The 144179-nt window shown below is 34.6% G+C and overlaps 10 protein-coding genes, 2 long non-coding RNA genes and 2 pseudogenes across 18 annotated transcripts in view; 5 read left to right on the forward strand and 9 right to left on the reverse strand.

The window, feature by feature from the left end:
- Positions 1-7439: 7439 nt before the first annotated feature.
- Positions 7440-8274, forward strand: LOC129875120 (uncharacterized). 2 transcript variants are annotated; one of them, XR_008763080.1, is made up of 3 exons: positions 7440-7564; positions 7687-7763; positions 7832-8274. It is a non-coding gene; the product is annotated as an uncharacterized LOC129875120 (long non-coding RNA). The 2 variants fall into 2 exon arrangements; XR_008763079.1 differs by having other exon boundaries at positions 7440-7763.
- Positions 8275-17221: 8947 nt separating this feature from the next.
- On the forward strand, positions 17222-19835 carry LOC129880238 (LEAF RUST 10 DISEASE-RESISTANCE LOCUS RECEPTOR-LIKE PROTEIN KINASE-like 1.5). Its single transcript, XM_055954190.1, has one exon. The coding sequence runs from the start codon at positions 17684-17686 to the stop codon at positions 19610-19612; it is 1929 nt and encodes a 642-aa protein (XP_055810165.1). The 5' UTR covers positions 17222-17683; the 3' UTR covers positions 19613-19835.
- Positions 19836-20431: 596 nt separating this feature from the next.
- LOC129880239 (uncharacterized) lies at positions 20432-31074 on the reverse strand. Of its 3 annotated transcripts, none has more exons than XM_055954191.1 (14): positions 30786-31070; positions 30529-30681; positions 30346-30444; positions 29281-29382; positions 28131-28274; positions 27302-27396; positions 27090-27219; positions 26908-27012; positions 23146-23252; positions 23006-23057; positions 22219-22308; positions 22041-22125; positions 21546-21610; positions 20432-20785 (listed from the first exon to the last, which is right to left on the reverse strand). In XM_055954191.1, exons 1-14 carry the CDS (start codon positions 30873-30875, stop codon positions 20699-20701), a joined length of 1404 nt encoding a protein of 467 aa, XP_055810166.1. In that variant the 5' UTR covers positions 30876-31070; the 3' UTR covers positions 20432-20698. The 3 variants fall into 3 exon arrangements, 2 of the variants coding, with proteins under 2 accessions (XP_055810166.1, XP_055810167.1); XR_008765349.1 differs by having other exon boundaries at positions 20711-20785; positions 22219-22301; positions 30786-31074; XM_055954192.1 differs by lacking the exon at positions 20432-20785 and having other exon boundaries at positions 21545-21610; positions 22219-22301; positions 30786-31074.
- A 5042-nt stretch (positions 31075-36116) lies between these two features.
- Positions 36117-37262, reverse strand: LOC129879845 (glutathione S-transferase U17-like). Its single transcript, XM_055953564.1, has 2 exons — positions 36945-37262; positions 36117-36491 (listed from the first exon to the last, which is right to left on the reverse strand). Exons 1-2 carry the CDS (start codon positions 37260-37262, stop codon positions 36117-36119), a joined length of 693 nt encoding a protein of 230 aa, XP_055809539.1.
- A 1762-nt stretch (positions 37263-39024) lies between these two features.
- On the reverse strand, positions 39025-40118 carry LOC129875127 (glutathione S-transferase U17-like; annotated as a pseudogene).
- A 1912-nt stretch (positions 40119-42030) lies between these two features.
- Positions 42031-79362, reverse strand: LOC129880244 (glutathione S-transferase U17-like; annotated as a pseudogene).
- Positions 79363-79745: 383 nt separating this feature from the next.
- LOC129880243 (glutathione S-transferase U17-like) lies at positions 79746-81150 on the reverse strand. Its single transcript, XM_055954197.1, has 2 exons — positions 80791-81150; positions 79746-80265 (listed from the first exon to the last, which is right to left on the reverse strand). The coding sequence occupies exons 1-2, from the start codon at positions 81109-81111 to the stop codon at positions 79891-79893; spliced, it is 696 nt and encodes a 231-aa protein (XP_055810172.1). The 5' UTR covers positions 81112-81150; the 3' UTR covers positions 79746-79890.
- Positions 81151-101216: 20066 nt separating this feature from the next.
- LOC129880242 (HIPL1 protein-like) lies at positions 101217-104799 on the forward strand. The gene is made up of 7 exons (XM_055954196.1): positions 101217-101364; positions 101469-101626; positions 102287-103060; positions 103407-103620; positions 103728-103906; positions 104033-104256; positions 104339-104799. The coding sequence occupies exons 1-7, from the start codon at positions 101277-101279 to the stop codon at positions 104730-104732; spliced, it is 2031 nt and encodes a 676-aa protein (XP_055810171.1). The 5' UTR covers positions 101217-101276; the 3' UTR covers positions 104733-104799.
- LOC129880245 (uncharacterized) lies at positions 104108-105637 on the reverse strand. The gene is made up of 4 exons (XR_008765350.1): positions 105563-105637; positions 105148-105259; positions 104343-104726; positions 104108-104241 (listed from the first exon to the last, which is right to left on the reverse strand). It is a non-coding gene; the product is annotated as an uncharacterized LOC129880245 (long non-coding RNA).
- Positions 105638-105789: 152 nt separating this feature from the next.
- On the reverse strand, positions 105790-109291 carry LOC129880240 (pentatricopeptide repeat-containing protein At1g05670, mitochondrial). 3 transcript variants are annotated; one of them, XM_055954194.1, is made up of 2 exons: positions 109228-109291; positions 105790-108303 (listed from the first exon to the last, which is right to left on the reverse strand). In XM_055954194.1, the coding sequence occupies exon 2, from the start codon at positions 108211-108213 to the stop codon at positions 105955-105957; it is 2259 nt and encodes a 752-aa protein (XP_055810169.1). In that variant the 5' UTR covers positions 108214-108303; positions 109228-109291; the 3' UTR covers positions 105790-105954. The 3 variants fall into 3 exon arrangements, with proteins under 3 accessions (XP_055810169.1, XP_055810170.1, XP_055810168.1); XM_055954195.1 differs by lacking the exon at positions 109228-109291 and adding an exon at positions 109177-109216; XM_055954193.1 differs by lacking the exon at positions 109228-109291 and adding an exon at positions 108459-109157.
- Positions 109292-116646: 7355 nt separating this feature from the next.
- LOC129875137 (wall-associated receptor kinase-like 15) lies at positions 116647-117942 on the forward strand. 2 transcript variants are annotated; one of them, XM_055950573.1, is made up of 2 exons: positions 116647-117606; positions 117691-117942. In XM_055950573.1, the coding sequence occupies exons 1-2, from the start codon at positions 116754-116756 to the stop codon at positions 117741-117743; spliced, it is 906 nt and encodes a 301-aa protein (XP_055806548.1). In that variant the 5' UTR covers positions 116647-116753; the 3' UTR covers positions 117744-117942. The 2 variants fall into 2 exon arrangements, with proteins under 2 accessions (XP_055806548.1, XP_055806556.1); XM_055950581.1 differs by having other exon boundaries at positions 116650-117600.
- Positions 117943-120899: 2957 nt separating this feature from the next.
- On the reverse strand, positions 120900-123232 carry LOC129875151 (UPF0481 protein At3g47200-like). Its single transcript, XM_055950594.1, has 2 exons — positions 122158-123232; positions 120900-121999 (listed from the first exon to the last, which is right to left on the reverse strand). The coding sequence occupies exons 1-2, from the start codon at positions 122761-122763 to the stop codon at positions 121226-121228; spliced, it is 1380 nt and encodes a 459-aa protein (XP_055806569.1). The 5' UTR covers positions 122764-123232; the 3' UTR covers positions 120900-121225.
- Positions 123233-123685: 453 nt separating this feature from the next.
- LOC129880246 (hydroxyproline O-galactosyltransferase GALT6-like) lies at positions 123686-127890 on the reverse strand. The gene is made up of 7 exons (XM_055954199.1): positions 126904-127890; positions 125923-126158; positions 125551-125841; positions 125328-125456; positions 125065-125238; positions 124300-124407; positions 123686-124184 (listed from the first exon to the last, which is right to left on the reverse strand). The coding sequence occupies exons 1-7, from the start codon at positions 127769-127771 to the stop codon at positions 123975-123977; spliced, it is 2016 nt and encodes a 671-aa protein (XP_055810174.1). The 5' UTR covers positions 127772-127890; the 3' UTR covers positions 123686-123974.
- A 14392-nt stretch (positions 127891-142282) lies between these two features.
- The window catches only part of LOC129880247 (LRR receptor-like serine/threonine-protein kinase RGI5), a 1911-nt gene continuing 14 nt past the window's right edge, over positions 142283-144179 (forward strand). The window contains exon 1 of the mRNA XM_055954200.1: positions 142283-144179. This exon is cut by the window's right edge and continues 14 nt beyond it. Within this exon, the coding sequence (XP_055810175.1) occupies positions 142283-144179 (1897 nt within the window).

Below are 144179 nucleotides of genomic sequence, written 5' to 3' on the forward strand. Positions count from 1 at the left end.
AAGATTGGTAATAATCATCCACGCGTTTGAAAGGATGTGAGTAGTCTTTGGGGAAAACAAAGGAAGAAGGTTCTATGTAATACGTCTCACCATTTCAATTTATTTGTGTTGAATTAGAGATCTAATTCACATCCCCAATAATAACTTAAATGGAGAAGAATTTTCCAAGCTCATCTTGTTATGAAGTTAAGGATCTCATCCCTTATCGATCTAGGGTATTTTCATCTTCTCAATCGTTATAGACCGGTGATATTTTCATCACCCCACCCTTTAAAAAAATACAGTTTTTCAGGGGTCCACGTCGGATGAGCTAGACTCTAAGAGCCTATTTGAATTAGGTTTTTTTAAACTGTTTATAAACTGAAAACTACTTATTATAAGTTTTAAAAAAAATGGGGTAACCCAACTAATTTTTTTTGGCTTATAAGTTGTTTTAGGTAAGTTAAGTCAAATAAATCCAATTATTATTGGAGACTTTTTTTAAGTACAAAGTGACTTTAAGTTGGTCAATCAAACACTCAAAAAAAGTTGAAAACAACTTATAAACAAACTTATAAGCTTAAAGTGAAATTGAAGCAATTCGAAATTAATAAAGTGAAAATATGATATAGTTGCATTGTATTTGTAGATTTTTGTTTTTGTTAATATTTGTACATTGTATGGTCCATAAAGAGGGAGAAAAAAGGTATACACATTGTATGTGGCATAAAAAGGATTCAAGAATAACCGTGACATCCTTTCCCCATGTGAACTCCGGTAGATATCCTTTATGGTTCTCAAAGAAAAAATTGTGCATACAACTAAAGAAGACTTCAGGTCTAAGATATATGCACTCGCGCTATTGGAAGTGAAGAATACTTATCATTGAACTAAAGATTCTTATATAATAAATGAATGAATTTTAATTTTCTCAACTTGATTTGATTTATTAATTTGAAGCTGATTGTAATGTTGTACTGGCCAAAAGATCCATTTCGATAAGAGTCAGTGCTTCCTCTCGAACAGAGCTCCTCACAGAAATTCCAGATCATTGAAGAGGAATCAAAAATTCCTATCAAATATGTCCCTCAAGAGAATAAAGGTGCGATTTATTGATTTTATCTAACATCTAGTAGAGACCATCATCTATGTGTAGGCAAAAGAAAAATGATTTAAATATTGTGCACGAATGGAAGTGATCGATAGAACTTTGCCTAGGATCAAAAGAGAGGAAATATAGATAAGTGGATAAAGGTAGGTAAATGTACATATCATCACTTATATGATCGCACTTGGCCCTCAAACTCTACCTTTTTCAAATATATATTAGTAATTATTTGTATTTGATAATTGATATTCACATCATATCAAATAAATACATGATACGTGTATATTATTAAAATTATTATTGCTTAATCATGATTTTAATATATATATTCTTATCCTATTAATTCAATCATGATAAGTTAATATGATTTGATGTAATAAATACCGAGCAGATAAATATTTATCAGATAAAAATTTACTCGTACTAAATGTACACACCATATCAATAAGTGCATGATATATATTAGCTATTAGACTATCATCGCCTAATCATATGATTAATTGATATTAAATAAGTTAATCATGATAAGTGATACGGTTTGATGCAAATTTCGGGTGTCTCGACTATATTTGTCCGTTTGGTAATTACTGGAATTGGGATTAAAATATACTTTGAATGTTGACATTATGATTATTTACTCTTGCACATCTAGTTGTCTTTACAACAATTCAATTTCATAGATATATAAATTTTAAGAAATATAAAATTGTTTTTGAGGTAGACATTTTGGATTAGGACTTGTGATAGAACATAGCTTGATTCAAGTTTGTGATTACCTATTTACTATTAAATTTGTCAATTTTTGTAAAAAAAAAAAAAATTAAGGATATTTTGGTCAATTTAAATAAAAGAATACCATATCAACATTTTTTTAATGTATATATACCTAAACAAGGATCATATATTATGTCTGACAAGGTCTTATTAGTTCCTCTGTGCAAGTGTGATAACCTAGCAAGTTTAGAGCTAGGAACCTTAATGTGTAAAATGAGATTCAAAACCATCAAATCACACAGTGAGTTATGCTAATTTGTCTCATTTAATTTATATTTATTTGATACATTGAATTTTATAATGTGTTTAATAATATTTTTTTAATAAAATAGTTTCAGTGTCACGTGACACCCCTTTAACTAAAATATTTCCCTCTCTAGTGGTGCCTCCGTCATCTTCGAATCTTGGGCCCCTCTCTGATTTTAACATAGATGCGAAACTTTAACGTCGCTAATAGTTCTATGGAGAAGGATCTAGTGATGGAGTTGTGTCAATGGAATTTTTATTGAGGTGGAAATTCAACTTGGAGGTGCAATTCGTCATTGTTTGAGTTACAATCATGCTAATTGAGGTTTAAGGGTGGCTAATTTGAGTTTGGGAGATATATACCTAATTGTTGAAGGTTTTGAGTGTTGAAAAAGACGATGGTGACGCTGCCGGTGTAGCAACCTTGTTCTTCAAAATTTAGGAGCAAATCTGGATTTTTTCATATAGTTAAATGACAAATTTTAATATTTTTCTCTTGTAAAAAAGACTCATCAATTGAACAAGAATATGTCATTAATCAATTTGGGGTAAATCACGTACCATTTTGATAAATTACAAGAATAAATCTGACTTTATTATTATACTAACAACATGGCCGGTGTAATTTCACAAAATAAAATTTGAAGAGAGTAATGTTATACAGATCTTACTCCTATCTTAAGAGACTGACCTAATAATTAATGGAAGGTAAATCTAACCCATTTCGCAAAGTTCAAAACGGTAAGTTTTGGCCCTTTTCCCTTTCATCTGATATACACTTTTTTTAACCCCCTTTCTAAGGGATCTCACCTAGCTTCTTGCTCCTTAGGTGACTCAAATATGCAATTTTAGGGTTGATTATTAAACGTAGAGATTATTTATCATATGAAAAACCTCTCTTGTCCCATCTAATTACAATCTATTTGATTTGCATGAGAGAAAAGAAGATGATCTTTTAATTGAATCAACCACCAACAAGAATATAATGTCACTTTTAAACTAAAAGGTTTTATTATGGGTGAGAAAAATATGATTTAGGAGGTAAGTGTACTATTTCATTCAATGTGAAAGAATAAGATAAATAAAGCAATAGAAAACAAAAGGCACTAGTACTAATCAAATAGTCGAACAATAAGTCTTGCAATATGATGACTTAATTGAATCACTACAAGTTTTAATGGAAATATCAACGCCCAATTGCGCACTGCCTTTGGAAATTCTTGGAGACACACATTTAGTATAGGAAATTTGATGAAAGAAATGATTAGCAAAAAATGGTAATGCTTTAGTGGATATAAATTTGATCGTTCAATTAAAACAATTATATTTACTAACTAAATATTTACATATAAAAAAAATTACACTATATATAAAGTATGTGTATATTATATGTTAATATAATAAAAAAAAAGAGAAAATTATATAATATGAAAAATTTCACTATTATATTACGCGTTTCGGGTATAGTTTAAAAATAATTATGGCTCGCGGCAAACATAGTTACCATTATACAATTTTTCTGACAAATATACATATACAATTCGATAGTATACATATACAATTTGTCTCTCATTCTCCTCTCTCCTCCCTTTCTCGATCTCGATCTTGCTATCCTCTCTCCTCCCTCTCTCGATCTCGCTCGCCTCTCTCTCAATCTCGCTTGCCAGATTTACAAATACATATGTATATCAGTTACATATATACAATTTTTTGACAAAATATACATATACAATTCGACAAATATACATATACAATTCGCCTTTCGCTCACCTCTCTCCTCCCTATTCCTCCCTATTTCGATCTCGCTCACCTCTCTCCTCCTCTCTCTCAATATCGCTTGTCAGATAAACAAATACATATGTATACCAATGTTTGTATATTTTGGTATACAAATAATTCGTGAGTATAGCCTTTATATAATTCGATAAACCATTTGTATAATGACAAATTTTATGTTTGTCATTATAAGTAATTAGGGAAACTATACCCATATAGAGTAATTGTGCTTAAAAGGTTTGTCATATCTGAAAACTCCCCCAAAATAAGTATATAATTGTCAGCTATTATTCTTTTTAGGAAAACTTGCGCGGATAAGCAAACATATAATAGTTAATTAGTTAACATAACTACAGTTTAATTAAATTACCATTCGCCACTAACTTACAATCATCATAACATGGCCCACGTCCACAATTTGTATATTTCAGCTCCCAATTGTATAAATTCGAAATTTGTATAATTCAATTCCTAATTGTATAAATCGAGAATTTGTATATGATTACCCTAGCTTGTATATAATTATCATGTTGATACATTTGATTTGTATAAGTTCTGAAAATTTCTAAATGTATAAATACAAAATTTGTATATAGTTACCCTGTTTGTATATTAACAGCGAATTATATTAACGGAAATACTCATATAGCTATGAAGCGTAATTAGACAAACTGTAGCTAAGAAGCATAATTAAAATACTTGTAGTAGCTATTTGTGATATTTTCACTTTTCTTAATAGGAGACTATATAATATAAAAATTCCTTCTTTTAATAGGAAATGGTTCTATTAGGCATCGGAGTCGGAGGGCGAAAATTTGGAAGTGGAATAATTTTCCTGAATAATCATTAGTATTAGGTTTCTAAGTATTTTAGGAATTATTAATCTGGAATGGTTTCACTTTTGATGAATTTTAGTTTTAGGCTTTATGAAATTTTTACTAATTATATTTAACTATAAATTAATTAAAATGTATGCTTTTGATTCCTTTACATTTGAGATATGTTCGGATTCATGTTGGGCTATCGACTATATATATAAGTCATTCATCTAGTAAGGAGACTACTGAAGGAGTAAAGAGAGAGGAAGAGAAACTTATACATGGTGTTCATTAACCTAAAAAAGGTGTACGATAAAGTCTCGAGGGAGGTTTTATGGAAATTCTTGGAGGCTAAAAGGGTACGTATAGAGTACATTAGAATGATTAATTAAGGATATGTATGATGAAGGCAAAATTAGGGTAAAGATAATGGGAGGTGACTTAGAGCACTTTTTAATATTGATGGGTTTGTAGTAAGGAATCAACTCTTAGCCGTTTCTATTTACCTTCGGGTTGGATGAATTGATGCGACATATATTCAAGGTGATATTCCACAACAACAACAACAATCCAGTACCCAGTGAAATCCCACAACGTGAGGTCTGGATTCAAGGTGATATTCCATTGCGTATATTATTTGCAAATGACATAGTTCTGATGGGCGATACTTACATCAGAATTAATGCAAAGCAGGAGGTTTGGAGACAAAGTCTAGAGTCTAAAGGGTTCAGGTTGAGTAAGACCGAAAAAGAATACTTGGAGTGTAAGTTTAGTGACATTATGCATACAACTAACATGGAAATGAGGTTGATATTCAAGCCATCTAAAAAGAGGAAATTTCAAGTATCTTGAGTCTATTATCCAAGATAATAGGAGATTGACAAGGATGTCACGCACTGTATTGATGCAAGGTTGATGAAATGAGGGCTAGCATCTAGAGTCTTATGTGATAAGAAGGTGTCATCGAGACTTAAAGGAAAGTTCTAGATAGTGGTGATTAGTCCAATTATGTTGTATGGGGCATAATGTTGATTTGTCAAGAACTCTCATGTTCAGAAGATGAAAGTTGCAGAAATGAAAATGCTGAAATGGATGTATGGCCATACTAGGAGAGATAAGATTAGAAACGAGAATATCCGTAACAATATGGAATGGACTCTATGGAGGACACAATGAATGAAACGAGACTGAGGTGGTTTACATATGTTAAAAGGAGACACATAGATGCCAATGACAGAGGTTTGAGAGATTAGTTGCTTTTGTAAATTTCAGGAGAGGTAGAGTGTAATTAATGACCCCTTTCGTTCATTATATTTAGACTCTTTTTTCCTAAATGACCCTTCTTGTAGCCTTAAAATAGCATTTTTTGACTAGCGGAGTGCGTGGCATGATTTTCGAGATGTTCATGCAAGTATCAAAGAAGAAAATATGATTTTGGAATGTCTTAAGATCCAGCTCCATCACTGTAAGTCTAGCTTTTTCACTTTCCTAATTAGGTTTTGCTTTTGCATTGTTTTTCATCTCCCTAGAATAGTCTTGGTTTTTGTCTTTTTGTTTCAATTTTGTGGGCTTCCGGGTTAAATTAATAAAATGGGCCAAACGGTCAAAATTTAATTGAAAAACTGCAATTACTATCTAATTACATAAACAATCTTATCATATTTACTAATTTTTCAAATAGTTTAAAATAATTATATATTATCTCAATAATTAATAATTTAATATCAGATTTTAAGTTGGATACAACTAGATATATATATATATATATATATATATATATATATATTCGCTACAGATACATTCTGAAATACAGATACATAGAGAGAGATGCAATCAAGATAGGAGAGAGGCGAGCGAAATAGGAAAGAGATAGCATATCCGAGTGACATGCGAATCCGTTTGAATACATTATATCTAAGATGACAGATACATTTCAGATACATTCTGAAATACAGACACAAAGGGAGAGATGTGAGTGAGAGAGGAGAGAGGTGAGCGAGAGAATCAGTATATCCCAAATACATGTGAATCTGTTTGGCTACAATGTATCTGAAATAAATTACATCTAATTTTGATCTCATATATCTGAAATACATGTATCTGAACGAGCCATATACATGTATCTAGTGATCAAAATCTGGCACGAATGGTAATTTCAAAAATTCACAAAAGGCCAAGTAATCATTCCCTAAACTAATGGAGTTTGTGTTGTTTGCCCAAAAAAATATCGACTATCAGGCAGATGGGCCTTATTTTTAACCCTTTTGGGGGAGGTTTTCACTCTATATTCGATACCTATCTTGATTCCTGATTAATTAAAATTTACGTCCAAAAGTCTCACTTTTTTTTATTTAATTTGTTTTTTTTTGTCCATTCTATTTCATCAAATAAACGGGCTTACATCTAAAAGTTTGTCCCAATCTGCTTTGTCGGCCCCAAAGGACCAAAATAAACAATCAAACAACACTAACAGCTCATTTGAATGGACTTTAAGTTGGTCAAAATCAACTTAAAACTTTTTTTTAGCTTTTGATATAATGATAACTTTAAGCCATAAAGTTCTTAAATCAGTCAAAAATGAAAAGTTAGGATTCCTAATTTTTTTTTCTAAGTGTTTAAAGTCATTTTCTTTGATCATAAAAATTACTTTTATATCTCTTATATTTTAATTAAATTTCCAAACTACTCTTTTTATTTTTTTAAGTCCATCAAAGGGCTCTAAATAGTGGTATGATTTCCTAAACAATATTTTCAACTCCCTCTTTTTCCTCCTTTCTTTCTGCCGCTTGCCCTTGTTGTCTTCCATCTGAAAATGTTTGCTTTCCTCTTTCCAAATTGTGGCTTTCTTCTTCTCTGTCTCTAGGTGATAAACATTCTTCATTTGTGTTCCTTTGCCGTTCTCTTGATCAGCTTTCAAAGGCATGTGGCTTTGTATTTTCGGCTATCCTAAATCTTCTTCATCTTCTTATCCGCTTTTCCTTGCAGGTGTGGTACCCGGATGATTGAGTTCTGCATGGACTTTGAAGAGAGACGAACCGTGTATTCTAGCTCTAACTGTCTTTGTAAGTATTTTCCACTCCCGTTTCTTCATGTCTCCTTTGGTATTCATCTGATCCTTGCTTTCTTGTAGTTGAAGTAGACAAGGAGGAAATGGGTTACTCACAAGCTACTTCTTCTTGGACTTCTTTGCTGGATGCAAGTTATTAAAGATTAGATCTAGTTCCTTTGTCTCTTCTTTTTTGCTGGTGCCTGTCTCACTTTTTGATGGTGTAGTAGCTTAGATTAGTTAGTACCCTTGCAGCTTTTTTTGCTCCCATATATATCCCATCCAATCTGTAAATAGCATAGCTGTGGGACTCTATGTATTTAGTTCTGTATCTAAGCTTACTAGTCATGACTGTTGTCTTTGATTCTCCCGGTCTTAATTCTGATGGAAGGAATTTGTTGTTTATTTGTATTAAGAATTTTCCTTCCTTTTCTTGGTCACTGATTGAAATTCTGGAATTGTAGTAAATGTATGTTGTTAACAGCCTCATTTGCAATGAAATCAACAAGCTGGTTAGCTTCTCTGAATATGTGTTTGACTTGGATTTGCATTGTGTGAATGAATTTTTGTATTTCTTCTAATCTCTCGACAATCTCCCATGGAATCTTCCAGACTTTAGTAATCATGTTTTTCAAACTCAGAGAATTTGTTTCTAAAATCACCTGTTGAAAGCCATTCTCAGATGGCCATTGTTTCTGCGTCCATGTTTGTGATTTCTCCTATGTTTTGTGCTTTAGCATAAATGAGATTCCCTTCATTGCATCTAATACAAAAAAGCACTTTTGTAACACCCCTAAAAACGTTGTATATAATGTTCCAATTCTGGATGAAAATGATATCTCTTCTGTATTTTGGGCGTAACTTTTAATAGGATGGTCCAGATCAGGTGATTCAAATTTCTGAATAACTCGAACAACATTACCTACAACTTTTATGTAGACCATATTTTAAGTTTCGGAAGTTAAGTAGGTCAAACAAATTAATTGTTGCAAGACATGGTGTTGTGACGAAATGGAGTGTTTGTAAAAGAAAAATCATATCTCATTGTAGGTTACTCCAAATCGGTTGATTCTTAAACGACATGAAAGTAGACTTCTAGAGAAACAATTCATATTAAGACACCAAATTCTAATGAGGAAGTAATCTTTTTCAAATGCAGCTCCGAAAAAAGATATTCTGTTAAAAGAAGGTTCATCTCACCAACCATGGAAATATCTAGATCCATTTGACATCACCAATGACATCAATAGTCCTCCATTTGACATCGCCCATGACATCACAATCTTTCATTAAATATTTAGATTTTTCTTTATAATTATTTTAATTATTGTTAGGTCCCTCCTTCACACCTATAAATACCCACCTTCTTTCATCATTTTGTTCATCAAACTTTCTCAAGCAACTCTTCTCTCTATTCACTCATTTACTCATTTTCAAAATATAGTTTTAGTTCTTAGTAGTGTAGAAATAATATTCCGGTCATTCATGTACTCCGGGTAGTAAACAAAACGCTTCGGCGAGGAGAAAATGTTAGAATTCAAGAGTGATTATTAAGTCATTCGATTCTGAGTAACGTTTCAGATTCCAGATATATAAGGCTTCAATGAGAGTATTTCTTCCACTTTCATGCCTAAAGTATTTTGATTATATGATAAATTATGTTTATTTTCTTTAAGCTTTACTCTAAAATATGTGGATGTTTATCCATGGGTTCTTCCACCTATATAGTTCAAAACTCTTTCAACTAAGTCTCTTGATTTCAAGTACGATTTTCTTATGGGTAATTCTTATTTCTACTTAATAGCATGAATCATGGTTAAACTAATGATTATTGATCTATTTTGATGCAAAATGATTTCATATGTATAAATTGATGGTTTGCAAGTATTTTCTCTATTTAGCTCTTTAAAAGTTCTTGAAATTCGTGGTGAGTTGTTTAAAGCATGATTTTTAATTGATGGATTTCAAAGTATTTATGTATAATTTCATTTACATTCATGTTTGAAAGTTGAAGTGATTTGAACCCACCTAGTTTTACTATGTTTTCAATAAAGTTTGACTTGAAAGTTTTGACTCCAAATGAATGTTTATGAAAGCAATATCTATGATAAAAAAAGGAGTCTTATGAAATGAAACAATGATGAAATGATATGAATGATGGATTCTTTATGTAATAAGGACAATTCTTGCATATTTGAATTACCGAAGGTTTTAATGAGCTATTCTACCGAATATGATATTTTGAATTCTCAAGCTATTTGTTATGACTATTTTGAAGTATTAAACTACTGCATGGGATTGACTTAGCACTGAATGGGTCATTGAGCTGGGATTCGGTAAGGAAATACTAGTAACAACCTTTTGTCTCATTAACTATGTGCCAACATAGGAGCCCTTGTAGGCTTAGGCTAATGGATCCACAAATAGCCCCTAAAGTTAAAGTTAAAGAAATGAATGAAGTTGACGGAGTTCTACTCGGCAAATAGTCTCCTCGGCCAACGTAGGGGTTATGTTGGATTTTATGTAATAGCTCGCATGATTTTAAATGTCGGTTATGGTCATTTTCCCACAAAATGAATATTTTAAAGGATATTTATATGATTTATTATGCATGCATTGCATTATGTTTCATATTACATAAATGTTTTAATGTTTCCTCAATGTTCATGCATGCTTACATACTTAGTACATTCAAAGTACTAACACATACTCTTTTGCCTACATCACCATGTAGGGACCGGTGCTCCTCCTCGTTCTCCTCCACGTGGCTAGTTGAGATTTTGTTTGAAGACTACTTTTGGTGAATTTCCATGTTCCGGGAACAATACTCATTTATCTTTCTAGCTTATGATATGTTGAAATCTTTAGACACTTACTATGACATTTCTTTCTATTATGATTGAGAGTGAGTTAGGGACTTGTCTTAGCTCCAGGTATTGTTGGACATATGTAAATTGAAGATTTACTATTATGATTTCTGTTTGTTTATTTATTGTCATTACCTATGAAAGGCTAAAAGAATGCTAAGAGACTTGTTTGAGGTACTTTCAAGTTCCTCATTCACCATGTCATGTTTAGGCCCTAAACTTGGATTGTAACAACTTTGTTCTGGATTTCCTTTGCTTGCCCCTTCTGTATTGCATGTGACCCAACTTATATCTGGAGGTTTCCACCTCACTATGTGAAAAAAAAAGAGTATGTTTGTACCTTTGAAGCATGTGCACCATCTCCACCAATTTATGAGGGACTCCTTTTATCCAAGGATATCTCATTCTGATTAGCTGATGTATTGTCAATTGGTATTGATGATATATCCAGCTGTAATTCACCTCTTTTCCATGTCTCCTTGCATTCCTCCTTTTTCAGATCTTCCATATTAGCACAACTAGGACTGCTTTTAAAATTTGCTGCACTTTGTTAGGAGCCTTATCTCCCACCATCTAACTTGAAAGGGTAAAACATTTTTCTTTTACCAAAAATGACTCTGTGCTCAAAACTCAAAGTTAAGATATTTAAGAATGTAAAGACATTTATCACTCCACCACAAGTTTTGGTGATTTCTTTTTAACCTCAATCAAATATCATCCAATTGCCTGCATAATCTATTTTTTTTAGTGGAAGTAGATTATGTTAAACAACATTTTATGTAAAGTAAGATATATAATCTATGGTATTATATTCTAATTACCATAAAGAGGGGTGTTCATTTAATTTAAAGCATGAAAAAGGTTAAGTATAAAGTTGATATTTTTAATTTTGTGTCCCTAGATTATGTAAATCTAGAAAATAACATAACTTGCAACTAGTTAATCATTTATTTATTAAAATGAAGTAATGCCATAGTTCAATATATTTGGGAGAATTTCATAAGTGTTTCTCAATTCTCACCATCTTTTGAACACTAAATCATATATTCTTCAATGGCCATTACAAAATTCTCCCTTCAGTCAGCTTTGTTGCTTTGGGTAAAGAATGCTATAGTTCTAAAAAATTATGTGAAGCTAAATGTCACAAATGATAATTTTTTAAGAACAATATTAATAATTTGAGAAAGCATTATGTTTTTTCTCAAATTGTATTTCTAAGTTTCATGTTGCTAGTTATGCTGATGTATAACTAAAATAAAACAACGTGATTATCATTTATAAAGTTCAGTTTCAATTATCGATATATACTTTAATTTATAATATTCAAATTAATATGAGTAGGAGTGTTTGTTGTTGATTATTGATCAAAATCAAAATTAAATTAATTTAATTATTTTAAATTTATTAAAATCAAATTAAATTAAATTAAATATAATATATATTTATCGATTTAATTGTTATCGCTTTTAGTTCGGTTATTAATTATACCTAAAAATAAAATCAAAAAACAAAGTGAAGAAATATAATAACATATCCGAAATACATACATACTCGGAATACTTTTTGTTTTGAGTTTTTTGCTTTTATAAAGAAATTATAAATAAAATTTGATGAAAACATATTAAGATATTTAAAAATATTTATAAAATATAATATTATATATATATATAACTTGTCGATTCGATTTGATTAATTTTTTTTGGTATTTTTAAACAAAACTAAATATTATTAATTTTTAAAAATATAAAATCAAATAAAATTAATTTAAATTATTTTTTAGTCAAATTGTGAAGACCCCTAAATATTAGAGTGAAAATTGAGTTAAATTTTTTTGAGTTGAGTGGAGGGAAAGAGGAAGACTTTCATCATTTACGAGGTCTTGAGTGGAGGGAAACAATCTCATTTCTAGACTCTTTTCCAAAGAAAATAGCAAACAAAATTTTCTCAAAGATCTCTCCTTTGAAAAATTCAAATATCTTTTGGTTTGCGGAATTTAGAGATAGGTTTTCATGTATTAAAATTAACGTGTTTTTATATGTTGTTTGATTACCAAAATTTTCACATAGAATTTAACCTAAGTTATATAATTTTAGATTGATTTTTTTTCTATTTTTTCACATAAAATATAACATTATTAAACTAATATTTGGTTTGTGTTTTTTTGTTTTATAAAGTATAATATTTAATGAGTGAATTTATGAAGTATTTTATGTAAAGTAGAAGATGAGATTAACTGCGATAAATTTATACTAGCTTATTTTATAGTGCACAAATTCCTGGTCTTTTTATTAATTAGATATTTTATGTACATATTTTAAAAATTAATCAAATATTATTTGTTAGCACTCATCTTTCTAAAAGGCTAAAAAATATACTTGGTTGATGGAAAATAATTTACCTAGATTAACAAGGATCAATTTTCACTTTATACTTACTTTTTCTACTTTTTTTAGTGAGGTATCTAAATCCACATCTCGAAATAATTATTACTGTATAATAATAATTAAATTTAACATTTCTGATTTCTGCATTATTAACATAATTTTAACCAAACGACCTTTATGGTCTACTTCGCTAAATATTGAGTCATTTTAGCAAAGACTAGAGCCACCTTTTCGTCCATGTATAATTTCACAGTAAATATTATAAATTATAATACACAGAATTATAAGATACTAATCTATTGGACTTAATAAGTATCTGAAACATTAATCAATCATAAAATTAAGAGGAACATATAATTATTCAATTGACATATTAAATAAATATGACCTTTAATTTAAATTCAACTGATAATTATGCTCTCCAATTTTGAATATGCACAAATAGACGCTTAAATTTATATAAAATTAAACAAGTGAACACATGTATCCTACGTGACATAATATACGTAGAACGTCATGTAAGATACAAATTTGCTATGTAGGATATTATATAGGAGAATGTATCTATCTGTTCAAGTTTTAGATAGTTAAAGTACTTATTTGTGTACTAATAAAATTAGAGATCATAGTTGTCAACTAAAATTAAATTAAGAATGTCACGACCCAAAATGGGTCATGAGTGGCACTCACACTTAACCTCCTAGGTGGGAGAACCAACGATACAACCCCAACTTATATTTCCTGTTCAACTTATGAAATACGATAATAATGCGGAAGCCTAACTTACGAAAGTAAGAAACAACGATCCACTAGGGTCTATTACACGCGTTTTCCCAAAACCTGAAAGTCATCACTTCAAGGACATCTAATTCTAAAATACTAAGACTAAAAATATCAAATACCCGAATAAATAAACAACTTAATGTGTCCGAAAACTAAGAACATCATGCCATGCCCGAGAGAATCCAACACGAGCTAAAATGAATAGCTCACCCTGGAACATGATGTGCTGGACACTGGCTAGAGCTAAGGTCGAGTCGAAGTCGATAGAACACTCGCTGCACTCCACAAAATAAAACAAAAAAAAAATACAAATAGGGGTCAGTATAGGACAACATGTACTGCATAGATATCATCAACCGACTTAAAATAGAAACCAATATGCATAAAGTAATAGCGGGAAATCAGTCATAACACTTAACATGTGACAACCAACAAGTTCAAGATCAAGTAACAACATAATGAACCATTGCACAATCAGCCAACAATATCAAAAGTATACATGAGGACCCAAACCTCCACACCACGGTCTTTTGGGAAATGAGTTATTTAAGATTGGATAGTATTAAGTCATTTTAATATATTTTCCTTTAATATTACTGTGTCGGAATGTGACACCCGATCCAATAATATTGTGTCGGAATGTGACACCCGATTCAAATATATCATGTCGGAATGTGACACCCGATCCAATAATATCGTGTCGAAATGTGACACCCGATCCAATAATATCGTGTCGGAACGTGGCACCCTATCCAAATATACAGTGTCGGAATGTGACACCCGATCCAAATACAATTAATTTATCATTCTTTCTTATCACTTTCCACTTTATTAACAATGTTTCATCAATCCTTTTTTATTCGAGGCATCACTTTTGATAGGGCAAGTTCAAGATTATGGATTTCACGGTCTTGAGTTTGCAGACCAATCACAACAACATATAAATCATCCAAATCACGACAATTAAGTGCATAGAAAACTTCACAACATTACTCAACGACTATCAATCACTCTATGATATAGAATAAACCATAACCTACCTCAACCGAAGAACAGAAGTCAAGCAAGCTAATTCACCAATGTTTTTCCTTTCTTCGAAGCCTCACGTTTTCAATCTATCAAGTATACAATATTCGTAAGCAAACAAATCCGTAGACGCTAATATTATATATATGTTTAACCTAGACCCAATAACTCACCCAACTCTATAATCAATTCCCAAAAACTCAAGCCTAGGTTAAGCCCCAATTCCTCCAATATCATAACTCTAATGATTTTCATATAATACAATACACCTAATATTTAATTACTTATTTCAATATATCAAAAATTGAATTAAACTTATAATGTTGTACAGAAATTCCATCATGGAATCAAAGTTAAAATAATTTTCTCGAAACTACAACTATGGGAAAGAAAAAAAAAGACGAGCAACATATTTATGAATTAGCTTATATAGTAATGGATGATGAATCTACTTATCATCCCATCACTGTTCAATAGCCACCAAAACATTAGTAAAATAATGATAATAATAATGTGTGCAGCAACCAAATTTGCCCCATTTAATTTCTCTCCTTCCTCTTTCATCAGTTATCATTATAATAATAATAGTAACATGACTACCTACATTCATAATGAAAGATTTAGGCGTGGATTATTTACCTAAAGGAAATTGGCGGCTTCATTTTATGTTCGATGCCGCACAGGTAATCTTCTATCCTTGTTCTTAACTTTTCTAATCTCTTATTTATTAAAGTGATAAATCTCAACAACTTATTTAATTAGTAAATAAAGTGGTATATGGTATTAATTAAATTAATATTTTAATCCACTAATTAAATAAGTTATCTAAGTTTACCCCTCAACTAAATAATCGTAATTATCGACTAACCCAAATATTCATTAACAATTTATGATATGAGTCATTTATGAAATAAAAACTTCTAATTCTCAAAATGACCTAATGGATCGTTACAAAGAATCATGGTATTATGCCCATCCAATGTGTAATAGTTATAGGGATAAAATTGATCATGCACATTTTTTATTGATCATGCACATTTTTTTACTTGAGTAGGAAAAAAGGAATGATGAAGGAGATTATAAAAAATCAAGCCCTTATCAATAATATAAAAAAATTAATTAACAATCAATTGAGTTATGTGTAAAAAATTCACCATTTACACTTAAAAGAATATTTTCTTCGTCTCATATTAGATGGACATCTTATTAAAAATGTTTATCCCATATTACTTGATCACTTATTAAATCAAGATAGAATTAATTAATTTTTTTCTATTTTACCCTATAATCAATATGATCTTTTGAATGTAAACAATTTTCAATACTAGCTATTTCTATACTCTATGTATATTGCATCATCATATTATACTAAAAGCGGGAAGAATGTTAGGCAAAAGTTAGATTACAGTTTTACCCCTACATTAAATTTTAAATGTTATAAACTATTTAATAAATTAAATAGTAAATAGTAAACCATCATATTAGTACATGAATCAACCACCATAAAGCCTCTTGAATATGTATTCTTTGTATTAATTCCATTCTAGAGTAAATTCATGAATGTTTTATTTTGTTCATCTTTCAATTGAAAATATGAATGGTAATGTTTGCCCTTCACAAAAAGAAAAAAACCATACAGATCTATATTATATTTTTTTATATATATATAAATATTTTTATTAATGTGAAGAACATTACATAAATTTTATTTTCACTAACTCTCCATTATGTAAATATATGTTACTCCCACTAATAACTATATTCATTATGTTTTTTACTCCCACCTCTCATCCATGATCTCAAATGAATTAATGTCATATTTATGACAACTTTTTGTGTTTCTCAATTCTATCTTATAAAGAGAGACATTTGACACTATATTATACACTTAAAACAGTTGAAAAAAATATAAGAGAAAATCTCTATACTCTCTTCTCTTGTCTCTTTTTGTTTGTTTTATTTAATGTTTATGTTTTTTGTTTGTTTTAATTGTATAGGTTTCTATTGTTTTGTTATTATTATTGGAAATTTATAATGATTTGTTGCTTTGTATACATTAGCCTAGCATGTAGTATTTTAGTATACTCATTTGAATATTGCATTTGTACAATAGTTAATTATTTTTACTTTATATATTTTAAATTAATTTTATATATATATTCTTTTAATTAGAAAGATATATGTATTTTCTATCATAAAAATGATAAACTTTTTTTTTTAGTAAATATCAATAAATTTGAAAGGAATAAAATATATCATTTATAATACAAAATTTATATAAAATATTTTCAAAATTAATTAATATAAATAAAAAGTAATAAAATAAAATCTTTTAATATATTAATATTTTTTTAATCACCATATAAAATTAAAAATATTCGCCTGAAGCAAACAAAATTTCCTTCATCCAACCACCTACCTTTACCTTTTGCTAAATGACCAAAGAAATTCATCATTTCTCTTGACTTTTTTTTTTTTGTCTTCTTCTCTATTGTGTTCACGTGACTTCTCCTCTTTTCCTTCTTCCTCGAGACCCCCCACACTCCCAAACTCCCACTTCTCTACTCCCAACATCCTAGGCAGTTTGATAATACTTGAAAGAATCTGAACCCCAAATCAAGATTCAAGTTTTTCCTTCTTTTTTTCCCCTCTAAAGATTCAAGCTTTCTTCTTCTTTGTTGTATTCTGCTTTTGAATGACTTCAGTAACTAGTAGTGGTTCATCATAATCATGTCATTTTTACCATTTTTTCTTTAACCCCAAATCAAGATTCAAGATTTTCTCTTGTTTTCTCCCTAAAGATTCAATCTTTCTTCTTTCTTTGTTGGATTGTGCTTTTGAATGACTTCAGTAACTAGTAGGAGTTCATCATAATCATGCCATTTTTACCCTTTTTTTCTATCTTTCTGTTCTTGGTTTTCATTCTTGAGTCAGCAGCAGCAGTTCATAGCTGTTTAAAACCTGAAATCTCATGTCCACCTTTTGCTTCTTTTCCCCCTTTTCCTTTTTCTTCATCTCCTGGTTGTGGTCATCCTTCTTTTCAAATCCAATGTTCACCTTCACATGCTCTTATTTCAATCAATAACTTGTCTTTCTCTTTACTTCATTATGAGCCTACTTCTTCAACTCTTCTTCTTTCTCCTGCTTCACTTTCACAAAATGAAATCAACTCAGAATCTACTGATTTCAAGAACTGTTCTTTGCACAATAGATCCATTTCTCTTTCTGGTTCACCATTTAGGGTGTCTGATTCATCTTGCTCTAGGCTTTCTGCTCTTAGGCCTTGTCCACCCCCAAATCTTCCAAATTGTAGTCACTGTCCATGGCAATGTAAGCTTATCAAGAACCCACTTCAGCTTCTTCGTGAATGTGGATTGAGACACCATTTTGAGTCTGATGAAAGATGCCAAAGTGACATTCTTGGATTTCTTGATGATTTCTTGAAAATGGGGATTGAAGTTGAATGGGATGAAGAACAAGATTCATATTTTTCAAGCTGTAGGACTTGCAGAGCTAGTAGTGGTGTTTGTGGATTCAATTCTTCACACCCAAAGAAACCATTTTTATGTTTTCCATCATCACAAGTTAGGTACTCACCTCCTTTGATTCGACAAAAAAGCGCCAATCGTGTAGTTATGTTGTCAATGGTCTTTCTATTTGTGTGTTTTCTGGTTGTTTTCTCTGTTGGATCTTTAATTTTTCGTTCAAGAGGTAAAGGGGCAGGTTCAGAAGAAGATCCTACTATCATTTACCTCCGTAGGCACCGTTCAGCTAGTTTACTTCCACCAGTTTTCCCTTATGAGGAACTTGAAAGCTCCACAAATCACTTTGATCACAAGAGGAAACTTGGGGATGGAGGATTTGGTTCTGTGTATTTAGGGAATCTTGATGATGGTAGGCTTGTTGCAGTTAAGCATTTGCATAAGCATTCTCCCACTGGCACCAAAGCTTTTTCAACAAAGTCATTCTGCAATGAAATCTTGATTTTGTCATCAATCAACCACCCAAATCTAGTCAAACTTCATGGCTATTGTAGTGATCCAAGAGGGCTTCTTTTGGTTTATGACTATGTTCCAAATGGTACTCTTGCTGACCATCTTCATGGTAACAAGAATTTGTACAAAAAGGGTTCTTTAACTTGGAGTTTAAGAGTTGATATAGCACTACAAATAGCAATGGCTATTGAGTACTTGCATTTCTCAGTAGTTCCACCTATAGTTCATAGAGATATAACATCAACCAACATTTTTGTAGAAAAAGATATGAGGGTAAAAGTTGGTGACTTTGGGCTTTCAAGACTCTTAGTATGCACAGATACATCAGTAGCTTCTGGTGATTCTACTGGTGAAGTTTGGACAGGTCCACAAGGAACTCCTGGTTATTTGGATCCCGATTATCACAAGTCTTTTAGATTGAATGAAAAGAGTGATATATATAGCTTTGGTGTTGTGTTGTTGGAACTAATAACAGGGATGAAAGCTGTAGACCAAAAGAGGGAGAAGAGGGAAATGGCATTGGCTGATATGGTAGTTTCAAGAATTCAAATGGGGTTGTTGCAGCAAGTTGTGGACCCTTTTTTGGTGGTGGATGGAGAAGCAATGGAAGGTGTCGGTGCTGTGGCGGAGCTCGCGTTCCGATGTGTAGCATCGGATAAGGATGATCGGCCTGATTCAAGAGATGTGGTGGCAGAGTTGAGAAGGATAAGGGGCAGGACAAGGGGAGTTGGAAGTGGTGGTGGGGGTATTTTGAGGACATCAAATTCCAGTAACATGGTTGTTCCAGATGGGATTGGTCTAATTGGCTAATTAATCGGTTATTTGGTAGACAGAGTTAATCGATATCTATACTGATTAGAAATAATCAGTACAATAAATGTATTTATGGGAGGTAGCCCGTATAGTCTGGTTGTGATATCTCATTAAATATGTACATTGTTTGGGGTGGGGGACTTTGGACTGAAAAGGTGTCAGTTGAAGTATTTGTTTGATTATGGTAAAATGGAATGTTAATAGATCCTACTTTTATTTACTGCTTGTTTCTTACATACACAACCCCTTGTGAATTTACTTTTTGTTTCTTGACTTGGCTGTGATAATAATTGAAGATGTTATTATTCAAAACTCAGTGCTTAAACAAGAACTTGTGATTTTGATTACTGTTTTTGGACGCTAATAAAATATTTTTTTTAATTAGATTTGATGGAAACTATGAAAAATTAAGAAAATGCATGTGCTTTTACTTTGTCAAAACAAACTAGTCACTACATAAGTGATACTATTTTCATGTCCTTTTCAACTAAAAATTGGAGCCATCTAAGTTTTGAATATCTATTTGGGAAACATCCACATGGATGAATTTGACTTTTTAGCAAGTAATTAGGGCAAAAGGGACAAGGAATAATGTAAGGTCACCTCGTGAGGTAGATAGTACAAACATTATTGGCCAACATGATGGCACATCTACTAGTCAATAAGTTAGGTCCCCACAGAAGCCATACCATGCGTCATTTCATTGCATAAAAATATAACTCAATTTATTTAAGGTGTTGAAGTTTGTTCTGTATTTGTGATGTACTAGGTAAAATAGTAGTTAAAAGTGAGCAATCTAATATGAACACACAACAATCTGATCTGAACACCACCGTTATGAAAAAAGAGATTATGTAAGATTTCCGAGTTTCGTCTTGGTCTCCCTACAAGAGTCTCCGACCACCAACGATAGAATTGGCTCGGGGGACACTGCTTATAAAATACACAACATGGAGAAACTTCATAGTTTAGTACTACACATTCTACTAGAAAAAAAAGAAGAGGATTACAAGAAGTGAAAATCGCTAACAATAAGAAGTGGAAGAGTATTTATTTTGGATAGTTATCATCCTTTTGCCAAGATTAATTGAAGTATGCACCTTCCAATGCCTGAGCTTTTTTGCCTGCTTCCATAGCTTCTTGCTTTCCTGACATTGAATAACCTTTTTCCTGCACCAACAAGAAACAATAACAGAGTCTAATCCAATTCCTTGTCGCGGAGGACAAATCAAGGCTTGAAAAGTTGGCTAGTCGAGCAAGAGGAGAGAAAGATCAACAAGGATTTGCCGAGAATGACTAGAAAGGTGGAAACAAGATCAGATATCATTTGATCATTGTGAACAAATTCAAAATCATTATAAATAGAGCCAAACATTAATTCTCAACCGTAGAGTGAAATGGAATCCGATACATAAATCAATTAATAAAAGAACAGAAAAAGCCTCTTATTCAATATACTATAGTTATCATTCTATATCGTGCATGTGCTGCCTTAACAGAGGCAAGGTACTAAACATCCATTCATGACTTATTTTTGGCCCTTAACATGCAAGTAGAACTCTATGCCTGACCTTTCACCATCACTGCATCACAAGTTGGAGTTTAAATACAGAAGTCTTTCAAAGGAAATTCGACTTTTCATCTTGAATTTAAGAGCATGTGTAGCTATTTCAAACACTGCAAGACTGACCTACTGTTTTCTAATGAGGCTAATCATGGAAGTGGATAGAAAACCTTCAAAAACTTAACAAAATTACTTGCTAAATGACCCCGATCTCTTTTAAGTCTATGCAACTTTTGTCCCTCATTTTGATTTCTCGCACATTGCAACTTATATATTCTTCTGATCATCCAGAGGACATTTTACAGATTCCTGAACAATCTAGTCAGCTTAGAAGCTAAAATTATGGAGCAGAAAGCCACGACATACCAGGAGGCGCCACAAGAACGGGGTTCCTTCCCTCTTCTTTAGCTGCTTCTCTATGGCCTCAATAGCTGCAAGTTCCAAAATCGCAACTTAAGGATAAGTGACTAAACAGTTTTAAGAGTAGACAAAAAGAAGCGTATATCAAAAGAGTGAAGTTTAAAGGGTAGCATGAGATCCTAGGATCAAATTCCCTTCCTTATCGAAGAGGCCATACTTTTTCTTGCAATCCTACTTTGAATACTCCTTTTTTGAGCCGACAGTCTATTAGAAACAACCTCCCTAGCCCACAAATGCAAGAGTAAGGTCTGCGTACATCCTACCCTCCACAAACCCCAATTGTGGGATTACACTGTGTATGTTGTTGTTGCTGTTGCTGTTATTAAAGAGGCCATACTCCATTTTACAGGAATAAAAACCACATCCCACTCCCCCTGCCCCCGAAACTTTTAATTTTTTTTTTTCAAAATAGAAGCTCATATTATTAGGGAAAGGATCTACCTTTTGTAGCCTGACCACTGCTTAGCAACATAGTGATCCAAACTTCATTGAAAACGTCAAGCTGTTCGTCTGACGCTCCAATAATCTGCACAACATAGTATTTTGCTAATCATTCATGAAACAAATAGAAATAATGCTAAATAAACTACAGAAGTCCCCCTTGTCATGTTCAAACTACCTTGTAGTCAATGGCATCAAATGTTTGTCCGAGCAATTCCAACGCCCGTTCATTTTCACCCTTACCATATTCAAATATCGCTTCTGCAAGCTAAAATAAAATATAAGGAAAGAATTAAAAGTTAAAAATTGAAAGAAACAGTTTTTATCTATCAAATATCAAGAATACAACTACTAGATGCATCAATGGTTTCAAAGATGTGATAGACAGGAGAATCTTAAGCAATAGTATAATCAATATTCCCTCCGTTAAAATTTGTTTGTCTTACTTTCCTTTTTAGTACGTTTCAAAAAGAATGTCTCTTTCCTTTTTTGACAACTCTTTAATTATAACTTTCCACGTGGCATATTTAAGGCGACAAGATTAAAGGACATTTTGGTACCTTCTATGTATCTTTAGTTTAAGATCACAAGATTGAAAAATCTTTTTACTTTCTTAAAATCCGTGTCAAGTCAAAAACCAACCAAACAAATTAGAACGGAGGTAGCAAGTTTTAACCAGTAATGCGTTTTCATCTCCCCCAGAAACCATGATCCTCATCTAAATTCTAAAGTAGCAGCAGAATGAATACTTTGGATCTAAACTGTATAGAATCAGTCAATTTAAAAGCTAAGTCATAAAGACGGTAAACGCATTAGGAAAATCTTTTATTAATAATTTTAAAAAAGAGAATCTTTTGCCATTGAAAGAGGAAAGAAATTATGAAGTGTGTGTACATTTTCTCCAAGAAGTTATGCAGAAATTCATAAATAGAAAAAAAAGGGGGGGGGGGGGGGGGGTTACAAACCAGCACAGCTCTCTGCATATATTCTCGTTTTTTCTTGGTCATGGTAGAAATTCTACAGAAAAAAGCACAAAATTCTCAGAGTAAGTGGTTGGACACGGAATGGTTTATGAAATTGGAAAGAGTGCTAAATCCGTCCTGACCTGGATTTTAAACCCTCCAGTAACTCTTCTGCTTTAGAAACTTCACCTGTACAGGATAGGGCCCATAACACCAATACATCCAGGTGCCATTCAAGATACCAGAAAGCCTATTATAGCAGCGGCAGCACAAAGACACAGAACACTTAGTTCATATTACATTGTATAGACAGAAGGGGAAGAGGACCGCACAGTGCAATTGCTAAATGGAAGTTCATAGTAATGCAGATCAAAATTACAGTTCCAATCCAATGTATCATTAACATTAATCTTAAAGGAAATCACTCATGACAAAGCAAATGACACTGAAAGAATGAAATCCGATTCACGTCATTTATCCATTTTCTCAACAGATTGAAGTTTTTCTTCATATTTTATATTTAGTAGGGGTTAGGGAGGAGCTTTTTAAAAGCATGTATTGTTACAACAACAACAACAACAACCCAGTGAAATCCCACAACATGGGGTCTGGGGAGGGTAGAATGTACGCAGACCTTACTCCTACCAAGGCTACCAAGGTAGGACGGCTGTTTCCTGGAGACCCTCGGCTCAGTAAAAGCATAAGTGCATAAAAAAATGTTAGATAAGAATAGAAAATTAAAAGCTTTATGAGAAAAACAACAAACAAATAACGAATAGATAACAAATAAATACAAAGAAATAAATACAAATAACAAATAACGATTAAATAAATAATGAAAGCGTCACAGGTAAAAATGAGTAATCAAAGCATAGAAAGCAATAAATAATAATAGAAATAACAGAAATTAGAAGTCAAAGCGCAAGAGATCGTAATGCACTACTACGCCTATGAATAGAGAAGAATAACGAGACTATGAACTAGCCTTCTACCCTAATGTGGGTCCTCCACACCCTCCTATCTAAGGTCATGTCCTCCGTAAGCTGTAACTGCGCCATGTCCTGTCTAATCACCTCTCCCCAATACTTCTTCGGCCTACCCCTACTTCTTCTGTAACCATCCATGGCCAGGCTCTCACACCTCCGCACTGGGGCATCTGTGTCTCTCCTCTTCACATGTCCATACCATCTCAGTCGCATTTCCCGCATCTTGTCTTCCACCGAGGCCACTCCTACCTTGTCCCGAATAGCCTCATTTCTAATCCTGTCGCTCCTGGTGTGCCCACACATCCATCTCAGCATTCTCATCTCAGCAACTTTTATCTTTTGAATGTGAGAAGTCTTAACTGGCCAACACTCTGCCCCATACAGCATAGCCGGTCTAACCACCACTTTGTAGAACTTGCCCTTAAGTTTTGGTGGCACATTCTTGTCACATAGCACTCCGGAAGCGAGCCTCCATTTCATCCACCCTACCCCAATACGATGTGTGACATCATCGTCAATCTCCCCGCTGCCTTGCATGATAAACCCAAGATACTTGCAACTACTTCTCTTTTGGATGGCCTGAGCACCAAGCCTAACTTCAACGCCAACCTCCTGAGGTGTCTCACTGAACTTGCACTCTAAGTACTCTGTCTTTGTCCTACTCAACTTAAACCCTTTAGACTCCAAGGTATGTCTCCAATCCTCCAGCTTAGCGTTAACTCCGCGGCGAGTCTCATCGATCAGTACTATGTCATCCGCGAAAAGCATACACCATGGCACCGCACCTTGAATTTGTCGCGTCAATCCATCTATCACCAAGGCAAATAAAAAAGGACTAAGAGCTGATCCTTGATGCAACCCCATCACCACTGGAAATTGCTCTGAGTCCCCTCATACTGTCCTTACCCTGGTTTTGGCTCCCTCGTACATGTCCTTGATCACCCTAATGTATGCCATAGGTACACCTTTAGCCTCCAAACATGTCCATAGTATTTCTCTTGGGACTTTGTCATAAGCCTTTTCTAGGTCGATGAATACCATATGCAAGTCCCTCTTCCTCTCCCTATGCTGCTCCACGAGTCTCCTCATAAGATGAATGGCTTCTGTAGTTGAGCGTCCCGGCATAAATCCAAACTGGTTCTCTGAAATAGACACGTCTCTCCTCACCCTCATCTCTACCACTCTTTCCCACAGTTTCATAGTATGGCTTAGTAGCTTAATACCTCTATAGTTGTTGCAACTCTGGATATCCCCTTTGTTTTTGTATAGAGGGATCATTATGCTCGACCTCCATTCTTCGGGCATCGTTGCCGTTTTAAAGATGACATTAAATAACCTAGTCAACCACTCCAAACCTACCGAGCTCGTGCTCTTCCAAAATTCCCCAGGAACCTCGTCAGGTCCTGTTGCTCTTCCCCAGCGCATCCTACAAACGACACTCTTAACCTCCTCGACCTTAATACTCCTGCAATACCCAAAATTGCAATGTCTTCCTGTATGTTCTAAATCTCCCAACACAAAGTCTCTGTCCCCTTCCTCATTCAAGAGTTTATGGAAATAGGACTGCCATCTCTGTTTAATGAGGGTCTCGTCTACCAATACTTTTCCATGCTCATCCTTAATGCACTTCACTTGGTCCACATCGCGTGCCCTTCTCTCCCGCGCCCTGGCTAGCCTAAACAATTTTCTATCCCCACCTTTCTCTTCTAGTTCAGCATAAAGGCGTTCAAAAGCTGTTGTTTTTGCCGTCGAAACCGCCGACTTCGCCTCCTTTCTCGCTATCTTATAAAGTTCCCTATTCGTCCACTTCTCCACCTCATCTGTGCTTTCTATCAACTTTGCGTACGCCATCTTCTTTGCTTCCACCTTTTCTTGCACTTCTCCATTCCACCACCAGTCTCCTCGATGCCGACTACGACTACCAATCGAGACTCCCAACACTTCCCTTGCCACAGTCCTAATACAACTAGCCGTCCTATCCCACATACTGGTCGCATCCCCATTACTATCCCAGGCCCCCATGGCCTTCAACTTCTCTCCCATCTCCAGGGCATTTGCAGTGGTCAAACTCCTCCATCTGATCTTAGATCGATCATCCCCGACCCTCTTATTCCTCATCATCTTGATCCCTAAATCCATCACCAAAAGCTTATGTCGGGTCGTAAGGTTGTCTATCAGAATAACCTTACAGTCTTTGCACAGACCTCTATCGACCTTCCTCAGGAGTAAAAAGTCTATCTGAGTCTTAACCACCGAACTATGGAATGTTACCAAGTGGTCTTCCTTCTTTGGGAAACTCGAATTGGCTATGACCAACCCAAAAGCTCTTGCAAATTCCAAAAGTGAAAGGCCTCCTACATTTCTGACCCCGTAGCCAAAGCCTCCATGCACATCACCATACCCTCCTGAAATAGACCCGATGTGCCCATTGAAATCCCCTCCCACGAAAAGCTTCTCAGTAGGTGGTATACCTCCCCCTAACTCGTCCAAATCCTCCCAAAAGCGCCTCTTATCCTCCTCTCTTAAGCCCGCTTGTGGCGCATAAGCACTAATAATGTTGAATGTGCTCCCTTCAACGACCACCTTAATCGACATCATCCTATCGTTGACTCTCCTAACCTCCACTACCTGATCCCTTAGATCATTGTCTACTAAAATGCCTACCCCATTCCTATATTTCGATCTACCTGAAAACCAAAGCTTACAACCGTCCATTTCACAATAAGGAACAAGTACATCAAATTTGTTCCATATTTCTTCATGAAGTTTTTGAAAAATAGCTAAACGAACTAGCTTGTTAGCCGAATTTCCACATTTCAAAAGTAGGAAAATCCTACATATCCCAACTTAAGTGAATATGCATGCAATCACCCTATAACCTAAAAAGAGAAATTAAAACGCTTCTGCACCTGAACTCACTTTATCTGTCAGACGATCAGCTAGGATCTTCAAACGGTCCCCAAATACATTAATCCCACCTCGTACATATACCCGAAGTAACAAACCAACAGCATTCAGGTACACCTGCATGCCAAGAAAAATGTAACTCTCAGCATATTGGAAGAACTAAAAAGTTCTTCGACTACAAACAACTAACTTACTTCGGCTGGACTGGCATCAATTCTTTCCAACTCTTTCCAGATGTTTTGATCATAAACATCTCTTACTTTTTCCATGGGTGAATGACCTTCCATATAACAAAGCGCAACGTGCCACCAATTGTGTGTATACCTGCAATATCCTAATGGTTAGCTTTTAAAAATATTACATTCAGAGCCAAACTAGGAGTGCTATTATCAGATTCTGTGCATACATAAAAGATGACAAAGAACTCCAGGTTCTTGAGCATTCCTCCATAAATTGTACTGCTTCTTTAAAACGACACTCATACTGATAAACATGACAGAGCTGCAAGGAGATTGTGATAAAATAAGCAAGAAAAAAAGGTATACTCGAATATCAGTGATGAATATAATGCATTTCCTCTGGCAGCAAAATGATACAAAATACACTGCTTAAAAGCGACAACTATTCCATCACAACAAAAATTATGTCCAGTCTTATTGTTTTTCTCCTAAGATGATACAATAGGAAGAGTTTCCCTTAAATGCTCAGTAAGATTAATGGTACTATTTTGACATCAGGTTAGCTAGCTGGATTGACAACAAAGGATTAGATGAGAGATAGCCTGACATATAGGATAAGAATTTGAAAATTGAAAGTATAAAAATGGGACCTTTGTTAACTATCTGCAGTATTATGATAACTGGATTAGTGATAAAAAGTTTGTTATGTGCAACAGATATTTCACTAGTTGGGATAAAGGCTAATGGCTGATGGTACAATTACAAGGTTTGTTCTGTGCAGAGGATTTTCACTAGCGTGGTCTGGTGTTTGCCAGCAACCTTTGTAACCATTCTCTAATTTGGTTAGATACTTATATGGAAATATAGGGATAAACATGCTATTTAAAGGAGTGAATTTAGAGGATTTGTTTAGCCAATCAGACTACTTTGGTATTGAGGCATAGAAATAGTTATAGTTGATAAGTTTTGCCGAGTAAACGCAAGCATATATAATACCGCAAATGTGCTTATATCAGCTAGAAAGGAAAAAGTAACTTGCAAACAGGAGTAACTCACAGCATGGTGTGTCCAGGCATCTTCACTATCAATCTCAAAGCCTTTCTTTGCAGCTTCTTTTGCATCCGCATATTGACCAAGCTCTAATAGAGCAAATGCGAGCATGCCATAAATGTAATTTTCGTGTTTATTTACTGGTAGGACCTGTAAGACAAAATCAAGAAATTTTACTAGGAAGAATTGCATGAAACAACAACAACAACAACAACAACAACATACCCAGTGAAATCCCACCAGTGGGGTCTGGGGAGGGTAGAGTGTACGCAGACCTTACCACTACCTCATGGAGATAGAGAGGCTGTTTTCGAAAGACCCTTGCCTCATAAGTATCGGCCCCAAATAAGAGAGAAGAACCAATATATATATATATAATGGCAAAAACAAAAAGCGATGCAAATTGTACAAGACAAGATAAAAACAATAACAATAGCAAAATAATGTGATGATCGAGAGGCAATAACAACACAACTATATTGGTACGCCTAAACCTACGATCAATCCTAAACCGTAACAGGGCAAGACATCATTCTATCCCTACTAACCTTTTACCCTAATCCGCGACCTCCACTGCTTTCTATCTAAGGTCATGTACTTGGTAATATAGAGTTGCGACATATCCTATCTAATCACCTCTCCCCAATACTTTTTCGGTCTACTTCTACCCCTCCGCATAACCTCCAAATCAAGCTGCTCACACCTCCTAACTGGTGCATCAACACCCCTCCTCTGCACATGGCCAAACCATCTCAGTCTTGCTTATCTCATCTTGTCTGCCACAGAGGCCACTCTCACCTTCTCCCGAATAACCTCATTCCTAATCCCATCACTCCTAGTGTGTCCACACATCCATCTCAACATCCTCATCTCCGCAATACGCACCTTCTGAACATGTGAGTTCTTGACTGACCAACACTCCACTCCATATAACAACGCCGGTTTAACCACCATTCTGTAGAACTTACCTTTAAGTTTAGGTGGTAACTTCTTATCACATAGGACTCCAGAGGCAAGCTAGTGAAAATCCTATTATGAATATTAAACCTCCGGATATTATGTCTGATACAAGTTATTACTTATTTATTGTTTTTGTTTCTTAAGTTGTCTAGAAGAAGAAGAAGTCAAGGCAATATTTAGTCAATATGATATGAACCTGTTCAAAAAGTTTCAGCGACAAATCAGGGCAACCCATGTAGAAACAAAGCACATGACCCCGCTTTAGAGTGACCAGATCTCTGGGGAAATCCTTAAGCAGCTGCAAATAGGTAATGCATATATCAATCGAGAGATTTACACTGAGATCATAAAAGCGAAATCATAAAAATACTTAAATGGTTACATGATGACAATTGACACCGCCTACTATTCGTCCTTTTCTTTTTGACTAGTCCATCTTACAACATCCTTATGGTTTTAAAGTAACAGATTTTTAATAATTATATGCCAAAGGCCAGCAATATCAGATACACCTTGACAGTATATTTTCTGATTCAACGAAGACCAAATTTGAATTCTTGAAAGATCGCTAAATAACAGGTCAACTAGTATCTGATGAAATTGAATTGGGATTCAAATGATAATTGGAGTTGTCAAAAGAAAATAATACAAAAGAATGGATAGAACTATTTAGTATTTACAATCATATGGTTCTGAAAAATAGAATATTGGAGAGACAAACTTTGACACACTGATTTAGTGGGCATACTAACTAATTGAAACTAGGTCACGGGTTCCAGCCATGGGCACAGTCTCTTGCAGAAATGCATGGTATGGTTGCATACAATAGCGTGGGCTTAATGCACTGGACTGCCCTTTTACCAGATAATTAAAACTATTACAACTATCCATAATCACAATCTGACAAGACACCATTGTAGTAGAACAATAAGATTTTTTTTTATAACTATGGTGTCCGGACCAGCTTTCTCACACCTCCACTAATTTCACGAGATACCTGCCACCTCCCACCAACACCTCCCACCAGCAAAAGGTGCCATGTACCTCTGTCCAACAAGGCTAGGATAGATGGGAAGAACCACCTAGTATTTTTTGTCTCTACTTGTATTTGAACCTACTCAACCACTTCATTAACCACTAAGCCACACCCTTGGGTGTTAGTAGAACAATAAGATCGAAAAACAAAACACCCCATACATAAATATCAGCAAAAATGAGTAAAAGTAACCAAATTCAAACAAACAGCAATAAAAGAACTCACCTTCAAGTGTAGTTCAACAGCCACATCATCATCTCTATTAGGTAAAACCAAATAACTTATTGCCTCAAAAACCATTTTCTCATACGAGCTGGCTTGTTCCTAAACAAAGAAATTAACAAGGCATAAGTAAACCAAACTCTCAAATACAAAAAGTTAAACCAACAAAAGTTGTAAAATTTGTACTAGATGAGACTTGGCAGCTTCAAGAAGAAGCATAGCACGTGAAGAATCAGCAGAGCAAAGAAAATGAGCAGCCAAAATATTAGCCAAAACACAAGTTGGGTCTTTTTTAGGAGCTTCCAATATAACTGACCTCTCTCTTCCATAGCTAAGTACCTGACCAAAGTTCAAGAATCAAAGTTCTTATCAACCGAATATCAATAAAAATCTGATCTTTTTTACTCTTACTGATAGAAATCAAGAAAATATGAAAAGGGTACCTGATGATAATAAGAATTGATGGCAGATATGCAAGAATCAGACTTGGTTTTGACTTGATAACCCCATTTGTCTACTTTGAATCCTTCCATTTTCTTAGTGGGTTCTTATTCTTCTTGCTTTTGGGGAGTTCGTTGTATATATAGAAAGATAGATTAGTAAAACGTGGAGGTTTTGCTTTTGGGATGACGACGAAAAAGGAGTATTAGGCAAGTGACGCTGCGTCCGAAAAGATTTTAATGTGCAATCTTGATTAGGATAGGTTTTGTTTTTTTAGTTTGTTTAGGGACAGTTGCATACAACACCTTTATTCTTTCCATAGTAAGTGTTGGAGGAATTTTACTTTACATCACATGAAATAAGTATACTATAGTGCTTCTTAGAGATGTAGTCTAAGGGGATAGTGTAATTTCTTATCCAAACTAGCTTGAAGATGAAAAGTATTAGACATTGCAAGGAGAAAATATTGTCCCAGGGACATCTAGGCAAATATTATGATCTTACATCTGGACACATGTCTGACCCTAATATTGACATGGGACATAACCTCAACCCCAAGACTCGACTCTGACCCGTTACCCAACCACCAAGCTAAGACCTGACCCTCGAACTTAGACCCGACACGAGACTCGACCCCAAGATCCCAAATTTGCAATCTCGACCCGACCCTCAACTCCAAGATTCGACCCCAACCCGAACTCCTAACCCTGACCCGAGATCCAACCCTAATTCGAGCTCAAGACCCTAAACTAAGAGCCAACTCAAAACCCAACCCTCACCTTAAGACCTCAAACTGAGATTTGACCTCAAGACTAGGCCTCGATCTTGAGAACCAACCCTCAACCTAACATAAGACCTACACCTGAGATCGAGATCGAGCATGAGATACCGACCCCAAGACCTAACTCTAACTTGATCCTTACTTGAGACCCAACCCCAACCCTAATATCGGACTCGAGACCCGACCTCTAACCAACCCTAACCTCGACATTAACCCATAACTTAGTTGAGTCTCAGGTGGAGGTCGGAGGTTTGGTCTCGTGTTGATTTGGCGTTTGGTCTAAAGTTAGGGTCGGGAGTTGGGTTATGGGTTAAGGTCGAGTTTCGGGTGGGGGAGGATCTCGAGTCGAACATCATATCTTGGTGTCACGCCCCGAGAGGGTACCCTAGGCGTGACCGGCACTCGAAGGCCATTTCTGACCTCCGAGCGAACCACCTGGTCCAGTCACACATTCAATCAATCACATTCTCTTGGCGGAAAACTCAATTAAAGAAATACTGTTCATATATGGGGGCCGAAGGCCAAACATTTACAACCCAACAAGACAATAAAATAAGACTCCTCAAAATAACAGTTCGACCTCCCCACACTCCAGTCTATGAAGCCTCTATCAAAGTCTAAAAGGTGCCAATGACAAGTCCATGGCTACCAACAATCTAAATAAAAGAAAGGACAACAAAACTGTACAAGAATGTTCAATATCCTCCGGGAACTAGGAGGACTCACCAACTGGCTGGAAGTGTATGATGATCTTCAACGGAGCGCCGGTTGATGATCTCTAGTACCTGTCTCTGCATCATAAAATGATGCAGACCAAATGGCATCAGTACATGGAATGTACGAGTATGTAAAATGGCCGGATGAAACAAACATCAAGAAGTCATCAACATCAACTCAGCACCTCAACTCATACATATATATATAAATATAGGACAACTCACTCAAATGTCCTAAGTCTAACAAGAATAGTTTAGACGGGACTAACTCATAAACCACTCAACTCAACTGACTCAGAGCACTATCAAGACCTAAATGAGAGTTTCTCTTAACCGACAACCATCACCTATGAGCCGGTGATAGTACAACAATCAGACGTTGTTGCCACGTCCGTCCATACCTTGCCAGGGCATGAACGCCTCCCTAATCATGGATACCATCGATTAGTCAAGTCCTATCATTTCAGGACAATAAAATAGGAAATATCCGACTTTAACGGTTCGATCCCAAGGAAAACATCCGACTTTAACGGTTCGATCCCAAGGGAAGCATCCGACTTTAACGGTTCTATCCCTACCTACGTTGGCGGCGTAGTTTCTGGGGTTCGAGTATGGACTGTACTCTCACCCGCCTCAGTGCTCGATACTCCTTCCATGACTCCATGCTCATAAAACTCCTTTAATCATCTCAAACAAGCCCTCACGGCTAGTTTCATGTGGTACATTGCCACCTCATCAACTCGGTTCTCATTTCAACTCAATTAAGTCATAATGGCAAGTCTCATTTAGGACCTTGTCTACTCGTCAATTCCATCCTCACATCAATTCAATCAAGCCTCATTTATATAAACATTTATGACATCTCCTCAAGATTCAACACAACTCTATGACTTCAACTCAACAATTCAAGTAGAATAGCACGTTTAAGGAAATTGACTTAAACAACATAATCACATGGCTAAAGAGATCAACAAGACGTAACAACAAGTCATCTCCATCAACTCATACTAACATGAAGGATTTTAGGAACTTCTTAGCTCAACAACATCAACACATATAGCATCAAATAAATAGGAGACAAAGTTCATACAAACATAAACCATACCAAGAAACTCTATTTTCATGAACATCTAACCTCAAGGCAAGAGTAGGGCACATGGGTGGACTCAACCCATGTTTTGGATAGCCTTACATACCTTAGTGAAGACTTGAAGAAAACCTTGATGTTGGGTCTTCAATGGAGAACTCAAATCTTGAAGCTCTTGGAACTCTTCTTGTTGGAAATGGGGAAGAAGAAGAAGAGAGGGAGAGAAGCTCCTAGGGCTTTTTAGAGAGAGAGAGTGAGGCTGAGAAATGTATTCCCAAAAGACCAAAGGCAATACATATATAATTTGGGTAAGTTCCCAAATTGCCCCTCCTCAAAAGTCCTAAAAATAGGCTAAAAATGCACCTGGCGCGATAGTGGCGCGTCGCGCCATTGCAGCGCCAGGCTGAATATGCCTAAAACCTGCACACCTCATAGTGGCGTGTCGCGCCATGGACCAAACTACTGAGGCATGTTTCTGGCGCGATAGTGGCGCGTCGCGCCCTTACAGCGCCAAGGCCATTGTTCTGAGTTCTGGGAATTTGGCCTGAAAAACCCTGCACAACTTTTAGTAGTGCGCCGCGCCAGAGCCCAAACTACTGAGGCATGTTTCTGGCACGATAGTGGCGCGTCGCGCCACTGCGGCGCCAAGCCCAGTTTTCTAGCAATTGCAACCCAGGCTTGAAAATCTCTGTTGTGCTAGTTCATCTTAGGATCGTCATACCTTTCGACTCCGAACTCCAAAAGTTTCATTCTTGGTGGCGTTGGAAAGAAGACTCAACGACCTTTGATTTGATGGGTCATGGGCCACCCAGATTATCGTCTTTCAAAAGATAGGGTCGTTAGAAGTCGACCCCTTATGCGAACTCCTACCCAAACTTAGCCACGACGAATCTTTTGGATTTAATTTGATCCTAGGGGTCCTTCATGACCCCACCTCACCTCTAACGCTGCTCAAATTCTCAAAGACTCATTTCGACTCATGCATACGCTCCTCAATACTCGAGTTTGACCCTACCCGTATACAAGAAGGGTTTGAATTTTTGGGGAAAATTTTTGAGTGGTGTTACACTTGGGTTAAGGTTGGGTCCTAGTTTAGGGTCTCTAATCGGGTGATCCCGGGTGGAGTCCTGCGTCTATCGGGGCTGAGCACCTAGCGTTATGAGGTGGCAGGTCGAGAGCCTAGGGGGAGGGGCGTTTGGGTGGATTAGGTGGGGGGAGGGTGGTAAGGTTGAAAGAGAGTTTAGAAAAATGTTTTTCTTATTTTTTGATAGGTAAGTCATTTTTATTAAATTAGAGGAAAATAAGTCTACTTAAAAAATATTTTCCACAACATTTTAATTTTGAGAATGAAAGGATAGTTTAAACTTTTGACTCACTTCTCCCAAGGACAAAACTTCAAGTTGAATAACTTTTACTTTTGATCTTAAAGATTGGGGCAAATAGTGGTAAAAAGTTAGAAAAATTATTTGTGTGAGTATCTTTTAATAAATAATTATTAATTTTAGCGATATTTTTATTTATTTATTATCATTTATAACATTACATAGCAATACTATGATAAATTTACTATGTATTAAAAGTGAATTATACATGCAACATAAATATATTATAAGTGTGTTAAAATATATTATGCTTGTTTGGTAAAAAATTGATACAATGTATTATAAGTGTGCGAGAAGTAGCCAAATTTCAATGTGCATGTGTGAAGTTCAAACACTATTAGGGTAGCCCAATACACTAAAACTCCCGCTATATGCCAGTGCACTAAAGCTCTCGCTACGCGCATGGTTTGGAGAAAGGCCCGACCACAAGTATCTATTGTATGTAGTCTTATCTTGCATTTCTGTCAGATGTTATTTTCAAGGCTTGAACCCGTGATCTCCTGATCACATGACATCAACTTTACTAGTTACTCCAAGGCTCCCCTTTCATGTCTGAAATTCAGACAAAAAATATAAATTAAATTACACATGATAAATTTAGATAAACTGATAACTTTCGACCGATTTTTTGTAACTTCAAGCGTGTATGTTTAGTGTATTGAACCGTAAACTTAGGCTGAATTTCCTGAAAGGAATAAAGAACAGATTTGACATGGTATTGTTAGGAAATATTGAATTATTTGAAACTAACATTTGGGAAGACTTAAAAAGTGGGTATAAATCATTCCCATTCCATCTAAAATAAGTGTTGTTTCTACTTGCTCCATTTAGTTATGCCAGGATGGACGTACTCCCATTTTCATAAAGCTATATATTATAGTGTCACATATATGATATTATATTGTCACATATGAATTCAAAATATCTCACTTCAATCAAAAATAATGTAATGGTACAAGTTTCTCTTTTGTAAAATGTATATTTAATATTTCAAAGCATAAATTAATATATATATATAACTTAGTAAAATAATAGTACTTAATAAGTTGTAGTTTAATTGTGTTTTTGATGCTATAGTCCATGAGTTTAGAATGTCCGTGATCTTATTATATGTATATACTTTACTCCTAAACATAGTTACATTAGTTCAAATCGAAAGCAACAATTTCACTTGAATTAGCGTCATCACAAGTTTAAATATCTTGTAAAACCAATTAAGTAAACAAACATATTAATCCTACAAACACCCATCGACATCTTTTCAAAATCCGAGCAACATAGTCCATAACAAAAGATGCTTCACCAGACAATCTTTATTACCCCCCCCCCCCCCCCCAAAAAAAAAAAAAAAAAACATCATCCTTAATTTAGTTTGCATTAGGAACCTCTCTTTTGGCCAAATGTAACTTGAGTATCTCAACAAGTTTCTCTGGCTCCAATATAACATCCTTAACAAATTTGTCTTCCAAGAATCTAGCACCCCAATTAACCAATCCAGGAGTCTTTGTTACATCAAATATTTCAATTCCTAACATAATTTTTATTGCTTTTATCCAACCCAAAATGCACCCCAAAGCAATGTCTATGTAACCAATATTGTCTCCACCAAAAAATGATTTCCCTTTGCTACACTTAACAAATGCTTCTTCTAGAGGCATCAATGCTTCTTGTAGTTTCTCTTGTACTTCTAGTTTTGCCTCTTCTCCTTGTGCTTTTCCAAGCTCAGACATCAAAGGTAACCACTGCATCAAAGTAACTGAATTTTACTCACTATAACAGTACGTTTACAAAGTTATATTTTTTAGTGACATTAAAGTGGCTGAACTATGTAACGAATTGCTCGAAAAAATACAAATGAAAGGAAGGTTAATTTTAGGCTTAGAAAAATAAAAGAATCTAAAGGAGAATTTTGACTAACCATATTTTATAAGATAAAAGCAATTAGAAAATAGAAAACCATTTAAATGAAAACAAAGAAGGGGAAAAAATGATCATTCATGGTTGGCTAGCTAGAAGTAGAACAGCCCAAAAGTACTCTTAACATGATTTGATATTGTCCATTTTGGGTCAAGCCTGCACGATTTTTCCTGAAATACCTCACACCATTAACAACTAATGTGGAACTTCGTACGTACATCCAACAACTTAGTTCGATTACTTTAATGTGACAAAAAATAGTGTGTTGAACCTAATACCTTGTCATCTATGTAGGCAACCCAAAACCTGACGATGGCACGGTCTAGGGGATTAGAAGGAAGAATGGAGTGTCCATTAGTCCACGTCTCATCGATGTATTGAACGGTGACTAAGGACTCACAAATAATGTTGTCACCATGAATGAGTACTGGGATTTTCTTATGAACAGGGTTGGATTTAAGGAGAAGCTCACTTTTATTGGACATGTCTTCTTGAATAAATTCATAGTCTACAGACTTAACATTAAGAGCAATTAAAACTCGATTTGCAAATGGACTTGCTTGTGTACCTAGAACCTTAACAATACTTGCTTCCATGACTAAATTATGGTTGATAATTTACTTGGTTGCTACAAATGATTAATGAAGCAGCAATGTTAATATCAAAGATTTATATGCTTTGATAACTTAGTGATTCACTCCAGGAATGGTGTCACTAAGCTAAACAATTGTCTAACTTCGGAATATACTAAGAACTTAGGTGGTATCACACCAATGCTGAATACTTATTTAGGTCGTTTGGTATGCGGACTAAGTTATCGTGGATTATAATCCCTGGATTAATTTATTCCACTTGAGAGATGGATAAATACTACTAGAAACAAAAGTTTTTGCCATCACAAATCAATGGAAAAATTGTACTATAGATCATGATTTTCCTACTCATTTCCCATTGAACCTACTCACCGGAAAAACATATAGTGGAAAACAGATTCTCACTGAAATAGTGGGAAACTTCCTAATTTTTCCATATGAAAATATTATTACTTTTTCATTTCCCACTGATTCAATCAAATTTCCGTGGAAATAGCCACTGAACATTTTTCAGTAGGAAAATAGTGTTTTTTGTATAGTGATGAAATAATCTACAAGTTGGATGGGATAAGATGAGATATCCTAGGATTACGCTTAATAAATTTATACCGTCTACCAAACACAATATAAATATTATCTCAGGCTTAGTCTTGGGATATATCACCTTATCTAGCGTATCAAATTATTATATTTAGCAAACATAGAATACTCAGATGACTTTGGTTTTTGTTGTGAAACAAGAAAGCAATAGCTTGGGACTAGTTTGAGAAAATACTAAGATGACTTTGACATGGTCACACAACATTGCAGGCCTATAAAGTTCAAATTTTGATGCTACGGGTTCAACTGAACTTAGTATTTTGATACGGAGCATATATATACATGTCAAAAGCTACAATATTTTGAACCCACAGTTAAATCATAGTACAATGAGTTTAGTGGTAAGAACTTTAAGTTAATGTTGAAACCATCAAGTTGAAATTTTGAATTTGTCTCTGGAATATCATCTTTCACACCAACCTCATCTTGAGAATATAAAGTGACATAAGTAAATTATCAAATATCAAGAATCATCCGCATGACAATAACTCAAGTTTTTCCTGTTAAATAATTCAGAATGAGACTAATCTATATTGAATGATGACAAGGGACTAACAAATAGACTTATTGTCATGAATGACAACTGTAATCTTTGTATGAACAGGATTAGGCTTATGAACTCATAGTTGATGCCCTTGTATATGAGGGCAATACGGAGTCTAGCAGTGAAAGGGCTTGCCCATGTACACTACCTAACAGATTCACATCACTTGCTGCTATGTATGGACTACCAGAACTAGAGTCTTGATATTGGAAAAGGATAAATTTGATGCTAGAGGTACTATAGTGGACTATACTTGTATTTATTTATGGCCATATTGAGTTGAACTGCAATTGATCTACCTTGCAGGGTGAAGTTGTTCATTAACATGTATGCGTGCTGTAGTTGTTCCCATCATTGAACTCAGGTATGGTTGTAGGACTAACTTATAGTAATAAGTCAATTATCAAGGTAACATTGACTTCTGTTGCATCTGCAGTTCATTAAAGCATATGGAGTATTTATGATCTTTAATATGGACCAGCATATACGAGTCTCTATCGAGGAGAGTTTGTTTAATACATTAATAACAACAAACTTCTTTTATTTTCAACAGTTTAAACAAGATCTAGGAAGAGACACACTTTCCTTAACAAAGCAAAGACAAAGAAATCAGAGACATTATTAATTTGAGGTAGCTTTCTTCATCTCGAGATACTTCCGATAAACTTCCACAAGTTTCTCAGGCTGTGGAATGATATCCTTTACTACTTTGTCTGAACAAAATCTCTCATCCCATTCAGCTAGGCTAGGGATCTTGGTATAATCTAATATCTTCATTTCATCCATTATCTCGAATGCCTTCACCCATCCGAGTAAATTACCAAGAACAATGTCAAGGTAACCAATTCTATCTCCACCAAAGAAAGATTTGCCTTTGCTGATCTTGATGAAAGCTTCCTCCAGCAGCATATTCCCTTCAGACAGTTTCTCCACCACAGCTGCTTTTGCTTCCTTTCCTTCCGTGTTCCTTAACTCCACTACCAATGGATACCACTGCAACCATTTTCTTCAGATTTAATGGACACTTCCACTACACAAACTTATTGATTTTCAAGAAAAGGGGTAAAACAGGAAGAAACTTTGATGAGCTTAATTACTCATCCAAATGATTTTTCAAGTATATATGTTAACGTTTGGTTACTAAATAATAAGTTCAGTGATCATACGTGAAATTAACCATAAGTTTAAATACTAGTCCAAACAACACATCAAGCTTAGTAGTTACAAATTCATCTACAGCATATTTAAGGTAGTCCCACAAAGTGGGGTCTGAGGAGGGTAGACTGTACGCAGACCTTACCCCTACCTCAGAGGTAGAGAGGTTGTTTCCGATAAGTCACAAATTCAATTGTTACCAATTATAGGACATGAGATGGGATATGAAATTAAGTCTTCATCTTTTCATCTATATAAGCTGCCCAAAACTGTGCTATGGCACGATCATAGGGATCAGAAGGAAGAATGGAGGGACCATTAAGCCAAGCTTCATCGATGTACTGAAGGATGACAAGGGACTCACAGATAGGCTTTTCGTCGTGGAACAGGACTGGGATTTTCTTTTAAACAGGATTGGATTTGAGGAGCAGCTCACTTTTGTTTAACACATGTTCTTGTATAAACACAGACTCAATAGACTTTATCTTGAGGGCTATTTCAACCCTCTTCACGTACGGGCTTGCCCATGAACCTAGAAGCTTTACACTACCTGTTCCCATGGCTGCTTCCTCAACAACTAATATTGAAGGAATGACTAATAATCAGAGTTCAACACTCTGATGCTTCTTGCACATAAGTTATATCTAGTAAATTATGCCGGTTTGTCCTTGCTACCAAATAAAAAATATTGTAGCTGGGGTCAACATGTTGTACTATACTTTAACTATAGCGAGCATCCATTAATTTAAAATTTTGGATCCGCCACTATATACATTTCTCGGATGATAGTTTTAAGTATAATTTGACTTAAATACCATGAAAATAGTTGGCATCTTTTTCTTTGTAAAGGCATCTTATAGACCCTAAAGCTCCAAAACACTTCCTTCTGTAACACCAATTTTAGTTTTACTCTTATTATAATCCTAGCTATCATAAACAAATATGTATTTTATGTTATCTTGCATAATGCTTTGCTGTTTCTACTTTAAACATGTCAGTTCTAAAAAGATTTAATGAAAAAAAACAATCTTATTTGGTCCATTCATAAGAGTATTTTGTTGAATTATATCTAGTAAAACCTTTCGAATTGGCTATTACATTCTAGTCCATTAATAGAAGCAAGATCAAGTTTCTTCATATACTACTCCATTTAACCTTCTATAACACGGAATATTAATTTGTATTTTACCCTCTGTTATACTTTGCAGTTATTCATACTCTTATGCTTAGCAAATCATCTCGTACTTGCACTTGACTTTTAACTTTGCTCTACCATGGATTGGGTGGATTTGCCGTGTCAGGTTGGAGCTTCGTTGAGGTCAAGGTAAGTACGTGATAATTTGGTAATAACAAGAGTATGAATGATCTCAAAGTATAATGGAGAGTAAACTTAAGATATTTCATATAGTAACGGTTATTTTAACACATTTTCCTTCAAAGAAGGTCTTGGTTGCAACCTCACATCAAAATTATGACACTGAAGATTTTCTTTTGCAACTTCAGCAGGAAAACTTAGCAGAAACCTTTTTTTCCCATCAATATAAGCTTTCCAAAACCGGGAAGTGGCACGTTCATAAGGAAGGATGGAGGGACTAATAGACCAAGCTTGATCGATATATTGTACGATGAGGAGAGACTCACATATAGACTTTTCAGAATGGAAGAGAACTAGGACTTTCTTGCTATGATCAGGATTTGATTTGAGAGAAGCTCACTTTTCTTGAAAGAATCCTCTTTGATGAAATCACGGTCGATGGACTTTAAGTTAAGGGCCATTTGAGCGTGATTCACAAAAGGGCATTCATTTCTACCTAGAAGCTTAACATTTCTGTTGTCATAGACAACTCAACAACTAGAAATTAAAGCAATTTTGCACAATTCTGGAGTTTTATGCCCCCCACAGACCTCATTAGACAAACAATGTAGGAATCAACGAGATTCTCTTTGTTGGCGGAAAACACAATTAAGCAACTAATGCTTACACGGTTATCATAAAGACGGAAAACGACATCTCTAGCTGAGTGAATGTAGTCCTTTTACATCTTTTTCAATTTTTGGTCCGTAGTTCTATTTTCATAATCTTAGTGAATTAAAAAGATGAGTTGGTATCTGAATTTTCTATACTAGTATATTGCTTTCTATACAATTCAGCTCTGTTATTGGTCAATCAATTTTTGAATTCAGTTTGGTGTAGACTATTTCAGTTTTAAAAACACGAGGTGTAGAGATATCGCGCTCGGGCTTAAATGAGGCACAAAAGCTAGCTCATGAGGGGAGGATCGTCCAGGTACATATAAGCAGACCACCAATGCATTCCCCATCCAATGTGGGACTCTAATGCAAGTTATATTAGCCCTTTTAACAACCCAATGTTGTTTTCACATATGATCTTATCTAGAGATTAAAATTAGATACCGAGGCTTCATAGTCTAAACACATCTCGATTGAAAGAAGAAGAACTAACATACGAATTTAGGTAGATGCATCAGCTCTAATTTTGGTTAGAAGGGCCTTAGCAGCCTGAGTAAGCTTATCAGTTTCAGGAATGACATCTTCGACAACACTATCAGCAAAACAATCTTCAGCCCATTTGTATAGACCTGGAATCTTGGATTCATCAAGCAGTGTTACGTTGTTCATCTTCTCAGTCACCCTCATCCAACCCAAGAAGCAGCCAAGTGCAATGTCCACGTATCCATTTTTGTCTCCGCCAAAGAACTTCTTGCCTTTGCTTCAATCCTTGAAGGCATCTTCCAACAACAACAGACCATCAACCACTGGCTCCAGTGCTGCCTTTATGGCATCGTCTCCTTGGGCTACCGCTAAGCAACGGAGTAATGGAAACCAGTGCAGCATCAGTTAGAATGTAAATACTACTGCATTATGCAAAGAATTTGTTAAGGAAATAAATTAACCTCAACTAGCTCATGACGACAACTTATTCCCTCAACCAATGTGAGATTCTAACACTAGAGTGTGGATAACATAATATGGGTGATGAAATTATGTTAAACACTATTACAAGTTCTGTTCTTCATCAAATATACATTTATGTGGTACACAAACCTCTAATATACAATTAAAGGTAGCTATCATTCGTTAATTTGAAGTGCTCTCTCGAATAACTTAAGCTTTAACAGTTACGAAGAGAGATGTGTACATTATCGTCAATATAAGATGCCCAAAATCGAGCAATGGCACGATCATAAGGATCCGAGGGGAGAATAGAGGGACCAGAATTTGTCCATTTTTCATCAATGTACTGAACAATGATGAGAGATTCACAAATGGACTTTTTGTTAGCATGAGTTAGGAAAACTAGTTATCCTACTTTAGTGAGTAGATTTGTTCTTAATTATGTAAATCAATTAGAATATCTTGTGGGATTGTAGTAGCATATTCTTTGGGATTGTAAGTATCTACAGATCTGCCCATATCTTTGTAATTCTATATAATGTATAGCTACATCATAATGAAGATTATCTTTTCCACACATTTTGAGTTGGTATCAAAGCGGTTACTCCTCTATGTTTGGGGGAGGAAGCACCACAACTAAAGTTTGATATGATAAAAATAATGAAAATAAATTAGACACGAGAATTTTACGTGGAAACCCCTCTAAAAAATAGAGGGGAAAAACCACGGGGTAGAAGGATCTCACTATTTTATTATGGAGTATACAGCTCTCAAATACAAGGAGAAAACAACAATTAACACTTCTTTCCTGTAAAAGGAACAACTACTAAAGAGGACACTCAAGACTACAATATTTATCTTGGTGTATAACTCTCTTTGTATTCTTACTCTCTCTTTGTGGGATTTTTGGATGATATAAATGAGGGCATTAGGCCCTCTATTTATAGGAGGAACAAAACGCGTAAAATTTCTTTTACGCGCTTTGTATTTCAGAAAACGTGTTGCCAGCATTTTCTACACATTTGTTTTTGCTATTTTTCCAACAAAACAGCTGTGCCTTTTTGACTTTACCATTTTTCAACAATGGCTGCCCTTCTTTTTCCACAACAATTTATTGTATTTTTTATTTTCTTTGCATTCTCCCACTTGAAGATTTAATTGAGAATCAATTAAGTCTTCACATCATCCTTTCTATTCAATTAATGCAATGTTACGTTTCTGCTAGGCCAATAGAAGATCGACACCATATAAACTTGTTACTGTTGATCGGCTTGTAAACATATCTGCTAGGTTGTTATTAGTGTGAATTTTCTGAATATCCACACTGCCTTCTTCCACCTTCTCACGAACAAAGTGATACTGAACTCGTATGTGCTTTGTCCTTGAATGAAATGCTGGATTCTTTGCAAGGTGCAAAGCGCTCTGACTGTCACAAAACAAAACAACTCTCTCTTATTTGTGCCCGAGCTCCTCCAGTAATATCTGCATCCATATTGCCTCTTTGCTAGCTTATGTAGCTGCTACATATTCTGCTTCCGTCGTAGATGTAGCCACGATAGATTGCAGTTTTGAAACCCAGCTTACAGCTCCTCCAGCAAGAGTAAACACATAACCTGTGGTGGACTTGCTTTTATCAAGATCACCTGCATAATCTGAATCAACATAACCTTTAACAGTAAAGTCTGATCCTCCATAACGCATTGCAACATCTGAGGTACCCTTGATGTATCTCAGGATCCTCTTAACAGTATTCCAATGCTCTCTACCAGGATTAGCCATGTACCGACTAACCACCCCCACTGCTTGTGCAATGTCAGGTCTTGTACATACCATGGAGAACATTAAACTTCCCACTGCTGATGCATACGGTACTCGAGACATCTCCATCCTCTCTACTTTATTGCTAGGACTCATACTTAAGGATAACTTGAAATTAATAGAAAGTGGGGTAGAAATTGACTTACAATCTTGCATCTTGAAGCGTCTCAAGATTTTCTTCAAGTAGTTCTTTTGAGAAAGCCAAATCTTCCTATTATTTCTGTCTCGGTGAATTTACATCCCTAGAATCTTGTTTGCTGGTCCCAAGTCCTTCATTTCAAACTCCCTAACCAACTGTGCCTTTAAATTTGTGAGATGATCTTTGTTGGGGCCTGCTACCAACATGTCGTCAACATACAACAGCAAAATAACAAAATCTTCATCACCAAATCTCTTGTAATAAACACAAGGATCTGAACTATGTCTGTTGTATCCAAGGCTTATAATGAAGGAATCAAATCTCTTATACCAACACCTCAGCGCCTGTTTGAGGCCATATAGAGATTTGTTCAACCTGCAAACCAAGTTCTCTTTTCCTTGTTCTTCAAAACCTTCTGGTTGGAGCATGTAAATTTCTTCTTCAAGCTCTCCATGAAAAAATGTAGTTTTGACATCTAATTGCTCCAAGTATAAATCAAATATAGCACACATCGCCAGGACCACTCGAATTGTTGTGAGTCGAACCACCGGAGAAAATATCTCATTGAAGTCTATACCTTCTTTCTGAGCAAATCCTTTCACCACCAAACTTGCACGATATTTCTCCACTTGATCATTACCATTGCATTTGATCTTGTAGACCCATTTGTTTCCAATGGCCTTCCTTCTTTGTGGTAATTGAACAAGATCCCATGTTTTATTTTTATGGAGAGCTTTAATTTCTTCTTGCATTGCTGCCACCCACAGAGATGATTCTTGGCCTTTCATAGCCTCGTGAAAAGTTGAAGGCTCTCCATCTTCTATTAGTAGACAGTATGCAATATTACTCTCCATAGAATAATCTGAGTGCCAAGCTGGTTCTCTTCTCTCCCTAGTTGACCATCGAACTTCTAGAGTTTCGATCTCAGCTTGCTCTTGTTCTTCGTGCTCTGGTGCTGCTTCAGAAGAATCTGGAACTTCTTTTATTTCTTCAACTTCAACTGTAGTAGTCTCTGATTTTTCTTTTGAAGTGCTACCTTCTTTTGCTTGTATCTTGTTTTCAACAAATACAACATCCCTGCTGATTACCACCTTGCGGGCTGTGGGATCCCACAAGCGATACCCCTTGACTCCATCAGCATACCCTAAGAAAATGCATTCCCTGGATTTTGGATCCAACTTTGATTTTTCTTGGGTGTTGTACATAACATAAGCAGGACTTCCGAATATATGTAAGCGAGAATAATTAGTTGGTTTTCCTGTCCATATCTCCATTGGCGTTTTCAAATCAATTGCGGTTGATGGTGACCGATTGATCACATAATAGACAGTTTTGACTGCTTCTGCCCAGAATGGTTTTTCCAACCCCGCAGTTGCCAACATAGCTCTTGTCCGTTCTAACAAGGTTCTGTTCATTCGCTCTGCTACTCCATTTTGTTGTGGAGTATATGCCACCGTGAACTGCCGTTTAATACCTTCTTGTTTACAGAAGTTATTAAATTCATCACCAGTGTATTCTCCTCCATTATCTGTCCTCAAACACTTGATCTTTTTCTAAGATTCAAGTTCCACCCGCGCTTTGAATTCTTTGAAAACTGAAAAAACATCTGCCTTCCTCTTGATTGGATACACCCAACTTCTCCTGGAGTAATTATCGATAAATGACACGAAATATTTTGCTCCTCCTAGAGACTCCACCGGTGCTTGTCAGACATCAGAGTGAACTAGATCTAGTATTTCTGTAACATCCCCTAAAAAAACATTGTATACGATGTTTCAATTCTCGCCTAAATATGATACAGCCTCTGTATTTTGGGCATAACTTTTCATAAGAATATCCAAATTGGGTGATTCAAATTTCTGAGTAACCATAAGAGCTTTACCTACAACTCTTGTGAAGACCATATGTTAAGTTTCGGAGGTTAAGTAGGTCAAATAAATTAATTATTGTAAGACAGAATGTTGTGACGAAAAGGAGTGTTTATAGAAGAAAAATCATATATTACTGTAGGATTATCCAAATTGGTTGATTCTTAAACGACATAAAACTAGACTTCTATATATACAATTCTTATTAAAACACTAAATTCTAATAAGGAATTTATCCTGTTCAAACGCAACTCCAAAAAGGAGTATTCTGTCAAAGATAACTCATTTCACCTACCATGGAAAGATCTACATACATTTGACATCACTAATGATATAAATTGTCCTCCATTTAACATCATCCATGACATCAATATATTCCATTAAATTTTTAGATTTTTCTTTATAATTATTTTATTTATTGTTAGGTCTCTCTTTCCCATCTATAAATACTCACCTTATTTCCTCATTTTATTCATCAAGCTTTCTCAAAGCAAATCTTCTCTCTATACACTTCTTTACATATTCTCAAATATAGTTTTAGTTCTTAGTAGTGAATAAATACTATTCTGGTGATTCATATACTCCGGGTAGTACACAAAACGTTCCGGCAAGGAGAAAAGTTAGGACTCAAGAGTGTTCATTAAGTCTTTCGGTTCCGATTAAAGCTTCGGATTCCAGGTATGTAAGGCTTCAATGAGAGTATTCCTTCCACTCTCATGTCTAAATTATTTTGATTATATGATAAATTATATTTTTTTTAAGCTCTACTCTAAGTTATGTGGGTGTTTATCCATGGGTTCTTTCACCCATGTAGTCCAAAAACTCTTTCAATTAAGTCTTTTGATTTCAAGTAATATTTTCTTATGATAATTCTTATTTTTACTTAATAGTATGAATCATGGTTAAACTAATGATTATTGGTCTATTTTGATGCAACATAATTTTATATGTATGAATTGATGGTTTACAAGTAATTCCTCTATTTATCTATTTAAAGGTTCTTGAAATTCATGATGGGTTGTTTAAAAGCATGATTTTTAATTAATGGATTTCAAAGTATTTTTGTATATTTATTTACATACATATTTGCAAGTTGACGTGATTTGAACCCACCTAGTTTTACTATGTTTTTAATAAAGTTTGACTTGAAAGCTTTGACTCTAAATAAATATTTATGAAGGCAATATCTATGATAAAAAAAGGAGTCTTATGAAATGATATGAATGATGGATTCTTTATGCAATAAGGACAATTCTTGCATATTTGAATTATCAAATGTTTTAATGAGCTATTCTACCGAATATGATGTTTGAAATCTCAAGTTATATGCTATGAATATTTTGAAGTATTAAACTATTCCGTGGGATTGACTTAGCACCGAATGAGGCATTGAGGTGGGGTTCGGTAAGAGAATCCTAGTAGCAACCCCTTATCTCATTAACTATGTGCCAACATAGGAGCCCTTGTAGGCTTAGGCTAATGGATCCATGAAAGCCCTTAAAGTTAAAGTTAAAGAAATGAATGAAGTTGACGGAGTTCTACCTGGCAAGTAGTCTCTCCGGCCAACGTAGGGGGTTATATTGGATTCCATGTAATAGCTCGCATGGTCTTAAATGTCGGTTATGGTTAATTTCCCACAAAATAAATGTTTTAAAGGATATATATATGATTTATTATGCATACATTAAATTATGTTCCATAATACATAAATGTTTTAATGTTTTCATCAATGTTCATGCATCCTTACATACTTAGTACATTCAAAGTACTAACGCATACTCTTTTGCCTACATGATATCACCATGTAGGGATCAGTGCTCCTCCTCGTTATCCTCCACGTGGCTAGTTGATATTCCATTGAAGATTACTTTTGGTGAGTTCCCATGTTTCGGGAACAATACTCTTTTATCTTTCTAGCTTATGATATGTTAAGATATTTTACTATTGCATTTCTTCTATTATAATTAAGGGTGAGCTAGGGACTTGTCTTAGCCCCATTAAATCTAATAGTTAGAGGTATTGTTGGACATATGTAAGTTGAAGATTTACTATTATGATTTCCGCTTATTTATTTATCATCATTACCTATGAAAGGCTAAAAGAATGCTAAGAGGCTTGATTGAGGTACTTTCAGGTTCCTTATTCGCCATGTCACGTCTAGGCCCTAGGCTTGGGTTATGACAAACTTGGTATCAGAGCCCGAGGTTTTGAATGATCCTTGGAAGTCCAACATACCGCGTCGAATAGGTTCTTATTCATAGTTGTGAAGCGTGCCACAATTATGAATAAGAGACTATGAGGCGTTTAGGAAAATTTTCACTTCTTTCAAATTTATGTCGTGCCTTAGAGTGTCCTAAGCTTTTCTTTAACTAATGACCCATTTTGTGTTCTCTAGATAATGACTCGTAGAAGACCATCTCTAAGAGCAAGGGTTGACGATGAGGACCAAACTCCTCTGATTCCTAATGCCCAACATCATGAGGACGGGGTAACCCATGCCGAGTTTCGCAGTGTTATTACTTTGTTAGCCCAAGTCCTAGCTAACCAAGGGAATCTAGGTGTTCCTCCTCCCCAAATGCAAAATCCAGCCTCTAGGATTCGGGATTTCCAAAGGATGAATCCACCCGAGTTCGATGGTTCTAAAATAAATGAGGACCTTATGGAGTTCATTAGTGAGGTATATCGGATTGTGGCTATCATGGGTGTGCCACCAAATGAGAAGGCTGAGCTAGTAGCCTATCAACTCAAAGGTGTGGCTCGAGTGTGGTATGAACAATGGGTTGTTGAGAGGGATGAAGAAATAGGGTCGATAGGATGGGAAGAGTTCAAAGGTGCCTTCCTAGACCGCTTCTTCCCATTGGAGATAAGGGAGGCCAAAATCTAAGAGTTCATCAACCTCCGTCAAGGGAGTATGAGCGTGAGGGAGTATTGTCACGACCCAAAAACTGAGGTCATGATGGCACACATCTCAAAACCCAATCTGATGTGTAACCCTAAAAATAAAATTCATACAAGACTCCCAAAGAGGAAAGTGATTCCACGATTTAAATAAAAAGAAAAAAAAACAATGAAGAAATTATCCCAAAACCTGGTGTCATAAGTATAAAGAGCATCTAATACAAGGTTCGAATCTGAAGATACAACATAAGTCTCTGAATGATACAAAAGACTGAAAAATAAAGATAGACTAGTGACGATCCGAATTCTGGGACCTCACCACTAATCTGAGAATTACACAATCCGCTAGAATATTAACTGCCACGTGGGGTACCCCGACTAGTATCTGCATCAAAAAGGGACACAGAAGTAGGAGTGAGTACAATTCACATGTACTCAGTAGGTTTTAGCTGACTGAGTAGAAGGAATTAATCAAACCTATGAAATAAACTAAGGAACGCTTCCACCTGCATATAGAAAAGTCCCACTTCGGCATCGGTGCCGCCAGTTTATATATATAGTGGCACGAATAAAGTATAATAACAACTCATAATCACAATTAATCAAATAATTCAAGCAGCACAAATGTCAATGCAATGCAATGCAATATGATGATGCAATGATGTGGTGGTACGGTGGAATCAAGACTGTCGCACAGCCTGTCGTATACACCTGCCGAGCTGTGCTACCAAGCAGGACCCATGGGGGTCTCGCAGACCATATACCTCAATCACAATATCTCATTATCCTTGCCACCTCCTCGTGGTCAAGGGATCACAATGCATCCACTACCCTGCCGGAAAACTACCTCAGTCAGGAACTCAAGATACAAAGGTTGGGATCACAATGCATCCACTACCCTACCGGAAAACTGCCTCGGTCAGGGACTCAAGATACAAAGGTTTAAAGGTATTTCATTTTCTTTCTCAAAAAGAATTTCCATATTTCTCAACTTCCCATGTTTCATGATGTGATGAATGAGGATGAATGCATCAAAACACATATGCATGGAAGTAATAATCAACTCACATGTGGTATAATGTTCAAAGTTCTCAAAACTTAACCTACACATGATATTCACCCTCAATAAATAGTAACGGGAAGAACACACTTTCATTTAAATATTCACCCCTTTCTCAACAATATTTCAATACTCAAGTATGCTCAAAAACCCCAACTCAATCTCTCAGGCGGCATCACAAGTCAAATAATATACTCAAGCCTCTCTCTTAGGCAAATCATAATTCACATGCTCTCAAAGCAAATAAGATAACAAATAAGGCCCCCACACGGGCTATGTAATACAAATAAACCCCGTCACGGCAACACATTAATAAATAAGCCTCCACACGGACATCATAATATATATAACATTCTCAACTCATACTACAACCCCATCCCAAAGTCTATAACATATGAATGATTAATTACCCCATCTCAATCTCAAAGAAAGATAGCCAAACCTACCTCAATTGCCGAAACCGCACTCGAATACCTCCATCGGACAAGTAACTCTCGAATTCAGCACTCGGAATGACAACCCACTATCAACAATGAAACATACACGTCACAAGGAGTCCAATGACACCTATATTGATAGGTTTCGGAACCGGGGGTAAAATGGTCCAAAAATTAACTATTTTCGAAAAGGGTCAAATCTGTAAATTTATTGAACAATCCCATTCTATTGGTAATAAGGAACTCATGGTTGAAAAACCCATAAAAATAGAGCTCAAAACGAGTTGGAAATCACAATTTTCCTTAAATTCGGATTAGGGAAGAAACAAGGATTTTTGGGGTTTGAAACTAAAATTTAAGAGTTAAAATCGTCAAAAACTTAATGAAAAAGGAAGGTTTTAGGTCAAAAATCACTTACCCAACACTTTGCCTCGAAAATCTCTTCTCAAATCACCTCAAGGAGTTCAAGAACTCAAACAAATGTTGAAAAATATTGAAATGAGAAGAAAGGGGCATTTTCTGCCCAAAAAGTTACTGTTCACGCGTGTTACTGTTCACGCGTGTTTTGTACAAATTTACGAAAATCACCCTCAAGGTCATTACAATATCCACCACTAAAAAGGATGTTCGTCCTCGAACATAAGATAAAATAAAGTACCTGGGGTCTCAAAAAGCTGAGGGTATCGAGCCTGCATATCAGACTCTAACTCCCAAGTCGCCTCCTCAGCAGGCCGATGCTGCCACTGCACCTTGACCGAAGCGACCTCCTTGGTCCTGAGTCTACGAAGCCGCCTATCTAGAATAACTATCGGCTCCTCCTCATAAGTCAAATCCGGACTCAACTCTACCGCATCATAAGAAATCACATGAGACTCATCCGGTATGTACTTGCGAAGCATGGAAACATGAAACACCGGATGGACAGCTGACAATTTAGGGGGTAAGGCCAACTTATACGCCACTCCACCTACTCTCCTCAGGATTTCAAACGGGCCAACAAACCTTGGGCTAAGCTTGCCCTTCTTTCCGAACCTCATCACACCCTTCATGGGCGATATTTTAAGCCACACGCAATCACCCACCATGAACTCTAAGGGACGAACCCTCCTATCAGCATAACTCTTCTGACGACTCTGAGCTGTCAATAGTCGACCCTGAATCAAACGTACCCGCTCCACAGCATCCCTAAGTAAGTCAGTATCCAATGCATCAACCGCAACAGAATCAAACCATCCAATGGGTGATCGACACCTACGACCATACAATGCCTCAAATGGTGCCATTTGAATGCTGGAGTGATAACTGTTATTATAGGCAAACTCTGCTAAGGGCAAGTGTTGGTCCCATCGGGCACCAAAATCAATCACACAGGCCCTAAGCATATCCTCCAACACCTGAATAGTCCGTTCAGACTGACCATCGGTTTGGGGATGAAATGCTGAACTCATCTCTAGTCGCGTACCCAAACCACGCTGTAATGCCTTCCAAAAGTGAGAGGTGAACACTGAACCCCGATCCGATACAATAGAGATAGGCACCCCATGCAGCCTAACAATCTCACGAAGATAGATCCTAGCTAACTGATCCGCATTGTAGCTAGTCTTCACCGGAAGGAAATGGGCTGATTTGGTCAATCGATCCACAATCACCCAGACAGAGTCATACTTACCCAATGCCATGGGTAATCCAGACACGAAGTCCATAGTGATACGCTCCCATTTCCACTCAGGAATGGGCATCCTTTGCATAGGACCACCCGGTTTCTGATGCTCATACTTCACTTGTTGGCAATTTAGACACTTAGCCACAAAATCAATAATGTCTCTCTTCATGCCACACCACCAATAATGTTGTTTCAAGTCATGAAACATCTTTGCCACTCCCGGGTGAATCGAATACTTGGAACAATGAGCCTCCTCTAATATCATACGTACCCATTCACTAACCTTGGGCACACAAATACGACCATTAATCCTCAAAACTCCTTCCTGATCAAGAGAGGCTGATTTTGCTTCACCACTCAACACTTTGTCTCGAATGGCCCTCAACTTTTCATCTTCAAACTGGTGTGTACGAATCTGGTCCATCAAAGTAGACCTAGCCTCCACAAATGCCAAAATACCATGATGTGTAGAAATATCCAGTCGGACCAACTGTCTAGCCAATGACTGAACCTCCAACGCCAAAGGCCTCTCCACAGCCTTAAGAAAGGCCAAACTACCCATGCTAGATGCTTTGCGACTCAGGGCATCCGCTACCACATTAGCTTTGCCCGGATGATAAAGTATGGTAATGTCATAGTCTTTCAATAACTCTAACCACCTACGCTGCCGCATGTTCAGATTCGGCTGAGAAAAGATATACTTAAGGCTACGGTGGTCAGTATAGACCTCGCAATGCACTCCATAGAGATAATGCCTCCACAACTTCAGAACAAACACCACTGCTGCTAACTCTAAGTCGTGGGTAGGATAGTTCTTCTCATGTACCTTCAACTGTCGAGAAGCATAAGCTATAACTCTACCTTTTTGCATCAATACACCACCCAAGCCGACTCCCGAAGCATCACAAAACACAATAAATGCCACGCCCTCCTCGGGTAAGGCTAGAATAGGTGCTGAAGTCAATAATTCCTTGAGCTTTTGAAAGCTCGCCTCACACTCATCAGTCCACTGAAATGCCACGGTCTTTTGAGTTAGCCTAGTCAATGGGGCTGCAATAGAAGAGAATCCTTGAACAAACCGACGATAGTAGCCTGCCAACCCAATAAAACTCCGAATCTCGGTAACCGAAGTAGGCCTAACCCAATCACGAACCGCTGCAACTTTGGCTGGATCAACCATAATACCATCCTTGGTCACTATATGACCCAAGAATGTCACGGACTCAAGCCAAAACTCACATTTGGAGAATTTTGCATACAACTTCTCCTCTCTCAATCTCTGAAGGACTGTCCTCAGGTGCCTAACATGATCCGCCTCATTCTTGGAATAAACCAAGATGTCATCAATAAACACAATCACAAACGAGTCCAAATAAGGTTGAAATACCCGGTTCATCAACTCCATAAAAGCAGCCGGGGCATTAGTCAACCTGAAGGACATAACCACAAACTCATAATGCCCATAACGAGTCCTGAATGCAGTCTTCGGGATGTCAGATTCTCGAACTCTCAACTGATGGTAACCCGACCTCAAATCAATCTTTGAGAACACCGATGCACCTTGAAGCTGGTCAAATAAATCATCAATGCGAGGGAGAGGATACTTGTTCTTGATAGTGACTTTGTTCAACTGTCGATAGTCAATACACATCCTCATAGTACCATCTTTCTTCTTCACAAATAAAACCGGTGCACCCCACGGTGATACACTAGGTCTAATAAACCCTTTCTTCAATAAATCTTCCAATTGTTCTTTCAACTCTTTCAATTCTGCCGGAGCCATCCGATAAGGAGAAATAGAGATGGGTTTAGTGTCATGCTCCAAATCAATCACAAAATCGATATCACGATCAGGAGGAACTCCCGGCAAGTCTGTAGGAAATACATCCATAAACTCTCTCACCACCCTCGTAGTCTCTATATGAGATGACTCCGTGGTGAGATCACGTACATGAGCCAAATAAGACAAATAACCCTTATTCATCAAGCGACGAGCACGAATATAAGATATCACCCCCTTAGGGTATGAACTCGGATTACCCTTCCATACTAAGCTAGGTAAACCGGGATAAGCTAAGGTCGCGGTCTTTGCATAACAATCTAATATAGCATGATAAGGAGATAACCAGTCCATACCCAGTATCACATCAAAATCAAGCATGTCTAATAAAATCAAGTCTGCACGGGTCTCTCTACCCGAAAATATCACCAAACATCCCTTGTATACCCGATCCACTACTAAAGATTCACCTATTGGGGTAGAAATAGTAATAGGCACAATAAGGGACTCACTCACATAATCAATACCCACATCAAAATAAGTCGACACATAAGAATAGGTAGACCCTGTGTCAAATAATACTGAAGCAGAACGATGGCAAACTGGAACAATACCTGTAATAACTGCATCAGAGGCTTCTGCCTCATATCTACCCGGTATAGCATAGCATAACTGACGGTCACCCTTAGCCTGCGAACCACCACGAGCACCACCTCGTACTCTACCCCTAGCACCATGGGTGCCACCTCTAGTATTCTGCGAAGAACCTCGAATAGTTGGAGCATCTATAGAATGAACAACTGGTGCCCCAGGCCGTCCATTAGAAGGAGCACGTTTGGGGCAATCTTAGGCCTTATGCCCAAACTCATCACACACATAACAACCTCGAGGACCTGAACTCCGTGGGGAATAACTAGAATTATCAAAACGACCTCCGGAGCTCGAAGAACCCTGAATAGCTGCCTGGACTGGTCTGCCCTGATAACCATGGGTTCCTGAACCCGAATATTCTCTACCCTTGGAGGAATGATCGCTGAATTGACCCTGCCGACGGAACCTCTTGGCCCCGCCCTGTCTAGCACGTCGGATACTCTCTATCATCCTGGCATGATCAATAATACTCTGAAACGTACCCCCAGACAGTACAAGAGAGGCTGTAGCCTCCTGGAGATAACCGGCGAATCCCTTCACTAGTTTGCGAATCCGCTCGAATTCGGTGGGAATACTCGACATAGCATAACGAGATAACTCATGGAAGCGAGTCTCGTACTCAGATACAGATAAGGAGCCCTGCTCCAGTCTGTAAAACTCATCCCTACGCTGATCACGAAGGCTATATGGCACAAATCTCTCAAGGAACACCTCAGTAAACTGTTCCCAACTCATCATAGGAGAACCAATAGGTCTACGAGCAAGAACTGACCTCCACCATTCTTTGGCCACTCCCGCAAATTGATATGAAGTGTAAGCAACTCCATGTGCCTCTAAAATGCCTAGGTTGAACAACCTATCTTGACACTCAGTCAAAAAGTCATAGGCTTTCTCTCCGGCTTTACCATCAAACCTTGGAGGTGCCAATCGAACGAACCTCTCAAAACTCTTCTGCTCAGCTACCGACATGGTAGCATTAGCAGAAACTGGCGGAGCTGCAAATCTCGGAGGTGCAATAGAAGGCATTGAAGATGAACCAGGAGTCTGAAATCCTACACTAGGCCCCTGAACTGGCGGTGTAGCACCAACTGTGATAGGAGAACCTATAGTACCTGAAATAATACCAGAGGTAGGAGCACCATCCAGTCTAGCCAATAATCGAACCAATAGCTCTTGAAGCATCAGAGTACTATCGGGAACCACAGGAGGCTGGGATGGCCTCTCCTCCTCAGTCTTCTGCTCTAAGTCATCCTCATGCTCATACATGGGCTCAGGTGATAGCTCTCTAGCTCGTCCACGAGCAGGTGCCGCTCCCCTTGCTCGGCCTCGTCCCCTGACTCCACCACGTCCTCTACCTCGCCCGCGTACTGGGGCTTGAGCAGCAGGTGCAGCCTCACCCTCAGTAATTGTGGCTCTAGTCCTCACCATCTGCGCAGAAGGAATAGATCAGAGGTATACAACGCTTGATATGAATAAATCGCACGAAGGGAGTAAAAAGAAAGAAATTCTCCTATTAAGTATTTTGTAGCCTCTCGAAGATAAGTACGGACGTCTACGTACCGATCCGCAAGACTCTACTAGACACCCTGCTCTTTAACTTATAAGACCGGTGAACCTAGTGCTCTGATACCAATTGTCACGACCTAAAAACTGAGGTCATGATGGCACACATCTCAAAACCCAATCTGATATGTAACCCTAAAAATAAAATTCATACAAGACTCCCAAAGAGGAAAGTGATTCTATGATTTAAATAAAAAGAAAAAAAAACAATGAAGAAATTATCCCAAAACCTGGTGTCATAAGTATAAAGAGCATCTAATACAAGGTTCGAATCTGAAGATACAACATAAGTCTCTGAATGATACAAAAGACTGAAAAATAAAGATAGACTAGTGACGATCCGAATTCTGGGACCTCACCACTAATCTGAGAATTACACAATCCGCTAGAATATTAACTGCCACGTGGGGTACCCCGACTAGTATCTGCATCAAAAAGGGACACAGAAGTAGGAGTGAGTACAATTCACATGTACTCAGTAGGTTTTAGCTGACTGAGTAGAAGGAATTAATCAAACCTATGAAATAAACTAAGGAACGCTTCCACCTGCATATAGAAAAGTCCCACTTCGGCATCGGTGCCGCCAGTTTATATATATAGTGGCACGAATAAAGTATAATAACAACTCATAATCACAATTAATCAAATAATTCAAGCAGCACAAATGTCAATACAATGCAATGCAATATGATGATGCAATGATGTGGTGGTACGGTGGAATCAAGACTGTCGCACAGCCTGTCGTATACACCTGCCGAGCTGTGCTACCAAGCAGGACCCATGGGGGTCTCGCAGACCATATACCTCAATCACAATATCTCATTATCCTTGCCACCTCCTCGTGGTCAAGGGATCACAATGCATCCACTACCCTGCCGGAAAACTACCTCGGTCAGGAACTCAAGATACAAAGGTTGGGATCACAATGCATCCACTATCCTACCGGAAAACTGCCTCGGTCAAGGACTCAAGATACAAAGGTTTAAAGGTGTTTCATTTTCTTTCTCAAAAAGAATTTCCATATTTCTCAACTTCCCATGTTTCATGATGTGATGAATGAGGATGAATGCATCAAAACACATATGCATGGAAGTAATAATCAACTCACATGTGGTATAATGTTCAAAGTTCTCAAAACTTAACCTACACATGATATTCACCCTCAATAAATAGTAACGGGAAGAACACACTTTCATTTAAATATTCACCCCTTTTTCAACAATATTTCAATACTCAAGTATGCTCAAAACCCCCAACTCAATCTCTCAGGCGGCATCACAAGTCAAATAATATACTCAAGCCTCTCTCTTAGGCAAATCATAATTCACATGCTCTCAAAGCAAATAAGATAACAAATAAGGCCCCCACACGGGCTATGTAATACAAATAAACCCCGTCACGGCAACACATTAATAAATAAGCCTCCACACGGACATCATAATATATATAACATTCTCAACTCATACTACAACCCCATCCCAAAGTCTATAACATATGAATGATTAATTACCCCATCTCAATCTCAAAGAAAGATAGCCAAACCTACCTCAATTGCCGAAACCGCACTCGAATACCTCCACCGGACAAGTAACTCTCGAATTCAGCGCTCGGAATGACAACCCACTATCAATAATGAAACATACACGTCACAAGGAGTCCAATGACACCCATATTGATAGGTTTCGGAACCGGGGGTAAAATGGTCCAAAAATTAACTATTTTCGAAAAGGGTCAAATCTGTAAATTTATTAAACAATCCCATTCTATTGGTAATAAGGAACTCATGGTTGAAAAACCCATAAAAATAGAGCTCAAAACGAGTTGGAAATCACAATTTTCCTTAAATTCGGATTAGGGAAGAAACAAGGATTTTTGGGGTTTGAAACTAAAATTTAAGAGTTAAAATCGTCAAAAACTTAATGAAAAAGGAAGGTTTTAGGTCAAAAATCACTTACCCAACACTTTGCCTCGAAAATCTCTTCTCAAATCACCTCAAGGAGTTCAAGAACTCAAACAAATGTTGAAAAATATTGAAATGAGAAGAAAGGGGCATTTTCTGCCCAAAAAGTTACTGTTCACGCGTGTTACTGTTCACGCGTGTTTTGTACAAATTTACGAAAATCACCCTCAAGGTCATTACAAGTATGCTCTCAAATTCACTAAGTTGTCCAACTATGCTCCCTTCATGGTCTCCGACCCAAGAGCTAGGATGAGCAAGTTTATTTCCGGTGTGTCAAGCTTGGTGTCCAAGGAGTGCAAAACGGCCATGTTGGTTAAGGAGATGGATATCTCTCGGTTAATGACTTACGCAGAACAAATTGAAGAAGAGAAGCTTAGAGAGAGATCAATGGGGTTCAAAAAGGCTAGAGTGGATGGTGGAGGGTTTAACCCTCAAAGGTCCGATTATGGTAACAATGGCAAAGGCCAAGGTGGGCAACGATTTATGGGACAAGGTTCCACATACTCCTCCTCCAAGGTTCAACAAGGACAAGAGTGGTAAACCAATGATTCCAAGAGAGAATGTTGCTACTCAAACTTTACCGGCTTGCAAGAAGTGTGGAAGGACTCACAAAGGGGAATGCTTAGCTGGCTCCAATGCATGCTTTAAGTGTGGCAAGATGGGCCACCATGCTAAGGATTGTAGAGATTGTGGTGGTAGGACTCAAGGCCAAATTGCTCATGGTCAACAAGTCCAGGGAGGTGTCCAACGCACCAACTGCTTTTACGCCTTGCATGGGAGACAAGAGGTTGAGGATGCACCCAATGTCATTACCGGTATGTTAAAGGTCTTTTCTTTTGATGTGTATGCACTATTAGATCCGGGTGCAAATTTATCTTTTGTTACTCCATTCCTTGCTAATAGATTTGATGTTTTACCTGAAATGTTATTAGAGCCCTATTTGGTGTCTACCCCCGTTGGTGAGTCAGTTATTGCTAGAAAGATCTATAGGGGTTGCCTTGTGTCTATCTTATATAAAGTTATTCCTTGTGATCTTATTGAGCTTGACATGATAGATTTCGATGTCATTCTTGGGATGGATTGGTTACATGCATCTTATGCTTCCATATATTATAGGAATCGTCGAGTCAAATTCCAATTTCCAAATGAGCCTGTTATTGAATGGCAGGGTCATGATTCGGTGGTGAAGGGTCAGTTTATTTCTTATCTTAAGGCCCGCAAAATGATTTCTAAGGGATGTATTTACCACATTGTGAGGGTTAGGGATGTCAACTCCAAAAGTCCTCCTCTTGAGTCGGTTCCTATAGTCAATGAATTCCTCGATATCTTTCCTGAAGACCTTCCTGGTGTCCCTCCCGAAAAAAAAGTTGATTTTGGTATTGATCTCCTCTCTGATACCCAACCTATCTCTATTCCTCCTTACCGTATGGCCCTGGCAGAATTAAAAGAGTTGAAGGAACAGTTAAAGGACTTGTTAGAGAAGGGGTTCATAAGACCAAGTATTTCACTATGGGGTGCTCCTGTGTTATTTGTGAGAAAAAAGGATGGATCGCTTCGAATGTGCATAGACTACCGTCAATTAAATAAGATGACCATTAAGAACAAGTACCCACTCCCTAGAATAGATGACTTGTTTGATCAATTGCAAGGGGCAAGTCACTTCTCCAAGATCGACCTTCGGTCTGGCTATCACCAACTACGGGTGAGGGAATGTGACATTCCCAAAATGGCCTTCCGAATAAGGTATGGTCACTATGAGTTTGTGGTGATGAGTTTTGGATTAACGAATACACCGGCGGTGTTCATGGACTTGATGAATAGGGTGTTCAAACCTTACCTTGATACTTTTGTGGTGGTTTTCATTGATGATATTTTGATTTACTTTCGGGGTGAGGAAGAACATAAAAATCACTTAAGAGTTGTGCTTCAAACTTTGAGGGATAGACAATTATTTGCAAAATTTAGTAAGTGTGAATTTTGGTTAAAGGAGGTAGCATTTCTTGGTCACGTAGTGTCCGGTTATGGGATCAAGGTTGATCCTAAGAAAATAGAGGCAGTCAAAAATTGGCCTAGACCATTATCTCTTTCAGACATTAGGAGCTTCTTAGGTCTAGCCGGGTACTATAGGAAGTTCGTCAAAGGTTTTTCTTCCATCTCATCTCCTATGACAAAATTGACCCAAAAGAAATCTAAATTCATATGGACAGATGAGTGTGAGAAGAGTTTCCAGACCTTAAAAGATCGACTTACCTCCGCTCCTATTTTGACTCTCCCAGAAGGATTAGAGGGGTTTGTAGTTTATTGTGATGCTTCAAAGATTGGTTTAGGTTGTGTCTTAATGCAAAAAGGCAAGGTCATAGCCTATGCTTCTAGGCAATTAAAGGTGCATGAGCGTAACTACCCTACCCATGACCTTGAATTGGCGGCCATTGTTTTTACTCTGAAGATTTGGAGGCATTACCTCTATGGGGTGCATGTGGATGTGTATACTGATCATAAGAGTCTTCAATATGTGTTCACCCAAAAGGACCTTACTCTAAGGCAAAAGAGGTGGCTAGAACTCCTTAAAGACTATGACATGAGTGTGCACTATCATCCGGGTAAAGCTAATATGGTTGCTGATGCACTTAGTAGAGTGTCTATGGGGAGTGTGGCCCATGTGGATGAAAGTAAGAGGGAGTTGGTAAAAGATGTTCACCGATTGGATAGATTAGGGGTGAAGTTGTGTGGTACTAATGATGGGGGTATGGTTGTTCAAAATAGGTCTGAATCCTCTTTGGTGGTGGATGTTAAATCCAAGCAAGATCTTGACCCAAAGTTTATCGAATTAAAGAAGTTGGTAAAGGAAAAGAAGATAGAGGTCTTTTCCCAAGGGGGAGATGGGGTACTATACTATCAAGGTCGAATATGTGTTCCAAATGTTGATGGCCTAAAGAGTTTGATCATGATGAAGGCTCATAATTATACATACTCCATTCATTCCGGTTCAACGAAAATGTACCGAGACTTAATGGAGTTGTATTGGTGGGGTGGCATGAAGAAGGACATAGCAAGGTTTGTGTCCGAATGTACGAATTGCCAACAAGTGAAGGCCGAACATCAAAGGCCGGGTGGCCTAGCCCAAGACATTGAAATCCCAACTTGGAAGTGGGAAGATGTGAATATGGATTTTGTAGTGGGTTTGCCTCATACCCGGAAGCGTCATGACTCGATTTGGGTAATTGTTGATAGAATGACTAAGTCAGCTCACTTTCTACCGATTAAAACTTCCTATAGTGCCGAAGACTATGCCAAGTTATATATTCGGGAGTTGGTGAGGTTGCATGGTGTGCCATTATCCATTATTTCGGATCGTGGTACCCAATTCACTTCTCACTTCTGAAGATCATTTCAAAAAGGCCTCGGTACTAAGGTAAAGTTGAGCACAACATTCCATCCTCAAATGGATGGGCAAGCCAAAAAGACGATTCAAACACTAGAGGATATGTTAAGGGCTTGTGTGTTGGAGTTTAAAGGGAATTGGGATGATCATCTACCTCTCATCGAGTTTGCCTATAATAATAGTTACAAGTATTGAGATGGCGTCGTTTGAGGCTTTGTATCGGAGACGATGTAGATCACCGGTTGGTTGGTTCGAAGTAGGTGAGATGACCTTGTTGGGCCCCAATTTGGTACTTGATGCTTTAGAGAAGGTGAAGATCATTAGAGAAAGGTTGAAGATGGCTCAAAGTCGTCAAAAGTCCTATTCTGACACTAGAAGAAGGGATCTTGAGTTTAATGTGGATGATTGGGTGTATCTGAAGGTTTCACCCATGAAAGGTGTGGTTCGATTTGGTAAGAAAGATAAATTGAGCCCTAGGTATGTAGGGCCTTATAGAATCGTGAGACGTGTTGGTAAGGTTGCATATGAGTTGGAATTACCATTGGAAATGGCCATGGTTCATCCGGTGTTTCACGTGTCTATGTTGAAAAAAAGTGTGGGTGATCCTAGTTCCATTGTACCTATGGGAGTAGTGAATATTGAAGAAAACTTGACCTATGAAGAAGTTCCTGTGGAAATTTTGGATCGGCAAGTTAAGAGATTGAGGAACAAAGAAGTTGCATCTGTTAAAGTCCTTTGGAGGAATCAACAAATAGAAAGTGCAACATGGGAAGCGGAAGCGGATATGATTAAGAGATACCCTCATCTTTTCCCCTCTACCCAAACCTAAGGTATTAAGTTGTCCTTGCTCAATTACTTGAAATCTTTGCATCTCAACGTTTCTTGTCATATGCTTGCAAAATTATAAAATATGTTTTAAACGATGTTTTAAATTACACTATTGCATTAATGATAGGTTGTTGGTTTACATTCTACTCTACTCAAGCTAAGTCTTTCCTCATTCGAGGATGAATGTTCCCAAGGGGGAGATAATGTAACATCCCCTAAAAAAAACATTGTATACGATGTTTCAATTCTCGCCTAAATATGATACAACCTCTGTATTTTGGGCATAACTTTTCATAGGAATATCCAAATTGGGGGATTCAAATTTCTGAGTAACCATAAGAGCTTTACCTACAACTCTTGTGAAGACCATATGTTAAGTTTCGGAGGTTAAGTAGGTCAAATAAATTAAGTATTGTAAGACAGAATGTTGTGACGAAAAGGAGTGTTTATAGAAGAAAAATCATATATTACTGTAGGATTATCCAAATTGGTTGATTCTTAAACGACATAAAACTAGACTTCTATATATACAATTCTTATTAAGACACTAAATTCTAATAAGGAATTTATCCTGTTCAAACGCAACTCCAAAAAGGAGTATTCTGTCAAAGATAACTCATTTCACCTACCATGGAAAGATCTACATACATTTGACATCACTAATGATATAAATTGTCCTCCATTTAACATCATCCATGACATCAATATATTCCATTAAATTTTTAGATTTTTCTTTATAATTATTTTATTTATTGTTAGGTCTCTCTTTCCCATCTATAAATACTCACCTTATTTCCTCATTTTATTCATCAAGCTTTCTCAAAGCAAATCTTCTCTCTATATACTTCTTTACATATTCTCAAATATAGTTTTAGTTCTTAGTAGTGAATAAATACTATTCTGGTGATTCATATACTCCGGGTAGTACACAAAATGTTCCGACAAGGAGAAAAGTTAGGACTCAAGAGTGTTCATTAAGTCTTTCGGTTCCGATTAAAGCTTCGGATTCCAAGTATGTAAGGCTTCAATGAGAGTATTCCTTCCACTCTCATGTCTAAATTATTTTGATTATATGATAAATTATATTTTTTTTAAGCTCTACTCTAAGTTATGTGGGTGTTTATCCATGGGTTCTTTCACCCATGTAGTCCAAAAACTCTTTCAATTAAGTCTTTTGATTTCAAGTAATATTTTCTTATGATAATTCTTATTTTTACTTAATAGTATGAATCATGGTTAAACTAATGATTATTGGTCTATTTTGATGCAACATAATTTTATATGTATGAATTGATGGTTTACAAGTAATTCCTCTATTTATCTATTTAAAGGTTCTTGAAATTCATGATGGGTTGTTTAAAAGCATGATTTTTAATTAATGGATTTCAAAGTATTTTTGTATATTTATTTACATACATATTTGCAAGTTGAAGTGATTTGAACCCACCTAGTTTTACTATGTTTTTAATAAAGTTTGACTTGAAAGCTTTGACTCTAAATAAATGTTTATGAAAGCAATATCTATGATAAAAAAGGGAGTCTTATGAAATGATATGAATAATGGATTCTTTATGCAATAAGGACAATTCTTGCATATTTGAATTATCAAATGTTTTAATGAGCTATTCTACCGAATATGATGTTTGAAATCTCAAGTTATATGCTATGAATATTTTGAAGTATTAAACTATTCCGTGGGATTGACTTAGCACCGAATGAGGCATTGAGGTGGGGTTCGGTAAGAGAATCCTAGTAGCAACCCCTTGTCTCATTAACTATGTGCCAACATAGGAGCCCTTGTAGGCTTAGGCTAATGGATCCATGAAAGCCCTTAAAGTTAAAGTTAAAGAAATGAATGAAGTTGACGAAGTTCTACCTGGCAAGTAGTCTCTCCGGCCAACGTAGGGGGTTATATTGGATTCCATGTAATAGCTCGCATGGTCTTAAATGTCGGTTATGGTTAATTTCCCACAAAATAAATGTTTTAAAGGATATATATATGATTTATTATGCATACATTAAATTATGTTCCATAATACATAAATGTTTTAATGTTTTCATCAATGTTTATGCATCCTTACATACTTAGTACATTCAAAGTACTAACGCATACTCTTTTGCCTAAATTATATCACCATGTAGGGATCAGTGCTCCTCCTCGTTATCCTCCACGTGGCTAGTTGATATTCCATTGAAGACTACTTTTGGTGAGTTCCCATATTCCGGGAACAATACTCCTTTATTTTTCTAGCTTATGATATGTTAAGATATTTTACTATTGCATTTCTTCTATTATAATTAAGGGTGAGCTAGGGACTTGTCTTAGCCTCATTAAATCTAATAGTTAGAGGTATTGTTGGACATATGTAAGTTGAAGATTTACTATTATGATTTCCGCTTATTTATTTATCATCATTACCTATGAAAGGCTAAAAGAATGCTAAAATGCTTGATTGAGGTACTTTCTGGTTCCTTATTCGCCATGTCATGTCTAGGCCCTAGGCTTGGGTCGTGATAATTTCCTTGCTTTTAGCAAAGGAACTGCTAAACTTCAGTCTATTTTGCTTACTAGTGACACAATGCTCACAAAAGGGTAGTGAAACCTTTTTGAGCCCTGGAAGAAGTTTTTGCTCAGCAAGAATCTTCAAACCTCGTTCCGACATATGGCTAAGTTTACGATGCCACATCATCATTGATTCTTCAAATGAACTTGCTGACGCGGTTGATGCTTTAAGCACATATAGATTTGCAGCAAGTTTTTCTGCTTTCATCACTATAAGCGCTCCTTGGATTTTCTCATGACTCCACCATGAGTCTTATACGAACATCTATTATCATCTAGTTGTCCTAAAGACAATAGATTCTTCTTCAAGTCTTGTACATGTCGTACCTTCTGGATGGTGCGAACCATGCCATCATACATCTTTATTTTGATGGATCCAATACCAATAACATCCAAAGCATGATCGTTTCCCATAAACACAGACCCTTATAAGATAGGATTATATTGATAGAACCATTCTCTCCTGGAAGTCATGTGCCATGTTGCTCCTGTGTCCATGATTCAGACATCAGCGAAACGTTTTCTGCCTTCATTATTTGATATTGCCTCACTACATAAAATATCGCCATCATCCGAGGTACATGCAACATTCCCTTGAGCATTTGATGGCTCAGGGTTTTCACTCTTCTTCTTGAACCGGCAATCTTTCTTGAAGTGTCCTTTCTTGCCACAGTTGTAGCACTTGATATTCTTCTTACTTCTTGATTGAGATCTGCCATGATTGTGACTCCCACTAGGGCCACGTTCCGTTGGTCTTCCTCTCACCATCATCAAGGCTTCAGCTTGCTATAAACTTGCTTGTCTGTCTTCCTTATTTTTGCGCCGATTTTCTTCTTCCAAGACAACGGCTGCAATTTCATCAAAAACTAGACTGTATGTATTGTTCGTCAGGTTGATGATGAGTTGATCATACGAGTCAGGCAGACTTTGAAATAGAAGCTCCGCATGTTCAGTCCCCTATATTTTGCAACGCATTGTTGTAAGTTGTGAAAATAGAGTATTCAAAGTATTGATGTGTTCAGTAACTGACATGGACTCTGCCATTCGAAGAGTATACAATCTTCTTTTTAAGAAGATTTTATTATGTAAAGACTTGGCCTCATACAACCCCATAAGAGTATCACATATTTCCTTCGCCGTCTGCTTTTCTGCTACACTAGACAACACTTGATCAGCTAGTGCCAAGTGTAGATCAGCAACTGCGTTGCTGTCTATGTTGTTCCACTTGCTGTCATCAATAAAGTCTGTGGGCCTGCCTTCAATTGCAGCTAAGCAATTGTCTTTTCTCAGTATTGCTTTTATTTTTATTTTCCACAATGAGAAATTAGTACCATTGAATTTCTCAACGTCAAACTTTGTTGTACTCGACATTGTTATTTGCTTCACACCCTTCTGGATCATTTCTGAATATTTTGCGAACAATCATGACAAACTGTACCGTCACTAAATTTTTACTATTCACGAAAAGTTACTATTCATAGATAGTACCTTCGCATAAAATAGACAGAATAACCGAGGGATTTGATACCACTGTTGGGGGGAGGAAGCACCACAACTAAAGTTTGATATAATGAAAATAATGAAAATAAATTAGACACGAGAATTTTACGTGGAAACCCCTCTAAAAATAGAGGGGAAAAACCACGGGGTAGAAGGATCTCACTATTTTATTATGGAGTATATAGCTCTCAAATACAAGGAGAAAACAACAATTAACACTTCTTTCCTGTAAAAGGAACAACTACTAAAGAGGACACTCAAGACTACAATATTTATCTTGGTGTATAACTCTCTTTGTATTCTTACTCTCTCTTTGTGGGATTTTTGGATGATATAAATGAGGGCATTAGGCCCTCTATTTATAAGAGGAACAAAATGCGTAAAATTTCTTTTACGCGCTTTGTATTTTAGAAAACGTGTTGCCAGCATTTTCTACACATTTGTTTTTGCTGTTTTTCCAACAAAACAGTTGTGCCTTTTTGACTTTACCATTTTTCAACAATGGCTGCCCTTCTTTTTCCACAGCAATTTATTGTATTTTTTATTTTCTTTGCACTCTAATCATTATCTTCTCTTTTCCTAAATTGATTCTACCATGGGTGAATCCTCTAAAAATACAAACACTGTTCTAGAACCTATAGCCATTCCTTTCGGTGTAAAACTCAATGGCAAGAACTATTCTCTTTGGTCTCAAGTTGTTGAGATGTTTGTTGCAAGTGGTGGAAAAATGGGATACTTGTTGGGAACAATTAAAGAGCCTCTTGCTAGTGATGCCACTTATGAAAAGTAGATTATGGATAATGTTGTTAAAAGTTGGCTTATCGGTGCCATGGAACCCGATGTTATGAGCTTATTTGTTCGTCTTCCGACGGCCAAGAGTATTTGGGATACCGTGTCTCAAACATATTACGAAGGGGTTGATAGATCAGTGATTTATGATCTCTTTTGCCAAGCAATGCGTATGAAACAAGAGGGGAAAATAGTTTCTACATAGTTTGCAGATTTGCAAAAAATATGGCAGGAACTCGATCATCGTAAGCCCATTTATTTCACACTACCTGATGTTGTCCAGGCTCGATGGAAGGAAATCAAAGAAGAATGTGTGTATATCTTCCTGGCTGGTCTGGATGATATTTATGATCGTGTCCGAAGTGATATTTTTTGTGTGAACCCTTTTCCCAATCCAGAATCTGCTTTTGCTATGGTTCGAAATGAAGAACAACAGAGGAACACAATGTTAACTAATACTACAGATTCCAGCATGGCTATGACAGCAAAGACTTCTTTTGTCCTAAATCAAAATTACCATTCAAAAGCTCGTAGCAATGGTGAAAAGGGTTGTACTCATTTTGGTAATCCTAAACATGCAGTTGAGAATTGTTTTAAGCTGCATGGATATTCAAATTAGTGGGATGGTTTAAATTAAAAGAAGTCTAGGGATCGGCAAAATCGAAAGGATGGTGATAAAAATGATAGGAAAGCTACTCTTATGGTTTCATCTAGCATATCACTGCCAAATGCTGGAATGGCTTTGGTTTCAACTGAAATGAGTGATTCTGATTTAACCATACCTCGACACTCATCAGGTAATATTGGATCAACTCTTACTAATATGGATTCTGATAAAGACGGTGGAGGGGTTATTGACTTTGGAACCACTAATCATATGACCTTTGATCAATCGCTTCTGCAGGCTTCTAATAAACCACATCGTTTACATGTGTCCAATGCAAATGGTGTATCATCCCCAATTACTACTGCTGGAACTATTGTTTTGACTCCCTCCTTGTATCTAGAGCATACATTATTTGTTCCTTCACTATCCAATAATTTGTTATTTGTTTCTCAAGTAACTGAACATTTAAATTGTCTAGTATTAATGTATTCTCATTTTTTACATCTTTTAGGACCTCAACAGCAAGAGATTATTGGGTGTGGCACTAAAAGATGGGGAATTTATTATGTGGATGATGTATGCCATTGTATTGCTCTAACCAGTCAAGGTTCCTATTCTGCTAAAGAACACCAAAGTATGGTGACTGAGCCTTTTGCATTGATTCACTCTGATGTGTGGGGTCCTTCTCCAGTTTCTAGTTTGTCTAGATATCGTTGGTTTGTAATCTTTGTTGATGATTTCAGTCGTATGGCATGGATTTATCTAATGAAGAATAAAAGTGATGTTTTTGAATGCTTTCGCTCATTCCATAAGATGATTCAAACTCAATTTTCAGCCAAAATAAAAGTCCTTAGGTCAGATAATGAAGGAGAATTTGTTAATCAAGTGTTGCAGTCTTATCTCCAAAATCATGGCATCATTCATGAAACTACATGCTCTTTTACACCTCAGCAAAATGGCGTAGCAGAGAGGAAAAATTGTCATATATTGGAAGTTACGCGTGCATGTTTGATTAGTTCTCATATGCAACCTGCATCTTGGGAGGATGCTATTTTGTATGATATATATTTAATAAATCGTGTACCTAGTAGTGTTCTCCATTTTTAGACTCCTTAAATCACCTCTCCAGTTCTGTTAGCCTCTCATCTACCTTAAACTTAGAACCTCGAGTTTTTGGTTAAGTTGTTTTTGTTCATCTCCCAAAACACAAATGTACCAAGATTGATCCATGCGCATTATGGTGTGTCTTTGTTGGGTATTTGCCTTATAAAAAGGGATACAAATGTTATCACCCCCTTACCAAGAGATTGTATGTTACTATGTTAGAGTAAAGAGAAGAGAAGACAAAGAGAAACAACTTGCTGAAAATTATGCAAACTAGTATGGGTTTATTATTAATATAACTAGTATGGGTCTTTATTGTTGTTTATCTTTTATGAGTTTTATTGTTATTTTAACTAGTATGAGCTTTTATTGTTGTTTATCTTTTATATTTGTATATATAGACATGAAGATTGTAGAGGGTAGATCATCAAAGAAAAAATTCAAAAATCTGTCTTCATTTTTATACTTTTTTTCATGGTATCAGAGCAGCAGTAAGATCCAAATCTTTTCTTTATTTTTGCCCTTTCAATCCAAATGGAAACCACATCACAATCATCTGAGGGAAACTCTTCTTCATCTGCAGTAATGAATTGTAGCGGTCTATATTATCTTCATCCCTCAGATTCTCCAGGAATGAATCTTGTGAATTTCATTTTCGATGGAACTGGTTTTGCTGCGTGGAGAAGGTCCATCATTATTTCTCTATCAGCTAAGAATAAGATGAGTTTTATTGATGGTTCTGCCGAAATACTATTTGCTGATACACCTGAGTTCAAGTTTTGGACTAGGTGTAATAACATGGTGATTTCTTGGTTGCTTAACTCTCTTTCAAAAGAAATTGCAGGGAGTGTGATATACTCTAAATCTGCTAAAGATCTTTGGACTGATCTTCATGACAGGTTTGGTCAGTCCAATGGAGCTCAACTCTATCACCTTAAAAAAGGCCTCACAAATCTGATGCAAGGAAACAACTGATGTAGCAGGATATTTCACAAGAATCAAGAGGATTTGGGATGAGCTGGATGCTCTCTCCAGCGGAGAAATATGTTCTTGCAACTGCACTTATGGAGGAAAGAAGAAAGTAGTCAAATCCAAGAAGGACGAAAGATTGATCTAATTTCTAATGGGACTTAATGATGTTTATGCAGCAGTAAGAAGCAACATACTCATGATATCACCTCTCCCAAATGTGAATCATGCGTACTCTCTCCTCATTCAAGATGAGAAACAGAGAGAGGCATATGTTAATCCTAACTTTTCAGGTGACACATCTTCATTTCTTGCAACACATCAGAATTTCTCAGGTCAGAGGTACAACAATACTGATTTTAGAGCAAGAAACTACAACAACAATCTGTATTGCACAAATTGTAAGAAATCAGGGCACTCAATTGCAAAATGCTATAGGATAATAGGTTATCCACCTGATTTTAAGTTCACCAAGGGGTCAAAATCACAACCAAACAATAAAGGGAACTCTATGGCTAATGCAGTGACAACAGTTGGATACTCAGGTTACGCAACAAATGGGAAACAAGCAAATGGACCTGCTGCACAGGAGAACTATGGTGGTTTGGAAGAAAAGTTTCAGAATGCACAGATTGGAGATGTGCCATTTGCAAGAAGTGAGGTTTCAGCTAACATGGTGCACTATTTTTCTGGTAACACTTTCAGTGATCCAAGACTATATCAAACTCATGCTAACTCTAGCTACTGGATATTAGATTTAGGAGCTTCTACTCATATGTCTTTTGACCCTGCTTTCTTTACTACTCTTACACTTCTGTCTTCTCCTATTTATGTCAAGCTCCCAAATTCTTTCAGGGTAAGGGTGACACATGGAGGAACTGTCACTCTCCCTCATAATTTGCTACTAAAGAATGTTTTGCTTGTCCCTTCTTTTAAAATCAATTTGATATCAGTTCATCAATTCTGCAAACAATTCTATTGCACTCTAAATTTTTCTTCCATTTATTGTGTTATGCAGGGCCATTCAATGAGGACCCTTCTGATTATTGGTGAAGCAAAGGATGGGATCTATATCATGAACACTACTTCAGGTCTACAAAGTCTTGTCAAGTCTAGTTCTAAATCTGATGTTTTACTCTCCAGTTGTAGTTCTTTTCCTAGCTCTTTTTCTATTCCAGTAAACAATAGGGATGATGTAAAATTATGGTACATTAGATTGGGCCACATACCTTTTGATTCAATGAAAAACATTAGTTCCTTTTCTCATTTTGATCACAAATGTGATATATGCCCTGTTGCTAGACAAACTAAACTGTCATTCCCTTCTAGTTGCATCAAAACTAAGGCAATTTTTGAGTTAATTCATGTGGAAACTTGGGGACCCTATAAATCATCTACCTACAATGGATACAAGTATTTTCTTACTATTGTAGATGATTTTAGTAGAGCAACTTGGACTTACCTCTTGAGTACTAAAAGCAATGTTTTCCCTACACTAAAGAACTACCTAGCTTACACTGAAAGACAATTTGGGGCTAAGATAAAAATGATAAGGTCAGATAATGCTCTTGAGTTAGGCAGTGGAGTGATTCTTTCAGAATATTTTCTCTCAAGAGGAATCATCCACCAAACTTCTTGCACTGCCTCTTCACAACAGAATAGAGTTGTGGAAAGGAAACACAGAAACCTTTTGGAGACTTCTAGAGCTTTATTACACCAATCTAAAGTGCCTATTTGCTACTGGGGTGATTGTTTATTGACCGCAACTTTTCTAATAAATAGGTTTCCCTCATCTGTGCTCAAAGGAAAAACACCTTTTGAATTGATTTTTGGAACTTCTCCTTCATACAAGTTTTTGAGAAGTTTTGGATGTTTGTGTTTTGTTTCAACCCCTTCACATAACAGACCCAAATTTACTCCTAGGGCAGCCCCTTGTATATTTCTTGGATATCCTGCAGGGAAGAAAGGGTATAAAGTCATGGAAATGAATTCTAAGAAAATCATCGTTTCAAGGGATGTAGTTTTTCATGAAACTACATTTACTTTTCACACTCAAACTCCTCCTCCTCCTATTTTCACTACAACCATAGCTGATTCAGGACCATCTATTTCTTCTTCTCATACCCTATCTCCATTGGTTTCTACCCCTGATGAATCTGATTCCTTAGAGTCCATTCCTAGTGATTCTAGCTCACTTCCTTCATCTAGCTCATCTATTGATGTTCCTCCACCTTCCCCAAGTCTATCTTCCTCATCTAATAGTCTTCTAACTCATGATATGGATCCCGTCTCTGTTGCACCTGAAAGAAGATCAGAGAGGGTTCCTAAAAGGCCTGTGTATCTAGATGAGTATGTTTGCAACTCAGTTTATCTCACTGATCTTTCCACTTCATGTTTTACTGATCCCATTGATCCTCCTATTTTCTCCTTTGCTGCTTTATCTATCTCTAATCAACAGGTCTTGAATGCAATTTCAAGTATAAGTGAGCCAAAGAATTTGTCACGACCCAGCCCCGTGGGCCGCGACTGGTGCCCTATTAGGACACCCAAACGAACTTACATACCAAATCGTCATATTACAAAATAATTCCAATTTAATTTTTGTCTCAATCAAAATAGCAGGCTATCCTTAATTTTAATAGCCGCGAGTGCAGAAAATAACATATCAAACCAAAAAAGGGCGACGAAGGGCGCGTCACCGAATACGTACATATATACAAACATATGGGCCGTTTTGGCTGTTATAACAAAAGGGATCGTATTAAGACACAAATCATACACGAACGAACATACACGACCCATGACCCACACCTATGTCTACAGGTCTCTACAGAACATAACGGAAATATATGACGGGACAGGGCCCCACCGTACCCAAATGGTCTAATACACAAGAATATGTACATCAGAAAGACATATACCAAAATGCGGGCTCCGAGTCAAAGGAGCACTATGTAGTAGCAGAAGGTATGTAGCCTATGCTGATGGATCCTGAACGTCTGTACTTGCAGGCATGAAACACAGCCCTCGAAGACAGGGGGTCAGTACGAAAAACGTATTGAGTATGTAAAGCACAAACATAAAGAGTATAGATCATAACTGAAAGGAAAGGTGCAAGGAGCACATACCAAACCAGGACATCAAAATCTGTACTAAAAATATATGTACATAATGCAAATAAAAATCATGCATAAGGCTCGGGAACGTGGTAACCACCCTGACGCTGGTACCACAACACATCATACTCCGAAAGGTTTCAAATCTCCATCCAAACTCCGAACATATCATATTATCACAACATGTCATATCATCAGAACGTATCATATGCCGTATCACATCATAACACCGTAAACGGTACCCGGCCCTATGGCGAGGTCTCGGGCCCGTAACACATCATACTGCCGAATACATTATAGGGCGCACGATTGCAAAGCCGGCCTGGGTTTCGACGAACGAAGTCATAGTAGTATGCACGAGCGGAGTAGTGAGAAACTAATACAACATATATGTATCAAATATTTCTGAAATTATATTTGCAGTCCCAAAATAGGTATTAGAACATAAGAGGACGATTAGGATATTATTTTTTTTAGTAGGGAAAATCATAGGCAAAAGTTATTCTTTTATTTCGTACAAGAATAAACTAGATAAGTCAAATTAGGCAAACTTCAGAATTTGTGGGCCCACCTTCGGCCAAGCCGAGGTGGCGTACGGGAATTTCAAATATTTGACTTTACGGAGTCATCTATCCAGGTTGTAGGATGATCCGGTCTCATAAGTAGAGGCTATGGATATTTGCACGTTTCCTTTTTTTCAACATATAAGAGTTTTTAAATTCAATTTCACTGAATGGATTTATAGGAAACTCAAGCTCGGATTTCCATGGACAGGATTTCCCTCGAGGCTCAAATTAAGACTTATTACACCTAAGGCATGCCAAAAGAAGGAAAGGAAGAGCTTTACATATCTTATCCGCTTCTTCCGCTCACTCAAACTCAAATTCTATTTTCTCCAAAATCTACAAATGGTCACAATTACCAAATATAAGTTATGAACCTTTAAGAGTTCAATTTTTTAAACCTTCACTTGCCTACAAAATTTGGGCAGCACCTCCCCTATAAATTCAACATCCCCGAGATTTCAACTCGGCCACAATGTCAACAACCATGCCAACAACAACACCAATAACATCAACAATCCATTTACAACGCACAATAACATAAATTGATTTCTTTTCCAAATAGTTCAACTCCTCCCAACCCAACTTTGCACTTTCAAATAAATATGAATATTTTCATGTTCATATATTAATTTAAGATCATTCAAACATAGGCCAAGAATATTCCAAGCAAGCTATACCATATTTATCAATTCCATATTTTACCCAAAATCTCCATATATGCGATAAAGCTATTATATTGCACTTTCTTCTTTCAACTCCATAATCAACAACAACAATCCACACTTTAACAACTTTATTTCCATAATATTATAAAATCACACTAGAATAACATAATTCCCTACAATCCATTTCCAATACCAACTTAACTATTTAAGCTTCATTTATATTCCAAGAATCACAACAACAAGTAACAAACTATACAAACTTAATTCTTTCCATCTCATCACCTTAACACATATTTCCAACTTCAATTAAATTCATCCAACTTCCATTTTCAACATACAATTTCACCCTAACTACTACTCCATAACTATTACTAACATACTACATAAAAATTTAATAAATCTTGCTCATATAAGAACATGTATACATGGCACTATACTACCATGCAAACTTCCATATTTCCATAACTTCTACCCATTACTACATACTATACATAAGCAAACCTTCATAACATAATAAAAGGGAATTAATTCTTACCTTTTTCTTCTAACTTCTTCACTTAACCAAGGTCCTAAATCAACCAAACAAGCATCCCATCTTCCAAAATAACTCCACCATGTTATAGATGACCCTTGAATTAGTGGGAATACTAGAAGAAAGTAATTTTTGGGACAAGATTTCAAGGACCAAAATTTTGGTAGCCTTGGACGATTTTCTCTTCTTTGTTTTCTCTTCTTGATTTTCTCCTTTCTCACTTAGTCTTGAAGCTTCTAGGACCTTATGACTAACTAGCCCCTTTTTATTCCTTTATAAAATGACTAAATTATATGGGCTTGGATCTTCCTTTTCTTTTTCTTTTGATTTGGGCCATGGCTTATGATTGGGCCTCTCTTATTATTTTGATTTCTTTTCAAGCCCAACCCCTTGGCTCATATATTTTCATAAAACTACATTTTGTGAACTTCTAATTTTTCCCTTAGTCTTTTTCAATAGTTCTACCTCCAAAATTCCATAACCAACTTATGTATCAAACAAGACCAAAACATAGCATTATCCTTCACTTGTTACAATTATCCCAAATGTCCAAATGCGAAAAATACGGGTTGTAACAGAATTATTCCCAGGCAGCTATGGATCCTGGTTGGTTAAAAGCTACGGACACTGAATTTGAGGCATTAAATTCCAACAACACTTGGGAAATTGTGAGTCTACCTCCAAATAAGAAAGCTTTACCTTGTAAATGGGTTTACAAAGTAAAGTACAAAGCAGATGGGTCTATAGAGAGATTAAAGGCAAGATTGGTGGTAAGGGGAGACATCCAAAGAGAAGGCATCGACTTCAATGAAACGTATTCTCCTGTTGTCAAAATGACAACAATAAGATGCTTACTTGCAGTAGCAGTCAAGAGAGGTTGGAATATATCTCAACTAGATGTCAATAATGCCTTTTTGTATGGTGAATTGCAAGAAGAGGTGTATATGAAATTTCCTCCGGGTATGGAATCTTCTAATCCTAACTTAGTTTGCAAACTAAACAAATCTTTGTATGGATTGAGACAAGCCTCAAGACAATGGTATGCAAAATTAGGGGTTGCTCTTAATTTCAAAGGCTATGTTTAATGATTACTCTTTATTCTACAAGCATTCAGGTCACTCAGTTTCTTTAGTTGCAGTCTATGTCGACGATATAATTATTACTAGGAATGATTCTACAGAGTTGTCTAACCTCAAGCAATTTTTGGACACTGAATTTAAGATAAAAGACATAGGAAGCTTACATTATTTCCTTGGATTGGAGGTGGTACGAGAAGAACATGGTCTGATAGTGAATCAGAGGAAATTCACTCTTGAACTTCTGTCTGAGTACAACTGTGATGACTTAGCTGAAGTACCTTCTCCACTTGATCCTTCGCAAAAACTCTCTGCTGATGAAGGGACACCACTCATAGATCCTTTTTCCTATCGAAGATTGATCAGAAAACTCAACTATTTAACTCACACTCCTCCAGATTTAGCCTTTGCGGTTCAGCATTTGTCACAGTATATGCAGTCCCCAAGGTTACCTCATTACGATGCTGCAATTCGTGTTCTTCGATATCTTCGAAAATCTCCAGGTCAAGGATTGTTCTTCAGTAGCAATCCTTCTTTTTCCATTCTTGCTTTCTGCGATGCCGATTGGGCCTCATGTATGGATACAAGAAGATCTGTCAGCGGGTATTTTATAAGTATGGGTGGCTCTCCGATTTCTTGGAAATCCAAGAAACAAATTTCAGTATCACTTTCATCTGCGGAAGCAGAATATAGATCAATGCGACGAGTTGTTGCTGAAGTCACATGGTTGAATCGTCTTCTTCGAGATCTATCAGCTCCGCCTAAGCTACCAATCCCGGTCCATTCTGATAGTCAATCGGCACTCCACATTGCTAGAAACCCTGTGTTTCATGAACGCACAAAGCACGTCGAACTTGACTGCCACTTTGTGCGCCAACAGTTCACCGCAGGTCTCATTTCTCTAAATCTCGTTCCATCTGCATCTCAAGTTGCAGATATCTTCACAAAGCCTTTATCAGGACCAGCTCACAATACCATTCTTCGCAAGTTGGGGGTTAATTCTCTCCCCTCCAACTTGAGGGGGGATGTTGGAATAAAGAGAAGAAAAGACAAAGAGAAGCAACTTGTTGAAAATTATGCAAACTAGTATGGGTTTATTGTTAATATAACTAGTATGGGTCTTTATTGTTGTTTATCTTTTATGAGTTTTATTGTTATTTTAACTAGTATGGGCTTTTAGTGTTGTTTATCTTTTATATTTGTATATATAGACATGAAGATTGTAGAGGGTAGATCATCAAAGAAAAAATTCAAAAATCTGTCTTCATTTTTATACTTTCCTTCATACTATGGATGTCTTTTTCTGAGACGAAGATGTATTTCTCTCCGAAGTTATCCAGTTCTCCTCTTCAGGGGGAGAATAAGGTTGAAGCGCAGAATTGGATGGTGTTACTACCTGACAATAGTGGTATGAATTCATATAATACATGGCTTAGCTCAACATCTCAGGACCATGGCATTCTCGATCAAACAGATCAACAAGAAAGTGAAGAATCCCCCTCTCTAGTACCTTTAGTACCCACCAATGATGCTCCTTCTGATGATGTTCCTAAGGTATGTATTAATTCTGAGGTAACTAATACTAACAATTTAATTGATGATACTACACCAGTGGTTTCTAGTGATGATAACAGGAATAGGTACCAGTTACCACCTCGGACCAATCGAGGGAAAGCACCAAAAAGATACTCCCCTGATAATTCAAAGGAAGTCAAATATCCTATTGCTCATTATGTTTCCAGTGGACACTTACCAAACTCTATCCAAGGCTTTGTGAATCAGATGTCTCGGTTAAAATCCCTACAAGATTTGATGAAGTATTTGATGATCCTAAATGGGCAGAATCCATGAATGAGGAGATGCGAGCACTAGAGAAAAACCAGACATGGGATATTGTGTCGTTACCAAAAGGGAAGAAACCTGTTGATGCAAATGGGTTTTTTCGGTGAAACACAAGCCGGATGGTTCAATTGATCAGTTCAAAGCAAGACTAGTTGCTCGTGGCTTTACACAAACTTATGGTGTTGATTAGCATGAGACTTTTGCGCCTGTGGCAAAGCTAAGTATTGTTCGTGTTCTATTATCTATAGCTGCTAATCTTGATTGGCCTCTACAGCAATATGATGTGAAAAATGCTTTTTTGCACGGAGAATTATTTGAAGAAATATATATGAGCATACCTCCTGGTTACAATACCTCTGGAAATATAGATTTGGTGTGCAAGCTAAAGAAGGCATTGTATGGTCTGAAGCAATCGCCTAGAGCATGGCTTGGAAGGCTCCGACTAACAATGAAGAAATATGGCCATACTCAGAGCAATACAGACCAGATATTGCTTATACGGTTAGTGTGGTAAGTCACATTATGCATAATCCAAGTGAAGTTCATATGAATGCAGTCATTAGAGTCTTGAGATACTTGAAGTCAGCACCAGAAAGAGACCTCATGTTCTCTAAGAATCACCATACAAAAATTATGAGTTATTGTGATTCAAATTGGGGTGCAAAAGGAGAAAGACGACGCTCAACAACTGGGTATTTCACTTTTGTTGGAGGTAACCTAGTTACTTGGAAAAGTGAAAAACAGAAGGTTGTCTCATTGTCTAGTGCAGAAGCTGAATACAGAGCAATGGTTAAAGGTATCCAAGAATTACTATGGTTGAAACGACTTATGGGGGAGTTCGGTTTTTCACTCGATGAACCTATGAAGTTATTTTGCGACAACCAGTCAGCAATTAAAATTGCAGAAAACCCAATCCAACATGATCGTACTAAACATGTGGAGATTGATCATAATTTCATATATGAGAAGTTTGAGGCTAAGACAATTGAAGTCCCATATGTGAAGACCTTAGAGCAGCTGGCTGATGTTCTAACTAAAGCTGTATCCAGACAAGCGTTTAATAACTCACTTGTCAAGATGGGCATACATGATATCTATACTCCATCTTGAGGGGGAGTGTTAGCATGAGTTAGGAAAATTAGTTATCCTACTTTAGTGAGTAGATTTGTTCTTAATTATGTAAATCAATTAGAATATCTTGTGGGATTGTAGGAGCATATTCTTTGGGATTGTAAGTATCTACAGATCTGCATATATCTTTGTAATTCTATATAATGTATAGCTACATCATAATGAAGATTATCTTTTCCACACATTTTGAGTCTTTTCATCATGAATTAGAACTGGGATTTTCTTGTAAACTGGATTTGATGTAAGGAGAAGATCGTTTTTAGAACCTATTTGTTCCTCCAAGAAATCATAGGCCACTGATTTTATGTTAAGGGCTATCCGAGGTCTCATGACAAATGTACTAGGTCATGATCCTAATAATTTCACATCATTTTCAGGCATGATCAAAGCATAGTTAGAAACAGAAGATGCAGTTTGTGATGTTTGAGACATGAATAGTTCTTAAAGTATGGTGTGAAGAGTGGATTGTGAAGTTGCCAGAGTGTCTGGATGAGAAGATTGAAAGGAGAGGACCTTATTAGTTTGTCCATTTGTTGTTAGATTCTTCAAAGAAAATTTGACAATTTGAGGGTGGTCCCAAAAGAATTTAACATTTTGAAACTTGTGATCTTAAATATGGCATAACATTGGCGTGATTTAAGAAAACTTGTAGTTTTAAACATGTCATAGCACTTATGTGACTACGAAAGCTTCTTGTTAAAGAAATATATAAATGTGTCATTCTTTCTGGAACGAAGTAATAAAGAAAAGTGAAACGGAAGGAGTAGTAACTAGTAGATCTTTGCTGAATAGCTTATTAAGGTACTTTGTAGGCCTTACAAAAAGACCAAATGTACATTGAAAATAACTACCAAAGACGTCATAGTCTAAACACATCACGATCAAAAGAAGAAGAACTAACATACGAATTTAGCTAGACGCTTGAGCTCTAATTCTAGCCCAAATGACCTTAGCAGCCTGAGCAAGCTTATCAGTTTCAGGCATGACATCTTTGACAACACTATCAGAACAAAAATCCTCAGCCCATTTGTATAAACATGGAGTTTTCGATTCATCAAGAAGCTTTACATTGTTCAATTTCTCGTTCACCTTTAGCCAACCCAAGAAACATCCAAGTGCAATGTCCAAATATCCAATTTTGTCTCCACCAAAGAAATTCTTGCCTTTGCTGCAATTCTTGAAGACATCTTCCAACAACACCAGGCCTTCGATCACAGTCTCCGTTGCTGCCTTTTTCGCGTTTTCTTCTTGTGCTGCTGCCACACCACGCAGTGCTGGAAACCACTGCAGGATCAATTAAAATGTCAGTACGTACTACTCATGGCAGAGTCAGGAATTCTAATGATGTGATTTCTATTACGTACCTCATGTCAAGTGGATTCAACAAATTATAACATGTAAAAAACAATGTTATTGACATATTTGTATTATAAAATTTTCCAACAAACAGAATTCAATTGAACCCCCCTACAATAAATGTAGTTCCACCTCCAAAATCAAAACTCGATTTCTTTTTTCTCATAATAATGTGATTACTACTACATTCAAACAACAAAATTTATCGCTAATCCTATTTAGCGACAGATTATTACAAAAATTTAGCGATCGATTAGAAAAATTCACTTAATATCTATAAATAATATATCAAGAACCCACTAAACCTCGACTTTTTATAGCATTCAAAATTCATAAACTCAAAATTCTGACTCCACCTCTGCTCGAAACACATATCATACTTAAAAGTAGTACACTTATCAAGCATAGAAATTCAATCAACTATAGTAGACAAGAACAAATGAAAGCACACACCTTATCATCAATATAAGTGGCCCAAAATCTTGCAATGGCACGTTCATAAGGATGAGAGGGAAGAATAGAGTGACCAAAATTAGTCCAATTTTCATCAATATATTGAACAATAATTAGAGATTCACAAATGGGATTTCCATCATGAATTAGAACTGGAATTTTCTTGTAAATTGGATTTGATTTAAGTAGAAGTTCACTTTTAGTACCAAATTGTTCCTCCAAGAAATCATAGGCCAAAGATTTTATGTTAAGAGCAATACGAGGCCTCATGACATATGGACTAGGCCATGCTCCTAATATTTTTAAATCATTTCCAGCCATGATCAAAGAAGAGAACAATGAATATACAATGGAGTGATATATATTATTTTTTTGAGATATAAATAGAGGGAGTGGGGAAAATATGGGTGAACCTGTCCTAGTGCATTAATATTAATGAGATGGCTCAACTTTGTGGCTTTGATTTATACTTTCTCCGTCCCATATTAGTTATCCACGTTGCTAAAAATAATTGTCTCAAATTACTTTCTCCATTTACTTTTACTTGTCTGTTATTTCAAAAATTAAATTTTTATTTTTACTTATCGCTTTTAATATATCAAGAAAAGAGAATTAGTATACTCTCTCGATTTTAAAAAGAATGACCTAGTTTGACTTGACATGGAGTTAAAGTAAATAAAGAAGACTTTTCAATATTATAGTCCTAAATTAAAGTTAAGTTAAATATATCAAAATGCCCTTTAATCTTGTGGCTTTAAACATGTCACGTGAGCTGAATTAAAGTGTTGCCATTAAAGGAAAGGGTTCATTCTTTTTGAAACAAATTAAAAAGAAAAGTAGGTCATTATTCTTGAAATTAGAGAGTATTTTTTCTTACATGTTTTACCCTTAACATTAATTACTTATACCGAAATTATTTTTCAATGCCTAATACTCTCTTTAGTCAAAGTAAACAAGTAAAAGTGAACAAAGGGAGTATTTGACAATTCACAAAATCAAGAGAGAATAACTTAATTTTTTTTTCTATTTTATACTTACAATTAATTCTTTTTGAAAGTGTAAACAAATTTTAAAAGTTTCCTAAAGGATAAATTAGTAAAACTATTCTTCTTATTTATGATTTCTCAAGGGGCGTTGTAAAGGAAAAAATGGACAACCTATATAAGATAGAAGGAATATCGTTTACCAAGGGGTTGTTTGCTGGATAGAATTACACAAATTTTAATAATGTAGAGATTAATTCTGCATGATTTAGTTATTTATGTGCAAATCATTTTATCTTTTACTTTATATAGTATAAAATAATAAATAAAAAATCAATCTTATAGCGCATATATATATATATATATATATATATATATATATTTGAGTTATGTATGATTATAAAATGATAATCAAACATCATATTTATTATACTAAATTTTATACAAAATAACTAAATAAACTATTAAATATAATATTAATTATGCTAATTTTAATACATAAATAATTTACTTTCTAATCAGTAACCAAACCAACAAGTGTTTAATTTGAGATATAAATAGTGGGTGGGTGGGTGGGGGTGGGGGAAAAATTAAATAGGAACAGCCTAGTGCATAAATAATTATGAGTTGGCTGAACTTTGTAACTTTGATTTAAATTATGTATATGTATAAGGGTCCTCTAGTTGCTGGTTAGAACTATGGAGATTTTAATAATGTAAAAAATAACTAGGTAGAATTTAGAGGTCCTTTAGTTGCTAGTTAGAATTATAATAAATATAAACGTAAAAAATAATAAGAGATTTAATTTTGTAGTTTTTTACGGACTTACAATTTTATATTTCCATTATAAGAAATTTTTATTTTTACACATAAAAAATTTGACAATATCATTTTTTTCTATTTAAATTTTAAGTGCTAATAAGAAATCATTTCTATATATATATAAAAAAAAGATATGCAAGTTTAATTATTCATATATTAATTATTTTATTGTACATCCTATTCCCGTCAAAAGTGAGTATTTATAGAGTATATGGGGACACCTAGGTCTTTTTAAACCAAATCCAATCCTCACCCCCTAGCTTTCATCCCCACCCCAATCTTACATAGTATTTATCTAGATTATATATAAATATTTTTAAAATAATATTATTTTGATTACTTGTCAAATACAAGAAACAAATGGGTGTTTTTTTTTTTTTAGAAAGCAACTGAATGAACATTCTAAATTTCTAATAGAATATTTGACTTATAAACTCGAAGCGTCTCGCAATATAAGTCTAGCTTCATTAATGCTCCACTAATTAACCTTGAACCTTCATGCTTCTAAAACAAATTAAAACCCTTTTTGTATAGACAGAATTATCCAAAAAGAAAACTTTGCTTTGTGGAATTAGTTATACTTAGCTTAAGTTTAAGATTTTCATAATATAAAAATGATATAAGTATTTAATTTTAAATTTTTAAAGATATATTTAAAATTGAGTCATATTACAGGATCATTCAGTATTGAAAGTGAGTGAATAGGGCAGTTACATGGAATAATTAATTTTGAGAGCAGTTAACAGATAGCAAGTTAAATGGATTATGTTCGGTATGCTTCATGGCCAAGAATTGAACACGTTAAAGTTGAAACTTGTGGTGTTTTTCTAGAAGGAGTGGGACCTTTTTAAGTTTTTTGGGTTTCCAAAGTGATGTTCGATATTTGTATTGGTGTCTGATTAAATTTGAATTTGGATATTTCAGGCTCATTTCTAAGGCAACATTCCCAACAAGATTATTTTCATTCTCAAGGCTCAAACTAAAGATGTATGATTAAGGACGGAGGAATTTCAACAATCTCACCACAATTCATGTTGGTAAAAGAAGTGGGACTTGAATGTCATCAACCTTTAGTTAACTTTTATATTCTCTTCATTTTAATTTATTTATGCGGTTTTGATTTGACACGAAATTTAAGAGGAAAAAAAAATTATGGTTTTAAACTAAAGATATGTTGAATGTTACTGAAATATCTTTTAATATTGTAATCTAAAATATGTCATGTGATAAGCTAACATTATTAAGTTGAAAAAAATATATTTTTTTATTTAAATAAATTAAAAATAAAAGTAAAACAAACAAATTGAAATGACTGGTGTATGTTTCTTTCAGACATTTTGAAAATATGGTGTACTACAATACTACTCCGCAAAATAAAATCCAGTCCCCTCATCTTGAGTTAATTAACTTTTGAAAAAGGTCTGAGTTAACTCAATCAAATTGAAGTTTGAACCTCACGAGGATAGTCGAGTTGGTTGTACATGTAATCTCATGAATAAGGGGTTTATGGTTCAAAATTCTTGCATGTTTTCTCAATTGAGTTCATCAGGCTTACCTGGTGTAGTTCACCTCTAAAAAATAACGACCGTAAATTCCCTCTTCTCAGATAAAATCAATTACAATAAAGTTTGGATATGTCCAGAGAACTAAAAAGAAAAAGAAATTGACATGAAAGTCTAGTGTTCATGGACTAATTCATGTCAATGTGGACCATCTGAGAGGCAGCCCATTTTATTTAGATTGGGCCGTCCACCATATTGGGATTGTTTACTCAGTATAACCACTTTTATCATGTATTTACAAGTTAGCCATAGTTTGTATTTTTTAAGGAATTTTTACATAAATAAACTTTTTTAGATTAATAATTACTCTTTTTTAGATTTTTTTTTATTACGGTCTATAACATATTTATCTTCGTTAATAACTAAAATCATCTATTACTCTCCTCTCTCTCTCTCTCTCTCTCTCTATCTCTCTCTCTCTCTCCCTTTCTCCTCTTTCTACGTGACTCTTCTCTTTTTCTCTCTCTCTCTTTCTTCCTCTTTCTCGTGCTTCTTCGCTCCTTTAATTTTTTTAATCTATTTTTCTCTTTCTCTTTCTCTCTTTTTTAAAATAATAATTAATTATCCTAATTTAAAACTAATTTAAATAGTATCAAAATATTTGGAATTCACATATAATACTTATAATATATTTGTATTAAAAATATTTTAATTATATATTCACCACATTCGTTGAAAGATGCCTATAATATGTATCATACATTGATTTCAAAATGTATTATAATTATTGTTTATTTTTTCTCTTATTAATGGTGCTAAAATATATTATTGTATTAAAAATATTTTAGTTATATATTCACTACGTGCATTGAAATATGCCTATAATGTATTAAATTCAAAATCTATTATAATTATTTTTTATTTTTTTCTTTTATTAACGGAATATATTATTGTATTAAAAATATTTTAGTTATATATTCACCACTTGCATTGAAACATATCTATAATATGTATAATATATTGAATTCAAAATGTATTACAATTAGAATTCAATACTATACATTGTTATGAAATCAATTGTTGTTATTTCAACAAATATAATACATTTCTAACAACGCAAATTAATTTGAATAGTACTAGAATGTTTGAAATTCACACATAATACTTATAATATATTTATATTAAAAATATTTTAGTTATATATTCATGCATTAAAACATGCCTATAATATGTATAATATATTGAATTCAAAACGTATTACACTTATCACTTATATTTATTTCTTTTTTTGTGTTAGAAATGCATTACATATGTATTTGCATTAAAACATCATATAATTAATTATTATTTTTAAAAGAGGGAGAAAGAGAGAGAGAGAAAAATTGACATTAAAAAGGAGAAAAAAGGGGGGGAAAAGGAGAAGGAGAGAGAGAGAGAGGAAGAAAGAGATAAAAAAAAAGGAAAAAAATCGGAAGAAAAAAAAATAAGAAGGAGAGAGAGGGGGGAAGAAAACGAAAGGTACTTTTTTTTACTATTTCGAGTAAGAAAAGTACTATCATTTTTGGTAAAGATAAAACATGTACTAAAACTCGTAATTAATGCTATATAATATATTATTTAAGTAATTGACCTTTTTTTTTTGCAAGGTCCATATTCTTCACCCTTTTAATAAATAATAAATTACTTTTTGTACAGAGGCCGGATTAACAAATGATTTGATTTCCAGGAAACTAAATTCGTAAACCTTTCATTTGATGGATAATACAATCTGTAATTCTTTATATATTGAAAGATATACTGATTTCATCGAGATATTACATGTTCATGACAACGTAAAGAGACGAAAGAGCATTTAAAAGACTGATATGAAAGATATAATGAAGAAGAGGGATTTGTGTTAATGATTCATGCTTGAATATATGCAGAGAATTATATACTCTACTAGTTGTTATACATCAAAGAACAAAAATTAGTGGTGGTCAATTGAATTGATTCACCGTCTAGACAAAATAGCACGATTTAGAAAATTATTGTCAAATATCAGCTCAAGAAAAAAATAGTTGAACAAATAAATTTGCGAAAAAGGACCAAATTTGCCTTAAAGTAATCAAAATTGAGCAACTACATTCTTAGTTTAGGTCACATATGTTCTTTCCATTCAGTAGACGGTTTAAATATGTCCTTGATTTAACTTAAGCTCTCGATTAAAAATTGAGCTAATATGCCCTTAGTTAAGTTTTAACATATCTTTAACATGTACAAATTTAACATTTCTTTTCTATTTTTATTTATGTAACAATCAAAACCAAGCACCGGCTTTTGAATGTGAATATTTAAAATTAAAAGAAATTCCAACTCGTGAGTTACCTTTCTTAGAAAAAAACTTTTAATGGCATCTTTGATTTATTTTTTAATAATTGAATAATAATTGAATAAACTTTATTGTGGCAATAAAATTTGTAAAATGACCATAATTAATATGAAGGTAATCATATATATATATATATATGGCTGTCTAAATATTGGAATAATTTAGAATTGCAAGTTGGTTATTGGACAGGAAATATATACTTTTCATAGGACAAACGTGCATTTAATATTAAGTTATATGGCATTGATCAGTTTGTTAATATTAAAACATAGGTTGAGATATCTTTGTTATTTTTGATTCATTGTTTAAACATCTGAGATAATTAATGATACCATTAGTATTAAGCAAGAATATTATGATCATGTGACCATCATTAATTGTATTATTCCTTTGTTTTTTGATGTCCGGTTGGAGAGGAAGTACATCAATATTTTCGTATAAAATAAACCAATCTTGATATGTATGCTAATAATAATAATAATAATAATAATAGTATGATCAAGTTTTTTAAAAAAATAAGAAAAAAGAAAAATAGGGATAAAAAATTGAACCCTTATCAAAAAAATAAAAATTTAAATACTCAATTAATTGAGTTATTAAAATTTCCGATCGAGCTGTGTTGTGTTTGGTAGTGCCTAAACATGTATTTAACATATTCTTCAAAAAATCACGTGACAATGTTTGGTTGTTCTTAAGTGGCTAAAAATTAAATATATTTTATTTCAAAGAAATTTCACATTAAAAGAAAAAAAAATCCACTTATACAACAATAACATATTCAGTGTAACTCTACAAGTAAAATATGTAAAGGTAGAATGTACGCAAATTATTGTGGAGGGTAGAAAGGTTATTTTTGTATAAAAGTCACATATATGTGACAAGAAAATATCATTTACATGATGACTTATTGAAGTTATTTATAATTTTTTTAAGTATATGAATAAATATTAGTCAACACGTATAACGATCCGTTAGGTCGTTTTGAGTACTAAAACTATTTTGATTTTTTTCGAAAAATTTTAAATAAGAATTTTGAACTATCCATTTAACTATCATTATTTAGTTGAAGGATATTCTTTTAAATAATTAATTTATGTGGTGATTTATATTTCTTGATAATTAAATATTAATTAAAGACAATAATTATTTTAAATTAGAAGTGGATCATATCCACTACTCCCTTAAAGTCCATATATTTAGGTTAAATAAAATAGGAATAGTATTTTATAATTTGTATTTTTTAGGAGAAAATAAAAAGAGTGAGGGGACGAGGGACCTACCTGCGGCATGGTCAGAGACTTACTTGTGTGCTTCAGGTAAACTTCAACTTGAATGTATATGAATATGAAAAATTGTGTGCTGCATTTCACGTAATTACTATCTAAAATTAATTGTTTGTTGAAAAGTTTGTTAGGAAAGAGAATGTAATGATCACAAGGTGTGTTAGTTGTTCATTGGACCAAAAAACAAAAGTTACTTCTATCCATATCTATATGTCAACAATTTCCCATTTGCTTTGAAAACCTGCAATAATTAGTGAAACAGGAATTTAATGCTCTTTTCTTCATATTTATTTAACGTGAGGGGGAAACATCAGGTGGGAAATATATAAAATTTACTTATATTTTACTCGTTAATTTGTTGGAAATTCGTGAGTATCTCGTAGTTAAATTGATTTTGACATGTTGGTATATATTAAAATATTAAGGGATGGTATCATATGAATATCATTAGATTTATTATGAGAAAATTGAGACTTAACCCTATGCTTGAGATTTAGGTAATTGATTATAGATTTGAGGTAAGTTTTTGGGTCTAGGCTAGACATATAGCAATATGAGTGTCTACAGACTCGTTTACTTACGAATAATGCATGTTTGATAGATTGAGAATGTTTTGAAGTCTTACGAAAGGGAAAGGCAAAATCTTGAGGATTCGTGACATATGTTCGGCATTCGTTGTATGTTAAGACTTTCAGACTTCGTAGAAGGATGTCTTTCTAATGAAAGATTAAAAATTGAAATAAATAACGGGTAAGCGCGAAAGATGGGGTCTCGTACCAATAGTGTGACGGGCATTGATACGAGTACCGGTGTTATAAAGGGAAAGTTTATTACTATAAAATGAATGATTGTAATCCAAGAATGCCAAAGCATATGTGCATTAACTAATGAATTGTTGATTTGGTTTCTTTTGTGTGAGTGTGCTTCTTATTTGAACCCATATGATTATGATAGTTGAGGTGATTATATGTCATACTGATATTTAATTTATTGAGATGCATTATCTTCCCCTATGTTGTTGATTTATATTGTGCGCATGCATTGACATGAAATTGAGTATGAGTAAAGATCTGACACGTGGAGATCGTTCGTGAGAGATCATTTTATGGTTATAAGTTGGCACGTGGAGATTGTCCGTGTTGGGGATGGTTTAATTTTATGACAATACGTTAAGATCATCCGCACAGACACGTGAAGATCGTTCGTGTCGGTAAATGGACCTCGCGAGTTCCCCATGGATCACAAACTCACAAAGTATATTCCGAGAAGTATTATGTATATACGGTTGTAAGGTTACTTGGAGTTTGAGGCATATTTATCTTCTTTATTTTTACTTGATTATGTGTTAAATATTTTGTGACATTTGATTGTCCCTATTTTGGTGAGACTTAATTGATAAGTATAATGTAGAATTATAAAATTTAATGTAGAATTATAAAATTTGAGAATGAATTTTATATACTCTTGTCGCTACTTCTTCATTGTCGTTCAATGAGACATACTAGGTACACGTGGTTTCGTACTCGTACTACATTTGCTGCACTTTTTTGTGGTGCAGATTCAATTCCGAATACGAGCGCATCTTGTGGAGCTCTTTGAGTCCGAGTTTGGGTTATCTTGGACTTATGGTGAGCTGCTTGGCTGTTCCGCGGCCCACACCTCCCTCTATCTTTCATTTATTCTATTATTTTAGTATTCAGATAGGATATTTATTAGGGATAACCCATCGGTGGCCCCTTAAAGTTGGCACCAACTTTCACTTAGACACCTAAACCAGGAGATGTTCATTTTAGACACCTTATGTAAGGGTCTGATGTGTCATGTTGACACTTTTTACACAATTGGCATCTCGCGTGTTTTCCACCTGTCTGAGGCGCATAAAATCTGTTTTTTAATTTGATGTGGCATCACACTTATCCTATAACGATAATATCTCTCCCATCTATGTATTTATACCCTTTTCTTCTTCAATTTTGCCCTAATTCTTAGCTTCTTTCTCTGATTTGAAAAAAAATAATCAGTTTTCTCTCTTCTTCTTTATTTTTCTCTCTTTCATGTCAAGCTTCTCCTACACTTCCATGTCGAGCTTCTCCAACTCTTCCATGACCTCTTTGGATGAATGTCGATATTGTAAATATGGTAATGAAGCACTATTAAAGACTTCTTGGACCCAACTAAATCTAGGTCGTAGATTTTTTACTTGTAAACTTTCAAAGGTAAAGTAATTCTTTATTTTTCTTAAAGTTAATTATATAATTAATTGTGGGCTTCTAATTTTTTTTTCTGATTAATTTTGTAGAAAATTGGTGGCTGTGATTTTTTTTATTGGTATGAAGATTGACACCCTCCTCAAGTAAATAAAGTGATCAGGGGTTTGTTGAAGAAAGTCAAGGCTTTTGATGAAAAAATCAAGCAAAAAATATATTTATTATTGGTGTCATCGCTACTGGGTTGGTTATGTTTGGAATATGAACATTGAAGCCTAATTATTAAAATATGTTGTGTTGTTCAGGTATAGGTGGTGGTCTATCATTAGGTATAGATGGTGGTCTAGTATTATTTTGATGTTGTTGCTGTAAAGTTGGCTATAATTTGAATGAAATAAAACTTCATGTTGTTGTTGTTGCTGTAAATTTCTAGCAAGGCCACATTTGTATTTTGATGTTATTGTTGTATACAATTCACAATTCACATCTTGTTGAAGTGAATACAAATTTCACTTATTAAAAATTCCTAACAAATTGTTTGGTTTATACATGAAAAGTTCAAAATCCTACACATTGTTGGATATTGTGATAGCTTTTCATTGCCTTCGTTAATGGTATTATGCAAGATATTTGAGAAACAAGGAGACAATTTCATTATGTGACATGACAATTTAATACCAAAAATATTTAACAATATCACAATGTAACTCAAAAACATAATCCGTAATGAACTCAAAGTTAGCATTATGCTAAATACCAAGATCAGTAGATCGGTTTAATAAGGTTACAATTATCAAAAGTGTTTAATAGTATCAGAATATAGCAAAAACAACAATTGTTTGGTTATTACGTTACATAGAAAAAAGAATTCAAAGCTGGTGTTGTTGTTACTTCTTTTTTTGTTTGCCATTTGCTGCAACTAGGAGGTAGTGACAGCATCTCTATTTTTCCATCTCAAGCCTCTAGGCTTAAAACCAAGGTCTATGCTTGTTGAACTTGCATCCTTAAAATTTGAACATGTTGGTAGAATTCTTTGACTTGAAGTCCCTGGCTGTTTTTACAGAAAAAGAGAAACCAAAATTAGTAAGTAAGCTGCACTTGTGAAGATTAGTATGTAACCAAAGGAGAAAACAACATACATTGAGTATTTGGTTCCACTTGCACTTGTGAATATGCCAAATCCAATATTACTTGATCCACCATTAGTTGGCTTCTTTGTCCCCCCTCTTGTTGAATCTTCTCCAGTTGCAATTCCTCCTCTCTTTAGTCCAATAATCTCGTTTCTCCTTTGAGGTAGTTGACTTGCTATTCCTCTTGTAACAAGAATACTTGTATCCACATATGATGGTGGTTGGCTTGAGCTTGTATCATTCACCCTCTTAACTCTACTTGTATCAGCACAAACTGTTGTTGAAGAAACATGCTTGCTTGATGTTGTTGATGCAGGTTGGCTGAATGTTGTTGGTTCAGGTTGGCTGAAGATTTTTGATTCACGTTGGCTACTTTCTTGTGAGCTTTGACCAGTAAATTGTGAATTATGGGTAGCTGCTTTTGAACTTTGACCAGCAACCTGAATATTTAAGCACAAAATATATGTTCATTAAAAATTCAATAAGTGATTTAAAAAGACACAAGCAAGTATAAATTATGTTACCTTGTAATATCTCTTATTATAACCTTGTTGTTTACACATAGAACAAGTCTGTTTCACCCTTTGTTTGGACATTTTTTCATACTTCTTTCTTGGTTCATCTTTGCTCTTTCTTCTATTTTTTGTAGGTCTGCCAGACATTGATTTAGGTTTAGGAGGTTCAATCCTTGGATTGTTAGTTTCAGGCCACATCTTCATATTTGAAATTGGTTGGATGAAATGACTATAAGCCTTTAAGAAGGTATCCTTCTTATACCAATGCTCCACAAGAGGTTCAGGCTCCTGTTCTATGTGGCACAAAGCAGCAATAGCATATTGGCATGAAATGCTTTCAGTTGCTAAGTTCTACAACTACAAAATCTATCAGCCAAGTTAACTGTATGTTTGTACTCCCTTTTTCCAATATCAAACCCAACATCAGCATTCCAAATCACCTTGCATGTTCTATACTTGTCCTTATTCTCCTCTAAGATAAGTCTAGCCATAGGTGCAATATCAGATATCCAGATATTGGCAAACTTAATCATGTCCACAATTCTTGTCATTATCTTTCTCCTAATTTCTCCCAACATGGTTATTATAGATTTGTGTCTACATGATATGATCTATGAGTTAAAGGTCTCACACATGTTATTTTCAACTACATCACATTTGGAATGCTCTTGAAAGAATGCCCTAACCCATGATACTTTTGGATAATACAATAAGTCAGCACAAATAGTCTTACCAAGTTTGTTCATTTTATGAAGCTCATCCTTGAATTTCACTTCAAAACTTGCCTTTGAACATCTCCAGAATTATTTTCTCCTTTCCTCTTCCTTTCAGGATTGATTCCAATTAGACCAAATATGTCTAGCACATCCTCTAACTTCAGCATTTGGTAACAGTTCATCAATAGCTGCATGAAAATTCTGTAAAAAAAAATGCAATTCAATACTTAATAGATAATTTAATAGCTTTAGCAAATATAATAGGTAATTTTCTTTTGCATATCTGCCATCATAGTAAGACCCTATCCAGTACCCAACTAGAGGTCCTCTTTCAAGTAATTGATAAAGAAACTCCAACTATGCTTAGTTTTCTTATCTACAACTGCCCAGGCTATAGGAAATATCTGATTGTTTCCATTCTTGTCAACTGCCACTAGAAGTTCACCCTTGCAAGCACCCTTTAAGAAACATCCATCAAATCATATTATTGTTCTACATCCTTTCTTCCACCCCTTTTTTAATGCATTCAAGCACACATAGAAGTATACAAACAAATTCTTTCTTGGTGCAGTTTCTCTATCCATTCTTAAAAAAACAGAACTACCAAGATTGGTCTGTTTTATAACCTCAGCATAATCACATAATCTTGCAAATTCAATATTCCAGTCACCCATGGGTTCCTTAAGAATCATTAGTTTTGCCTTGTAACAAATGGTCCTACCCACATACAATCCTAACTTCTCCCTGCACAATTTTTGTATTTCTCAATTTTTTATGGATGATTGTTTAGTTATTTCATCCTTGAATTTGTTTGCTAGGAATTTACTTGTACACATTTTGTTCTTATTTGATGGAGAACACTTATGTATAGGATGGCAGTTCTTGATCAAAAAGTTACCAGAATTTCTATCAATTGCATTATAACACAACCATTTGCATTTTTTTTGAATTTACACTTAGCCCTCACTCTATAAGCTTCATTAGGCCTTAACTTAATTTGATAATTGTATTCTACTACATAATTTGTCAAAGCCTTTCTAAATTGTTTAGCATTTTCAAAAATCATTCCAAGTTAAAAAATAGCAATTTCACATTCAATATCATACCTGACCTTTTTACTCTTTCTTCTTCCTAGTTGATCAACACTCCTAACAACTTCTACATCTATCACATTTGTGTTATTATCATTATCACAGTCTGAGCTATCAATATACTCTTCATCTCCTTTTAATCTGTCAACATATCTATCCTTCTTATTTTTTCCAATATCTTCAAAGCCTCTATCAATACCAGCTTCACCTACTGAGATTTCTTCAGGTACTTTCTTTTTTTTCTCTTAGGATTAGGATTTCTTTTGTTCCTCCTTTTAGATCTAAAGGATCTCAATTCTTCATCAATATTTGAACCATCTTCATCAGGAATGACATTTACATCTGAGTCACTACTATGCAGATCTGACTCAGCCGGAGCCTCATTTACATTTGAAACATCCTCAGTCTTATTCACATCTGAAACAGTCTCATTCTCCAAATTTCCAACATCAACAGAGTCTGACCATGCTAAAAGACCAGCTGGAGTTGGCAATTTCTCTAACTCATCAATTTCATGGACCACATAAACATTAAAGTCATCATCATCTATTAAGTCTTTCACATAGTCTAACAATTGAATATCATAAGTAACTTGGACAAATTCATTGTTAGTTTCATTTTGACAGTAAAAATCCTTCACATTTGTGTACCCAAGGTCTTTAGTGTATGAAAGAAATTCGACAAGGCTAAAATGATCTTTATCAATGACAACGGTAAATACATCTATTTCTCTTCTGTAAGTAAAGTTAGGGTCTGCGATAACATGACCCCCATGATGAAAATATGTCAATATATAGTCGTTCATAGCGCAAAAAAAAGACCCCAACATAAGAAAATATCCAAAAAGCCCCTTACTTTATCAGTGCAATTTCCAAAAAAAATCCTAGTTACAAAATGCTAAAAGAGAGTGGAAACAACCAGAACATATGCCTTCTTCTTCAAGAATAAAACATGCAAACACAAGAAGTAGTTGATAGAAATATCAAAAAGCCCAACAAAAATGCAATCTCCAACATTTGATTTCAACCTTTAAACCTGGAAATTGGCAACATAAACTAACATAACAGTTAGTACTAACTAAGAATTGAATGAAAATCAAGAAAAATTGAACTTTCATATTCTTACCTAGGGTTTTGATCGGTGAACTGAAGAAGAGAAAATGAGTTTTTGAACTGAAAAGAGAAAATGGAGTTGAAAATCAACTTTTGACCCTTAAATTTAAAGCTAATATGACGTGTAAAGAAGACAGAGTTGATATGATATAATTGGTCAACTAATCCATGTGGACGAAATTGTAATACACGCGCTTGAGTCCAATAACAGATTATTTAAAAAGTGTCAACATGACATATCAGACTCTTACATAAGGTGTCTAAAATGAATATCTCCTGATTTAGGTGTCTAAGTGAAAGTTGGTGCCAACTTTAAGAGGCTACCGATGGATTTCACCTATTTATTATGTCTAAACTTGTCACGACCCAAGCCTAGGGCCTAGACGTGACACGGCGAATGAGACACCCGAAGGTACCTCACCCAAGCCTCTTAGCATTCATTAAGCACTTTATTGATAATGATAAACAAATCAAGCGAAAAATAAAATGAATGTAGGGATTAAGGGGTTTCATATTTAATAGGAGTCAAAGACAACATAACATCTTTTTCTATGTCCAATCATACCTTCTACATTAAAGACTTGGCGGGGGTTAAGACATGTTCCTAGCTCATTCTCAAAATAAGTGTCAAGAAATGCCTTAATAAAAGTCTTAATGTTCTACATAACATAAGCTTAAAATAAAAATGATGTTATTCCCGAAATATGGGAACTCACCACAAGCAATCTTCAACCTGATCTGAGTTAGCCACGTGGAGGAGGTCGAGGAGCGACGTCGATTCCTACATGGTGATATCATGTAGTTAAAAGTATGCGTTAGTATTTTGAATGTACTAAGTATGTGAGCATGCTATGAAATGAAGAACATAAGAGAGACATGAGTAAGCAATATGCATAAGTGAATGCATGTATTAAACATCATCATATGAAGCCTTAAAACATTTATTTTGTGGGGAAGTGACCATAACCGACATTTAAGACCATGCGAGCTATTACATGGAATCCAACATAACCCCCTACGTTGGCACGGGAAGACTACTTTCCGGGTAGAATTCCGTCAACTTTGATCATTTCTTTAACTTTGACATTAAGGGCTAATTGTGAATCTACTAGCCTACAAGGGCTCCTATGTTGGCGCATAGTTAATGCAACATGAGACTTTACTTAAGGACCCCTATCGAGTCCCCATCTACATACTACATTCGGTGCTAGGTCAATCCCACGGAATAACATTTATATATCATAATAACATAAGAATTGTATAACTTTAGACATTAAATCATCATCGGTGGAATATCTCATTAAAATATTTTATTTGATTCAAATATGTGAGAATTATCCTCACATTGAATCCTTTCTTTGGCTAAAAGCTCTTTCATCATCATTCAATCATTTCACAAGACTCTCTTAAACATATATGTATTTGCTTCATAAACTTCCATTTGGAGTCAAAATTTTCAATTCAACTTCATTTCAACATAAGAAGACTAGGTGAGTTCATTTCGTATAACTTTCAAACACATTTAATGTATGAGAGTGATGGAAATGCATCATATGAAATATCTTAAAACAACCCCCCATATACACTTTAAAACTACCTTTCAAGCCTTCATATAAGAACCTTGATAAACCATTCATTTCATGTAAATAAGAATCAACATAAGTCAATATAGGTAAATAAACTTTAAATATTCATGAATCTATGCATTTGGAATCGTAGTATGAAAATCCATAAAACCTCATCACTTGAAATTGAGAATCAATATAAATATATATATCAATAGGAGTAAATAAACTTAAAATATACCATAATATATGCATTTGGAACCATCATGTAAAAGTCCACAGCATTTTATCATTTAAAATTTAAATACTAAGTTAAAAAAATATTTGGGCTCCATGGGTGGAAGAACCCATGGATGAAAATCCACATACCTTAGAGTAAAACTTGAAGAAACCTTGATTTTTGGTCCTAAATGGGAAGCTTGAATCCTTTGAGTTTGAGAGAAAAATTGGAGGGGATGATTTGAGAGAGAGGAGGATGAAGTTTAGGATTTTGGAGAGATGAAAGACTGCACAAATGACCCCAAAACGCGTCTAAGTTCGTATATATTTGTTTAGGTAATTGTCCAAGATGCCCTTTATAAAACAATCTGGAAAACAGGCTCAAAACCCTACAGGCGCGATAGTGGCGTGCCGCGTCAAAGGCCAAACTACTGCAGCTAGTTTCGGGCGCTTTGCTGGCGCGCCTCGCCAAGCCCATAAACTACTGCAGCGGTAGTTTTTGATAAAATGATTATAACTTTTGACTCTAAACTCGAAATAAGGCGAATTTGGTGGTGCTGGAAAGAGGACTCAAAGACCTTTAATTTGATAAGTCACGGAATACCAAATTCCTTATATAATAGGAGATATGGACATTTGAAGTTGATCCTATTCCGTACTCATACGAAAATTTAGCCGATGAAAGTTCTTTGAACTTGTCTTGGTGTAGAAATATTCGGGGTGTTATAAAACTAGTCATTTTAGTTCCATATTCGCATCTTATTTTAGAAGTTCTTGTACTTATGACATTAAATCTTGGGTGGTATTTAGCTTTCCGCATTTCATATTTATGACAGACTTAGTGTGTGGATATTCTACTTGACGCCTATCATCTTGCTTTATTTATTTTACTAAATTGATAAAATATTTGGGTTGACTTACCTATCAGTTGGGAACATAGGTGCTATCACGACTTGTGAATTTAGCTCGTGACAACACATAAACATTTTGAAGTATCACTACAATAAATAAATAATTTAGCAGTAATTATATTATTGTCGGTATTTTATATTTATCAGCAATAATAAATATGACTATTTATAATCAATACTTTATAAAATTGACGCCAAAGACTTTAGCGGCTCTGGATGAAATGATATTAACTCAATTACTGCTAAATATTTTTGCCATAATAAGTATTGTCACTTAATACCTCCTTTGTCGTGTTGGGTTTTGAATTTTTTTTTCTTTCTATGTGGATAAATAAAAACCCAATTTGGATTAGCCCACTTTTGTCCATAAGCCCAATTCTTATAGTGCAATATGTAAGACTCATCTAAGTCTTATTTTCACAATTCACAAGAGAGATCAGCAGATACAATAGAGAAAAGTGAGAGAGGGCAAATTTTCGCACAAGTCCTAACAGACATTTTCAAATCACGATTCCCGCTTCGTTCCTTGACGATTGAGCTGATTTTTGGATAGCTTGTTCCTTTCAACTTAATCTTTAATTGGGAATCGACAGAGGTAGATTTGGAGTGCTGTAGCTCCATATTTTAGCTCGTGAACAGTAGTTGCGTTTGGTTATTTTACTCATTTTACTTATCTAGCTCTTTAGTGTTATCTTTAATTGTTGTTGCTCATTGTTTGACACTTCTTTGATGGTAATTTTGGAGAACATTTTTGTAACTTTTGTTGATTATAATGGAGCTTTTGGTCCCGTGGTTTTTACTCTTCACACCGAAGAGGTTTTTCACATAAATCTAGAGTTTCATAATGTTGATTTGATTTTGCTTTGCTATATTTATTTTGGTGATATGCTTGCTGCTCCAAATATTGTTTATGCTTGAATTGGTTTGTCTCCTCTTGGTTCAAATAAAAGAAAAAGTTTAGATTTAGATTTTCTTCCGCTATTGTCTTATCGTGCACCTTTTGTTTGTGGTTACCTTTCCTAACATGTCGTAGTGTATCACGTAAAAGAAATTCAATTTTGTTTAGCGGGTCAAATATTTTTATCACATTCAATGACTATATAAGCAAAAAAAAAATTATTTAAAAATAACAGTATATCCACTCAAAAGCAAAAAAGAGGGAAAATAAAGGTTGATTGGTACGAATATTGGTTAAATCGTTTAGAAGAAAGTGATCATTTTCAACCAAATTTATTTATTTCATAGTTGGAGTACACGAAAAGTTTCACCAAGATGAAAATAAACTATATTGTAGTTGCTTATTGATGATTAAAAATAAATATTTTTTTGTTTTAATTTATGTGGCGTTATTTTTAACTTGACATACAAAAATTTTAAAAAAATGATGAAAACTTCTAAATTTGTGGTCTAAAATCAACTTTAAACATTTGTATGACTATAAATTATTTCACATAAGAGTAAAATAAAAATTTTAAACTTAAATTATTTATAATTATAAAAAAAGTAACATTTTTTTTGGAACAGACTAAAAGCCTGTTTAGATTGACTTATTGTAAGTGTTTTAAAGACAAAATAACCTTTAAACACTTTTGAAATGTTTGAACAAATTAAAAAAATATACTTATAAACATATGGTTTTAAACTAAAAGGATAAAAATAAGCCAAAAGTTCTTTCTAACTTATAACTTTTGTTTATAAGTCAAAAGACAAAAAGACAATCTAGATAAGTTTAAAAAAAAAATGATGTCACATAATTTGTGACAAAAGGGGTACCAAATATAAACTTTTAAGGCTCGTTTGATATGAAGGATAAATTACTAATCTCAGAGTTAAAGTTTAGGATAAGTTTTTCCTATATTTAGTTAGGATAATTAAAATTGTGGGATAACTTATCCCAAAATTAGTAATCTCGGAATTATAGTGTTATTTTTATCCTATATTAAGAGTGGATCGAATAACAATCATGAGATAACTAATATCCGAAATAATTAATTCTAAAACAACTTATTCCCAATTAAACGAGCCCTTAAAGTTCAATTCCGATCTAATAAATCAACGTTTAGCATAATTAAGAAAAAATTATCTAAATACACAACTTATTTTACCATATTCTTTAAAATTCTCTGTCATTTGAAAAAATTATAAAAATCTCTATTCTCTCCTATTCTCTGATACATCACTGTGCGTGATAAATTGGTCGGATATATCACTTTATGTGACGTATCGAAAAGTCGGATACATCACTAATACATCACTTATATGATGTATCAGGATGTCGGATACATCACTTTACGTGATGTATCAATCAAATATATCACTTTACGTGATGTATCAGGACGTACGTGATGTATTCGAAAGTGACCAAAAAAAAGAAATTTCGGATAATTTTTTTTAAAAATAAAAATAAATATAATTGAAAAGAATCACTATAAGATTCAGATAAAATTTACAATAATTAATCTTAATTCAATTGAATAATTCAATTTTAGATGATTTATGCCCCCACAATACAACGTTTTAAATTGTAGGCAACAAGTACAATCAGTAAAGAAAATTGAAAGCAATAAATGTACACACCTGTAAGACAATAATGTATTCAAATCCAACTTTTAAAAAGTAGAAAAAAAATATAAAAATTCAAGCTTCTTTTATGGGTTTGTAATAAAATATTTATTATTTTTGTCCTTTATCATTACTGGCCTTTTCAACTACTACTCATCCACTGAGATTTATAGTGGCTACAAGTCAAATACAAAAGTATTTAGAATTATTATTTGCCCAATCGTGCCTCCCAATTTCTAACCAATTCTGATATACATAATTCAATCATACCTTAAAGTTAAAAAGAGCATGAAAAAATTTAAACATTTTCTGGAAAACTATTACTTATATTTTATAGATTAACTTATATAAATATAGATAACATGTTTGTTGTTGGTATTGTTTTGTTCTTCATTATGATATTTTTTTTCTAAAATTGTTTTAAATTATTTTATTTGAGTTAAGATTTTTTTCATAAACAATTTCTTTAACAATAAGGATAAAATTGTGTATATATCATCTTCTTCGGTTATCATTTTATACAAATGAATAGTGTAAAAAAAAATTCAGTTATCATTTTATACAAATGAATAGTGTAAAAAAAAAATTATACTATATATATTCTACTATATGGCAACCTTTCTAATTACTTGTATTATAGATGTTATCAATAGTTATGTATTAGGTAAGCTTACAAAGAAATGTATATAGTGTTGCAATGTCGGATTCATATGAATTTAGTATTTTTCATTCGAAATATATTTTTATCTAAAAAACTCATCTAAATTCCAATAAAAAGTATATATATGAAGACATAATTTTAAAAATATAATAGGTTTAATGTTAAAAATCGTAAAAGCTGAACCTATAAAGCTTAAATTCTGAACCATCTAACCTTTTATCGTAATATTTCTTTTATACTATCAATGCACACATAAATTTATACCGTAATATATCCATTCATGTAAATTTAATAAGTTTTTGCCCAAATCCTACGTATATACTAAAGAAATCCACCAAATATTTAATCATAAACTCAGTTATTATGATATATTAACTTGAGTTAAATCAATATAGCAACCATAAATTTGGAATCATGAATTTGCCTTTGTCAGTACATAGAGTTAAACTCATACTCTCTCGGTTTCAATTTATTTATTTATTTTAATAAGAACGTCTTCTTCTTTTTTTTGACAAGTCTTTAATTTCTAATTTTTCACATAACATATTTTAGACCATAAAATTAAAAAATATTTTGATACATTTTACATATTTTTGATTTAAAGTTACAAGATTTCTAAACTTCATATCAAGTTAAAATTGAAACCAAAGGAGTATTTATTAATGGAAACCCTTTTTTTTCCTTTAGAAATGTTCACTTATCTTTGCCTTATCTATTTACTTTTATATAAAAGAATTATATATATGTATATATATATATAGTCTCAATACTTCAAGTAAAATCCAGATTTGCTGCTGCATGTTTGTTCTTGTCCTCTTTGTTTCATCTTTCCCAAAATGAATAATTTGCTCTTCTCATTCATTTGTCTCCTTCTCTATAACTTCATCTCTCCATCTTATTCACTCCCTTTATGCACAGATTTGAGTAAGTTCTTTTTTTTTTTTACAATTTTTTTATGATGAGGGTAGTTCAATCGCTATCAAGATATCATTTTTATACAAATTTTTGTTTTCTTTTGCTATATGTAGGAGCACCTGTTATTCCTAAAAAGACTTTGGCCTTTTGTCCATATAATGGAAGAGTATGTTGTGACTCTTCCAAAGATGTAAAATTGCAGAAGCTTTTTGAGGGTATGAAAATATCTGACACTACATGTAGTTCTGTTGTCAAATCAATACTCTGCTCAGTAAGTTTTCTAATTTTGATAATTTATTATTAACTATATTGTTCGGACTCTTTGAAGAAAAATTCACTATTTTTTAGAGGATGTGACACTCACCTGAGTCAATTGGCATTGTTGGAGAGTACGAACAGCAGAGCTCATATATGTTAGTGGGAATTGAAGTTGGTTAATTTTAAAAGGTTTTACCTTCAATATTTTCTTGATGGGGTTAGCTTAAATTTGCTTTTTTGGTCAAATTCTTGAAAAATATTATGAATCTTGACATTTGACAACTCAAATAAGAAATAGTTTTAACATCTGATAAACAAACTTTGCTGTTATTCTTAAACATGTTTATGGAAATTGAAGTTGGAGCATTTTTTTTAAAAAAAAATCTTTATCATTGAGTTGAGGGTGTATCCGAAATAACTCTCTATCCTACTAAGGTAGAGCTAAGGTCTACATACCCCTCACCCTCCCCAGACTCCACTCGTGGAACCACACTGGATATGTTGTTGTTGTGATTAGCTTAATTTGTTCTTTTTTCTCAAATTCTTGAAGAAAGAAACATGAATTTTTACAACTTGCATCTAAATAGTTTCAACATCTGATGAACAAATTTGTTCTTGTTTTCAAGTTTCTATTTAAAACTAATCCAAAAGATTTCCCTTTTTTTTGTTGCAGACATGTGATCAGTTCTCAGCAGAGTTGTTTAAGGTAAAATCAGGGCCAAGACCAGTTCCTGTTCTTTGCAATTCAACTGCTACATCAGAGAAAAGCTTTTGTTCATCTGTCTGGGATTCTTGCCAAAACATATCAATAATAAATTCTCCATTTGCACCATCCTTGCAAACCAAAGCAGGAGGGACCAAAAACTCAAACTCCTCCTTGTTAACAGACTTCTGGCAATCGAAAGCCGATTTTTGTGAAGCATTTGGTGGAAACTCTGATAAAGATTCATTATGTTTCAATGGAGAACAAGTTTCACTCAATAAAAATGAAACTTTACAGCCTCCGAATGGAATGTGTTTTGAGAAGATTGCTGATGGAGCTTACCTCAACATGGTTCCTCATCCTGATGGATCGAACCGAGCATTCTTCTCCAATCAGGCTGGAAAAATTTGGTTAGCAACTATACCAGATCAAGATTCAGGAGAAAGTATGGGGCTTGATGAATCAAGTCCATTTGCTGATTTGACAGATGAGGTTTATTTAGATGCAAGATATGGGATGATGGGGATGGCTTTCCATCCAAATTTTGCCAAGAATGGCAGGTTTTTTGCATCATATAACTGTGACAAAGCTAAGTCCCCTAGCTGTGCTGGAAGATGTGCTTGTAATTCAGATGTTGGTTGTGATCCTTCTAAGATAAACTCAGAGGATAATAAGCAGCCATGCCAATACCATTCTGTTGTTGCAGAGTTCAGTGCTAATGGGACTGCACCAAATCCATCAATGGTTGGTTTTTCACTCTATTATGTTTTTAAACAGCAGCTGGATAACCAATTATTAGATTTTATTTACTTTTTTTTTAATGATTAACAACGCTCCTCACATGTTGGTCTGATTCTTTTTTATGGGCTAAGCACACGATAACTCTTTCTGATTGTAGCTAGCAGAGAGACTTGAAACCGTGACCTATACCTGCTCTGATATCATGTTGAATTATGTTATCATCTCATCTTAAAACTTGAGTTGTTAGAACCTAATTCTACATTGGATTAGACCTTTCTCCAATTCCATTTCAAAGGTTTCACTGCAAGAACTATAATCTTGTTTAATTGAAATTTCACACATTTTGTAGGAGAAGGCGAAACCATCAGAAGCGAGGAGAATATTTACAATGGGGCTTCCATTCACAGCTAATCATGGAGGACAGATTCTCTTTGGCCCTGAAGATGGATATCTCTACTTTATGATGGGAGATGGTGGAAGCAAAGATGACTCTTTCAATTTTGCTCAAAATAAGAAGTCATTACTTGGAAAAATAATGAGGGTTGATATTGATAACATACCAAGTGAGCAATTTAATTTATTTGTTTTACAATAATTGAAACAAACTAAAAGGCCTGCCTTGCACTTTCTTGAGTTATGTCATGAGACACTAAAGTGATTCTGTCATTAGGTCAAGAAGAAATATCAGACCTCGGACATTGGGGTAACTATTCGGTTCCTCGAGATAATCCTTATTCACAAGACAAAGATTTGCAGCCTGAAATTTGGGCGCTAGGACTGAGAGATCCTTGGCGCTGTAGCTTTGACTCAGAAAGGCCTTCTTACTTCATCTGTGCGGATGTTGGCAAGGTTCAATGACAATATCACTTTTGTTGAGAGCTATAACATCTCTGTTTTTTAAGATCTTTTCAACAGAAATAACATGCTACCTGGTATCTTGATGCTGAATTTTTGACAATTATTTGAATCATGCAGGATCAGTATGAAGAAGTTGACATCATCACGAAAGGGGGAAACTATGGATGGAGTATGTATGAAGGTCCTTTACGCTTTAAAAATGCTTCAGCTGACGATTTTGTGAATCCCATCTTCCCAGTGTTAGGATACACCCATTCCGAAGTAAATAAAGAAGTTGGATCTGCAGCCATATCAGGTGGCTATGTTTATCGCTCCAAGACTGATCCCTGCATATATGGAAGGTAAATATGAACACCCTTGTTGATATAAGATCGAAGTAAAATTAGCGAACCAAACTTAACAGAAAGATGATTCCATTTGCAGTTACCTCTATGGAGATTTGTATGCTAAGAACTTTTGGGCAGCTCAAGAAAATCCGTACAACAGTGGGAACTTTACAGCAAGAGGCATCCCTTTCAGTTGTGCTCATGATTCCCCTCTCAATTGCAGTTCAGTTCCCAATAGTCCACTGCCTGCTTTAGGTTACATATTCTCGTTTGGACAGGATAACAGGAGGGATACCTATGTTTTAACAAGCACTGGTGTATACAGAGTGGTTCGTCCAAGTCGCTGCAACTACACTTGCTCGATGGAGACAGCAAGGACTGCTGAGAGCCCAGGTCCCTCTGCACCTTCAGATGGTCACGTTGCTAAAGCAGATCTCTGCTCAGTCCTTGTTATTTACTGTCTGCTGCTTTTGACTAGCTTCATCCTGTAGTTATTGCACTGTGATTATGAGATCAGCATTATACTAAATACACAAGCTACAGTTTGGATTGGAGCAACATTATCTTGTCGAGAAGATAGAAAGCAACTCTTAAGATGAAAGCCATGATCAACCCTGAAAACAAAACTATTGTCCTTGCTATTTTAAATACAGCGAGACTTCAACCACAGAAGCATAGCATATCATATATTTATACAATGATACAACGATTTAATTAGAGAGAAACATTAATAAAAGAATAAAACAGCAAAGCTACCTCAAAGCAACATAAATTTCCTCGCCAAAGAAATAACTTAGCTTCAGTGGATAGGTGATTGAAAAACAAACTTGACCAGAACAGGTACTTGATTACTACTGCTTTCGACTTAAATTTGAAGTTAAATTAATTGCATGATCTACAATTTACCTCTCCTGAAACTGACACCACCAGGTCTATGGCATAATTAGCAAACTGTGTGAGCTAATTTAAAATCTCATGCATATCAAGAAATAGCCATTGAATATCAAGCCCACAACACCTGATTCACGAAGAAAGATGAACGTTAGATCAATCACTAGCACTTCTGCAGCTATGAACATCAAATATAGGTTAAAATAATGCTGCGCCTTGGAACTTCTGTCTTTTACATCCTCAACACCAAAGAACCTCCCACCCCACCAAAATTAAAGGAAACCACAGCCATGTGCAAGTCCATTTAAAGTTTCGTATCTTTATCAAAGAAGTTCATATAAAGGTTTATATGGGAAAAAAAGAGTATAGTCTAACGTGTTCTATTCTCCACTTCATTATAATGGAGGAAACTGGAATTTGCAATTTTTACCTAGCTTTTATGCTTCTTTCCAATCCAAGCAGGATTGTTTCAAAGGTGACCATCAGTCCTCCTTTCATCTCCCTGCATCGCATGGTACAAATCTAAGCAAAGCAAAGAAAGCAAAAGTGCACTGAAATGCGAAATTACAGCATGCATCTATAACTGTGCTCAGCTTTTCTTTGAAGAAATGGAAGTGAGCAACAATATGCAAATACCAAGTATAATAAACTCGCCTGTTTCAAAAGATCATCTGATGACTTGAAGAGAAATACAACTGGAGCCGAATTGACAGCATGAAAAGGATTAGCATCATGTGGAGCAAGACAACTGGTTTTGTCACTAGTTTCAAAATTAGCAACAAGATGACCAGAAACAGGATGCAGAAACATGTCAGACAACCATCATGCATTCCTGTTATCATTCTTGTCTGCAAGACATTTTTCTAGTGCTTCATCACAAAGCTCAAGCGCCAAATCAAAGTTACCTTGTTCATAGTTCATATCCGCAAAGATAGAGTAAAGTTCTTTATCTGCCAATAAACCATCTCTTCTCATCTCTTCAAACATTTCTTTGGCCTCAGAATATTTTTTCCTCTTTAAAAACCCTTTTATGAGTGCATGATAAGTCTCTAATGTCGGAGTGAATCCCTTCTTGATCATTTCCTTGTGCAAAAACAAAGCCTCTTTCATATTTCTAGCTTTGCAATGTCCTCGTATCAATATGTTAAAGGTATTGGCATTTGGTACAACTCCTTGGCCCAGCATCCCCTTATAAATTTCTGACGTCATACGCATATTATTTCGCACACTATACTGCTTCATAAGAGAATTGTAGGTAGTAGCATTTGGTATTATACTCTTCTCCAACATCCACTTCAACAGTTTATCACCCTCTTCTAGCATCCCTGACATACAAAAGCCATTCATCAGAACGTTGAATGTAACTATTGTGGGTTGGAGTCCTCTGAGCAACATTTGATGTAGTAGTCCATGAGCCTTGCCCATCTCTCCTAATTTACAATAAGCATCCATTAGAGTAGTATAAGTAAATGCATCAGGACAGATCCCTGCAGCTTCCATATCTTCCATCAACTTTACTGCTTGATTTGCATCTCCAGCTTTACAAAAACCATTAACAAGTGAGTTGTATGTGTAGATATTCAGCTCAAGACCCTTTCCACACATCTCGTGGAGAAGTTCATTTGCTGTACCAAGTTCTCCTAGTTTACAGAGCCCATCTACTAGTGTAGTGTATGTCACAATATTTGGCACCAACTGCATCTGAACCATTTTGTTGTGAAGAGAAAAGGCTGCCCTTATCTCCCCTGCCTTGCAATAACCATCAATAAATGTTGTATAAATAAATTCGTCAGGTTCTAACCCCCGGCCAAGCATATCATTCAACAACTTATCTGCTTCAGCAATATTTCCACTTTGACACAGACCAGAAATAAGGGCAGTATATGTTATCAAATCAGGGGTAATGTTAAGACACTGCATCTCATTGAACAGACTGTATGCAGCACTTATGTTCCCAGTTTTGCAGAAGCCATCTATAAGAGTTGTGTAAACAACATTATCTGGAGTGATTCCCTGGGAAGTCATCTCCCTCAGGATTTTCTCAGCATCATGCACTTTGCCTCTCTTAGACAAAAGAAGAATTATACTGTTAAAAGTAAATGCATTTGGCTTCAATCCTTTTACTTGCATTTCTTGGATGATCTTCATCACTGGTTCAAGCTGTCCAGTGGCACAGTATCCATTAATCACAGTGCTGTAACTTACAACATCGGGCATACAGCCCCTCAGCTCCATTTGCAGGAGTAAGTTATGAGCTTCTTTAACTTTCCCTATCCGACAAAGAGAATGGATCACTATATTATGAGATTCATTATCCCAGCAAACACCCACTTCAGAAAATTCATTAAAGACCTTAAACATCATTTTGTGCCCATCAATCTCATGCGAGAGATGTGAAAGGAAAAAGTTACATGAAGAGACAGATAGAACTAAGCCATAGTGCAACATTTTATCAAAAAGTTTTCTTCCATAATCTAGACTTCCTAATTCAACAAGCACTTGGAAGAAAATATCAAAAACAAATGGATTAGAACCCCAATCCTTGTAAGTGTATATTAACTTTTCAAGAAACTGGGGGAAGAAAACTGTCACATCTACACCGGGTCTTGCCCAAAAATCATGAATATGCCTATGCACTGTCCTTGCATCTTTTTGTGCAGCAGCAATATGCACGATAATACAACGTACCTCAATTGACGGGTCCCTCCGTTGACACCACCAATCAGAGAAATCTATAACCAGTTTGTAATCATTCTTTATGGTCATGAGAACCCAAACGATGTGGTCAGGTTTGATTTTTGATTCAAAGGGCTTTAAAACACGCCGTATGTGCTCAGAATAGCGTTGCTTAATAGAAGTCGATACGTGCTGCACAAGTTCAGAGTCTCTAATGGAGGGTTTTTTAGGCGAATAATCTGGAAAAGGTCTCGCGGCAGTTAAAGGAAGGCAAGAAAGCTTTTCAACTGCAGAATTAGTTGAATATGAAAAGAATGAAGTGTGTTTTGTCATAGAACCAAAGTATCGATGATAAGACAAGACTTGACAGTGGTAAGGAAAAACAAAAGCAGAACACCTCCTCATGTCTGTTTGAGAGAGCCATTAAAGCTTGCAAACGCCATGGCTCTCCTCCATGTATAAGATCAATTTATAGAAACTTCATCTCTCTGTCACCTGCAAAACAAACATGATGATCACATCAAACATTGATTATTGTAATTTTTTGTTAAGAAGTCAATTTCTCCAAATGCAAGATCTGGAAAAGAAGAGAACTAAATAAAGACGAAAAATTAACCCATCTGATGCTGCTGTTATTGACAACAACATACCCGGTGTAATCCTACAAGTAGGGTCTGAATTGAAGAGATAAATCGAGAAATTTGTCGCAGTAGGAGGATGCCAGCGAAGGAGAAGAAACTTGGCTTTGCCGGAAAAAGAGATCGACTACAATTTCGCCTCAGAGCGACCAGTATAAAGAAGAGTCGAAAAATATTGTTTTATTAGAAAGAACCTATCTTTAAAACCCAATTCTCAAATTCCCAAATACAATAAGAAACAACAACATACCCAGTATAGTCCCACAAAGTGGTGTCTTAGGCGGGTAGAGTGTACATAGAGAGAGATTGTTCCCGATAATCCCGGGCAAACAAAAAACAGATGGGTGGAAGAAAGTGCAAGAACAATAGAAGTAGGGGAAGTGGGTTTTTTCTAGTGACATTACTTGGTCGATGCTGCTATTGCTTCACCAATAAATAACTATCCATAAAAGAAACAGCTAAAATTAAACATTCAGCTCACTATTGGACAAGAGGGGTTGTTCAGATAACAAGCATCCTCCACTTCCAACTCTAACATTGTAAATTCGAGTCGAAAACTCACTGTTATGTCACACACCCAATTGATATATAAATGCTAATTCTCTTATTCTAGAGACATAAGTGACATATTCCATCTATAACAGAGTCTACAAGATAAGCTAATCTCAACTGTAATGAAATGAAAATTAACTCTATAAATAAAAGCATGAAATGACATTTCCAATCTTACTATATGAATTGGGAGTAGAAAATTATTCAAAAAGGGGACTAGGGTTCTTACAGGAGAAAAATACCACCGTTCGCCGGAGAAGAAAGCAAAGTGCTGGTCGTTGAATCAAATTGGGCCCTCTGAAAATCCATTTCTTTTAAAATTTATGGGCCGGACATATGTTAGAATTAAGAAACTTATGGGCTTAGATTGGGGTGACTATTATTTTGGTGTTGTCTTGTTTGATTTTTCACAGATTCTATCGTAATGCCACAAGTGCGTACGCGATCGGGCTAGTTTGGATTTTTCAAATTCTAAATCAAACTATTTATGTCGTACTTTTAAATTTATAAATTAAATCAAATTAATTAAACTCGAGTTTTTCAACTTCAGATCTTTTCAAATTTTTGGGATTTTTCGATAAAGTATTCATACCAACATATAATTAACTTATGCTTCAAATATTTCTTTAGTACTATCAAAATATAACTATCTAAGGTGTTTCTTAAGAAAATAACTGTTACGATCTGACCTAACCTATCAGGCCGTGCTGGCACCTACTCTAACATCTAGATAGGAGAACTCTTAACCCTTAACTGGTTAAAACATGTGGAAGGTTAACATAATACAAACTAACATCCTAAGAAAGTTTTGAAGTTACATAAATTGATTTCTATTGCTCTAAAGTTAATTACAACGAAACATGCAAACATCCCCCAAGAATAATAGTCTAAATAGGTACAAAAGCTTCTAAAGTTATAGAGCATAAATAAAGTAATGACAAAGCTCCCAACATCTTCGTCTTCACATAAGAAACATCACTGACCTTGCAATGAGATTATGCCAAGTGGCATAGCAAAAGTAGTATCAGTACAAACAATATGTACTGGTAGGCATCATCGGTCAATCTGATATCCACCGCATAATACAAAGAAATCAACAAGAAAAAGACATGCTCTTAAGGACATACACTACCAAATCTTTATGCACGAACTCTTACCACTCCCAATAACCTTCCAATGCTTTTCAAGATTAATACTTATCCCTTCTAGTTGGTCCGCTACCAACTCTAATACAAATCAAGGCCTAGCACTTCTACAAATAGAGGAGCTCTCAAACACACATCACCACTAAGTCCGCTATGCTAATCTTCTACAGTCACAAAATCCATATGGCAATAACACAACCCTTAACCCCGCTTTCGCTGTGTAGCAAAGATTTACTAACCATTCTGAACCGAACTCTCTTCACAAGGTTGAGCCTAGTCACTCCACCACTACACCCACTAATACATCTGGCCCTCACAATCACTTACAAAAATAGGATCACAACATTATCAGACTTTAAGTCACCAAATTCCAACTTAATAACACGACAACTATTCTCTACTTGACCACACACAAACTCATATCCGATTTCATGAAATACAACAGACAACCACAATATAATCAACAAATGATACACAACCAAATCACAAATATTGCATCACTCGGACTTCTACTCCTTAATTCGAATCAGTTGACAGAATGGAAAAGATTAATTGTAGTTATGTCAATCTTTCAGTCCTTGCACATGTAATCACATTTATTCAAGAAATGACAGTTACCAATTGATTCTCTCAAGGAACCATAAACACATACTTGGTCCTCTAATGGAACCCATTTATAAATTATTAGTGTGTCGGAACGTGACATTCGATCCAATAATATGTCAGAATGTGACACCTGATTCAATATGTGTCAAAATGTGACACTCGATCTAATATATGTAGAAACGTGACATCTGATTCAATTATGTATTAAAATGTGACACCCAATCTAATAATATATCAGATCATGACACTCGATCCAATCAACCACAACCACGGTCTCAATTAACAATCTCATGTAGTTACACAACCAATTAACAGGTTCATAGTATACAATTAATCACATTTAGTCATTTCATTAGGTTCGTTATTGTTTCCCCTATTCTCACGCAGGCATACACTCAATGGAGCAGTTAACAGACATATATAACACAAATGGAGAAAACAAACCATTACCTACCCTCCAAATCACAGGACAATTCTCCCACACACAGTATACATTAGATTTAACAACTAAGGCTACACCTACAACTGCCCATACTCCGCCCGAAGGCCTAAACATGAAATTTTCCGTCAATTACCACTATATTAAGCAATGGGCAAAAGTTTATAGCTACTTAATTAAGAAAATCTAGCCTACCTAAGAGCCAAACAACTGTAGAAAGGTATTGTAGCTCCAATCCTAGCATTCGGACAACGAGGTGATGGAAGTAGGCTTGAAATTCGCCGGTTGTAGCCTTCTTTGCGATAAAAATCTTCTTTTCCTCCTTCCCAAGCCTAGAGCAATTTTTTGAGGGTTTCTAGGGTGACCCTCACCTATTTTGACACTTCAGGAAAAGAGGGAAAAATAAGACTTCGCGTTATTTTAATTTTGTCCCCGAGTATTCCGCCCTGGCGGCTCCCATCCTGCTGTGGAGGCGCTGTCGTGGCGAGATTATGCCCACTCTGACGGGATGATGCAGGTCCAGACAATTTAGTTTCATGAAATTTTTATTCTACCTAAATAGCGATGGTTCGAGTCGTTACAATAATACAAAACATGAGATGAATGATAATACTATATTATTCAACAAAAAATAATAATGAAATCTCATAAAATAAATATTGCAAATTAATATGTCATAATAAAAATGATTATAATTTAATAGTATAAAAGCTAAAATAAGTCTAATAAGTATTAATTACATGAATAAAGAAAAACTAAAATTAGGTTATATATTTTAATTGTCTAAATCAATGTAAACTAATGAACAAATATTCAACATTATTGTCATTTTTAGTGTTGAATAATTTAATTTTTTGTTAGCATTAGTATTGATTGATTTTGATTTGAGATTTATTGGAGTTAGTAATATCTATGGATTATAATCTTCATTGGACCACTCAAAATTTTAAGTTTTAAACTTGAAATAATATGTTAAACGATAAAAATTATGAAAAGGTATAAGAAATATTTATAAATTATATCAAAGTAAATATTTTTATGTATAAAATAAATTTTAAAAATTATATATATAATGTTGGGTTGGTTTGATCTCGGGTTGACTTTTTTAGTTTAAATCAAACCAATCTAAGTATAATCGAAATTTTTCTGCCAATATCAAATCAAATCAAATCAAACTACTAATCAGATTATTATTTTTTGAGTTTAACTCGATTTACGGTTTGATTCGATTTTCGAATCGATTTTTTACACCCTACTCTTACGCAATAATGGTATGACTTAGTGTTATATTCATTTTGTCTATTTGTATAATTATTCATAAGTTTCGCCAGATTGACATATATATATTTTGTTCAAATGTTCACAAATTATATTGAAGTGATATAACTTTGTGCTGTATTCATTCTTACGATTTATTTATTTTTACTCAGCAAAATAGAAGTGTGGAGTCTAATAAGCCTACATGCTTTCTTACACTACTGTTAGAGTGTGTTTGGTATTTTCTAATTTTTTTATGTTTGATTGGTTTAAATGTTTTGAAAAATATTTTCCAAATTAACTTATTTTTCTCAAATTTGAGGAAAATGACTTCCTTCCAAAAACTAAGTAAAACATTTTCCAAAACTCTCCTCCAACCTCAAATTACAATGTTTTCTTCATACCCATCCCTACCACGACCACCCTTCCCCTCCCCCCCCCCCCCCAAAAAAAAAAAAATTCTTTTTTAAGAAAAAATTAAAAATTTATTTTTAAAAGGAGGTCACGGGTTCAAGCCTTGGAAACAGCCTCTGGCAGAAATGCAAGGCAAAGCTGCGTACAATAGACCCTTGTGGCCAGGCCTTTCCCCGGACCCCGCGCATAGCGGGAGCTTTAGTGCACCGGGCTGCCCTTTTATTTCACATTTTGAAATTTTCATTTTTTTTTACCCATCCCTTCCCGACCACCCACCCCCCCCCCCCAAAAAAAAAAAATTTAAAACTTTACTTTTTTTTTGAAAAATATTTCAAAATTTCATTTTTTTTTACTCCACTCCTACTCCTCCCCCCCTACATCCCTCCCCCCCCACAAAAAAAATTAAAATTTATTTTTAAAAAATATTTCAAAATTTGAAAAATTTATTTTTTTTACTCACCCCCTACCAGTTCCCCCCTCCCCACACACAAAAAAATTAAAAATTTATTTTAGAAAATATTTCAAATTTTGAAATTTTAATTTTTTTACCCCACCCCACCCTCTAACTTGAACCCTTCCCAACCCACCCCACCAGACAACCCCCTTCACACACACAAAAAAAAATTAAAAATTTATTTTTGAAAAATATTTTCAATTTTTGAATATTTTATTTTTTCATCCCACCCCTAACCCCGACCCCCGTGCCCCCCCTCACCCCATCTCCCAAAAAAATTAAATATATATTTTTTAAAATCAAATTATTTGAAAGTCAGGTCTGGAGTCGGGTGTGTCGGATTTTGATTCGAAAGTCGGGATCGAATCTAAATTTGAAAGTCAAATCTTGGGTTGAAAGTCGAGTTGGGTTCCAAATCAAAGGTCGGGATCAGATCCCGAGTCAATTACTAGGGTTGATTTTCATGTCAGAAACTATTTTTCTAAAAATATTTTCTACTCTCTAGCCAAAAATAAAAGATATTTTCTAAAAAATATTTTCATTAACTAATTAAACAATAAAAAATATTTTTCGGAAAATATTTCTCACTCACCAACCAAACATGAGAAAATAAGTTAAAAACCAACTTATTTTCCAAGAAAACATTTTCCTTCATACCAAACACCCTCTTAGTTTATTACATCTTGTTTTGATGGTTTTTTACTTACTGTGTATTGACATTATATTGTTAGTTTAAATATATATTTATTTTAATTGTTATCTAAATTTATTATATCGTATTGCTAAATCCATCGTTAAGCAATGATGAAAAAATTATAGTTTGTGGAATGATCCATTTCAATAAATATTTATAACATTGCACTTACCCACATCAAGACAATAACCAAAATATAAGATCTTATTTTTTGAAAAGCCATTTTTGTTTTTTGTTAGTATCCAAATAATTAGAATTGTTTGAGAATTTGTCAATTGTCATTATATTTTGTTTTTTAATACTGACTGTGAAGCACTGAAGAGAAAAAAAACATTTAAGGGAATAAAGTTAATACGTTGCAGATAAGGTCTACTTCCCTTCTCCTTTTCTTCCCCTATTTTATTTTATGTCACGTTATTTAATTAGGCACAAATTTTGATCTTTTTTTTTAAAAAAAAAACAAAGCATATAGAACTCAGGTACACCTACGTCATTAAGCTAGCACACATTCAGTCGGGCTTATTATCTTTTAGGCCAGTTCGGAGGGTTTCTAGTACTGATATGAGTAGTGCGTGTGTCTGAATATGTTTTTGTAGAGCCAGAAGAAGCACACAATGAATTAAACAGAGCAAAAAAAGATTCTGTCAAATCGATCCACTAATGCCTTATCTTCCTATTTATTAACTTCAACTTACTTGAATTTTTTATTTTAAATATATAAAATATATATAATAATTAAAAGTATATTATTAAAGACATAATATTTAACATTCTCCAATTAAGGTATCATTTTTTTAAAACAAACTAAAAAGTAAAGATTGTTATTTATTTAAGTGGCTCACTGCTGGCAAGAAGAGCACCTATATAATATAATTGTTGTGTTACAAAAGATAAAAGATGCTTTTTTTTCTTGTTGAGTGGAAGCATAATCATTGACATAATTAAACTAATCAAACCAATTATTAGAGTTCTCAAACTACTAAATATTTAGAAGCTATTTCTCCATCATCATCCATTTACAAACAAGTCTTACCTTTAAAAAAATAAAACAGAAGACAAACATGTGCAATTTTTGGTGGCACTAAACTAAAACATGAAAAAACCATAAAATAAAACTTGAATGAAGGTGACTCAAAAGTACAATACTTATATGATATATGAAATTTTCCAGGATCCCACACATGGGAATCAGCCAACTAATAGCATCATTAGTCAAAGTCATCTAACATTCTGCCCCTTCTTTTTTGAATAATTGTGACATTCAGATCAGTTTGTATGCATCTCGATAATCTTAAAGATTATCTATTATCTCTTACTATGGGTGAATGTTTCATATTCGATTTGGTATTTCTAAAGTTCGATTTCTGATACGATTCGGACTAGGAAAACAAGAACAAATGCGGAATCGAAACACAAGAAAGTAAAGGATAAATAGATAGACACAAATAAGAGAATCGAAAGCAACTAAAGGGTATATTAAACCCAAAAACCTCAATCGATTGAATTCCTACAAGCACCTAACTCTTATGTTGACCTCGGGGGAATTGGATTCACCTTGCAACCAACATTTCTAAGCAAGAAAACAACCAAAGCTTAACCAAGCTCTCAATCTCACACAAGGAGTATTGTTCATCAATATTCAAATTAATCTATCTAAGAATGAAGACTAAGCTAGCTATTTATGGTGTTTGGCTAGTTATTATAAAAATGACCCAAAAGTGGCCCCAAAAGCTTAATGAAAATGGTCGTATTCTGGCTGATGCTCAAGTGACGCCCAAAGGACGGGCCGTCACCCACTTGACGAGGCATCACTGCCTCCATCGCTCCTAGGAAGTGTGCTCCCAGAAAACTTCCAAGCGACGATCATGTTGACAGGCCGTCACCCCTTTGACGCCCACGTTGACGGTCGTCACTCCTAAGCAGTGAACAACTTGCCTTCTATCTAATCCCATCATCATGTTGTGGAACCCTTTGTATGGACTCAAAATGTGCTCAAAGACGTCCAACATGACCATCTTCTCAAATATGCTTGAAAGAACTTGTAGCTCTCGCACTTGACTCCTTGTAAATGGATTAGCGGCGGCTTGGGTCGCATCAGTTTCAATAACTTAGTAATCTATAATTAAAAGTAGATATCAAATATCAAACTTTGTACAATACTCAAACTTCAGTTCAGTAATTCGATGATTTATGCTCACCCCTAAATCCCACAAGTGGCGAAACCAAAATTTTCTTTAAGTCGTTTAAGATTTAATATATATGTATAAAAAATAAAGTTTGATTTATATACTTCGTATAATTTTCTACATTCATAGTATAATCATTTGACAAAGAGTGTTTGAGTGGCCACCTGTTACTACATGTGGCTCGCCACTGCCTCCCACCAACACAAATGTTGGGTAACTCTATCCATCAAAACTTGAACGGATGAAAAAAAATTACTTAATATTTTTACCTATAGTGAAATTTGAATCTGAAACCTCATGATTCTCAACTCGACCGCTCACCATGCCACACCTTGGGTGCCTCAACATTCTACTCTAATGCAATTTGGACTAGGTATTTTCATATTATACATTACAAAGTCCAAGAAAAGTTGCAATAAGAAGGAACAGGCTACTACTAAAAAAGAAAAGAAAAAAAGAGGTAACCTTTTAGACCTCACACTAATTTATATACCACTACTCTTCCACCTTTCACTTCCTCCCTCCCCTGCCTTCTCAATATTTTCATAGTCAAACCAAACATGAACTTCAAGAAATCCTCAACCTTCCTCTCTTGCATTGTGTTCATACTTCTTCCTTCACTAATCACATCACAAACTTGTCAAAAATCATGTGGTAATATACCAATCAAATACCCTTTTGGTACTGGTCCTGGCTGTGGCGATCCGCGATTTCAGCCTTATGTTATTTGCAACAACCAGCAACTCTCCTTCAAGACTCACACAGGGTGCTATCCGGTTACATCCATTGACTACAATTACCAAATCATGTACATTAGTGACCCTTCTATGTCAACATGTGCTTGTACACAACCAAGTAAAGGCTTTAGTCTAGATGCTAACGCGCCTTTTAGCTTTCATGATGACACAGTTTTTGCATTGCTTGATTGTGAAACAGATTCATCACCAATTTACAAATCAAATAATGAAGGGGCTAATTCAACTTTCCCTATGTGTGATTCTCAAGGTGCACCAGTTTGTAGTTTATTGTATTCTTGTCAAGCTATTAGTAGACTTAATTTACCAATTTCAACTTGTTGTGTCTACACACCTGTTGATCTTGGTCCAGCATTTGAGATGGATTTGGAGAAATTGCATTGTTCATCTTACTCAGCTTTATATGGTTTTAGTGGTGAAGAATTGAATCCACAGGCCTGGAAATATGGCGTAGCGTTGAAGTATAAATTTAATTTCAACAATGATTATCCTGATATGTGTGCTAATTGTGAGAAAAGCAATGGTGTTTGTGGATATGGAGGGCCTTATAGTTCATTTGTATGCAATTGTCCTAGTGGATTCAACACGACGAACGATTGTTTTCTAGGATCATCTTGGAGTAACAGTTTCAAAAATGTTCCATGGCACACTGGTACAAGTACAACATTTGTCAATTCACTTTTTGTACTTTTTTTGATGTTTTGGTTCTGATGTCTTACAAGTACTAGTGTTTTTCTTGCAGGGCTTTTGTTGATTAATGCGTTGGGATGGTTCATCGTCTTGACGTTTATGTAGGCTGCAATGATCAAGCATGAAATTGAGCTGATTCAAGGAAATCTGGTTGCTTAATGTTTAATTGATTCTTGGCTTGTTGTAAAATGTGAAATAATGGTGAAGAAAACAGGGAGGTTAATGCAAAAGGGTGGATTTTCTTTTTGATCATTTTGTAAATGTTGTATTACATTATGATAAAATGATCATTTCAATTTCTTTAGCTTTGTCTTAATAATTGTTCTCTTTGTATCCTCCATTTATCTCACTCAAAGTACAAGATAACACTCATTATTTGATACAATGAAAAGCTGAACACTGAGCAATGAACAATTGCCACTGGTATGTGGCTTATTCCAATGTGAAAAAGGATACTTTTGGCATCAACTTAGTTGTTTTTGGAATACCAAAGTTTGGACCGGCCTACTATCCCGATGAACAATATTTCACTGATTCAGCATGACAGGATTGAAACCTACAATCCTCAAAGCATGAATCATATATATGGACACAACACAATAGGAAGTTTATCCACAAAATGACAAAAATCACACTTTGAGTAGGCTACACTGATCCCAAAATATATCTTCTGAGACATTTAACATACTTTTCAAAATAAGCAGATTTTAAAAAATTAATCAAATAGTTTATAAGATTGCACCAAATCGCAAAACCACCCGTATTAATTAAAACATTCTTTAAGCACTTCTAGAAGTATTCTCATGATGGCAAAATCAACCCATAAAATACAACTTATTTAATTAATCCACCCAAATTCAACACATATAAAAATTGGATTGATTAAGAAAGAAAAAGAAAAGAACTACATTCATTGATTAAAGACCACATATTTTAAGTGATAACATATTGATATACTCCTAGCATGAGATAGGTCATAATATGTTACACTATTTGGAAATATAGGGCTATTTTAAGAACTTAGAGGAATCAAATTGGATATATAAAAATAAGATACACAAGAAGTGATAAAAGGAATATGTTCCTTCTTTTGAGAACCCTCCACTTTAAAAGAATCATTTTGTTCACCAATATTCTTTCTTTTATCTCAAAAAAAAATTCCATGACAATGGTAGGCAAAGCTTTTGGACCTCCAAAATTTTGTTCTCAAATTATTCGAATCCCAAAATTTCATGTGTCAAGAATTCTAATAAAAGCTTTAAATGTGGAGCATAATCATTCTCTAATTAGAGCAATTAATTTAGGCCTAATGACTATTCATCCATATTTATCAGTTCCAAACCAATTTGTTTACAAATATTGGTTATTGGGTAAAAAATGTCTCGTCTTTACGTTTATTACAATTCCTTGGTTGTTTGTAATGAAAAAGAAAGAGAAGATCTTTGGATATTTTATTCAAGTTAAAACTTTCTTGATCGCGTCATTCTTCAACTATGAGTTTTGGGTTAAGATATGGCTAAAGTCTTTTTGATAGTAGCATATATTATGTGCTCAAGGTCTCTTGAGCTTCATATTGTACGATTTCTATACTCCATTTTAGGAATAAGACAAATTTCTTTTTTAGTAAGTGGAGTTCTCTTTCATTATTACGACAGGATGAGAGTAATGCCTGGTCCTGAGGGAGTTGGATGACCATTCCACTCTTCGGACCTTTCTTTATATATTCTTTTTTCGTTTATAACAAAAGACGGCTAGGAATAAAGTCATAAACTCTAGGTTTCTATTTATGACTATTCTGAAAAAGAAAGTCTCACTACTCAACGAGTTTCAATCTTATTACTCCAAAGATGGCCTGTTAATCCTTTTCAAAAACAAAGATGATCCTTCTTCTTATGCACATGAATGCAAATTCACTTTCATCTTACGTAGAACCAATATTCTCACTTACCAACATGCAACATTGTTTAGAATCCTTTTTGATTGAATATATTTCTATGGAAACAAGAACATCTTGAAAATAATTTGCAAATCATTTTCAGGTTACCTTATGGCTATCGAAGAATTCCCTCATACATTACCTCTTCAGTTAAAGCGCTCAACTCATAATTGGTGACTTTGTAGGTTCAATTCCTACTAAACATATGTCACATTAGGAACCCCGGTTGAGTCTACTTGAATTGATCCCGATATCATTGAAATCTAATCATCCATATATAACGAATTGATGTGCTCAAATGTTACTTTTTTACACAAATCCCACCAATTTAAGTTTGAAAACGCACAAGGCTATAAAAGATTTGATTCCTTGGTTGGAGCTTTTTCTTAGTTAATTCTGACTCCTTGCTTGGAATTTTTTCTTAGTTAATACTTTCTCTATCCTAATTTACGTGATATTTTTCGCTTAAAGTCAAACAATCTAACTTTGACTGTAAATTCAGGTATGGAATCTTAAATTTTTTTGAAACAAAATTTATATATTCGGAAACTACGTGAAAAGTAGTTTAAGTCACAATGATTGTCAATTTAAAATATTTAAAAGATATATGGAAAAACTACGATAGAAAATAAACTTATTTGAATCTCGAAATCCGAAATGTGCCACATAATTTAGGACGGAGAGAGTAACAAACAGACTTGTTTTTTTTTTGTATGCACATAAAAATTCACCATCACAAGTTCAAGAAAATATATTGATCTCACTTGTTTATTAGTCAATTATTGATCTCACTTGTTTAATTATTAGTCAATTCTGTTACCTTTGCTAAGAAATTGAATTGTTTCACTCTTTGTTTTTCCTTTTCTGGTAAGAAATCACAAGCACATTTTTATGCTAGCATCTTATCATCTCTCAAAGTTTTTTTTTATGTCAGCATAGCAACATATAGTTGATCATAAGGTGATATTAAAGTACTTTAAAGGATTCTATTCTTTATCTTCAATGAGATAAAATGCTATGTGTACTGTTGGATCATGTTTCTTTAATACTGCATTTCTAGGTTCTGTGTTGATGTTAGCTACACATGAGCTCTCAATCTAGCAACATGTACTTATATCTGTCTTAATTCGACCTTTTATTCATGTGCGTATTTTCTTCTTTGATAATGTCCAAAAAAAGAACAAGTATAGATATTGTCAATAGATTTTTTAAGTATTGTTCACATGCAAAGGCATTTCTTATGCTTTACTTAAGCTGAACGTCTTTGAAAAACAGTCTTTCTCTTCTTTTACAAGATAGGGGGTAACGGTCTACATATACATCACCTTCACCAGACCCCACTTGTGGAATTACACTGGATATGTTGTCATTTCTTACTGAAATCACATATAGACTTTGAGCAAGAAGGATATCAAGTACAACATTCATCATATAAAGACCACATAACTTTTGTGATAATTAACATATGGACATATTATGGGACATGAGATTTGGCCAATTTTAAGGACTTGAGGAATCAAATTGAACTAAAAATAAGAGGCACCAAAGCAGAATAAGTTCCTTCTTTTCACTCCAAAATTTGGCAACACTCGTCGACTTTCTCCAATAGAGAAAGGTGAAATCTTTGTACTTTAATGTGAGGAGATTGTCGTTAGGAACGTGGTGGATAATAGTAAGGATAAATGCTGTATATTGTCTGAACAATGGTGAGGGCGAAAAGAAAAATAGCAGCAATGACAGACAAAATGGCCCAGGGACTCCTGAAGTAGGTGTGAATGAGATTGGCTCTCCATTCATTCCACTGCAGCTTGCAATAGTCACTCACCAGTTTGTGTACTAGATCTAGGCTGCTATCTGGATCCAACGTAATGTCCTTCGATAGTGAATTGAATAGCTTAGCCACAGCTTGATCGCTGCCAATTGCATTCTGGATGATGCCATGAGAGTGTAGCAAGCTAACATCTTTGGCATTGTCAATAATATTATCCATGAAGAAAATGTATGAGGTTACCTCATTTCCTGCACCTACATGCAATCTCTCGAAAGCTATTAGGTTCAAGAACATTGACTCTGTTGCATCGTCCACCACGATCAGAGGAAGCTTAAGGATACCACCATGGAAGGAGATGTCCTTGAGGCTCCTAGTTTTACTCATCGTGAAACGAATGCCTGCTTCATGAAGCTCCATAGCAGAACGAATTATCTCATCGCCACTACTCTGGTGGCTAACTTTGGATGATTTTCTTGGACGAGTCTTGGCCAATGCAGGATCTGCCCAAAGTAGGCTCTTTCGGTAGACATCCAATACATGCAAACATTTCCCAAGTCCTTTAGCGCGGCTGTGAGGATTGCAGAAGTCCAGTATAAGCTTATTAATACATTGCTCATCGTTCTGCTGAATGCAATCAAGGGGTAACCCTTCACTCTGTAAGGGAGTCAGATTAGAAAAGGTTACTAATCAATGTTGAAGTAGTTAACTAAATAAAAGTGTGTCACGTAAAACAACTTAAGCTTTAAGAGGAGATGATCATACAATTCAACATGGTATATTTGAGCACGTGTTTAAGAGAGAGAGAAAAAGACCTTTTCCTCTTGATTTCCAATGGAAAGTAATTTGTCCAAAAGAAGCATAGGTAATTGATTCTCAAGCATCAGCATATCGCGTTTGAGATAAGGCATGAGATGTAGCTTTCCATGATTGCTGAAAATCGGATCATTAGGAGCATAGTCATACTGTTGAGGATGCTGTGATTGATCTATAAGTAGTAGACTATCAGCAGCAGCTGTTCTCAAGATCTCCAGCATGAAGCAGCCATCAAGAATCATCAACCGCAAGAAGGCATTGGTATCATTTTGCCATACAGGATCCAGCAAATCATATGCATCTTTCAAATCTTGAGCCACTTGTTGTAAGGAGTCAATATAACATGTTAATGATTTTCCAGATCGCTTGAGAAAGTGGAGAAGAGCTCGGTGCTTATGAGATTCCATCGTCTTGAGATGATCTTCTCCATGATGGTAAGGACCAAAAGAAACTACTTGAGGCTTGTAAGCTTTCTTGCTCACATCTGTGACACCCACAGGTACTCTATAAATGGACCGCTTCTTCCAATGCTCTGCCTCTACAGTTGTAAGATCCTCCACGTGCATCAGCTCATCGTTTACCTTGATCACCCACTCATTTTCCATTTCAGATAGATTGAACTACTACAGTATGTATCAAGAGATAATAGCACTAGTATTTGTGAGTTGTGACTAATTAAGAGGACAATTATGAAACATAAATGATAATAATGTATAAGTTTTAGGACCAGAGATCCTTATACTTTGTGGAACCATTTCCCATTGGTATTTCCTCTTTCCCCTCCCCACAAGTAAGCTTCAAGATACTTTGTCCTTCTGCAAGATAAAAAGTACCTTGATTATGCAGCTCAATTGCTCAACTTTTTAGTCTTCTCTTTACATCCTTTGCTTATACAATAGGATAATTCACAACGTTTCTTAGCTGCCATAAGGATTTCTAAATCCACATATGCCTGTTTTAGGGTAACGTAAAACTTCAGTTGCAGGTCTCTATGATATCAGTATTGCAATATTTAGGTTTCTTGATCACAAGGCAACATCCATTAAAAGCTATTAAGGATTAGATTCTCTGCTTGGAAAGTTGATTTTTCAGTATGCAGCATTCCCAAGTTCATGAAAATAAGATCTCACCTGTTTCTTGTCTATTTGTACTATATACATCCTTAAAGAAGCATACAAGGTTGGTGAACATCAGAAACTTAAACTGTTTGACTGTTATTTTCTGGTCAGAAATTCTTTTGATCAGCCTTTATATGCCATTTTTTCGCCTTCACTCTCACATATAAATGTCAGCAATGCAACATAAAAAGAGCTATAATGTGTTGGATAATGTTTCTTTAGTACTACTTATGGAAACACCACCTGAGTCTGTTAATGTTAGCAAGATCAGAACTCTCAAAGTTGCTGACATTAACCTTAAAGTCTTTTCTTAAGGGAACAAATTAAAAGTTAGGTATCACCAACTAGGAGAAATGTTTTTCAATAACGGAACAGCCCAAAACAGCCAGAATTGAAAGGCACATAGAAGAATGTAAATTGCAAAATGACATTGAAAATGAGCCGTTCACCCTTGAATTTTATATTCCAAGAGCTTAAGTTATCATTGTTTCCATACAGTTTCACAAGCTCCCATGTCAACTAGCCTAGGGCACAAGACTGGTGTCCCAACAAAATAACTAACTAATGAATGATGAAGTAAATATAATAGCACGATAGGCTAATTTACTCGAGCTATATGTACAAGCTCTCCCGGGGAACTTATCTTGTCTAGCTTCCTTTTCAGCATTGCCTAACACTAGCTAACGGGGTATGCCTTGTCATCTCACGTTACAGCATTGAGGTTTCCCTTGGTTCAGCAACTTTCTCCACAGACAGATCATTTGCCTTGGAGATTGATAATGTGCAGTGTAATAATCATCAATGCACCCAAACTGACAAAACTTCAAGCTATGCACATACTCCACGGGCTTGGAGCTGTTGAACTGTTCAACCCACATTCCCATGCTCACGTCCTCCATCTTAAACAACTGCAGCGGGTCAAATATATGTTAGATAGAATTATTTTTCTGTTCAGGTTTCCAGAAGGGAGGGGGAAGACAGAGAGGTTAGGAATATTTCACAAAGCAGATCGAGGTAACTTACCCTCAGCTTGTGTTTCTCAAACTCGGAAACTATGTACTCTGCGATGTCAAATGAGATGATGTAACCAGGCCCATTGGCGTAGGGAGGATAATCTTCTTCAGGCCATTCCTGTCAACCCCATGGAGAAAACTGAACGTCAGTAACTACTAACTAGTGAATGTATAAGAGGTTCAGGACATAAAGGGTTTCATTACCATGAAGCAAACTGCCTAAGGAAACTACCAAAATACAAAATAAGGGTGAAGAAAACAATGGTTGCAATGGGCTTGGTATCGAACTTAGTACAACGCCAGTATAAGGCCAGATTGGCCAGATCAAACCAGGGATACAAAAGACCAAGCCTACTTTTCTATGGCAGTCCCATTTCAAGTTAAGGTGTCAAGGGCCATCTTTTGGCTTAAACCTTCTATGACCCTACACCGGATGAATCTTCACTGCCATTCCAGTAAAAAGGAAGAGATTTTTCTACAAATTGTGATTTGCATTATTACTATGTTGGAGCTTGGTGCCTTTTGGTTTGCTGCTGCTCACTTAGTGAGTTGTCTTGGTAACTTCTACCACCTCCTGTTAGCATGTAAGACATGCGCTAGTCTCAATGGTAGTCCTTCGGCATGCACTCTCAAGGATATGTAAGGGTTATGATTTACCACATGAAAACAAAAGAAACTGCAGATATAGATCAATTACTATGCCTCAACCCCCTCCTGGAATTCAGTAGACTACAGAACTTTTGAAGTGTAATATTGACTAAGTGAGAGACTCTACCTCATAGGTGACTGCCCATTTACCATGTCGAAGGGGCTTATGGTTGTAATTGATGTTACCAACATACAGGCTTCTACCACTAGGGACTTTCTTAGCTTCCTTCATCACAGCATCAATCCTTACAAATGTGTCATCGTCACACTTCATTACATACTTCGCCGCGACTGTACGGACCTGGAATATTCCACGAGTACATAAACGTTAAATGGATGAGAAAATCTGAGGTGAAAATGAGCTTAATCTGATTTTATCCTCGCACTTACCCCATATTCACAAATTGCTACTGTCTTCAATACAACAAGATCGTAATTGTCCATGTAAGGGACTATAACTATATCGCCAAAAAAATCTGCTTCTTTCATGAGCTCCACATTTATCTCTTTTCTTCCATGCTGCAACATTTAATTCAAATATAAGCACATGCAAGGCTCCAAATATGAGGTATTGCTTTCACCAATGGACACTTCTGTCTACGCCAGGTCTTACCATTGCCACAATGAAACGGGCTACAACATTTGAAGACTTAATTGATGGATGCTGCATCCAAGATTTTCTCACAGACATTCTCTCTGAAAAATGATTGCCTGCAGAAAGGATGCCAATAAAGAGCTCCACAGGTTCATCTGGAAGTGGCGGAGCTTGCCACTTGGGCAACATTTCCAAATGCCTCTGCGGAGCAAAACTTGGATGTGTTGAAGGTAATGAAGCAGCAAATACAGAATGCACGTCAATATCCCCATTAACAAACAGACCCGTCGCATCCTCAAGAGTAAAACCCTATCAACCATAAGAAAATGTTTAGAAACTGATATGCATCACAAAAAGACATTAAGATAAATAATTTTAGACAATACTCACAGTACGATAAGGAAAGGAAGAAATATGTCTCCCATCTACATTGATGTGATAACCTTCTAAGCCAGCACTGACAGTAAGCACAAACAACTTGTTCTCTACAAAGGGGTATGGCCAGTCAATTGAAACCTTCTTTGTCCTCCCACCAATCAATCTCTTCAACCACCATGTAGCCTTTGATTCTTCAGAGTGATCATCGTCATCACGTATCCACTTCTCACATTTCACCTGTCCGTCAACTTCATTCAATCCACAGCAAATCACAAACACAGACAACACTAAGTGAAAATCTTAACCATTACCATGCAGCAGCACGTATACTATACATGAGAAATCAATCATTGATATTCAATTAGTCAAGGTGCGCAACAAGCTGGCATGGACACCATGGTTGTTAAATAAAACAGTCTGAATTCAGTTGATCAACCTTTTTACTGATCAGACACAGCTGATTCAATCATCTATAATTAACAATATCTAGCAAATATTTTGGTCAGTAAGAATTCAGCTTTGACAGCCCTAGAGAATTTCAATGTCTTTCCTTCCATATATAAAGTTGTAAAAATTGGAAATTTAATAATTCCACCATTTCCTAAAGAAAAAGTGCAAGCATGAATCAGCCATGTAAATAACAACCACTCAGCATACAGATTGACTACAACTTAGTCCCAAACTATGTGCGGTCAGTTATATCAACACCATTATATTCTAATAAGATTCGTTTCATTACAATACTGGTTAAATGATTTCTCTTTTAAGGCAAATTCGGAGTTCACTATAACTCATTCATTCCAAAACTAGTAAATTAATTTCTCTTCAAGGCAAACTAGCATTTCGCAAAAAACTAGAGTTTCTCATAATATGAAACTTACCCCTACCAATACATAATACAAGTGCATCAACGATAACAAGTTAACAACCAAAGAATTAACTCTCATTAACGAATACAAAAAAGAAAAATCATTAACAACATAAATTCCTCACCAGTGTCCTCACTAGGCTTGGATTTCCAACCGTCACACCTCATAGCAGACCCCCACTGCATCCTATAACATGTATTCTGCTCAATCACTGGCCTTCCACTCCAATCCCCCTTCAACCTCGGATTGAAATGCAGTATTCTTGGAGGGTCCTCTCCATCAACTGTCTTCAATCCTTGCAATTCCATCATAAACTGTGAAACCATCACAATCTCATCATCATCCTTCACCAATGTAATTTTAGGATCCTTCTCTTCGTGGGCCCACCGAGGCGTCCCCACTACTGTTATATGAGACCCTAAAGTCAGTCCACAAGGTATCACCATAATCTTCCCACCAGCCACAAACTCACTACCCCACAAAGACACCGAGTTAGGACACGACTCAGTCCGGTTCTGAGTCAGACTCACTACCTCCGTTCCAACTTTCCCCGATTCGATATCCTGAAACAGTTTCTTCCCAGCTACAAAAGCATCCCTAACAACTTTATGCAGCTCAGAAAACTCATCTTTATCAAAGCTATCAAACACCTTCTCATCAAAAATGAAACCTGAAATTTTCTTAAACTCACCCATCTTCCTATGAGGTAATGAAAATCCCATTTTAGCTCTACTTGACACAACCCTTGAAGGAAAAACTGGATCTTGACTCGAACCACTCAACTCACCAACACTATTAAGCCTGCTAAATTTGGAATTATTATCAAAAGGTGTAGAAATAAGTTCATACGATTCTAACCCAAACCCAAGTCTACAAATCAAAGGTATTTCCAAAGTAACCAACAAAAAATACAAAAACAACAAACCCATCAAGACTTGAATCGATCTGAGTCGACTCATTGAGATTACTGAGTCGAACTTAGCTCGTTTCATTTCAACCCCAAATTAAAACAAAACAAATAAAAATCAAAACTTGTTATGAAAATAATAAAATTATAAGAAAAGTAAATAAAAGACAAAGGGAAAAATAAAGTGGAGAAGTTTGAGAGAATTGTGTATATTTTTATTGTCAAATTTGACAATTTATAATAAAATTATAAAAAAAGTAAACAAAAGACAAAGGAAAAATAAAGTGGAGAAAGTTTGAGAGAATTGTGTATATTTTTATTGTCAAATTTGACAATTTATAGGCAAAGATTAGTTGCCACAAAACAAAAAGGGACAAGGGGAAAAGTAAAGGGGAGAAAATGACATTCATTAATTCCTAACACTTCCCCTTGAATGTTCATAAAAAAAAAATCTAGTGAAAGAATAAATATTTACAGTCATTTTGAACGCTCATATATGTTGTGTCTCGTTAAAATCTTACTAGAAAAAAATTCAGTGGAAAAAAACCTAATAAAAGAACAAGAGCACACACATCTGATAATACGCCTTGAGTGTTGTCTCATTAAAAATCTTGTTAGAAAAATCCAGTGGGACAAAATCTAGACTAAGAAAAAAAGAGTGTGGCGCATATTATACTCCTCCTGATGAAGACATCATTTAATATTTCGAAGTTGACGCATTCCAATCTTGTATCTCAATTTCTCAAAGGTTGGAGTTGGCAAGACCTTGGTGAACATATCTGCTAAATTATCACTTGAACGAATTTGTTGAACATCTATTTCACCTTTTTTTTTGAAGGTCATAGATAAAGAAGAATTTTGGTGAAATATATTTTGTTTGTCTCCTTTGATGTATCCTCTCTTTAATTGAGCTATACATGCAGTATTGTCTTCATACAATATTGTTGGAGTGTCTCTTATCAACGAAAGGCCACATATTTCTTGAATGTGTTGAGTTATTAATCTTAATCAAACGCATTCTCGACTTGCTTCATGAATGGTTATTATTTTTGCATGATTTGAAGAAGTGGCAACCATTGCTTTGTTGAACGTCATGATATAATTGTACCACCACATGTAAATAAGTAACCCATCTGCTATCGACCTTTATGGGGATCAGACAAATATCCTGCATTTGTATAACCAATCAATTCTGACGTGGATTCATTTGAGTAAAACAATCTCATATCTGTGGTCCCTCAGAGGTATCTGAATATATGTTTAATTCCATTCTAGTGTCTTCGCGTTGTAGAAGAACTAAATCTTGCTAACAAGTTTATTGAGAAAGCCATATCGAGTCTAGAATTGTTGGCAAGATACATTAATGCACTAATTGCACTAAGGTATGGTATTTCAGCACCAACAAGCTCTTCATCATTTTCATGAGGTCGAAATGGATCTTTATTAATATCAAGAGATCTTACAACCATTGGGGTACTCAGTGGGTGTGCTTTATCCATGTAAAATCTCCTTAAAATATTTTCTGTATATGTTGATTGATGGACAAATATCTCATTTGTAAAATAATTAATTTGTAGACCAAGATAAAATTTTATCTTTCCGAGGTCTTTCATTACGAATTCCTTTTTTAGACATTTTATTGTTTTTGAAAGTTCTTCAGGAGTTTCAATGATATTTAAATCATCAACATATATGGCTATTATGACAAATTCAGATCCAGACCTTTTCATAAAGACACAAGGGCAAATTGGATCATTTTTATATCTTTTTTTTAGCAAATATTCGCCAAGACGATTGTACCATATTCACCTTGATTGTTTCAGCCCATATAAAAAATTTTAAAGTTTTATTGAACAAGTTTCTCGGAAATCTTTATATATTTCAGACATTTTAAATCCTTCAGGAATTTTCATAAAAATATCGTATAAATAGGCTGTAACGACATCCATCTGATGCATGCCAAGTTTTTCATGAACTGTCAGATTTATAAGATACCTGAAAGTGATTGCATCCAGCATAGGAGAATATCTTTTCATAAAATCAACGTCGGGTCTTTGCGAAAATCCCTATGCCACAAGTTGTGCTTTATATCTTACAACTTCATTTTTCTCATTTCTTTTTCGCACAAATACTCATTTGTACCACACTGATTTTATACCTTCAGGTATTCGGACTATCGGTCCAAAAACTTCGCGTTTTTCAAGCGAAACTAGTTCAACTTGAATTGCATCTTTCCATTTTGGCCAATCATTCCTCTATCTACATTCATCGACAGATTTTGATTCAAGATCCCCATTTTATTGCATTATTTTCAATAGCAACATTATAAGCGAAACTATTGTCGACAATTACATTATTTCAGTTTTATATTTTTCCTGATGAGACATAATTTATTGAAATTTCTTTATCATTTTCAGGCGTCTTAACCTCTTCCAAGGTCTTATCAATTGTTATGTCTCCTTGCTCTTCTTGAACAGGTTCTTTCATAGCATTACCATCTTGAGTGTTTGCTCTCTTTTTTTCCCGAAGATTTTTATCTTTGGAACTGATCGATCTACCACATTTTAAATGTGGTTTAGAGTCATTTACATTAATTAATTGTTCTACTGGAACATCAACTCGAATTAGAGCATTAGCAGCTGGAATATGAGATTTAGTAACTCTTAATAGGTTGGTGAATGCATCTGACAGTTGATTTGCATTATTTTGCAAATGAATTATCTTTTGAACTTCTAGTTCATATTTATTTGTACGAGAATCTAAATGAGATAGTGATAATGCATTTTAATCTATTTTTCTTTTCAGCTGCTTATTTTTTCCCCCTAATATTGGGTATACTGATTCATCAAAATGATAATCAATAAATCTTTTGCAGTAAATAAATCTTCAGTTATAGGTTCCAAATATTTTATGATAGAACGAGATTCATACCCAACAATTGTAATGGGAAAACTTTATGATAGAACGAGATTCATACCCAACATATATCCTCAATCTTTTGGGGGGTCCCATTTTTGTGCATTGTGGTGGAGCAATTGGAACATATACTGCACATTCAAATATTCTAAGATGAGAAATATTCGGCTTCTGACCAAAAGTCAATTGTAATGGAGAGACTTTATGATAATTTGTGGGTTTGATTCGCACAAGACTTGCTACATGCAAAATAGCATGACCCCATAATGAAATGAGAAGTTTTGTTCTCATAAGCATTGGTCCAACAATTAATTGGAGACATTTAATTAATGATTCCGCTAGACCATTTGAGTATGAATATGAGCAACCGGATACTCAATTGTTATCCTAGTGGACAAACAATAATCATTAAATGTCTGAGATGTGAACTCACCAGCATTTTCAAGACGAATTGTCTTTATTGCATAATTTGAAAATTGTGCTATTAACTTGATTATTTGAGCAAGTAATCTTGCAAATGTCATATTATGAGTTGATAATAAGCACAAATGTGACTATCTTGTAGATGCAACTATTAAAACCATATAATATTTAAATGGTCCACATGATGGGTGAATGGACTCACATATATCACCCTGTATACGTTCTAGAAAAGCTGGGGATCCAATTCCACTTTGATTACTGATGGTCTAGTAATCAATCTGCTTTAAGAACATGCAGCACAAGAGAATTCTTTAAATTGAAGAATCTTTTGGGTCTTCAAAGAGTGTCCATGTGAACTCTCAATTATTTTGCGCATAATATTAGAACCGAAATGGCCCAATCGGTCATGCCAAATAATAAAATTATTTCAGTTAGTAAACCAGGTTTACTATGACATATGTTTCAACTATGCTAATACTTGTGAAGTATAAGCCGGATGAAAGAGCGAGTAGTTTTTCAAGTATAAACTTTTTGCCCGACATTATTGTAGTAATGTAAATATAGTTATTATTTTCATCATCTGTAGTCTCAATATGATAACTATTTTGACGAATGTCTTTGAAACTTAATAAGTTTCTTTGAGAGTTACTACAATATAATATTTTATTAATTATTAAATTTGTTCCTCCGACAAGTACAATTTTAGTTTTTTTGGATCCTTCAATTAATCTTGTACTACCAGATATTGTATTAACATTAGCTTCTTTCATAATCAAATAAGAAAAATATTTCTTATCTCTTAAAATAGTGTGTGTTGTGGCACTATCAATAAGACACATATTATCATAATTGATGTTGGATTCAACTGATGACTTGAGAATTTCTATATTCTTCATAAACAAAAAGATACATTATAAGAACGTGAAACCTAACAACATAGGAAATTTTTAAAAAATTGCACTACATTAAGAAACATTTTACGAAGGACACATAATATCAAACATAATAAAAAAAATAATAACTATTTTTATCCCCAGTTAGATGATCAATTCTTCAGTCAATATTTATAAAATCTCCAGCTTCCAAATGAGTAATATTTGGTAGATCTTCGAAAGCATCATCTTTATAAGCAAGATTCGCCTCAATATCTTCATATTTATTTGAGAGAGTTGTTTCATTATCATCAATCCGAAAATTCAAGTGTGTCTCTACATTATTATCTCTTCTTTTGAGAGAGGCTTGATAAAGTTTCACAAAATAATTGGGCGTACGACATTCACGTGCCCAATGACCCTTCATATCACACCGGTGGTAAATATTGAATTTACCTCTGAAAATATTATTTTGAGGAACTTTATTGTTCTCATGTTTATTTCCATCATAATGAAGATAATTCTTTCGTCCTCTTCCATGTCCTCGCCCACGTCCATGGCCGCAGCCATCACAGTTAAATATTCAGTTTTTATTCATTCATAAATATGATGACGGAGAAAAATCAAGGTCTTTACTTTATCTTGGCTTGATGCTTTATTTTCTTGTTTAATAATATCACCAAGACCTTTAGCGTCAAGGTAAATTTCGGTATCAAGGATCCATGATAAAAAAAAATTCAAAAATGTCAAATGCCACAAATTTAAGTTTTGATAAATTTAACATGATAAAAATTGAGATAGAAATTAACTTAGAAATAACAAAGACAACTAAAATAAAATTTCTTCAGTATATATATATATATGATATAAAAATTAATTTATCTAGAGAAAATTAGAACTTCGTACTGATAACATATTATGAAAATAATAAAATTACAAGAAAAGTTAACAAAAGACTAAAGGAAAAAACAAAGCACAGAGAGTTTGAAAGAATTGTATATATATTTTCATTGTCAAATCTAATAATTTATAAACAAAGATTAGTTGCCACAATTGACAAAAAAAAAAGGGGCATGAAAAAAATAAAATGGAGAAAATAACATCCATTAATTCCTAACAAAACTTTCTTTGTGGGGTTCTTTCTTTATAGGATAAAGATCAATTCTTTTCAAGAAAATTGAAGAAAAAACAGATCAACAACAAAACCCAAGAACCCTAATAGTTCATCAACTCAAATGAACTGAAATTTTTTCACACACTTTTTACATTCTAAACTTTCTTCCTGGGGTTTTTTCTCATAGCATAAAGAACATTTCTTTTCAAGAAAATTGAGAAAAAGACAGATCAAAAACCAAGAAAAACAAAACCCAAGAACCCTAATAAATAGTTCATCAACTCAAATGAACTGAATTTTTTTTTCACAAACTTTTTTACGCTTTTTATATCCAAATGGAGAAAACATTTAACATTTGGTCTTAAAAAGTTTTTGTCATTTTGAAGTGTGAACAGATCATTTTGCTCTTTAATTCTGAGATAGGGATAGATTTGTATAAACTTAATTTTTTTTTCAAATTTTATTTTAGAGAATCACATTAATTTTGAAGTCGCTATTTTCGCATACTATTCAATAATCTCAAAAGAAATTCGAGACATTCAAAAAGAGAATTATCACTTGTGGTCTTGTAGAACATGAATTTTGGTTGGTAAAACAGACTTGTGGCGCTGGAATTCTGGTTGGTAAGACAGACTTGTGGCACTGGAATTTTGGTTGGTAAGACAGACTTGTGGCGCTGGCTTCCCTCTTTGTGTACGTTGGAATTGTCCTATTTTTTAAATCTTTTTGAAATTTTGAAATCTTGAGCACCAAAAAGGTTTTGTCTTTTTGGACTATTCTTATCTATTATTATTATACCAATAATTTGTGAAAAAGAACAAGACAGAATGATGAGTAATATGTGAATTCAAACCTTTTAATAAGATTGTTCAATCATCAAATAAGATGATTCAAATTATAATGATAACCGAGTTTAAATTCGTTGAATATTTTACTTTATTGGTGAAATACATTTTTTACTATGAAAATTATATAAAATTTTGTATTTTATACAATGATAAGATTCGTAATATTACAAATTCAAACATATCTAAGTAATTAGATTTTAAACTAATAAAATTTTCATAAAATTCCCTATTAGTTATTGGGACAGATAGAGTATTAATACGAATATGTGTTTATTATTTCTTATATATATTGACCCTTTATGTAAATGATTTTTTTTTTTTTTTGACTCCTTATGTGAACTAGCATGAAAAGGAATTTTCAATGTTGTCAATGATGGTGACACCCATTAGTCCTTATTGCCAAATTTATAAACTATTGGACAAAAAGCTTTCTATCAAAAATCATTACCATACCTTTTTGATAATAATAGTTACCTAAAGTTTAGGAAGCAACATAAAATTTTATTTTCGATCTTTTGTTTCTTGTCCAAAAATCGTTGTTCAATTTACGAGTAATTTGTAATTTACCTTCTTAATATATGCACACTTTATTCTATGTTTTCTTTGATTTACATCTTAATCTTCTTAATTTTACAAAATTATTTAAAAAATACTTTTTTTCCAGTTATTTATGAGGGACAAAATTGGGAAAACACAATTAGTAAGTCTACAAGAAATTATATATAGCCATGATCTTAGGATTTTGAGAGTAACTTTTTTCATTTGTAAGTCGTTATTCAACTATCATCTTATGTAGGTTATTGTGGTTTTTAATTCATAGTTTTCAATGGCATAACTTGCGCTATATGAATTTTTATTTTTTTGGTAGTTAGTCCTTTTACTATTTTCCTAAAAATACATATGATGAAAAGAGAGGCATTTATGCTTCTTCCACAGAAAAGAGAAAAAAGATAATGAATTATCACAAATTGCTTAACAATTTTTATTTTTTTGGTAGTTAGTCCTTTTATTAGGGTAAATATTTTTCCTTTTTAGGTATAAGTGTTATTTTTCCTAAATTTTTTCCTTAAAAATATGACAATCTGAATGGGTGAAAAACATTTTCACCCCCCAACTTTGCTTTTAAAATCAAACTCCCCCTCAACTTTGAACAATAATCAAACTCCCCCTTTATCCATGCATTGTCCATTTTACCCTTGTTATATCACATCTATTTAATATCTCTTTATATTATATATAATTTATTTTTTTAACATAGATATTTATAACTTTTTTTAAGTTCTTTAACATTATAAGTAGAATAATACTTTAAAGAATTTATCACAAAATTTAATATTATTCTTATGACCGTTATTTCAATATAATATGCATTAAGTGTGTGTATATGTACGTATACTTTTCTTTTCTCCACTATTTTACTTCATGCGTTTCATATTACTTGACTCTTCTTGATGCATATGACACCCCTTAAAAAAATTAATTAGAGGTGTATTTTTCTAAACTAACAATATTAATAATATTTTGAAACCTTAAATTTGACTATTACTACTTTATGCAGTTATCTAATATTAAGGGTAGAAATAAAAAGATATTAATTTTTTTTAAAATTTCATAAATTGGACAAGTAAATTAAAACAACTATTTTTAGAATGAGAGTCAAGTAATATAAATGGCGGTGACTATTGTCTTCTATATAAATAAACAAATTTTGATTGACATTGATGGGACATTACATAAATTATATCTAAAATAATTTAAAATCTAAATAATACAATCTTTAAAAATGTGTCCTTAATTAAATTAAATATTTGTATTTCCTACATTGAAATATATTTGCATAGTTATTATTCTCTGCTGTTTTCACTTGTATAAATAAATATTAGAGTTTTGATTATTATTAATAAAATTAATTTTCTCAGTATGCTAATTTACTTCATTATAGAATATTATTAATTTATATACTTAATTAGTATTTTTTACTTTTTTGTCCAAAAAATAATGTTTATGCTTTTAAGAAAAAATTGTTACAACAACAACAACAACCCAGTGAAATCCATATCGTGATTTCTAAAGAAGTTAAAAAAAATTGATAACGAAAGGGTATAATAGGTATTTTAAAAATTTAATTAGGATAAAGGAAGAGAGGGGGGGTTGATTATTGTTCAAAGTTGAGGGGGAGAGTTTGATTTTAAAAGCAAAATTGGAGGTGAAAATGATTTTTACCCATAAAAATAATATTGAAATAATTTGAACTTTGATCTCTCTAATTTTAAAACCTTATAATACTGTGACTAATTTGTATAATTTAGAGCTTGTTTGGTATTGTTATTGGGAGGTCAAAAATATTTTTTTTGATAGAAAAATACTTTTTTAAAAAAATTAAGGTGTTTGGCTAATCAATAAAACTGTTTTTAATTGAAAGCAGAAGCAGTTTTTCTGCTTTTTGGGAGAAGCTAAAAATTTCTGCTGCTTGAAAAAGCAGACGCAGAAACAAAAAATTATTTTTTTCAAGACCAAACTATCATTGCCATATATACATATTTACTAATATATTTCTTACATTTATTTATTATTGTGGTGAATTTTCGTATGTGATGATTTAATTTGTGGAATTATTTTTAAGATTATTTTTCTTGATATTTTAATTATATTTAAATATTATGTTAATATTATATTTGAATACGTACATTTTAATTTAATAATTTTTTTTGTAAAATAGATATTTAAATGATTTATTTTTATAAAATAAATCTTAATATTAGAAGTGCATTGATATTTGTCTTTTTTTTATAATTAATTTGACTCTCAAAAGCACTTTTAAAAAAAATTAGCCAAATACAATAGGCTTATTAAAAACACTTTTCAAATGAATTAGCCAAATACAAATTATTATTTTTCAAAAGCACTTTTCCAAAAAATCATTTTAAAAAAGTGTTTCTACAAATAAATATTTTTAGCAGCAATGTCAAACAGACTCTTAGAAAGATATGAAGAGAATTATAGTGGTTGAATATATATATATATGGTGGGTTGACGTCAGTCCGGATCAATTCAAATTTTTAATTTTTATCGTGTACCCTAATTTTTAAATTGTGACAACGTATTTCAAGAATTTTTGAGATTCCGTATGAGGTGTTTTTTGAATAACCACCGATGATCGTTATAATATATTATCAACCACTTTGTTTACCTGAAAACACAGATGCTTTTCCTTCACTTGCAGAACAATGTTTTTATCATGATATAGGAGATGAATAAGTAGAATATATAGATTTTTAGTGCATTCTAATGTGGTTTGTTGTTAGTTAGATGTACAAGAAAACCTGCAGCTTATACAAGTAAAGATAAACAATAAGAGATAAATGGATATATTACTCATCTTTTCATTACCTATTAAACTTGATCCCTTTTTGTGTTATCAAATTCTTGTTTTTTTTTTATTAGATATGCTTTGACCATCTGCACAAATTAAATTTAATACTTAAAACATTGGAGTGGACAAGAAGATTTTGTGTTGAGTTTAAAGATTAGTAGGAGTAAAGTGTTGACTTGCCTTTGTTATCTATCGTCATATATTGTGTATTGTGTTTCAATTATCACACTATTTGTTGTGGTATCGTTCATTTCTTGTCAGCGCTACACTGCCTTTTGTATTTATTGTTCTGCTTTCTTCATTGTTTTATATTTCTATTACTTGAGTTTGATGCACTTGAGCCACGAGAATGTTTTGGAAACAATCTCTCTTTCACTACGAGATAGTGATAAGGTCTGCGTAAACCCTACCTTTCCAAATCTCACTTAGTGGATTGCACTTGATATGTTGTTGTTTTTGTTAGATGTACATCAAGGTTGGGCTAGATAAATCTCAATAGATTTTTAGCAAAAATATGATTTTGGTGCTTCAATTTAGCTTCAATACAATTTAGTAAAATGGACTTGATCTAAGGTTATAAGTTAACTTGATATCTTATAGGATGGACTTGATCTAAATTTAATTTAATTTTTGAGGCCCAAAACTTCAACTGCTGGCTGCTAGTGCGGTGTTTATAAATTTAATCAAGTTATTCGAATGCTTGACGAGTCCAGTGCTACTGAAATCTTAATTAAAAGGGGAATTTTGTAAATAGCTAGAAAAAATCTAATTAGTCTCCATATATACAGTTTGTATAATTAAGCTTTAACCTTTGATATAAGTATTTTCGTTTGTATATTTCGCATGCATTTAATAATTTATACAATTCAACTTTCAAATTTTTTTGAGGAAAATGGTGGTAATTTTGATTGTGAAAAAGGAAAACAATCTCTCATGAATCACGGGGTTATATCTCACTAGAATTCCTTATCAAATATGACTTTTACCAACAAAGAAAGATAAATTTAACTTATTAAATAAACATGTCAAAAAATGATTTAATAGCTATTTCCGAATATATAATTTTGTTGGTAGACTATTCTATATAGGTATAACTATGATGGTAGACTTTCTGGATATGAGTCGGAAGATTATAACATTTGTATATACATTGAAATATACAAATAAGTATACAATCTGGATATGAATAGGAAGATTATAAATTTTGTATATGTATCAAACTATACAAATAAGTATACAACTTGTTGAATATAGTGTTGAATTTAACAAATTTGTTTGAAGTTATACAAACATAACCATCAGAACTTTAAAAAGTTATACAAATTAATTTATACAATTTACCTCAATTCCTTTCCATCTTTTTGTTCTTATCTTTGAAATTAAAAACATGCATAAGTTGTTGTATCTTCACTGGATCGTTCTGAGGCTTAATCTAATTTCTTGTTGATTAACTCGAGATTTAGCAAGAGATCTTGTAATTTCTTGAAAATCTTGAATTAGATCCAAAGAAAAAGATGGAAAATTGTCTAAATTTTTTGGATGCACTTGTATATCTCGAGTTATTCTCTTGAAAAGAGTTTGTTTATTCATGATTTTGATTGCATCTAAAGAGGAAATTGAAAAACAAAAAAGAAACAGTGTGATATACAAAGTACAAATAAAAAAAGAAGATTGAAGCCGCAATTAAAAAAAAATTAAAACCATCAGAAGTTGCCCAGAAATCTTAGTTGCACGTTTGAGAAGGAAAGAAGAGTTTTTTAAACTTTTGAAATCTAATTATGGATGAGTGAATTAAGGAGAAAAATAAGTAAAGATTATGGAGAGAGAGAAATAAAATATAACTTTGTATAAGTGTGGAAACGGAATTGAACAAAAATCGAGCAGTAAATAATTCAAACTATATTAAATAATTAAATAACATATATTTGTTTAGTCGCATAATTTTTTCTAATTGAAATCCTCAAAATTTTAACTATATCATATAAGGTAGACCGACAAGTATCATAATACTAGGGTAGGGGTCATTCGATGTGATGGATAAGAGGAATTTATCTCGAAATAATTTTTGAGTGCTCTTTAATCCCTTATTTGGTCGCGAAGACAAGGATAACTTATCCCAGGATTAACAATTAGTATTGATATAAGTTATCCCTCCATGCAGTGGAATAATAATCTCCGGATAACTTATCCTAGGATAATGATGTAAAAATAACAAAAATACCCCCTTAAACCATTTTTTAAATACATTTATAATAACATTCATAACTTTAATTAATCGTTGTTTTTATGATAATATATTTTTCTATTAAAAAATTAATGTTTATAAATACAATTTCTATTTATGAATATATTATAAGTTGAATTTATGTTTCTAATTCTTATGTTTATATATATATTTTGATTTCTCTTAAAATGTTCACTCCACTACTAAATTACATATTTTTAATTAAATTATTTATTACTAACTTAAAAATTAAATTTTATATATCAATTAAAATATAAATAACTTTAAAATGTAGATATTTTTAATAATAAAGTTCTAATAAACTTAAAAATGAAAGTTTTATTTTTAAGCTAAAATAAGATGAAAGTTTTATTTTTAAGCTAAATAAGAGAAAAGTTTTATTTTTAAGTTAAATAAGATAAAAATTTTATTTAAAGCTAAATAAAATGAATTTTTTAAAAATTAAATAAGATGAAAGTTTAATTTTAAAAATAAGTGTCACAATCATGGAAATGCATAAAAAATATTTAAGTTTAATAAGATGGAAACTTTATTTTTAGAAATGAATAACTAAAGCTTGTAAAGAAAATAAAATAAAAAAATCAAATAAGATGGAGGGTATTTTTAAAAACAATCAACTTATTCTTAGAAATTATGTAATAAATATAATTTTGAATATGATCAATCAAATAAGCAATAAAAATTACTCTTAACGTAACTTATCCAACATAACTTATTGCAATAAAATTTTATTCCAACATAATTAATTTCATCATAACTTGTATTCAAACGAAATGACTCCTAATAGTATTTACGCCATAAACTTACCTCAATGGAATCTCCAAGAGCCAACTAAGATTTTGTTCAACAAACGATGTCAGATGATTGGTTGATTTGTCCTTGAAATACATGAAAAGTCTGAATACAAATTGAGAATCTATATAAGAAAAAAAAAAGGAAATATTTTACTATACATCCTCAAACTTATCAAATATATTCCCTCGTTCATTTTTACTTATCCATTATTAATTTTGTATAATTTTAAAAAAATGATGAATAAAAAGATAATTTTACCATATCACCATTTGAATATCTTGAAAAATGTAATAGAAAAAATGACAACTAATTAATGATAAAGATAAAGTAGAAACTAATAGGTCGTTTAGTGTAAATGATAACATCAAATAGTTCCGGGATTAAATTATAGTGTCACTCAATTTGTCGTTTGGTTGGCAAATTCGAAATAACTTCTTTCGAAATTAATAATTAATACAGGGATAAATTTTCCCTTCTCTTGGATGGTATAGTTATCCCGGGATAAAATAGGTAAATGAAAAAAATATCCCTTTAAACCCCTTTTATACATCTCTTTTCATATTCATAAAGGGTATTTTTGTAAGAAAATAATGTATTCCTTAAAATTTATATAATGCATATTATTTTGAATGCAACAAATCAAACACTCAATAAGAAATAATCTCATTTCAACTTATCCCATCATAACTAATCACATCATAACTTGTATTCAAACCAAACAACCCCTAAGTGTAAATTATCTCTTGATTTCATAAATTGGACAAATATTATTGGACATCTATTTTTAATATAATAGACAAATAAAAATGAATGAAGAAAATATTTAAAACACTTCCAAGATATCAGACCAACATTACTTGTCAAAATAATTTTTCTTGATATATTAAAAGTAACGAGTAAAAATAAAAATTTGTATTAAAATTGTCAAAACTTTGTCTTTATGGTCAGTATTTAGGAACTTTGGGTGGTAAAAGTAGTACTCCTATGAGTTTAAGTTATATGCAATAATAATAATAACGTAAAAACTTTAGACAATTAAATTATAATACACTGACGATTTAAAAAGTTGTTAAACAGCTAGTGTATATAATTAAACCCAAAAAATAACTACAAATAATTATCTTATTTTTTGCAATTGTGGAATCTCAATCAATGACACACAATTCAAGACTCCGTATATAATATTCGTCTTTCTACTTTTTTTATATTTAAATATCGAGTTTTTATTTATAGAAAAATTTAAACTTGTGTCGTATTCAAATCAAAAGTTCTTTTAGATCAAACTCGATGTTTCAGAGCTAACAGAACCATCAGAATTACATTTTAAGGTCGTTTACCTAAAATTTTGCCAAAGTCAATCATTCAAATTTTAAAAACTCCAAGACAAGAAAACTTGCATAAAAACCAAATAAACAATCCGATGACCGAACTATCAGTCTCAACCAATCATAAATAACTCAGAACCGCTGCAAAAAAAGCTCTAAATGCCAAAAACTAGCCGCTTTGACTCTATTGTTTAGCTATAGCCCTTTCTTCGTCTATTCTTCATAAAAAATTCTGGAAAACGAAAAAAATGACCTAAAAAATCATTACAACTTATTTTGAGACAGGAGAGTAGTAGTAGTTCCTAGGACAAAATAGTACTTTGGCGTTTTTGAGGGACCAAAGGGCTTTGGTCATCTGTCAACACTGCTGGCAAAAGCAGAAGATTAGTTATCCTAAAAATCTATTGGAAGAAGGAAAAAAGAAAAACTTTTATGTGCAAACTGACAATTGTAACGTTTAATAAAGTCTAGATTTGTTGTGTCTTGATTTCTTTAACGTTTTAAACTTTTATCTCTAACTTTTTTAAAAAAAAATGCAAATAACAATTAATACAAATTACATGCTTTTTAGCATATTACAATCTGTAAAGAAAGAAACAAAATCATTGTCTTAAACATCTTTGACCATCATTACAATAGACATAAATCTCCCAACTTTTTTCCACCAAACAAAAAAAGAGAAAAAATGGCTTCTCAAGTTCTTTGGTTTCTTGTGTTGCTAACTCTCACAACCATTTGTAAAAGTAAGCCATGTCATCCAAATGACTTAAAGGGTCTTCAAGATTTCAAGGCTGGAATTCATACAGACACTTCTAGTAGATTAAGTAAATGGATTGGCCAAGATTGTTGTAAATGGGAAGGTATTTTTTGTAGTAATGTAACTGGAAGAGTTGTAAGTATAAGTCTACCAGGTCTCTATACTTTAGATGGTGCACCAATTCAATCTGCTATGGTAGGGGAATTGTCACCTTCAATCACACTTATCAACTTTCTTGAAGTTATCGATATAGGTGAACTTGTTGGTCTAACAGGGGAAATTCCTCCTTCGATTGGTTTTCATCTTCCAAATCTCAGGAAAATCAACTTTCTTGGAAACAAATTTACTGGTGCATTACCAGAAAGCATTTGTAAGTTGTCTAAACTTAACGAATTGTATCTCCAAGAAAATGGTTTTTCGGGATTTCTTCCCTCGTGTATTGGAGGTGTCAAGAATCTTAGAAGAATGGATGTACATTCAAATAAACTTTCTGGTGTAATTCCTGAGTCTATAACAAGGTTGAAAAATTTAGAAAGTTTGTGTCTTCAAGAGAATTTCTTGACAGGGAATATACCAGAAAATATTGGCAATTTGCAAGAATTGAAAGAGCTTGATTTGTCTAGTAACTTATTAACAGGGATTATCCCTCGTGCTATTTCTAGACTAAAGTCCATTTCAGTTCTTTACCTGAATGCCAACCAGCTCGAGGGAGAGATACCTTTGCCTTCAAAACCTGGGGAATTGTCTTCTCTGAGCTTTGTAAGATTGCAGAACAATCGTTTCAGTGGAACCATACCATCATCTATTGGCTACTTGACCTCCCTTCAGAGACTTTCACTTGCAAACAATCAGCTAAAGGGTTCTATTCCTTCAAGTTTAGGTAATCTAAAGTCACTGACAGAGTTGTATCTCAGTTACAACCAATTATCTGGTCAGTTGCCAAGATCGATAGGCGGGATTTCTAAGCTTCTTTACCTGAGTATATCTCATAACATGATTGAAGGACTGTTACCTCGTGAAATTTCTTCCCTTTCAAATCTTCAATCACTGGATCTTTCATTCAACCATCTGAATATGTCAACCATTCCCAAGTGGCTCATGCAGTTGCCATCACTATCGCGAATTTACCTGGCAGGATGTGAAATTCATGGTGAAATTCCAGATTACATATCCAAGTCATTGCTGGAACTAGACTTGTCAGCTAATCATCTTTCAGGAAGGATTCCGGCTTGGATTGGCAGCATCTCTCAGCTTTATTATTTAAATCTTTCTAAGAACAAGTTTGTGTCTGAGATTCCTTCAACTGTCACAAATCTTGACATTCTGGGAGTGTTAGACCTTCACTCAAACAAGCTAGAAGGCAGTGTGAATGCAGTTTTCCAGATAAAGAGCAGGTTTGCAGGAGGATCATTGACATATCTTGATCTGTCTGATAACAGTTTCTCAAGTGGTGTCGAGCACATTGGCATGGGAGGACAAGAACGTATCCAACACTTAAATTTATCGCATAACTTTCTCAAAGGTAGATTACCAACCTCGACAGGAACATTAAAATCACTAGAGACTTTGGATCTCAGTTACAATGGATTAAGCTATAACCTGCCAACATCCTTGGCCAATGTGACCATTCTGGAGAGACTAATGCTGCACAAAAATCAATTCATAGGCAGAATCCCTGAGGAGTTTTTGAAGCTGAAAAAACTGAAAGAATTGAACCTTTCAGATAATCTTCTTGAAGGAAAAATACCTTATGGGAAGCCATTTCTTGATTTTCCTCAGACCTCATTCTCTGGAAACAGAGGTTTATGTGGGAAACCCCTTCCTC

Source organism: Solanum dulcamara, chromosome 2 (assembly GCF_947179165.1).
Source record: "Solanum dulcamara chromosome 2, daSolDulc1.2, whole genome shotgun sequence".
Classification (NCBI taxonomy): domain Eukaryota; kingdom Viridiplantae; phylum Streptophyta; class Magnoliopsida; order Solanales; family Solanaceae; genus Solanum; species Solanum dulcamara.

Excerpts from the sequence above, each read along its gene's own strand:
- LOC129880238 (XM_055954190.1), top strand. The coding sequence starts at position 17,684 with ATGCCATTTTTACCCTTTTTTTCTATCTTTCTGTTCTTGGTTTTCATT.
- LOC129880239 (XM_055954191.1), bottom strand. The coding sequence starts at position 30,875 with ATGGAAGGATTCAAAGTAGACAAATGGGGTTATCAAGTCAAAACCAAG. Across the intron at positions 27,220-27,301 it reads AGTTCTTTGTCATCTTTTAT|GTATACACACAATTGGTGGC; the intron begins GTATGCACAGAA and ends AGGATATTGCAG. Across the intron at positions 27,013-27,089 it reads TTGATGCCAGTCCAGCCGAA|GTGTACCTGAATGCTGTTGG; the intron begins GTAAGTTAGTTG and ends CTTGGCATGCAG.
- LOC129879845 (XM_055953564.1), bottom strand. The coding sequence starts at position 37,262 with ATGGAAGCAAGTATTGTTAAGGTTCTAGGTACACAAGCAAGTCCATTT. Across the intron at positions 36,492-36,944 it reads TTGCCTACATAGATGACAAG|TGGTTACCTTTGATGTCTGA; the intron begins GTATTAGGTTCA and ends ACTTTGATGCAG.
- LOC129880243 (XM_055954197.1), bottom strand. The coding sequence starts at position 81,111 with ATGGCTGGAAATGATTTAAAAATATTAGGAGCATGGCCTAGTCCATAT. Across the intron at positions 80,266-80,790 it reads CCACTTATATTGATGATAAG|TGGTTTCCAGCACTGCGTGG; the intron begins GTGTGTGCTTTC and ends TTGATCCTGCAG.
- LOC129880242 (XM_055954196.1), top strand. The coding sequence starts at position 101,277 with ATGAATAATTTGCTCTTCTCATTCATTTGTCTCCTTCTCTATAACTTC. Across the intron at positions 101,365-101,468 it reads CCCTTTATGCACAGATTTGA|GAGCACCTGTTATTCCTAAA; the intron begins GTAAGTTCTTTT and ends TGCTATATGTAG. Across the intron at positions 103,621-103,727 it reads TGATATTGATAACATACCAA|GTCAAGAAGAAATATCAGAC; the intron begins GTGAGCAATTTA and ends TTCTGTCATTAG.
- LOC129880240 (XM_055954194.1), bottom strand. The coding sequence starts at position 108,213 with ATGAGGAGGTGTTCTGCTTTTGTTTTTCCTTACCACTGTCAAGTCTTG.
- LOC129875137 (XM_055950573.1), top strand. The coding sequence starts at position 116,754 with ATGAACTTCAAGAAATCCTCAACCTTCCTCTCTTGCATTGTGTTCATA. Across the intron at positions 117,607-117,690 it reads TCCATGGCACACTGGTACAA|GGCTTTTGTTGATTAATGCG; the intron begins GTACAACATTTG and ends TTTTTCTTGCAG.
- LOC129875151 (XM_055950594.1), bottom strand. The coding sequence starts at position 122,763 with ATGGAAAATGAGTGGGTGATCAAGGTAAACGATGAGCTGATGCACGTG. Across the intron at positions 122,000-122,157 it reads TTGGAAATCAAGAGGAAAAG|AGTGAAGGGTTACCCCTTGA; the intron begins GTCTTTTTCTCT and ends ACTCCCTTACAG.
- LOC129880246 (XM_055954199.1), bottom strand. The coding sequence starts at position 127,771 with ATGAAACGAGCTAAGTTCGACTCAGTAATCTCAATGAGTCGACTCAGA. Across the intron at positions 125,239-125,327 it reads TAGCAATTTGTGAATATGGG|GTCCGTACAGTCGCGGCGAA; the intron begins GTAAGTGCGAGG and ends GGAATATTCCAG. Across the intron at positions 124,408-125,064 it reads AATGGGCAGTCACCTATGAG|GAATGGCCTGAAGAAGATTA; the intron begins GTAGAGTCTCTC and ends TGGGGTTGACAG.